The sequence below is a fragment of the Monodelphis domestica genome, chromosome 4 (assembly GCF_027887165.1).
Source record: "Monodelphis domestica isolate mMonDom1 chromosome 4, mMonDom1.pri, whole genome shotgun sequence".
NCBI lineage: Eukaryota > Metazoa > Chordata > Mammalia > Didelphimorphia > Didelphidae > Monodelphis > Monodelphis domestica.
In genome coordinates this window covers 367,017,227-367,133,945 of record NC_077230.1, presented here as the reverse complement: position 1 = coordinate 367,133,945, position 116,719 = coordinate 367,017,227, and the positions used below count along the sequence as shown (strand labels likewise).

At 39.5% G+C, this 116,719-nt stretch overlaps 1 protein-coding gene across 5 annotated transcripts; it reads left to right on the top strand.

Moving 5' to 3' along the window:
* Positions 1-18,732: 18,732 nt before the first annotated feature.
* On the top strand, positions 18,733-110,802 carry TRIT1 (tRNA isopentenyltransferase 1). Of its 5 annotated transcripts, none has more exons than XM_056795212.1 (12): positions 18,734-18,945; positions 39,396-39,450; positions 73,625-73,767; positions 76,464-76,560; positions 81,749-81,915; positions 86,610-86,752; positions 93,955-94,066; positions 95,298-95,410; positions 95,759-95,836; positions 104,265-104,374; positions 106,758-106,875; positions 109,713-110,802. In XM_056795212.1, the coding sequence occupies exons 3-12, from the start codon at positions 73,694-73,696 to the stop codon at positions 109,829-109,831; spliced, it is 1,131 nt and encodes a 376-aa protein (XP_056651190.1). In that variant the 5' UTR covers positions 18,734-18,945; positions 39,396-39,450; positions 73,625-73,693; the 3' UTR covers positions 109,832-110,802. The 5 variants fall into 5 exon arrangements, 4 of the variants coding, with proteins under 4 accessions (XP_056651190.1, XP_056651189.1, XP_056651187.1 ...); XM_056795211.1 differs by having other exon boundaries at positions 39,340-39,450; XR_008911487.1 differs by lacking the exon at positions 39,396-39,450 and having other exon boundaries at positions 18,733-18,945; positions 104,265-104,385; positions 109,713-109,849.
* The last annotated feature ends 5,917 nt before the right edge of the window (positions 110,803-116,719 follow it).

Genomic DNA, 116,719 nt, shown 5'->3' with positions numbered 1-116,719 from the left:
TGTTCTCCATTTTACAGAAAAGGAAACTGAGGCTTAGAGCCATTAAGAGTCTTACCCAGAGCCACAATACTAGTTAAGTGCTAAAGGTAGAATCTGAACTCAATATTTGCAGACTCCAACTCCATTGTTCTTTCCGGTAGGCTATATTATACCTGATTAGCCCAGGCAATAGAGAGACATATTCTTGGTATAATTGTTTTTATTCAGTTGTGCCTGATTCTTTGTGGACCCGTGGACTTGTTTTCTTGACAAAGATATTGGAGTAGTCTGCAATTTCCTTCTCCATTGTGTCCTCATTTTACAGAAAAGGAATTGATGCAAAATGGGTTAAATGATTTGACCAGGCTCACACAGCTAGGAAGTGTCTAAAACCAAAGTTGAACTCAGACCTGGTATAATTAGACTTCCATTTAAAATATCATCAACGCCAGATGATGCCTTCTACAATTTGGAGAGGAAAGGAAGAGACCGAGATACTTGAAAATAAATTCTATTAATAAAAATTTAAAAACCCTTACTTTCTATCTTAGAATCAGTACTGTATATTGGTTCCAAGGCAGAAGAGTGGTAAGGGCTAGGAAATGGAGGTTAAGTGACTTGTCCAGGGTCACACAGCCAGGAAGTATTTGTAGCCAAATTTGAATCCAAAACCTCCCATCTCTAGACTTGACTTTTAATCCACTGAGCCACCTAGTTGCCTCCAAAAAAAAAAAAATTTTTTTTTTAAGATATAATCAATAGACTACATGACTGGAAAAGGAGGCAGGCTGTTGATAAACAGAGACAAATTATCCCTGGGCACACTGGTTTGTATAATGGTGTACAGGGACCTAAACAAAGCCCCTCCAGGACAGTGGACCCTTGGAGAGAATGAACAGAAAAGTAAACGAGTCACACATGTGGATGAGATGTGGATGGGCCCTTTGCTGCCTTACTTCTGGAATGACCATCTATCTTGACAAGATCACAGATCCCTGAGGAGACAATGGAAAATCCAGTTGGCAGTATCCAGCAGGGGCCCAAAGTTTAGAGAAAAAAGTGTTTCTCATCCCATCATCCTAAGGGTGAAAGCTAAAACCATGGAAATAGATTAAAGCCCAGAGGGAGGGAAACTGCAGAACAGAGCTCTGGAGGACTCACCAGTGCAGAGCAGGAATTAACCTCTTCTGTATCATGGTGACCTTGGGCAAACCGGTGAAGCCTATGGGCCCCATCTCTGAAGAATGTTTTCAAAGGCACAAAATAAAACACACAGCATTAGAAAGGAAGTCAGTTCTATTGAAATAGTTATCGAAAAATATTTTTAAATAAAATTCTTGGACCCCAGATTGAGGAGGCTTCTATAAGGAGGAGGGTCAGCCTTTCCTCAACCCCTGTGGTGTGGGAAGTGGTAGGTTTGGAATCTGTAGTCTGTGACTCAGAATCCCCATCTTGCATATCCTTCCCACATTATGGGACTCAGTTTCCATATCTGTAAAATTAGGAGATTGAGCTAGTAATATCAAATATATCATTTTTCGTGTCATTTTTTCTTAAAGCCCAATTGTACTTCAATTGTACCAAGTACAATCCTCATTACTGCTCTATTCCATGGAAATTGTCCATTTTATCCTCATTTTACTAGTGAGGGAATGAGGTGCTCTCTGAGATCTCTTTCTCACTCTAAATCCTATGATGCCTTGTTTGGGGTGGGGGTTGGGGGAAGAAGGATATTGAAGGAAACCAACTATTGACTTAGTGATAGTTAGCTGTTCAAATTGTCTGACTCATCATAACTCTTTTGGAGCTTTTCTTGGCAAAATCACTGGAGTGGTTTGCCATTTCCTTCTCTAGCTCATTTTACAGATGAGGAAACTAAGGCTAACAGGGTTAAGTGACTTGTCCAAGATCACACAGCTAGTATCTCAGGGTGTATTTGAACTCCAGTCTCCCTGACTCTAGACCCAATGCTCTGTGCTTTATGGTGCCACTTAGTTGTCTCAGTGGTACAGTCCAACATTTTATAAAACTATTAGGATAAAACGCCTGATAACTTTGGCTAAGTACAGCCTCCATATTCTTCCTCTCTCCCCCTATTACCCTAAACTCCTCTAGCAAGGGCTGAGTCTCTTAGAAACTTTTTTATCTCCTCTTTATCCTCTGCCTAGTAGGGGGGTGCACACACACACACAGTAGGTACTTAATCACTATTTGCTTAACTTCAAACTGATTTCTAGTAAGTGGGGAATGAAGTCATATAGCAGCATCATATTAAAAAAAAAAAAGATGGACACAAGGAAAGGGAGGGAGTACAATCACTCCAGCCAGCTATAGAGGTTCGAGTTACACTGATTCAAGTACATTAGAGTGTGTTTCAACCATCTGCAAGCTAAAGACAGCAGCAGATGGTTTTCAGGGGCATTCAGGAAGTTGCAAAGTAGACAAAATTTACCTTGGATTTCATTCCCTCTTCTTTTTCTGCTCTCTTGCCTCCTGTTCCCCTCCTGATTGTCCCAAAGTTCTCATCAGGGTGAGGCTTTCCTTCCTCGGTGTTCTAAATTTCCAAATTATCTTTCTAGCCCATGACACTATGGCCCAAGAAAAATGCAAATTACAGACGCCTCAAAGGATGATGAAAATAGTGCCATAAGAACAATATCAGGAGGGTTCTGGCACTGGGCAGAGGAGGCTGGTGGGGAAAGCGAAGGGCATCAAAGGTGGGGTGGGGTGATGTTTTTAAACTATATATCAGAGAAAAGAGAAGGACCAAAAAAGGGATAAGACTGAATCTCGGCTAGAGTGGGTGTGATGAGACTGGATGACAGAGAATGCAGAACCAAAGATCGATCTCATACTTTGCTTTTGTTTTCCAAAGAAAACGATCCTTGGCTTGGAAAGGACAGTATCAAAATGGTTACTAGGAGGTTGAAATTCAAGTTAAGTAGGGAGACAGTAAGAGAACACCTCGCTAGCTGGCCACGATAAATTCAAGTCACCAGACCCAGATGAACTATATCTCAGGGGGTGAAAGAGCTCTGGGATGTGATGACTGAGCCACTGTCAGTAATCATGGAAAGATCTTAGCAAATGGGAGAGGTGCCATAGCCCTGGAGAAGCACAAATCCTGGTTTTCAAAAAAAGGGAAGAAAGTGCCATCCGAAAACTGTAGAGCAGTTACCTTGACTTCAATTCCTGGCCCTGACCAAGTTCTAGAAATGATTCCGAAAGGGATGGTTGGTGAGCATGTCGAGAAGGAAGAGGTAGGTGCTCACGAGAGGTCGCATGCTTCCATGGAGAATGGGTCATGCCAGTCTATCTCCATCTCACTTCTGGACACAGCAGCTAGGCTGATAGACATGCCACAGATAGATTTTTCATAAATGAATGAATAAAAATATTCATCAAGCATTTACTAGGTGGCAAGAAGTGCCCAGTGCTACAAATATAACACCCTGAGGGCTTTACGTTCTAATAAGGGAACAAACACACATAGGGAACTAGTGTGTGTGTGTGTGTATGGGGGAAGTTAATGGCTTCATGGTTTGGAGATGAATGGGAAGTGGCATGGTGGCTTGATTCCAGGTGAGATAAATGGAAAGTTCATCTGTCAGAGGCTGGAATCCCAAGCGGGGAAGTTGAAGTTCCTGTGGGAAGAGGAAGAGCCCCAAAGTATAGATAGATTCTGGTGAAACAACTGACAAAGCCTCTCCTAATATTCTTGTAGACCAGACCCATTTCTTGTAGAAATGTGAAGGGGGAGGGGGGGGCGGGGGGGCAGCTGGGTAGCTCAGAGAGACGGGAGGTTCTAGGTTCAAATCTGGCCTCAGACACTTCCCAGCTGTGTGACCCTGGACAAGTCATTTAACCCCCATTGCCTAACCCTTTCCACTCTTCTGCCTTGAAGCCAATACACAGTAGTGATTCCAAGACAGAAGGTAAGGGTTAAAAAAAAAGAAAAAAGAAAGAAATGTGAAGAAGGCAGCCCAACTGGTTGACTAGCTAACTTCCTAATAGAGTGGCCATTAAAGGTTCAATGCCAACTTGGAAGGGAAGTCACAGGTAAAGTTCGCCAGGCATTCATGGCTGGCCTTGTGCCAGCTCACAATTTTGTCAGTGACTTGGATAAAGGATGCTGCTCTTCTGTTGTGTAATGATTGATTTTAAGACCCAGAGTAAGAGTTTTAAAAACTCTTTTGTTATAGGCAAATAATATCCTCTGTTAAACAGAAAGTGACCTAAAAAACATCACCATTTATCTTAATTCTGTCTGTACGAGTATCCCTTGATTTTATGTTGCCTCTGTCTACCATTGCTATTATTGACTTCCAAATCATTCTATCCTTCAGCCATTACTTGTTGGTTTGTTATTTTTTAACCCTTACCTTTTGTCTTAGAATCAATACCATGTATTGGTTTCAAGGCAGAAGAGTGGTAAGAACTGGACGATGGGGGTTAAGGTGACTTGCCCAGGTTCACACAGCTGGGAAGTGTCTGAGATCAGATTTGAACCCAGGATTTTCCATCTCTAAGCTTGGCTCTCCATCCAGTGAATCACCTAGCTGCCCCATAACATTTACTTGTAACAAAGATTAAGAAAGAAAAGATGTAAAACAACCAAGCCATTGATTATTCCTGAATGTAAATGCAATAATTTTCATCCATAGCCCCCCACTTCTACAAAGGAAAGTGCATTTAAAAAAATAAATCAATATATTTTGTTTTGATGCAACACACTCTTCCCAAGAAGCACACTGTAAACAAAGAGAACAGTTAAAAAAACCTTAATAATAAAGTGATTTCGATGAGAGTACATTGCACTTTCCTATCCTTTACTATATGAGAAAGGAAAGGAAAGCTAGGTGCTTTAACTTTTTTTTTTTAACCCTTACCATTTGTCTTAAAATCAGTACAATGTATTGGTTCCAAGGCAGAAGAGGGGTTAATAGGAGTTAAGTGACTTGTCCAGGGTCACACAGCTAGGAAGTGTCTGAAGCCAAAGTTGAACCCAAGATCTCAGGTCTCTAGGACTGTCTCTCTGTTCACTGAGCTACTTGGCTGTTCCCAGGTGCTTTAACTTTAAGGATTTCATACCAACTTCATTCTTTGTATTTGACTTGAGTTTTATTCAATCTAATCTAATTTGCAAATGACTCAGTACTAGGTTAAGCAACACAATGGATGACCGAGTCAGAATTCAAAAAAATCTTGGCAGGCTAGAGCCCTGCGTTAAATCTAGTAAAATGAGTTCATTGGGCTAAGGGTGAAGTCTTCTGGGCTAGAGTGCCCCAGGGAATATTTAACAACCGACTCTTTAGTCTAAACAATCAACAAAACAATGAATCTGATCTACGATTTGCAGAGTCCATTGTTGAGGTATAAATGGTCCTGGTAAAATTTAACTAGTGGCTCTGCAGGGGTTCAAAAAGCAACTTCCCTGGATCTGGGAGATGTGGCTAGGGAGTAAATTGGTCTGAAAAAGATTTGCAGGGTTTGAGTTGACTGTAAGCTCAGAAGAAAGTCATGAGATGATAGTCTAAAGCACCAATACTGATCTAGGCTGAATAGGAAGGGGGCTTAGTGCCCAGGACAAAGGAAGTGATAAACCTGTCCAGGACCAGGGAGGTGACAAGCCTTATATACTATCCTCTGACCAGGACTTGGAAGTGATAGTCTTCCCGTAGTAGGACTGCATCTAGAACACTGTGCTCAGTTCTACCTCTGCATCTTAGGACATTAATGAGCTGGAGAAAAGCCAGGCAAGCAGGATTCTGAGACATCATGCTGCATGAGGATTGGCTGATGGGACTTGGGGATGTTTAGCCTCAAGAATAGAAAATGTAGGGAAGATAGAACTGTCATTAAAGTGTTGTTGTTTTAACCCTTCTGTCTTTGAATCAATACTAAGAATCAGTTCTAAGACAGAAGACCAGTAAGAGCTAGGCAATTGGGCTTAAGGGACTTGCCCAGGGTCACACAGCTAGAAAGTGTCTTGGTTCAAATTTGAACCCAGGCCCCTTTGACTACAAACCTGGCTTTCTATTTGCTGAGTCACCAAACTATCCCCATTAAAATGTTTTAAGAGCTGCCATATGGATCTGTGAACTTTAAAACAAAAACAAACTTTGGTAATCATTTCCAACTAACTGGCTTTCTTTGTAGTCCTGTTCATTTTATCTTATGTGTTAAAAATATTATTCTGGTAGGGAATCCCTTGGCTTCATCAGACTGTCATGGAGTCCAGGACAGACAAAAAGATTAAGAACCCTTTTATTGGGGGCTCCATGGATAGAAAGCCAGGCCTGGAAACAAGAGGTCCTGGGTTCATATATGGCCTAAGGTATTTCTAGCTGTGTGACCCTGGGTAAGTCACTTTGCCTGGCCTTTACCACTCTTCTGCCTTTGATCTGATTCTCCAATAGAAGGTAGTGGTTTTTTGTTGTTAGTTTTTTTTTTAAAGAACCCCTAATTTAGACATACTTGTTCTGTTTGGACCTTGAAGGCAGGATGCAAAAGAATGGGTAGTATTTGTAGTGGAGCAGATTTGGGCATGGTTTAAGGGGAAAACTTCCTAACAATAAAAGCTGGTCCTTAGAATGGTGTGGTTTGTAAGTGTCGTTCAGGGGGGTCTCCTATTCAGAGATATACAGGACTAGATGTTCTCTTAGGTCCCTTCCTGCTCTGAGATTCTATTATTTGACAAGAGATGGCATAAAGGACACCTTCAAAGCATAGGTACGCTTGGAAAAGAAGATGGGATGCTCCTATTGGAAGAGAAAGGGAACAGAAGGCTAGCCGGATTGCCACACTGGTTTCTATGAAGTAGACAACAAGCCAAGGGGACACAACAGCTGGTTGGGCGGGTCTTCTGTGGAGGCTCAATGGCAGGCAGGGATAAGAATCATATAAATGAGTTATGATTTGTACTGGTAGAGAAAGTGCCCCCAAGCCTACATCCCCAAATACTCCTCCCATTCTCATAGCTTTGCGAAAAATTGTTGTCTCTACAGTTAATGTAAATGGCTGAAACCCAAAGAGGATCTTGATCTAAATGAAGTTCCCATTTATAAAACATATAAGAGAGGATCTCAGCAACTGGTTTAAGTTTTAGTGCTGATCTCAGAGTCAGGAAGACCTGGGTTCAAATGCTGTCTCAGTCGTCTATTCGTTTGTGATCCAAGTCACTTGACCCCCCTGAGCCCAAGTTTCCTCATCTAGAAAACGGAAATAATCATAGTGCCTACCTCATAAAGTGCTGAGTACCTGTAATTAGTTTCTCTACCAATACTCTCTCTACTTCTTACATCTCTCACTCGACATTAGGGATATAGAATTTATTTCTGGAGTAGATCTTGGAAATTATCTAACCCTCATTTTATAGCTGTAGAAACTGAGGAAGGTGATGCGTCCAGATTCACATAACATTCATGAAAGATTCAGGATTCAAACGCAGGTCTTCTGATTTTTGGATAACTGGGTCTCCATTTTCCTAAAGAGAGAAAGAAGCACAGGCCCATAGGATTGGCCAGAAAGGGCCTCCCTACCTAACTAATTATAGGAAGAAATAGAGTCAATGTGGCCTTTTGAACAAAACAGCAAAGCCAGTTTCCCTTCTCTTTCTGCTATCCCTCCACCCTCGCACTCCCCCATATACCAGATTCCTTAGAAAACGGGGATCAAGGCTGACTTTCTAGGATTTTGTGTTGAAATAACTTTTTAATTTAAAGTTATCAGCAATGGATGGAATGTGCTTATCATCCAATTTTCCATAAACAAGTTATACTATTTCAAGGTATTAGTATTTACAAATTTATCTTCTGTGTCACTCAGAGTTAGACTGTATAATTCCCAGAAGGCCACTTAAGGGAAATGTGTAAAACTGAGGATACAGGTTGAACTGCTCCAAGAGATTTTTCTCAGAATATTTTGTTCCTTTTCACAGAATGTCAGAGCTATAAGGGAAGTCAGAACACAGAATGTCAGAGCTGAGAGGGACATCTGAACATAGACCATCAGAGTTGGAAGGGCCTTTGAACATAGACTGTCAAAGCAAGGAAGGGTCTTTAGAACACAGAATGTTAGAGCTGGGAGAGACCTAGAACATGGAATGTCAGGGCTGGGAGAGACCTAGAACATGGAATGTCAGGGCTGGGAGAGACCTAGAACATGGAATGTCAGAGCTGGGAGAGACCTTAGAACAGAGAATGTCAGCGCTGGGAGAGACCTTAGAACACAATGTCAGGGATGGGAGAGACCTTAGGAGACCTTAGAACACAATGTCAGGGATGGGAGAGACCTTAGAACTCAGATTGTCAGGGCTGGGAGAGACCTTAGAACACAGAATGTCAGGGCTGGGAGAGACCTTAGAGCACAATGTCAGGGATGGGAGAGAACATGGAATGTCAAATCAAGGAAGGGCCTTTAGAACATAGATTGTCAGGGCTGGGAGAGACCTAGAACATCCTAGAACATGGAATGTCAGAGCTGGGAGAGATCTTAGAACAGAGAATGTCAGGGTTGGGAGAGACCTTAGAGTATGGAATGTCAGCTGGAAGGGACTTTACCACACAGAATGTCAGAGCTGAGAGAGACCTTAGAACACAATGTTAGAGCTGAGAGAGACCTTAGAATATGGAATGCCAGCTGGGAGGGCCTTAATACACAGAATGTCAGAACACAGTGTGCCAAAGTTGGAAGGGCCTTAGAACACAGAATGGCAAAGCATGAAAGGGCCTTGAAACATAGGATTTCAGAGCTGGGAGAGACCGTGAGATATAGAATGTCAGAACATGAAAGGGTTTTAAAACAGGATGTCAAAGCTGGGGAGGGCTTTAGAGCTTTAGAACCCAGAAAATCAGAATGGGGAAGATCTGGAGAACACAGAATATCAGTGCTGGGAGGAACCTTAACAAAATTGACTGTCAGGGCTGGAAGATTCTTTAGAGATCGTCGAATCCAACCCCTTCATTTTACAGATGAAGAAGTCCAAGCACAGAGAGGGGAAGCTGAACACTGAACAGTGGCAGACTGCCCCAACCTTAAGCCCAGGGCTTCTGACCCTGACCTCTGCTCTCTATTACACTACCTTTTAGAAGGATTAGTTTAAAAAAAGCAAAACAAAAAACTCCCAGATCTCCCTGTGTTCTCCTGGTTCATGTACAACATCCCTTGAAGCACACACTCGGCACTGATTGCAGTCTCACTGCTAAGCAGTCAGTGATAAATTCTCCCCATGGTCTCTAGGATCTGAGCTCTCTCTGTTGCTATAGCAACAGTCTTGTGTTGCCCAGCTAAAAGCAATATCTGTTTCTGTTGCTGTGGTAGGAGTCCCCCTTTTGCATTCCTCCCTCCCTAGTTGCCTTGGTAACCATCCTCTCCCTCTCTCAGGCTCGGTGGTAACAGTTTTCCCATCCTTTCTCTGCCCCCCCTCTGGTTCCTATGGCAACAGTCACCTGCTCTGTTGCCTGGGCAATCCCTTCCCATCTCCAGTTTTTCTCCTCCCCCTCCCCACCACGAGGGAGGGTCCTCTGTTGTCCTGGTCAAATTGTCATTATGAAAATAGCCCCCCTTGTCCCCCTCTCTCCCCATCTGCATTATTTCCTCAGGCCCTTCTGTCTTCCTGAGCGGTTGTCATAGTGACAATACCCTCGGAAAAGTTCAGGTCTCCATTTTAAATTCAGCCCCAGGCATGTGCCACTAACATGAGAAATTGTGGCTGGATAGTAGCTTGTGGGAAGAACTGAAGTGAGGGAAGAGATGCTGGAGGGACCAGGGGCCAACAAAACGTCTGTTCTCCAAATAATGCTTTTTAGTGCAAGTGGAGACAGGCAGCAGGATGCCTTAGGCTGAGTCCCTAAGTGTTAATTAGGGCCATTACTCCAGTGTTCATCAAAGTGGCTTGGGAAGGATCTCATTCATCTCTGAGTATCTGGGATTCTGCCTGTGCTCCTGGAAATCCAGCCAGCCAGGCACCCCCCCCCCCACACACACACACACACACACTCCCTTCCCTCTAAGTCCTCCAGTATCCTTGCCGGCTCCAGAAGGTAGCTACACAGCTCCGGCTACAACGGCCAGATCAGGGAAGGTAAAAAGAGTCTTTGCAAATCCAGTGTATTGTGTTTAGATCAGAGGGCCCATGTTTTAGGAATGGCATTGACAAAATGGAGAAGGGATGGGGGCAGTTTAAAGGTCAGCATAGGAAGGAGACTGGACACCATGCCAGAGGAAGGAAATGGGGAGGTTGAAATTAGAGAAGAATAAAGGGAGGAAGAACTGTCTTATCTGAAGGGTTGTCATGGGAAAAAGAGATTTGGTTTTGTTGAGGCCCAACAACAGAACAGGGGTGGAAGCTGCAGAAATGCATATTGCCTCTTTGTGTCTGGAAAAATATCCAAGCAATTGGGGCTGTCCCAAAGTGAAATGGGCTGCTCTGGGAGGGAGCATGGTCCCTCTTACGAGGAGTCCTTAAGCAGAAACTAGATCTTTGGGATATTGTCTATAATAAATATCACCTGCCCTCTGGGACTACTGGTTAAGTAGAAGAAAGATAAAAACCTTTTCTCTTAGGATGCTGCAACACTCTAGTGTAGGCCCTTACCACTCACTCTATGCTTTGATTATTACAGTAGCCTATGGTTGGTATCTCTGCCTCAAATCCTTTCTACTCCAGTGGATCCTCCACTTAGCTGTCAAATCATCCTTTTATTCAATAAACTCCAGTGTCTCTCTTTGGCCTCCAGATTCAAATATAAAATTTTCTATTTAGTCTTTAAAACCTTAAATAATCTGCCTAGTCCCTTCCCAGTCTTCCTTCCTTCCTTCCTTCCTTCCTTCCTTCCTTCCTTCCTTCCTTCCTTCACCTCCCGGCCCACGAGAAGTTTTAAGGAAGGAAAATAGAGACAGGATAGAAGTTTTGGATCCCGCGAAGGGCGTGAATGAGCCGGCTTTAGAGATGTAAATAAACGAGTCAGTAATCAATTATTGATATTCGGGAGCCACAGCCTGCTCCGACCACTGGGCGTTACTATCCAGGCTATTCCACCCAATGATCTCAATTTAACACTGCACTGGTCAGAGGATAATGCTAGCTCAGTAGGAAAGGAGATTAGAAACTAAAGGAGGTAGATAATGCTAGGTATTAGCATTGGAAAAGAGAGAGAGACAGGAAGGCCTGGCCGAAAGGCCAGGCCTCAGGGAGAAAGATAGAGAGGAGAGAGAAAGGGGAGAAGTTGCTCCATTGCAAACCTGTCCATGTCCTCCAAGTGGGCTGGCTGTGTCCCGTTTCTTTTATTCTCTTTGATATACAAATGAGCTCAATACATATTGATCAGTTACATATGGATGAGTTACCTAGTGTATTGTCATTGGATAATTGCAACTTATGACAAGGTGAAGGTGGGGTTATTATCCTCAGGTGAGTGAGACAGGAGGAAGCAAGTGCCTAAACTTCAGCCACTCTGGGAATAGAGCTCATTGCCATGTGCAGGATGGCCATGTGCTCACTCACAATCCTTGTCTCTCCATAATACCTATGGGCTGGACTGCTACACCTTCCTTTCTTGCTTCCTTCCTTCCTTCCTTCCTTCCTTCCTTCCTTCCTTCCTTTCTTGCTTGATTTCTTGCTTTCTTGGCAATGGGGAGTAAGTACCCTGCCCAGGGTCACACAACTAGGGAGTGTCTGAGGTCACATTTGAACCCAGGACCTCCCTTACCTAGGCATGGTACTCTGGTACTCTATTCACTGAGTCACATAGCTGTTCCCTCTTTCCCACTTTTCTTGACACCTTCCAGCTTTCCATGTGTTCTATAATCCAGTGACACTGGTCTCCTGGCCTCCTTGTTGTCCTTCCCACAAGACACTTCATCTCTCACTTGGAGCATTTTCACTGGCTGCCCCCAAGACCTGGAACACTTTCCTTCCTCAGCTCTGTCTTCCAGCTTCCCTGGATTCTTTCAGGGAATCAGTTACAGTCCCGTCTTCTGCAAGAAACCTTTTCCAGTAGTCCTTAATCTTAGTGCCTTCCCTCTGAGACTGCTCCCAGGTTGTCCTGTATACATATTTATTGAAAGTCTCTTCCATTAGACTGAGCTCCTTGACAGCAAGGACTGTTTTTGCCTTTCTTTGCATCTTCAGGGCTTAGGTACATTGTAGGAGCTTAATAAATTCTGGTTGATTGATTTTGAGTCTCCTTTCAAATCTGAAATTTTGTGATTCCTTAATAATTAGGGGCAGAGTCCAAATGGTAGAATGATTTCCTATTGATGAATCTATAGAGCCTCCTATTTACAGATGGAATTGTGCAGACTACATCTAGTTCCAATATACTAGAAGTTTCTTAATATGATATACTATGATTTGAAAGAGTTCAACTTAACTTTCCATGCTAGAACAATAAAATGAAGAATAATCATTGTCAAACCAGGACATTCAGTTGGATAGTCAGTCCATAGATCTAATTCATAAGTGTATTTGTGTGTGTGTGTATATATATATATTTCCCTCTCCCAAGAGAAATTGTACTCTTCTATAATTTGCAGCCTTATATCATCACCAGAAAAAGGATGGCATTAATAAGCTGTGGTTTTGCAAAAAATTCTGTATACACTAACAGAAATACTATATGATGATCAACTGTGAAGGACTATACTATTATCAGCAAAACAAGTTCCCATATGATGAAGAATGCTATCCATAGCCAAGGAAAGAACTGTTGGAGTTTGATTACAAATCAAAGCATTCCATTTTTTCACTTTATTTCCTTAATGAGTTGCTTTTTAAAAATTATATGTGTGATATGTTTCTTCTGTCACAACATGAGCAATATGGAAATATTTATTGCAAGAAAGCACTGGCATAACTTATATGAGACTATTTATTACCTGGGGTTTGGCAAGAAGGGAGGGAAGGAGAAAATCTGAATCCTAAAATGGTAGAAAATAATTGTCAAAAGTTATTTCTATGTGTAACTGAAAAAATTATTTGATTTTTTGAAAAGATAGGGTTTTGTTTAAGGAGATAAGGGTTATCAAAAGATCTGCATATTTCCCCCAAAACAACCCAACTTGTGGTCTTCCCACTCAATTCTGGGCCCAGAGCACTGAAATATTATGCTGAAATAATAGATATAAATATAAATAAAATAAGAGTTTATTTTAGATAAGGGAAGGGAATTAGGATGATCTATTTTAAGACTATAAATAACCTTTCCCCTCAAAATCAAGTTGATAAACTACCCTATTTAATACTTCTCTACCTACAAATCTACTTCCTACAACTAGTTAAATACACCCCCCCTTAGTTAATATATAAAAGTGGTAAGGAATTGAAGATTGCAGGAACAGGCCAAGAGGAAAGAGTTCTCACTGACAGTTGGCACTTGGATGTCTTCAGCAGCTCTGTTGGAAATCACTATCAGCCACAAGATACACACAGGGACACAGGAACCAGTCATTGGATAAGGGATACAGTCACAAGAGAGGGAGACTAGTCTTAACTCATGAGGTCCACCCAAGGAGCTAGACTCACTGTCTCCCAAGCAAGAACAACTTTCTCACTCTCCTAGAATTCTGGAACCTTCCTGCTTCTGCCTTGCAGCAGCTGCTCCTTCTTTTCCTTATAACAACACAGTCCATTCATAGTATCTGACCAAGATTTATGAAATGGGAGACCAGGCTCAATGAGCCTCTTCTATCTATAACTTGCATATTACATTCTGGATAACAAATTCTAGATCTCTTCTGACTGGTTGTGAATGGTGTTTAGGAGGCTCTGCCTTACTCCAGAGCTTTGTGTAATCAATACAACTTTATCCACAAAAATAGGAAAATCTGGATGACCCTTCCACCTCAAAGAGATTCTTCTTCAAACAGAACTTTGTGTTGGACATTCACCATCATGGTGCAAACACTGTCTTTGACCTCATTTGATATTAATAGAGGATATTAAACAAAATGTCAATCAAAGAATCTTGTATGATCTTTACACATTTATTAGAAACATCTTATTGAAGGAGAACCTTAAAAGGTGCATTTATTTATAGAGCCAATCCACCAGCAGCAATGATCTTGAATTCATGGCATCTTTTCGTTAATTGTGTGATTGTAAAACTGTAATTTGTTGCAGAATATAATTTGAAAAAAAAAACCCGCTTGTTTCTCTCATATTTCCACTAAGGAAATATTTGGTCTTTATGTCAAGCATTCTCATAAAGATGTAGAAGTAAGAAAGCAAACATATAGAGAGAGCACTGGTTAATAATGTTCTCTCAATTGCCTTTTGCTTCCATAGCAATGCTATCTTTGATCTTTTTTCTCCCCAGTTGTTTAGTATCTTCCCTCTTTCAGATACATTTGCAAATTGTTCCCTTAATGCCCTCAAAATTGGCTTGCCCCCAGCCCAAATCTCCTTTGCCTATGCTTGGCTAGTTCAGCTCCTTTTCTGATTTTTATATCTTTATTGCCATTTCCAATTCCCCATGCATCTTATTGGAGATTGTGATATTACAATCCAAATGCAGTTCCTCCTATAACAAAAGCAATTTGTTATAGGAATCTTGATAGATAGTGGTCATTTTTTGTCTTTTTGTTTTCCTATATCTATTAATGCACTTTGAAAGATGTGGATATTTCTTGCCAACCTGTGTGAAACTCATTTTTCTGCCTGCTGCTTCTCAATGTTTTACAAGTTCATAACCTTGTGCCATTTTCTTTCATAAAGATTTGTAAATCAGTTTATATTCCAAACAGATGTTACCCGTTGCTTCCATGTCTTTCTGTTTGACAAAGAGATGAAATATTTGTTGGCTGAAGTAGTTTCTACCCTCTTTGAGCATTCCAGTTGTGGTATTTGCTTTATATCAGTTAAAACCTGGTAGGAATAGTCTCTATTGAAGTTTGTTCCTTTATCTGTTTCCCATTTTTCAGGGTCAACACCTAGTTTAAATAAGTCAGACAGAAGTGATTTTGATGGGTTCAGAGTTTATTTTTCATCTTTGTACTAACAAATTCATGGTTATCCTATATAAATAATTGGAAATGATTACCAAATTCTTAACTAGTCATTTCCTGTTTGTAAAGAGAGAATTAATTTTATTTTTGGTGATGTTGTTTAGTATTTGCCATGTTCAATGCCTTCTGATTATCTTCTCATTTTCTCTCAACATATAGGTATGAAGCATCTATATACTTAGCAATGCTTTGGTGTCCTTATCTTGAGATTATTTCCTCAACATATTTTTCATTATCTTCCCCTACCTTTGTGCTTGTCGTTGAGTATTAATGAATATGTTTATTAAATTTTGTCAGTCTTATTGAGTTCCCCATGGGATTTCCTTACAATTTATGGTGATTGTGGGAATAATGTTTCAGATTGCCTTTGGATGTCTAATAAAACCAGGGCCAACTCCTTTAATATGCCTCTCTAAGGAGAATCTTTGAAGTGACCTTCTAATCTGGCTGCAACTTATTTATATCTTTTGCTTTCATTTTTGACAAAATGGTCAATGGGATACAATTTAGTTATTCCAAGAATATATGGATACATTGGTCATTAGAAAAAGATCTTACACTCATACCCAGAGTTAAGTTATTGTTTATAATTCATCTAAAAGCATCTGGATTCTTCATCCCTTCTGTCTCCCTGTCAGCATCTTTGCCATTTACATTCATTGCAAGAGTGGAAAGGGAGAGACAAAGGAGTAGAAAAGGAGCCTCAAAGGAGTATGGGCCATTTTATACTTTTCTGTGTTTTATGAATTACCACAGCCAAATCATTCATTACTAAATGACCAACTTTCTGGTGATGATCTTCTCCATAATTAGCCATTTTGGGCATCAGGCAAAAGATACTGTCCATTTTGGGGATCACACATGAAGCCTCTCTAGAGTAAAAAAAAACTTCTAATATCCATGCTTTCCTGGCACAGTCCTCAAGAACCTCCATAATGAGGCATCTGAATAGGATTTTTGGCAGGGGAGGACTCATTTTAAAACTGACTAGTCTGGAAAGAGATGATAAAAAAAAGGGGAGGAGCCATTCATATAATGAGATGGAGTCAGTGGCAGTATCAATATGATAAGTATGGATTTATCTATCTTGTATCTCTTTCCACTGTCAGCTTTCCTTTAGCTCACTCAGATCTGGGTCTGTTGCACAGTGCTGGCTCACTGTAGGTACTAAGGGGAGTAACATTCCCCTATAGCAGGATCAAACTACTTATCTAGAAGAGATCAGATAAGAAGGTGGGCTACTCACCTAAAGAGAGCAAGGGGAAGCAGATGTATAGCTCTAGTGCTCCAGTGGTAACCACATAATGTTGTATGACCCAGAACAAGAATTCTTAACCTAAGATATATGTGTGTTTTTAAAAAATTGTTGGAATTCTTTAAAACATTTATTTTAAAAATATTTTTTACTTATTCCATCAAACATTTCCCAATTACATTTTATAATTTTTTTAACATTTATTTAAAAATTTTTTGAGTTCCAAATTCTTTCCCTCCTTCTATTCCTTCCTCCACCCCTTGAGAAAACAAGTGATATAGTGTTAATTATGTGTTAAATTATGTAAAACACACTTTCATATTAGCTGTGTTGCAAAAGAAAACATACACACCCCAAAAAGAAAAATAAAATGAAAAAAGTATGCTTTAGTCTGCACTGAGTGTTTATCAGTTCTCTCTCTGGAAGTGGATAGTGTTTTTTATCCTGGGTTCTTTGGAATTGTCTTAGATCATTGATGGCAAACCTTTTAGAGAACACATTTGTGTGTCCTCTCCCCCTCCCCCCAGTGATCCCCCTTTCTCTGTCAATGTCTTACCCCAGATAGGGGAGGGAGGAAGAGAAAGGAGTGGCCTACATGCTCTGGTCAGGGGAGAGAGTAAGCATGGAAGGGTGGGGAGGTGTGGTGGATAGGGGGAAGGAAGCAGCTCCCCTGGAGTCCCTCTACCTTTCTAGTAACTAACTCTGCAGGGAACAGAACACATATCCAGAGAGAGAGATATCTCTGCATGCCATCTTTGGCATCCGTGCCATCTTTGGCATGCATGCCATAGGTTCACCATCATGGTCTTAGATCATTGCCTTGATCAGAGTAGCTAAGTATTTCACAACTGATCATTATTACAATATTGCTCTTACTGTATACAGTGTTCTCTTGGTTCTGCTCACTTCACTTTTCATCTGTGAATGTAAGACTTCCCATATTTTTCTGAAATCATGGGATGTTTTTTAAAAATATTTTGATAATTATTTCAATAAAATTAGTTTCCTTCATGATTTGTATAAATGCAACTAAAAACATTATACTGAGAAACATCCCATGAGCTTTGCAAGATTGTTTCCACTAAAGGGTGGAAACAAAAATAGTTAAGAACCCCTAGAATAGAGAAAGGTTTTCCAAGCTAATGGATAACTGTTTTAGGAGTGATCTGTGTGAAGATGTGGGCAAGAGTACCATAGGATGAGGTGTGGGTGGCTTTCAATCTCCCTCTATTGTAGGAAATACTTACATAGAAGATCCCAAGAAAAAGAAGGGAGAAAGTACAAATCCCTGTCCCTGAGGGCCTCTGCCTAGTTTGAAAATTCATCAGTCAGTTAGTCAACATGCATTCAATAAACACCCACTAAGTGCCATGCACTGCTTTAAGCCATAGGAATACAAAGAAAAACAAAAGATAATCTCTTACCCTCAAAAAGCTAAGTCTAAGATTGGAGTGGGTAGGAGACAACACCAAAAACAACTCTACAAAAAAAAAGTAGAGACAATAAATTGGAGATAATAACTAGGAGTTGGAAAAGGCTTTCTATAGAAGGTGAAATTTTTAGCCTTATTGAGTTCACCAACATCTACTGATGCCAAAACATAGTTTTAAAAGTGACTCTGGGTTCTGGAAGGCTATGCCCAGTTGGACACAAGCTCTGCCAGGTTAGACCAACTGGGAGAGATTTCCTAGCATAGATGAGAAAACTGATGGTGTCAACTGACCAAGGATCAGCCTAGCTAAATTTGGAAAGTCATATAACTAGCAAGGTTGGCCATGGAGACCCATGAATGAACTGTGGCAGTATCTCTTAATTTCTTAGAGACAGCAGATCTGGGGGGTTGGGGTGGGGAGGAATCTCCAGGATGGATGTCAAAGGATCTGTGTAGAGATTAGTGGGTCTGATACTTATTAGCTGGGGATCCTTGGGCAAATATCTCCCTTTCTCTCCTCATCTGAGAAGTTTAGAAGGAGTAAGCTGGGTCAGGAATTAAGAAGGCCTGAGTTCAAATTAGACTTTCATATTTCCTGCCTGTGTGACCCTGGGCAAGTCACTTAACCTCTCTTTGCCTCAGTGTTTCTCATCTGTAAAATGGGGATAAGAAGAGCACCTATCACGCCCCCCCCCTCCCCCCCAGGGTCATGGGGATCAGATGAGATAAAGTAGCACACCTGGCACACACAGGCTTTTTTGCTTATATCCTTCCCATTCTCACTCAAGCATCTGTAGTGTTCCTTCCAGTTCCGACCCTCTGGATTCTGTGGGTCCCCTGTTCCCTCCTACATTCCGCTACTGCAGCTACTTCTCCCTTTCTTCTTTTTCCAACCTGCCTTCTCTAATCTGGGTCTGGCCCCGCCCCAGGCCCTGCCCTCCTCTCTCTTCTTCCTTCCCACCCTCCCCGCGGTTGTCATGGACACGGCTGTCAGAGGGCGGGGCGGGATGCAGATTCGCGCGAGCTCTGGACTTGTTCTCGCGATGCTTGTAGCAGGCACTCTCCCTCTGCGACTGCGACGGTGGTTCCGGTGAGGATGGCTGCAGCCATGGCGGCTGCTGCTGCGGCCCGGGCCGGGCCTGGGACCCGGGGCCTGAGGGGACCTCTGCCACTCGTGGTGATTCTCGGGGCCACGGGCACGGGCAAATCCAAGCTGGCACTGCAGCTGGGCCAGCAGCTTGGCGGCGAGATCGTCAGCGCCGATTCCATGCAGGTAACGCGGCCCGGGATGGGGCTGGAGCCGGGACCGGGGTTGGGGCTAAGGGATGAGGAAAGGAGGCCCGGGATGGCGGGAAGCGGCAGGAGAACGGAGAGGAGGGAAGATGGAGAGTCCTACTCATGACCCTCACCTAGGTGTCCATGCTGGACATCTCACGAACGAGACGTGCCCCCGTCCTCAGCCTCTCCTCAACCCAGACCCGGTTGCCCCAACCTTTCCCACCTCAGCCTCTGCCCGGCATCAGGGCGTCCAGGGCCCACCTCCCCCTGCTGAGCTCAGGCCTTTCTTCTTCATCTTCTTCCCCGCCTCCTTTCCCCTTCTCTCTCCCCCTCACCCTTTCCCCTTGTTCCTCTCCTCTTTTATCTCCTTCCCTTCCCTCCTTCCCTTTTGCCGTCTTCTTTTCCTCTTTTCCTCTTCCCCTTCCTCAAATCCTTTCTCTTTTTCCTTTCATTCATCTCTCCTTCCCTTATCTTTCCCTCTTCTTCAGCTTGTTTTTCTCCTTTTCCTCTTTTGCCTTCTCTTCCCTTCTCCCTTGACTTTTACTTCCCAAATAGCCCTTATCCTTTCTTTTCCTCTCCACTATCCCCCTCTAGTCATCTATCTCATCCAAGATTCTGCTACATTGCAAATAGTGTCAGAAGGACCTGAATTAAAATACTTGCTCTTCTACTCGTTACCTGTGTGACCTTGGATAAGCCACATTGCCTTAGTCTCATCTTGACGTCATGGGCTCATTTGTTTCTGTCTGAATCCCTAGTCCATATCCTGGTGTTTTACATGTAGTATTTGCTTAATTGAATGGAAAGGGTTGGACCAGATGTACTCTTAAGGTCTTTTCTAGTTTTAAACTAGTGATTCTTTTCTCTTAACTTCCTCTGCTTCTCTTCCCACTTTCCTTTGTCTTTCCTATTACTTAGATGGGTTTTATGGGAGTATTTTCTTATTTGAGTGTTATATCCGTCCTTTTAAAAATGAAAAATTATGGCACAATGAGAGTAAATTTTTTTTAATATCTGTTGGTTGCTTTTGAGTGCACGGTTTTATTGCCTAATGCTAAAGTGGGGATTAGAGAAGAGGCTATGGTCTTGAACCTCAGAAAAACCATTAACTTTGGAAATAAGATCAACATGTGATACTTAGCAAACAATATAAGACAGTATATATATATATATATATATATATATGCTTTAAATTATTTTTTAAAATCCTTACCTTTTGTCTTAGAATTAATACTGATTGTCTTAGAATCAATACTGCATATTGGTTCTAAGGCAGAATAGCAGTAAGGGGTAGGCAATGGGGTTAAGTGATTTGCCCAGGGTTACTAGAAAGCTAGGAAGTGTCTGAGGCCAGATTTGAATTTACAGACTCCGGTCTCTAGGCCTGGCTCTCAATCCACTGAGCCACCCAGCTATCCCCTATGCTTTACATTTTAAGGGACAAACCAACTGCTGTCTAAGTTCAGAGAAGAGGAAAGCAAATGAAGGAAAACTTGTTTATATGGGAGCTAAAATTTGAGTTGAATCAGTATAATTAATAGAAATGGAAAAGGCAGTGGAAAGGAGGGATAGTATAGAGATTATGGCAAGGGGAGCAACTATGTGAGGAAAAATGCATATGGAATGTTTGAGTGATTAGAGAAGAGGGTTTATTTGGAAAGAGCGGACAAGAATATTTTATGTATGGGAAAATTTAGAACATTTAAAAACCCTACAATAGATTTCAAGGGCGTGGTTCTAAAAAAACTTTGATAGAAGGGAGCCTTGAAAAGTTGGATTCGCCTTCTAGTGCCTTCCCGTGCCTTCCCGAAGTTGCTCCTATAGATAGCTTGTTTATGATATAGCAGTTTGGATGTTGTCTCCTCAATTAGATGCTGGTTTCTTTGAGAACAGGGACTATCTTTTTTACCTTAACTTGTATTCCTAGTTCTTCAGTGCATGCTTAATACATGCTTATTGACTTACTGATTGACAGGGCAGGAAAGTGAAGCAATGAAAACTTTTTTTCTGAGGACATAACTAACCCATTCTAGCAGAGACTGCAGAGATAGGAAGTGGAGTTGATGGATTTCAGATTTTTTTCCCCATTCCAGTTTTGCTTCCAAATTGTTTTGCTACCATACTTCCATGATTGCTCTTTTCAGGTCCATACAGTCTCCCCTTCTATGTTGTTGCCTAGTAGTTTTCAGATTATTTTTTTAAGTTTTCTCAGTGATTTTCATACCTATCCCATCCCTTGCGTCATATTCATGGATTTCATGATTCATATTGAAGATCCCTCTAACAACCTGACTACATAATGCTTTGCGCTAATGACCTTTTCAACTCCTTTAGTCATACTCTGTTATGTTCATTACTTAGACCTAACGATTTTGTTAATTTTACTCTTGTAATTTTACTATGTTCAATATTAATGTTGTATTTTTATTTTCAGTTCCAAATTCTTTCCCCCTCCTTCCTCTTCTACCTGTTGAGAAGAAAAGGGATGGTTATAAAACCTATTACAAAAGTCATTCAGCCAAGATTCTAAGGTTAAAGTTTCATTTGTCAAATACAGCCTGATCTGGTTTTATCCTTTCCAGATTCATGCCAAGCCTACTCTTGACACATATCACTATGTTAGGTCCTTTGACCTTCCTTATTATGTCAAACTTGTTTCCCTCGTTCTACCTTTGCTTTTATTCTCAGTCTTGACTTTATGGTTTGCCATTTTAATATTTCACAAACTACTACATTAGAATTCCTTGTACTTGACACCCCCCCAGCTTTTTCAGTATTCCAGGTAAATCTCATCCTCACTTAAATACTGCCATATGATTTTTCTTCATCTCATATCTGGGCTGCTGAGTATTACTAGAGAAAAGTCAAGAAATTGAGCTGATTTTACCTGCTACAAATTGATGGTATATAACTTCAACTAGACCTCCGCTGCTGATAATCAGTTCTACTCTTGTTGACTATCTTCTTTTATCCCAATATTTTCTAATGTTCTTATAAGGAATAGGTATTGTATTTTGTCATGCTTTTCCTGCATCTATTGAAATAATCATGTGGCTTCTGTTGGTTTTGTTATCGATATGGTCAATTATGCTGATGTTGATTCTCTTCTTTGCCTCTCTGTCCTAAGCCTTTTCCTCTTAAACTGCCAACATATGGCATGTAACTTAGCTTTAGAATCATAAGTTCATAGACCCAGAGCTTGAAAAGACTGAGGTCACCTAGTTCAACTCCCTCCTTGTACAGTTAAGGAAACATACCCAAGGAAGTTATATGAGTTATATTTGGCTATGGGCACAGGTAGGAAGTGGCAGAGCCTAGATTGGAACCCAGATCTTCTCCCTCTAAAGTCACTATTAACGTCTCCTCTTTGCAAATGACTTCCAAAACTATTTCTAGTCCTTATCTTCTTTCTAAGCTCCAGACTTCCAATACCATTGCTCTCAGGACATCTTTCCTTATACCTCAAATATCTTGTCTAAAACATTTTTCCTCCCAAGTCTATTTCTCCTATTGACTGACCCCTCTTTTTGCGGGTAACATGATTCATCTAATTCCCTCTGTTTGAAGTCTTATTTTTATTTTTACTGTACGATTGCCTCTTATATCCAAACAGATCCCTTAGGTTTGGGGATAATAGATTTTGAAGATATACCACCATAGCTCGCCTTTTGCCAGGACTATAATTTTCTTCTGGTTCTGCATCAGTTCATATGACGGCTTTTTAAAAACCCTTACTTTCTGTCTTAAAAATGCTACTAAACATCAGTTCAGTCTCCAAAACAGAAGAACAGTAAGGACTAGGCAATTGGAGCTAAGTGACTTGCCCATGACTAGGAAGTGTTTGAAGACACATTTGAATTCAGGACCTCCTATCTCCAGGCCGGGCTCTCTGTTCATTGAACCACCTTGTGGTTCCAATTAATACAAGTTGTACAGGTTTCTTTGAAATCATCCCTCTCATAATTTCTTAAAACACAATAGCATTTTGTTGCTTATAATTTGTTCATCCATTCTGCAATTTATGGACACCCCTCCCCAAGATTCTAATCCTTTGTCACCTCAAAAAGAGCTATAAATACTTTTTTACATACTTATATTGAAATTTGTTTTGTTTAGGGCCATTCTTTCCCTTAATTTACCATTTTTCCAATTCACTCTTCTTCTTTTACCTCTTTCCTTCCTATTTGCTTTTTGAGTAAGAGATGTTTCTGTACTCAGCTCTGTATATGTATATTCTTTCCTTCTTTGACTATTTCAGATGAGAGTGAGATTCGGGTGTCAGCCATTTAACCTTACTGCTTTCTTCCTTATTTGTATAGATGTTTACTTGCTCATCCTACTTATATGGGATATTTTCCCCTAACCTTCCTTTCCTGTCGCTCTTACAGTATTCCTCTTCCCTTCTCTGTCCATTTTTCTCTTATGATCATTAAACTATAACAAACACTCCTAGACTTTGTCTAATTAGACTTCCTTTATATTCCCAGTTGATAAGAGTTGAGAAGGGACTTTCAGTTATATGTAGAAATAATTTTTGACAATGGTTTTTTTTGATGTTTTAAAATTCAAGTTTTCTTCCTCTCCCTTCTCCCTCTTATCTGAAGTAGTGAATAATCTGATAAAGGTTATATGTATCCTGTAATATATATTTCCATATTGCTCAAGTCATGATAGGAGTCATATCACATATACAATAGAAATCTTATGAAGGAAATATAGTAGAAGATGGCTTGATTTGATTTGCACTCAGATTGTTTTGATTACTGCTTTATAGTATAGTGTTATTTCTAGTTTTATGTTTGTCTTAATTCACTGTTTGAACATTCTATGCAGTTTTGTTCTTTTCATCAGAATTGCTTGGAAGTTTCCTGTTTCATTCAAGAACATTTTTTTTCTCCTGTTGGATTATTCTCAGTTTTGCTGGGTAAGCTGGCTATTGGCCTCCTTCTGAAATTTCTTATTCATTCCTCTGTTCCTTTAGAGTGGTGACTGCTAAGTCATATGCGATACTGACTTTGACTCCTTAGTATTTTGAATTCTTTCTTTCTGTGTTTGCAATATTTTTTCTTTGACCTGGAAGGTCTGGGTTTTGGCTGTGATGTTCTTGAAAATTTTCATTTGAGAGTGATAACTATTTTAAAATAATTAGTTTCTTTTGTAATTGTAGGTATTTCATTTTATGCATTTAAAAGCATTCTGAGAAGGGGTTCATAGACTTTACCAGGTTTCCAGAGGGTCTGTGAGACAAAGAAGGTTAAGAAGTTTGCTGTTGTACCTTTGTCTCTGTTTATTTATTTATTTTTTTAGCCCTTTCTTCCTGTCTTAAAATTGATACTAGGTACTGGTTCCAAGGCAGAAGAGCAGTAATGCTCTTCTAGTAAGGCTAGGCAATTGGAATTAAGTGACATATCTAGGGTCACACAGCTAGGAAATATATGAGGCCAAATTTGAACCTAGGACCTCTCATACCCAGGCCTGTCATTATCTGCTGAGCCACCTAGCTATCCCTCTGTTTATTCTTTAAAGCCCTTTACTACTTGGCCTCAACCTACCCTGACTACATGTTTTTTACCTTTATGCATTCCATAGTTCAGCCAAATTGGCCTTTTTTTTCATACATAGCACTCCTTCCTATCTCTGCCTTTGCACAGGATGCCCTCCATACTTGTAATATATTCTCTTTTTCCCTTCTACCCCTTCTAGTCCCTCATTTCTTTCAGGGCTCATCTCAAGCACCATCTTCTACAGAAAAATTTTCCAGTACCCCCAGATAGTAATGTATTCCTTCTCCAAGTTATCCTATACTGTTTATGAATATAATGTTTCCCTCTTTAGAATGCCCTTGAGGGGAAGGATTTTTTCTTTTTGTATCCCCAGCTCTCATCTCAACAGCTCCACTACATTAATTTTCTTTGTATTTATCTCCAGATATGTCATCCCTTTCTTCAGTGATCTTCAAGTGCCCTTTATTGCCTGGCAAGCTAGGTTCAAATTTCTTATCCTGGCATTAAAGACCCTTGAATGTCTGGTGCCACCTTTCTGTTCCAGTTTTACCTCATTTTGTTCTTTTCCAAGTGCTCTGTTCCAACCAAACAGCTTTTCACTGCCTCTATACTTATCTTTTGCTCCTGCTGTTCCCTTTGCCTGAAATGCTCTTTCCATCTTTGTCTGCTTAATTCATTTTTAAAGTTTATTTTTTAAAATTCTGAATTTAAATATCCCCAAAGAACATTTCCTTATATCCAGAAGAGCATAAAAATAGGATTGCTTATGAAACTGTGAATCTACATTTTATGTGCCTGTTTTTGTTTTTTAAAAAATGTCATTCCACACATTGCTTTCAAAACTTCCCTTCTTCTGTGCTTTCTTCTTTGTACTATAATCTCCACAATTTATTTTACCTTCCCTTTTCTTCTCCTAAAATTCTCAGAACAGAATCTGTTCCACCCCAAAACCTGTTTTAACTTAGTTAATTCTCTCACTACTTTTTGAAGACATTGGGATTTTGAAGGTTATTTATTTATGTTTTTTCTCTTAGAATGTCAAATCATCATCATCATATAGAGACCGTACTCAAATAAATTTGCCTTTCTAAGTTTCTCTTGACTCTTGTTTGCATTTCAAAGTCTATATGGGCTTTTCATTAGAAATGATGGAAAGTTCTCTGTTCCAATAAGTATATTTTTTCCCTTTAGGATTATGTTCACATTTTCAATTTAAGTTATTTTTGGTCATAAGCCTATATATTTTGCCTTTTGAAATGTTTTTTTTTCAAGAGCTTTCATTTTTAGTTGAAGATACCATATCTTCTTTTGTGATCCTGACAATCTTTGATTCCTTGGTACTTGAAAGGATTATTTTCTGATTGCTTACTGTATATTTTCTTTGATGTAGGAGATCTGGTTTTTGGTTGACATATCTGGGAGTTTTCCTTTTGGATTTTCTTTAAGGAGATGATCTTTGATCACTGGTCTTCTATTCTTTACTCTGAGGTTCTAATAGATCTGGTCTGCTTAATTCCTACCTATCTTTTAAGCCTAACTCAAATGACATTTATTACATGAAGCCTCTTATGATCTCTTTCAGGATTATCTTTCCTTTTGTATTTCACATAGGACTTTGTTTTGAACAGAGTTTCAGACATGAATAATACAATAATTCTTTGTATTATTTCAGATGAAAAAATATTTTGTATTATGGTTATCCATGTTTATGTCTTATCTAGATTGTAAACCCCTTAATGTCTTTGTTTAAACTTTTCATCTCGTCCAGCAACTAGTATGGTGTTTGCACATGCTTAGTAAATGTCTGTTGTATTTGAATTGAGTTGATAGGCATTGGAAAATAAATAGGAGGACCTTAGTTTTAGGAAAGTGTAAGCAGTAGAAATATATCATTGATATTTGCAGATAAAGATTTTGGTTAATAGGTTTGGTAATAAAAATTTGGAAGTTTTCCTCAGAAAAGATTGGATGAGCTTTTCAAAGGAGAGAATGTAAAGAGGGAAAGGAAGGGATTATGGTCTACACTTTGGAGAACACCCATAGTTGGGAGACAAGAAGAGAATGAATCCCTGGAATGAGATATCAAACAGTGGTGACTAAAGAGATATCTGCAAAAGCAGGATGTAATTATTAAGGAAGACTAGAAGAAAATATTACTGAAAAATGGGACTGATTCAGTTAGCAAATGGAGCATAGAAGCCAAGAAGAATGAGTGCTGAGCAAAGATAAATGAATCATTGGTTTTGGCAATAAAGCCTTTGAAAAGAACATTTTTATTCCTGATACTAACTAGGAGGTAACAGAGATGTGGAATTTGGTTGTAAAATACATGTTAAAGAAATTTTCCCAGGAAAGGATTGAAGCTAATTAAACTTCAAAAACAGGAGACTATAGTCTGAAACAAAAGGTTATTCCTCCCCCCCCCCTTTTTTAAATGTGGAGACCTGTGTATCTTGAGAAATGAACAAGAGATAAATAAAAAGTATTGTAGCATAGTGGCAAGGACTCAGCTTAAGTTGTCCAGATGCATCTGTCATGAGCCATTTTTATGTAGTTCTGGGTTTCTTTTGTTGTTGTTTTTTAATTCTGAACTTAAACTTATGGTTGAAATGCAATCTCTTAGTTGCTCTAAACACCAAATAAGATAAGCATTTCCATATACATGGAGTTACCAAAGAAGATTTTGCTTGAAACTGCAAATCTGCACAGGAGCACTTGTTTTTCTTTAAGTCTATAATAAATTCAGTATGTAACTTTCACAACTGTCCTGCTTGTCTGTCAAATTAAGTCAACAAGTATTTATTAAGAGCCTACTATGTGCCAGGCATTATCCCAAGTACTCTCATTCCTTCTGCCTTCCCTTCTCTCTGTTCTCTTCTTTTTTAGAGGGAAAGAAGAATCTAACTCTGTATCTTCCCTCTCCTTGCCTTTTCTTCTCTTGATTGGGGAAAATAAAGAAAGAAAACCAAAACTTTTGTAATTCCTATGCATAGTCAAGTAAAACACCAAAAATATCTGTCTTATTTTGTATCTTCCATAATCTCTGTCTGGAAGAGGGGTAGCATTTTTTATTATCAGTTGTGTAGAATTAGGGCTTAGTCACTACATTGATCAGAGTTCTTAAAAGTCTTTGTCTTTTGTATAAATTATTCTTATTCTGCTCACTGTACCCTGTGTCATTTTATATAAGGTGTCCCAGGTTTCTTTGAAACTGTTCCTTTTATTATTTGTGGAGCCATAATACTCTTACATTGAAATATACAAGTTATACATACTTTGTTCAGCTCTTACCCAATCTGTGGACACTCTCTTAGTTTCTATTTCTTTACCACTTCAAAAAAGGGAAGCTATAAAGAGTTTGGTGTTGGGTCAAAGTGTACCTTTTTTAATGTTTTTCCAGAATAGATGGGCCAATTCGTAGTCCCATTAAGAGCACATCAGTGTTCTTGTTTCCTGGAAGCCCTTTGCAACATTTATTATTTGTTATTTTTTGTCATTTTGCCACTCTGGTTGGTTTAAGATAGATCCCCAGAGTTGCTTTAATGGATACTTTCTTTGAATGATTTGTAGCTTTTTTCATATGGCATCCAAGTGGTACAGTTCACAGGGCTTTGAATCAGGAAAACTTGTATGTATATTTGGTTTTATATTTATTAGCTGTAAGACCCCAGGCAAGTCGCTTCTCCTGTTTGTCTCAGTTTCCTCATTTGTAAAATGAGAATAATAATGGCATCAACCTCTCAGGAGGGTCAAAAGGAGGTAATAATTGTAAAGCACTTAGCACAGTTCCTGGCACCTAGCAAATGCTATTTTTAGCTACTATTATTTATTGGTGTTAGCTTATATATCTTTGAAAACTCAGTGTTCTTATCCTTTTGCCACTTAGTCTGTTGGGGAAAATTCTTCATTCCCTTCCAGCTAGGCTATTTAGTCTAGGAGCAGAGAAGGGCTACACTATCTGGGGATTGATCCAATAGGGAGCCTAGCCTGGTAGTTGGAATGATTGTTCATAATATTCAGGGAGGATTGAGGTAGCTGACAACAGAGTCCATAGTCATCAAGAAAAGCTGATGAATCAGGTGGAGTGAAAGAACAGGGTGGTGATATTTTTGACACCTGGTTCAGATATTTCACACATGTTTAGAATCCATTTAAGTTAACATTATAGACTCCATTATTATATATAACACAATGTCTATATTGAGATAATAGTTTAGCTAAACTTCTGCCCTGTCCACAAGGAACTTAAATTTACTATCATGGAGACATCATCTTTAAATTTTCATACAAAATAAATTCTAAATAAATAAATATATTTTGGGGATAGAGGTACTAGTAGCCAGGAATCAGAAATACTTCATGCAGAAGTCTTGCACTAAATTTTGTTTTGTTTTGTTTTTTAATTTTAAACCCTTACTTTCTGTTTTAGTAACAACTCTTAAGACCTAAGGGTAAGAGCTAGGCAAATAGGATTAAGTGAATTGCCTAGAGTCATATAGCTAGGAAGTGTTGGAGACCAGATTTGAATACAGGAACTCCAGGCTCCAGGCCTGGCTTTGATCTGCTGAGCTACCTAGCTGCCCCTTTGCTCTAAGGTTTGAAGTAAACTCGTTTTCACTTAGTTTTGAAGGAAAATAGGGATTCTCTACTGGTGGATTTGTGGAGAAATTGCATTCCAACCATAAGGAGCAGCTGGTATAAAGGCAAAGAAATGAGAGATGGAGTTGTCTGTGAAGAGTCTCAAGAATGGCAGTTTAATTGTACTTTTAGAGTACATGAAAGGGAGTAATGTATAAGAAAGCTGGAAAAATAGGTTAGAATCTGGTTGTGGGGATATCAAATGCCAAACTGGAATGTGTATTTGTCCCTAGGTGTAATAGGGAGCTACTGAAGTTTTCTGGTTGATTGAATGACCTGGTCAGATCTGTGCTTTAGATAAATCATTGTGAGAGAGATGTAAAGAGTAGATTGGAATAAGCAATATTAGCAGAACCACAAAGTAGGAGGCTATTATAGTAGTCCAGGGGAGAGATGATGAGAGTTTGAATCAGAGTTGTGAGAAAGAGACAGATTTGAGAGATGTTTCTTCTACTTTGTGAATAAGACTTTTTATTTTATTTTTCTCATTATACTCCCTTTATTAGGCTTCACATCAAAAAGAATCATATGGGCTTTGCAAATGTTAAAACACCACAAAAGTGCTAATTATCATTATTATTAAGAAAATTTAAAACTGGAAAAAATCTTAAAAGTTATATCTACAATTTACTCATCTTTTACCTGAAGAAATTGGAGGCCAAAGAGTTGGCATCAGCATATATATATATATGTATATGTATATATATATAGGTAAGTAAAACATAGCTCATTTACAATATTGAACCCATCATTTCTTTGTCAAGAGATCTCCAAGACTTGATAAGTGATTGGATACATACATCTAAGGCAGTAATGGTGAACCTTTTGGAGATGGAGTGCCAGGTCCCAACCCCACACCACCCCCAGACCAAGGGTCATGCTTCACCCCTTATCCCACACAAAGGAGGGAGGAAGCACATTGGGCTGCTAGGAGGAGGGGTGGGTGAAGTGAAGAATGTTCTCAGCAAGTGTAGAGAGGGGGAAAGGAGTGACCTGAGTGCTCCACTCCCCTCCAGCTCTGCCACCTGTGAGCCACCTACCTTACCCCTTGTGAGCTCCCATTGGGCTACTGGGCAGAGGGGTAGATGATGTGAAAAAAATGTCATCAAGCATGATGGAGAGGGGGAGGAGAGCAACTCCTCCTGAGCCCCTCCGCCTTTCTAGTAACAAACTCTGGGGTAGGGGGATTAGGGAGAGGGTGACCCACGTGCCCACGGAGGGCACTCCATATGCCATCTTTGGCACCCATGCCATAGGTTTGCCATCACTGATCTAAGGGATAGTGATAAAACAATGAGATGTGGAAGGAACTTGGGTGACTAGAATTATGATGATGCCCTTGACAAAGGGAATTTCATTAGGTAGGTGAGTTTGAGAATAAGAGGATGAGCTCTGTTTTGGTCATATTGAATTTTAAATCTTTCTAGGATATACAGTTGGTTTAATAGGTAGTTGTTAATGTGGACCTGGAACTTGGAGAGAAATTGCCTGGATATCTAGGTCTGGAGGTAATTTGTTTAGAGGAGAGAATTAAGCCCATGGGAGCTGATGAAGTGAAAAGAGATGAGAAGAAGGCCTTGGACAGAGTGTTAGATCAAAGGAGATACTACATGTAAAGTATTTTGCATAACTCAAATAGCAATATTATTCTAGCTATTAATATTATTGATGAAAATCTAACAAAGGGAGACAGAGAATGAGGAGTCAGGCAGATAGGAAAATCCAGAGAGGAGGAAATATCCTGAAGGAGAAAGTAATCAGCAGTGTTAGGTGCTACAGAAAGGTCAAGAAAGAATAGGGATGAAAAAAAGGCCATTAAGTCAGGCAATTAATTCATTGGTAACTGGAGAGAGTCGTTTTGATTGGAAGATGGGGCAGGTCAAATTGTAAAGATTTGAGACTTGAGAGGAGTGAAGGCAATGAGAATACACAGATTTGAGGAGTTTTAACTGGAAAAGAGGAGGGATACATGCTTGAGGGGGTGGTTGAGTTAAGTGAAGGTTTTCAAGAATGAGTGATAATTTATTATTCATGAAGATATCATGAACAACATCTGGAAAATGGTTAGGTTTGTTTTGCCAGAGTTGTGAAAATTATTATATGAAGAGTTCTTTAAAGATTATTAAACCATTTGGACTTACTAGTTGGTAGTTACTTTTATACCTTGAATTTCTATATAATTTCTCTGCACAGATTGTGAAGATAGATTGGTTTGATTCAATGTGGCCATGAGGGCTCTACTGGTTTTTACCTATACTTTCTGAACTTTGTTATTCTGTCTAATTTTAGGGCACATAGGGCACATGCTTTTAATTCTTAACTTTCCGCAACATTCTTTTAAATGTAATTTTTAACCAAAACGGCATTTAGATGGCCAAGAGATTACACCTCTCCCCAGTTGAAAATTGTTTACATACTGCCTGGTAAATTTGAATGAAAATTGACTGGAGTTATTGGATTAAGCAATTTGAATAGTTCCAGAATTTGGGAGGCAATATGGTTTAGTCAGAAAAGGCCCCCTGGTTCAAATTCTCTTCTTATTGCCTATGTGACTGTGGCAAGCCACTTTATCTCTTTTCTTTTGTGTAAAATGTGAATAATATGTGTGTGGCCTGCCTCTTGGACTTGTCAAGATCAAATGCTGTGTGCAAAATTCTTTATTTTTGGGAGAAGTTTTTATTTTATTTTTTTATTTCAAAAAAATTTTTTATTTTCCCTCTCTCCCTTCCCCCAAACCTTTACCTTCTGTCATAGAATTGATACCAAGTATTAGTTCCAAGGCAGAAGAGTGGCAGGGGTTAGACAGTGGGGGTTAACACTTGCCCAGAGTCACACAGCTAAGAAGTAACTGAGACCAGATCTGAACCTGGGTGCTGTCAACTCAAAGCCCAACTCTATCCATTGAGCCACCTAGCTGCTGCTCTCCCCCCACCCCCCATTGGAAAAAAACAAACAAAACTTTTATAACAAATATGCAGTTAAGCAAAACAAAATTTTTCATTGCCCATGTCTAAGAACCATGCTTCATTTTGCACCTTGAATATGTAAGGCACTTTGTAAGCCCTAAAACAGTATACGTTTGATGTCTGTGTCTGGGACACACTGTCATTGTCCTTCCTGCTCTTCTCTTCATAGTCTTATCTGTAGGGCCAATGTCTTGGCACATAGTAAGTGCTTAATAGATGTTTATTGAATGAATGAAGTAATATCTTCCAATCTCCCAGTGACTGTCTCCCTCCTTAGAAACTATTCTTAAGGAACAGCAAGGGGCACAGAGGATCGAGAGCCAGACTTAGAGTCAGGAGTGCCTGAGTTCAGATCTGGCCTCACACACTTCCTAGCTGTGTGACCCTGGGTGAATCACTTAAACCCCCAATTGCCTAGCCTTTGCTCTTCTGTCTTACAGTTGCTACTAATATAGTAAGGATTTAAAAAAAACCAAAACATTCTTGCTTGTAGTTTGTTCACTGCTGCTTCAGAGCAACAATTCTTAACCTTTTTTTTTGTCATGGGCATCTTTAACATTCTGCTGAAGTCCACGAATCCCTTCTTGGATTGTTCTAAATGTACAAAATCAAATTGGTAGTTTGCACAGGAAACCAATTATATTGAAATAGTCTCTATATAGGAAGATTGAGAAGCTAGAAATTCAGGTTAGGGGTGGGTCTTAACTACAGTAATTTTGAAATACTGATGAATAGAAACATTTTGAGCCATCTACAACAAATATATGAGTCATTGGTACCATTTATACTATTTTTATCTTTTTTGTCTGCATTCAAATGTAGGAGATGTTCAAATCAGAATATTCAAATGAAGAAAATGTTAAATTTCAATTAGAAGTTAAGATGTGAATTTTTTTTTCTATCAAAGTTTATATAGACCCTTTAATCTCAGAGTGGCCAACCTTGCTCCTCTCTCCATTTGAGCCTTCATATATGAGTTATATTATGTGGTTCCTAGTAGCTGCTAGCATGTGGCAGCGGCCACACCCTGGGCAACGGCTTCGACAGGCTGGCTAAACCTTGTGAGGGTAGCCATCAGGTCATTGTGGACCCCTGGTGAACCAGGGCTTTGCTCACCCAGCATGTGAAGACTGTTTCGGCGGAACAGGCATAAGAAACCAACAAGAAGGTTCAATGGCTGAGATGGCGATGCAGCAAGGCACTGTGGAGTGCTTAGGGCATGTTGGAGCACAAAAGACAACACGGCCATCCAATGCAGCTGAGGAAGTCTCCAGGTGTAACGACTTTTCGTGCCACTGGACCCAGGCTTCCAACGCCGAGAGAGTGGGACTGTCTCTGTGCCCCGACTTTTCCACTTAAATCTTCATGTACAAGTGTCTGTGCACAAAAACGCACAAAGACAATCGTCATCCTCGGTTACTGAGAGACTACTACCACCTTATGAGTTATATGTCTGTATGTTGGTATTTTCTATAAATGCTCTGATTTTTTTACCCCCAGTTTGTAAATTGCTTTTTTAAAAAAGTTTTTAAAATTATAATTAAAGTATAGATTCTTGATTTAAAGGGCAAATATAGTTATAAAATTTAGTTATTGAAAAAATATAAACTGTTGTGTACATATGTATATATATATATAGATATTTAATAACCTATACTTTTTGTCCAAGTCCAACAGCTCTTAAGACAGAAAGGCAAGGGCTAGGCAAACTGGGTTAAATGATTTGACCAGAGTCATGCAGCTAGGAAATGTTCGAAACCATATTTGAACCCAGGCTCTGCTTCTAGGCTTTGTGCTCTATCCACTCTGTCTCCTAGTTGTCCCCTTTCCTTGAATTCTAAGATGCTATTCTCTCCCAAGTTATTTTTCTTCTCTGATCATTCCTTGATTTCTTTCACTAGTTCCTTTCCTTTCCTTTCCATTGCCTTTTTGTGTCTATCCTTCAAGACTTCCTTAGCTGGTTCTTTGTTCTCTTTGTAGATCTTGTATACTCATATAACTTTAGTTCTCATTGTTCATCCTTTTTTCACTTATTATTTCAATTATCACCTCTACACTGATGATTCACACATACTTTGTATTACAAATTTTAATCTTTAGCTTTTCCTTACACATCTGACCAGGTCCTTTCCTTAATTTAAATTTAATTGTTTAAAAAAGACCCTACTGTTCTGTAAACCATATCCAGAAACCTGAATCTCTTTCCTTCATTCCCCTTTTGTTGCTGCTAATAATTCTGTTGTGGATTTAGGAACTAGTAATTAAGAGTATTAAGAATATGTGTAAAGTAAGAGTAAACTGGTTCATTAGAATTAAAGAAGGTCCCCTATGAATAAAGTATTCTTCTCTGAGTACAGTCTTAGTGCTTGTACTGTGTCATCTATTTTGATTCATTAGAGACTTTTTTTCCTCTTTTTTTTTTCATTCTTGGGTCTCTGTTGTTTGGTGGAGCTGAACCAAAGATCTCAGGATAAAAGTCCCCCAAAGTGTATTTATTTAATATTTGCATACATTGGCTTTCAGTTTGTTATAAGTCATACTCACATTTCATACAGTGTTTTAAGATTTGTAAAACAATTCATGTTCTCTCATTTGATCATCACAACACCCATATAGGTGCTATTATTAGCTTCATTTTACAAATGAGGAAACTGATGCTGAGTTTGGCTTAGTGATTTGCCCAGGTTCACACAAGTAGTAAGAATCTGAGGCAGCTTTCAAACTCAGATCTTTACGAACCCAGTATTAGCACTCCCCATTTTTTTTATTTAATTAGATGATTTAGAATAATTTTCCATGGTTACAAGACTCATGTTCCTTTCCTCCCCTCCCCCTGACCCCCTCCCATATATGATGCACAACTCCACTGGGTTTAACATGTGCCATCGATCAAGACCCATTTCCTTATTATTAGTATTTGCGCTAGGGTGATCTTTTAGAGTCCACTTTCCCAGTCATAGCCCCACCGACCCATGTGACCAAGTGGTTGTTTTTCTTCTGTGTTTCTTTTCCCACAGTTCTTCCTTTGGATATGGATAACGCTCTTTCTCATATGTCCCTCCAAATAGTTCTCGATCATTGCATTGCTGCTATTAGGGAAGTCCATTACATTCGATTATGCCACAGTATATCAGTCTCTGTGTACATTGTTTTCCTGGTTCTGCTCCTCTCACTCTGCATCAATTCCTGGAGGTCATTCCAGTTCATATGGAATTCCTCTAGTTTATTATACCTTTGAGCACAATAGTATTTCATCACCAACATATACCACAATTTGTTCAGCCATTCTCCAATTGAAGGGCATCCCCTCATTTTCCAATTTTTTGCCACCACAAACTACGCGGCTATGAATACTTTTGTACAAGTTTTTTTCCTTATTATCTCTTTGGGGTACAAACCCAGCAGTAGCACTCCCCCTCTGCCATCTAGCTGAACCTAGAAACATGTAGAACAGAATTTGCTAATTGTGTATCTTTAAAAGTTTTTATTGTTTTCAGTTTACTGCTGAGTGCTGGGGATACAGAGATGGAAAATGATACAATCCTTATCCTGAACTTTTGAGGATTAAAAACTGGGATTTAACTTGTTTACTTTTTTCTCAATGTTTCTTACTAAGAACAATCTAAATTGGGGCAACTCAGTGAATTGAGACCCAGGACAGGAGGTCCTAGGTTCAAATTTGGCCGTAGATACTTCCTAGCTATGTTGTTTTTCCTACAAAGATCTGAATAGACAGTTTGGGGGTAGCATAAAGAGTGTAAGACTGAGAGTAAAGAGACTAGGATTGAGTCAGGAGACCTGTGTTTTTTTTTTTAGTCTCTGCTCCCTATTAGTGATTTGACCTTGGGCAAGTCCTTTTTCTTTGGGCCCCATTTTCTTCCTTTATAAACGAGGAGAGGCTGGTGTAGATGAAGATTCCAAGATCCCTTCCAGTTCTGAAATCCTATGATTCTGTGAGTATTTATAGAGTATAATGCCCTTACAATTTGCCCTGTCAGCTTATCATTCTGTACCATTTGACAGAGGCTAAGTTCCAACCCTCTGTCCATTCATGGAAAATGCCTGGTCCTGGTTTTGCAAACATCAGACAAATGCTGGCAGTGTTTAGGCAGCTGTTGGTGTAGAAGTCATGATGGGGTGGGGTGGGGAGCATGTGAGGGTGAGGGGGGTTCCAGAGACCACCTGTTGAGACAATATAGGCATGAGGCCTGGTACATAGTGACCCCTTTATTATTGGAATACTTCTGTAGCAAAGCACCAAAGCCACAGAGCCCAGAGGGTACTGGACTACCCCTCCCCACTGTGGCTCAGATACCCAATTATTCTGATTTAGGCTTTCAGTCTCCTGCTTGTTCAGCATAAGCAGTCTCTATGGGGAGTTGACATCCTCTGTCTATGAGGCATTGCTCATTTTCGGGTGAAGACAGATGGTCCCCTGCAAGGCTGAGCTGTGGATTCCTGCACAGCTGACAGGGCAAATGTAAGGGCCCTCTAATCTGCTCTCAAAGCCTTGCAGGGGAACCATTGGTGTTTTTATTGTACTATTGTTGCTTTGTTTTAAATTTTTTTTCCCTTAAATTCTAAATGCTTCACATTGAATCAGTGAATCATGGATATGTTCATTCATCTTCATATTTCTGAAGTAAGCAGTTAATGTTATCCCTTTTTTTTCCCCCAGATGAAAACTGAGGCACAGAATGATTAGAGGTTGTATAGTTGAGCAAATGGCAGAACTGGGAACCAAATCAGGCTTTCAGGGTCATTCGTAATGCATGAGGTAATTCAGGAAGAATCCTGAGCTTGTTCAAGACCTCAGTGACCAGATAAAGTGTGGTCCAGAGAGACTCCAAGGCCCTTGGCAAAAGATATACAGGATGGTCTGATGTTCCAGACTCCCAGCTATAAGTTAAGGAAAACAAACAAGTACAGCATTGTGATTTCTAGAGAGAGGAAGCATCTGTATTTTAGCCCATCCTGCACTGAGGCATAGTTCCCTTTGTGTTAGGAGGAAAGCGTCGGGGAGAGCATCAGATGAGTCGGGCCCTACTCACTGCCGTCTGGCAGACAGAGTGTCCTGGATACAGACAGACGTGAGGCTAGGTTTTCTTTCTTTGCTTGGAGATAGATGTTTTATAGAAGCAGCATGTTGTCTTATGATGCTCCAGGAAGGAGAGAAGAAATGTGAAATTACAAAATTCTCTTTAAGTAGGAGGGGAAACAAAGAGCATGAATGAGAATTTCTGAAAACCGCAACATGATGGGAACCTATGCTACAGGTGGTAGAAACGGATTCTTTTTTTCCAAAGGACTTGGTTTTTAAGCAGCTTGACAAAATGTGAGTTAACATGTTTGACTCACCTAATCTCTGTTGAGCTCCTGGTTCTTTCACCCCTTCTGCTGTGTGGAGAGTGTTTGTGTAAACTCTCTGGCGACAAGTTTGTGTGTGTCTCTGTTTTGTGACTTTCCTATAGAGCCAGAAAGGAAAAGAGTTTGGAGACAGAACTCAGATTACTTTGTTTGGAAGGGGAAGTGACAGAAGGAAAGAGCATTAGACATCTAGAAGGAGTTTCTAGATTTCGAAGAATGAACATGCTGAGTTGAGGCTTGCACCTCCAAGGGTAGAACTGGCAGCAATGTTTCAGAAGCTGAATGTCTAGATCCCGAATTGGTTCTGTCCAGTTTATTTTTGGTGCCAGGAAATTTGCTCATTGGATTCTATGTGTGTTCAAGTGAAACCCAACCTGATTTGGTCTATTCACTGTAGGCAGGAAGAGTTGGCAGATAATAGAATAATAAGAAGAGACAGACTGTCCTGTCTCACCCTCTCATTTTTCAGAAGGTTTGGAAACTAAGGCCTGATTTTAGGCTACATTAAAATAGAGATATCCCTGACCAGGGAGGTAATGATCTTATTGTTCTCTGTCCTGGTTGAACAACATTTTAGAGGTATTGTGTAGAGATCTGAGTGTCATGTTTTAGGAAAGACCTTGACAAATTGGACTGGGTCCAGAGGCAGACTAGTACGGCTTTGTTGTAGGAGGATTGGTTAAAGGAACTAAGCATGTTTTTTCCTGAAGAAGTCTTGGGGAGTGCACTGTTCATTCTCTTCAGGCGTCTGAAAGGATCATCATGGGGAAGAGTTTAAGACTTATTCTGCTTGACATTAAAAGGCAGAATGAGACTTAGTTTGTAAAATGAGAAGGTTGGACTATATATACAGTATTCTTTAAGATTCTTTCCAGCTCTAAATTCCATGGTACTGAATTACAGAGAGGCAAATTGCTATTCTCTGTTGTGAAAAGCTTTCAAATAATCAGAGATATTCACAAGTGGAGTGGGAGCAAGCTAGGTGGCTTAATGGATTGAGAACTAGGAGAGATGAGAAGATCTGGATTCAAATCTGGCATCAGACACTTCTAGCTATATGACCCTGGGCAAGTTATTTAACCCCCATTGCCTAGCCCTTACTACTCTTCTGCCTTGAAATCAATACACAGTGCTGATTCTAAGACGGAAGATAAGAGTTAAAAACAAAACCAAAAAAAAATGGTGTGGATCACTTTATGGCATAGTGAGTTCCCCATCAGTGGAGATCTTCAATTGGATTGCTGGATGATGATTTTGTTTGGGATGTTGTAAAAAAGGTTCTCTTGTCAACAAACTCCATTGCTATCAGGTTTATATTGGCTGCTGAGCTGAGAATGGTTTTTACATTGTAAAATAGTTTATTGTATTTTAAAATGTAGAAAACAATTTTTAGCTCAGGATATTAGGGGAAATGGGACTAGAGTGGTAATAAGTCCTAGAATTCCTTAGAGAATTTAAGGTGGTCTGAACTTTGGAATCCTTTAATCAGATAAGATGAAAATGGAAATAAGCCCATATCTTGCTTTCTGCTTGACTACCACCTAAGAGTTTGGGGCTCTTGCTTTCAATTCTGACCTTGGGAACTGATCCTTTTCCCAATTATCTCCTAGATTCCTTGGTGGTTCTTAGAACAGCTGCACATACTCTCAGGCCAGTCTTAAAGAGTTCAACAAAAGTTACTGAAGGTGCCAGGGTTATTTGAGGCCACAGATGTATTAGTTGGAATATAAGCTATATTTTTCACTCCATATCTGGTTTATAAAATCTGCCTGTGGTGTATGTTTACAGGGTTGGGCTATTTTCCAAAGAGATCTTATTTTATTTTAGGGGTACAGTCCATAGTCAGATTAACAGTGTATTTGGGTAGTAACAGATACTAAATTGATGTATTGACTGTGCTTAATGCAATTGTAGGATCTAGAGCCAGAAGGGCTTCTTTAATCCAACCTTCCTCTACTCCCATTACACAGATGAGGAAACTGAGGCCAACACAAGTAAAGTGATTTGTTCAAGGCTACTTAGGGGGTAAGTACCACAGCAGGTATTGAAACCATATTCTTCTCACTCCAAATCCAGCCCTTTCTGCTTTATCATATTGCGTAATTCTTGACCTCTTTGTAGTCTTTGACACTTATCAATTATCTTTTCCCCTGTTTTTTTTTTTTGGTAATACAACTCTTTCCTAGTTCCCTTCCTACTTATATGACCCCTCCTTCTTAATCTCCTTTGTTGCATTTTCATCCTGGTCAGGTTTGATAACCATGAATGTCTGATAGGACTCTCACCTCTTTTCCTCTATGCTGTTTTACTTGGTAATCTCATTAGCTCACATTTATTCTTATCATCTCTATGCAAATGACCCTTAGCTCTGTTTATCCAGTTCAAATTTCCAGCCTCTCTAGTCGCCTTTTAGACTTATGAATTGTATGTCCTGTAGCCATAGAAACCTGACATGTCCCCAAGGGAATATCCTAAGTTTTTCCCCCCAAACCCTCTCCTCTTTCTAACATCTCTATTACTGTCCAGGGTACCCCATCCTCCTACTCATGCAGGCTTGGAATTGTGCTATCTTCATCTTCCCACTCATTCTGACCCTCATATCTAACTTGTTCCCAAGGCTTGTGGATTTTAACCTTTCTCTGGTTTTCTTTTCTCCAACACTGACAGTATAGACCCTTGTACAGGTCCTCATCACCTTATATCTGGACTATTGCAAGAGCCTACAGGCCAGTGTTTCTGCCACAAGCTTCTCTACATTTTGGAGCATCTGTGCTCAGCTGTCAAATTGATTTTCTTAAAAATGCATTTGACCATATGACTCGCCTCCATTCAGTAAACTCCAGTTACTTTCAGGATCAAAAATTTTAAGTCATCTCTTTGACCTTCAAAGCCCTTCATAATTTGGCCTCTTCCTGCCTTTTTAGTAGTCTTAGACCTTATGCTTCCCCATGTACTCTAGAATGCTGTTCTTTCAACATAACACTACAACTCCTAACCCCAGATATTTTCACCGGTTTTTCCCCATGCCTGGAATGTTTTCCCTCCTCACCTCTGCTTCCTGGCTTCCTTCAAGTCCCAACTAAAACCCCACCTTCTAGAGAAAGGCTTGCCTTATTCTCTTTATCATCTTTCTTTTTATCAACTATTTTCTGTTTTACCTTTTGTATGTTGGCTTCTCCATTAGACTGTGAGCTCTCTGAGAACAAGGTCTGACTTGCTTTTTGTGGAATTTCCAGTGCTTAGCACAGTGCATGGCATATTGTAGATTCTTTATGAATGTTTATTGATGACTGAGACCAAGGAGGTCAAGTTACCTCAGTCGGCTGTGAATGCCCCTATTATTCCAGATAGATACACTTTTTGAATTCTCCACAGGGCCTCTGTGAGAGTCTCTCAGTAAAAGTAAAAGTCTCTATTAAGAAATGTGTTGGTTAATTAATTGATTTTGTCTGTTCTTTGAAGTTTGTATTCTCTTTCTAGTTCTAGTTGGCTTTTATTCAGGAACATGCCAAATTCATTCCTCCTATTTCTTTCTCCATGAAACATTTCTTCTCTCATGAACTAAGAAATCCTTGCTGTTTCTTTCTCTACGTTATCTACTTTCTTCCTCCCTTTCCATCAGTAAATTCCGTGGTAAAGAGAGCACAGAATTTATCAGTCAACATCTTTTCAGTCATTCACTATATGTCTTAGGGGAAGTCTCTTGGTCTTGATTTCCCTATCTATAAAATGAGAATGAACTAGAACCTGGGATCCATAGGCCTCCCAAGGGGTTGGTGGATAGATTTCAGGTCTTCGAGGTTGGGCGAGAGAGAAAAAATTAGATCTTTTATTTTCGATGACCTCTAACTGAAATTAAGCATTTCTTTCAGTTATTTAAAAACATGCTGAGAAGGAGGGCCAGAGGCTTCAAAAGCCTGGCAAAGGGGTTGTTCATGAAAATTTAAAAAAGGTTAAGAACCTCCATGCTCTCTGGTTCCTTCCAGTTTTCATGTCCTTTGTTGTAGTAATTCTCTCTTCTCTGGTGGGGTAGCCCAGGGGTCCCATGTGGAAAAGCCTGGGAGCCATTCTGTTTACCCACTACCAGTGAGTTGTGCTGGTTTATTTTTAAACATAAATATACAGACATCAGCATAATTATACACTATTGTTATCACACTTGGCACATGGGGTGGGGCAGGGAGGGGGAAAGGGGAGCTGCTGCAAATATCAAAGATGTTTCAAACTTGAGACACAGATGATAGCCACAGAATGAAACTTAATTGTTCATTTTATTTCACCATATTCAAAGGATCCCTTTGTTTTACTCTGAGCAGCACACTGATTTGACATTCTTTCTCCAGGTTTCTAATTTTGGGGGTAGGCTCTCTCAAGTCTGTTCCTAGGAGATCTTTGAAGGAGGGCTATGACTTCTGGTTTTGCTGGGCTTCCAGTTCCTCTACACTCACCATTTTATGTAGTTGATGGCAAAATTGAGGAGAAACATTTTGTTGGTAATAAGTAATACCTTTTTTCTTAACTGGAGAGATGGAGCAAGAAGTTTAAAAGCCATTTCTGAGCTACTCATAGAATCATAGAATTTGGAGTTTCAGGATTCACTGGTTCATCCTTTTCCTTTCTTTTAACCTTATCTTCCGTCTTAGAATCAGTACTAAGTATTGGTTTTAAGGCAGAAGGGCAGTAAGAACTAGGTAATTGAGGTTAAGTAATGTAAAAAATAGACTCGAATACAGGATTACAATCCCCCCTGATCTTTTAAAGTGATTTCCTTGTCACAGTGATTTGCCTAAGGTCACATGGCTAGGAAGTATCAGATTTGAACCCAGGACTTCCCATCTCTGTCCTGGCTTGCTATCCCTTGAGCTACCTGGCTCTGCTAGTTAAGGATAGAGCTGCTTCTAGAACCCAGGTCTACAGACCAGAGGAAAATGATATAAGTACTAATCCAAACAGGTGCTACATGAACAGAGCTTTCAAGATCCTCCTGATACTTGGGGACAGTTGCTAACTCTACCACCCAAACCCCTCAGACAGTTTTAAAGGATTTCTTTCTAGTTTATAATCAGATGGAAGCCTTTCTCACATTCCTTGAATTTTTAGGGTTTCTCAGCAGAGTGAGTTATTTGATGTTGGATAAGGCCTGAGTAGTAAGGTTTTGCCACATACATGGTATTTTTAGGGCTTTGTCCCAATACATATTCTCTCTCTCCTCCCTCTCTTCTCCCCCCCCCCCCCTTTTTCCTCTCCCTCTCTCTCTTCCTCTCTCTCCCTTGTGTTAGTTTCAATTCTAAGACAGAAGACCAGTATCAGGACTAAGCAGTTGGGAGTTAAGTGACTAGCCCAAGATCATAAAGCTAGGAAGTATCTGAGGCCAGATTTGAATCTTAAGTTCTTCTGACTTTAGGTCTGGTGCTCTATCCACTGTGGTACCTAGCTACTTCATACAGGATCTATTTTCTAGAGGTGACTGAATATTGAATAAGAGAAAAGCCTTGAATTTATTTTTTTTTAAATTTTTTTAAATTTTATTTTTTTTGGTTACAATATTCACTTTATTTCCCTCCCTCCTCTCTACCCACCCTTTCCGCAGTCGATGCGCAATTTCATTGGGTATTACTTATGTCCTTGATCAGAACCTATTTCAATGATGTTGTTTGCACTAGGATGGATGTTCATTTAGTATCTATATCCCCAACCATATCCCTTTGACCCATGTATTCAAACAGTTGTTTTTCTTTGGTGTTTTTACTACCACAGTGTTTCCTCTGATGAATGTGGATAGTGGTTTTTCTTCTATATTCCTCCGGGTTGTTCAGGTTCATTGCATTGCCACTAATGGAGAAGCCCATCACATTCGGTTGTACCACAGTGTATCAGTCTCTGTGTACAATGTTTTCCTGGTTCTGCTCCTCTCGTTCTTTATCACTTCCTGGAGGTTGTTCCAGTCTCCATGGAATTCCTCCACTTTACTATTCCTTTGTTGTTTTGATTTGCATTTCTCTGGTTATAAGATATTTAGAACACTTTTTCATGTGCTTATTAATGGTTTTGATTTAACTGAAAATTGCCTGTTCCTGTCCCTTGCCCATTTATCAATTGGAGAATGGCTTCTGTAATAATTTTAAATAAAATTGAGGTGTCTTTTAAAATCATAACAGCCTCTACATATAGCATTTGAAAAATAACAATGCTTGTAATGGTAACCAGAAGGTATATTATGATCATATAAATCATTTAATGATTCTATACTGTTAGGAATATTTTGGAGATTGGAAGTTGGAAGAAAAAAAAAACAAAGTAAGCCCTTAGAAACAAACAGGTATAGTTGAGGAAAACAAAATCTCACATTGTGAGTGAAAACATATGCTTTAATCTGCATCTTGTGTCCTTTACCTCTCTGCCAGAAAGTGGGTAGCATGCTTTGTCACTCGGCCTCTGGGTATGGTTGGTCATTGCATTGATTAAAGTTCTCAAATCTTTCAAAATTGTTTTGAAATACTTCGATTTGCAACAGTTCATAAAAATTTTCCTGTGTTTCTTCAAAAACATCTGTTTGACCATTTCTTAGAGTACAATAATATCCCATACATTATATACTATAATTTGTGTAGCTATTTCTCAGTAGATGGGCACTTCTTCAGTTTCTAGTTTTATGCTACCTCCAAAAAAAAAAGCTGCTATAAGTAATTTTGTACTTTTTTTCTTTGATTTCTTTTGGAGATAGAGTGAGTAATGATATAGCTGTGTCAAAAGGTGAGCAGAGTTTAGTGACTTTTTGGGCATCTTCCCAAATTGTTTTCCAGAATAAGCAATAAACATTACTATGTGTCTGTTTTCCCAAAGCCTCTTCAATAATTGCCATTTTCTTTTTCTGTCCTCTGCCAATCAGATGGATGTGAAGTAGAACTACAGTTCTTTTAATTTGGTTATTCTTAATTACCAACAGTTTGGAGCATTTTTTTCCCCATGGTTGGTCATACCTTTAATTTTCTTCTTTCAAAAACTACCTGGAACAGCAAACTAGTATATTATATAGGTGGAACTGGTCCAAGCATCCTGGAAAGCAATTTGGAGCTACTGTTGTGTAGTATAATTGAGATCTGTTAAGTCCTAGTTTCCTGGTGGTGGCTGGCCTTTTTCAATTGCTTTCAAGCTGTTGGATGGTTTGGAGGAGCGGGGTGGCCTTTAGAGCTGGGTTGTAGATTTCTTACCCTTTGGAAGCATTTGTCTCCTCCTGGGATTCCTTGTGTTATGTCTTGAGTTGTGAAGCAGCCATTCATGTATTCTTCTCTGAATCTGAGGTTCCTCACTACAGGAAGTAGGATCTGCTTATTTTCATTGTGGCATTAGCTTCCTAGGGGCCTGAGATGTTTGCAGAACCAGGGCCAGTGTACTTGAGAAATAGAGGCAGATGCTTTGGTGGAGGAGAGATGGGGAGGACCAGGTGTAGGCCAGAGAAGAGAATAACTCCGTGGTGCAGTGCTTGTAAGCTGTTTAGTGCAGCCTGCACAGAGTAGGTAGGACTTACAGGGGTTTATTAAATGTATCAGGCACATCCTAATAAGGAAGACAACATGCAAACAAGTGTGTTTATGCAAGATGCAGAAGGGATAAATTAAAGGAAATCTCAGAGGGAAGGCACTAGCAATAAGAGGGATTGGGGAAAGGCTTCTTATAGAACATGGATTTTAGCTGGGACTTGAATGAAGTCAAAAATAGAAATGAGGAAGGAGAGAATTCCAGGCATGGGGCAGCCTGTGAGAATGCCTAGAGTCCAGAGATAGAGTCTCATGTGTGAAGAACAAGATGGTTAGGGTTGAAAAATGGCTTTTTGTATTGTTGATAACTAAGGGTAAAGATTCTAGAGTGGTTTGCCATTTCCTTCTCTAGCTGATTTTGCATATGAGGAAACCAAGGCAAACAGGGTTAAATGACTTACCCACAGTCATACAGGTAGTAAGTGTCCAATGCTGCATTTGAACTCAAAAAGATGAGTCTTCCCCACTCTAGGCTTGGCACTCTATCCACTGCACCACCTAACTATCCTATGGAAATGCAACCTAGAAATTGTTGGTCCAGGTGTTACAGGCATAGTTCCTGGAGACTCAGAAAAGGAAGTTAGTTCTTGCCACTCAAATCCTTGACATTGTCCAGTGGTTCAGCATCAGAAACTGACATGATTTAACAGTGAAAATGACACTAAAGAAGAAACATTACCAACTTTGCCACTGTATCCTACAGACCACAGCACCTGGGTTGCAACTGAAGCCTTTGCTGTGTTGCCTCCCCATTAGAGTGTGAACTCCTTGGAGTGGGATGCACTCTATGTAGGGCTTTGCACATAGTACTTTAATGAAATTTCTTTTTATTTATTCAAAAAAGGGAGAAAGAGTAATTTTAAAGACTCCTACAGAAATGATTGTGATAATGAAAATGAGACATTACCTAAAGGATGAATGTGAATCCACAAGAGAACTCAGTGAAGATTTTAAAAGACTCTTATGGGTAGGGGGCTGCTAGGTGACTAAGTGGATGGAGAACCAGGACTGGAGATGGGAGGTCTTGGGTTCAAATGTGACCCCAAATACTTAGCTGTGTGACCCTGGGCAAGTCGTTTGGCAGAAGAGTGGTGCAGCTATTAACCCTTACTATTTTATTATTATTATTATTAACCCTCCTTGCCCAGATCTTACCACTCTTACACAGCCCCATTGCCCAGCCCTTTCCAACCAAAGGGGTTGTGAGACTCTTAAAGTTAGATTGAGATCCAGAGGACCAAGATGGCTAGGGACCTCTGCTTCAGTCAAAAGAGGCATTTGCACAAGCATATGGTGAGAATGAATGTTGCACACCATTTCTTACTTTCTTGTTCCTTTCTCTTTCATGGAGAATGAACTTTGCCACAGGTATAGGGAATAGGAATAATGGGAGGGAACCCCAGATAGTGATAAGGCTACCTGATAACACCTAGCTGTGCTCAGCAGTTGTTTTACCAGATGCAGATTAATTTTTCCTAAGGTACTCAATGAACTGGCTCTTGTGACTTCTGAATTGATGTTGCTGATTCTTGAAAGGTCTTGGAAAATGGAAGAGGTCTGAATTGGAGAACAAGGAATGTCATTCTAAATTGCCAGGAATGGGCAAAGTAGGTGGACTCTGCAAACTACCAGTGTGCTTGATTTCTATTCCTGGAAGAATTAAAAACAGATATTTAAGGGAATGATGTATGAGTGCTTTAAAAGAGAACCAGTGACATTTCAAACATAACTTTACGGAAGAAAATAATTCCTTAAAAAGCCTCACTAGCCATAGCAGATTAACCTCATTACTGTTTCCAACTTGGTGCAGTGGCATTATGTTGTAGACATAGTATTTAGGTTACAAGGAAAGGATTTGATATCTCTCATGCTGTCTTTGTGGACTAGATGAAGAGATATGGGCTAGATTAGAGGTGCCAGGCTTGAGACTTTATAAGTTCCTAGTGTAGCCAAACCAGATTAAAATGTAATTGAGAAATATTTAACAAAACAAATAAAAATACAATACGAAAGAGATAATGTTAATTTGTGGATTTCTAAATCAACATTTAGCAAACAGGTGTTTCTCTTTAAATTTGACACCATTGGGTTAGATAGTATAGTTGAGTTGATTCTGGATTGATTGATAGATTCAGAAAGTTGTTAAGGAATTGTTGAAGGGTTATCTTTATTTTATTTTATTTTTTTTTGAGGTTTTCTTTTTATTTATTTATTAACAAAGATTTTTCCATATTTACATGATTCATTTTCTTTCCCTCCCCTCTTCTCTCCCCACTCTCAGAGCCGACAAGCAGTTCTCTACTGGATTATACAAATGATGTCACATGATACCTATTTCCATATTATTCATTTTTACTATAGAGCTAATTTTTTTTTCACTTTAAACATTATTTTATTTGGTCATTTCCAAACATTATTAATTGGAAACAAAGATCATTTTCTTTTCCTCCTCCCCCCCCTCCCTCTCCCATAGCCGACGCACGATTCCACTGGGTATCACATGTGTTCTTGGTTCGAACCCATTTCCGTGTTGTTGGTATTTGCAATAGAGTGTTCATTTAGAGTCTCTCCTCAGTCATATCCCCTTCCCCCCTGTAGTCAAGCAGTTGCTTTTCCTTGGTGTTTTTACTACCACAGTTTATCCTCTGCTTGTGGATAGTGTTTTTTAGATCCCTGCAGATTGTTCAGGGACATTGCATTGCCACTAATGGAGAAGTCCATTACCTTCGATTGTACCACAGTGTATCAGTCTCTGTGTACAATGTTCTCCTGGTTTTGCTCCTCTCACTCTGCATCACTTCTTGGAGGTCATTCCAGTCTCCATGGAATTCCTCCACTTTATGATTCCTTTTAGCACAATAGTATTCCATCACCAACATATACCACAATTTGTTCAGCCATTCCCCAATTGAAGGGCATCCCCTCATTTTCCAATTTTTTTTTGCCACCACAAAGAGCGCAGCTATGAATATTCTTGAACAAGTCTTTTTACTTACTGTCTCTTTGGGGTACAAACCCAGCAGTGCTATGGCTGGATCAAAGGGCAGACAGTCTTTTATCACCCTTTGGGCATAGTTCCAAATTGCCCTCCAGAATGGTTGGATCTATTCACAACTCCACCAGCAATGCATTAATGTCCCAACTTTGCCACATCCCCATCAGCATTCATTACTTTCCATAGCTGTCATGTTAGCCAATCTGCTAGGTGTGAGGTGATACCTCAGAGTTGTTTTGATTTGCATCTCTCTGATTATAAGAGATGTAGAACACTTTTTCATGTGCTTATTAATAGTTTTGATTTCTTTGGCTGAGAACTGCCTGTTCATGTCCCTTGCCCATTTATCAATTGGAGAATGGCTTGATTTTTTTGTACAATTGATTTAGCTCTTTGTAAATCTGGGTAATTAAACCTTTGTCAGAGGTTTTTATGAAGATTTTTTCCCAATTTGTTGCTACCCTTCTGATTTTAGTTACATTGGTTTTGTTTGTACAAAAACTTTTTAATTTGATGTAGTCAAAATTATTTATTTTACATTTTGTGACTCTTTCTACGTCTTGCTTGGTTTTAAAATCTTTCCCTTCCCAAAGGTCTGACATGTATACTATTCTGTGTTCACCTAATTTACTTATAGTTTCCTTCTTTATGTTCAAGTCATTCACCCATTCTGAATTTATCTTGGTGTAGGGTGTGAGATGTTGATCCAAACCTAATCTCTCCCACACTGTCTTCCAATTTTCCCAGCAGTTTTTATCAAATAATGAATTTTTGTCCCCAAAGCTGAGGTCTTTGGGTTTGTCATAAACTGTCTTGCTGAGATCATTTACGCCAAGTCTTTTCCACTGATCCTCCTTTCTGTCTCTTAGCCAGTACCAAATTGTTTTGATACTCCTGCCTTCTTTTTGTCAGTTGATTCACCCTATGTGTATCTACCTTCCTCATGTGTGTTTCTTATAGACAGCATATGGTAGGGTTTTGGATTCTAATCCACTCTGCTATTTGCTTGTGTTTTATGGGTGAGTTCATTCCATTCACATTCAGAGTTATGATTACTAGCCGTGTATTTCCCAGCATTTTGATTTCTGCTCCTGTTCCTGCCTTTTCTTCTTTCACTATTTCCTTCTACATCAATGTTTGCTTTTAAACAGTCCCCCTTGTTCCCACCCTTATTTTGCTTCCCTTTCTACCCCATCCCTTCTTATCCCCCCCCCTTATTTTCCCTGTAGTCTTTCTAAAATTAACCCCCCGCCCCCTCCCTCTCTTGTACTGCTTCCATCCCCACCAGACCGTTTGTTACTCTTCTACTCCCCTATAGGGCGCAAATCTATTCTCTGACCCCAATGGATTGGATTGTTTTTCCCTCTTTGAGTCACTTTCAAAGCACGTAAAAGTTGAGTATTTCCTGTCTCCGACCTCTTTACCCTTCCAGTATTTTGGTGTTCTCCCCCCTCCCAACATGAGCTTCTTTATGACATATAAATTTACCACCATTTGTTTCTTTTCCCATTTCTTTTAATATTAACCTATTTTTAAGCTCTAGTTATATATATGTATATATATATGCATATATATATGCATACTCATGTGTATGTATTTTTGCATGCATATATCTATATACCTATTTATGTCTTGTCCTTTTATCGTAAACAGTTTGTCACTGTTCCCTATAAGTGTACTTCTTTTTGCTGCCCAGGTAATAACAACAGTTTTTAAGTTACCAATGATCTCTTTTCTTATAGGGATACATATCATTTTAACTTATTGAGTCTCTTAAAAATTTTTTTGTTTTGTTTTTCTTTTTTCCCCTCTTTTTAATTACCTTTTGGTTATTCTCTTGAGTTCTGTGCTTGGACATCAGATTTTCTGTTCAGGTCTGGTCTTTTCTTTACGAATTCTTGAAATTCTTCTATTTTGTTGAATGACCATACTTTCCCCTGTAAGAATATAGTCAGTTTTGCTGGGTAGTTGATTCTTGGTTGTAGACCTAGTTCCCTTGCTTTCCGGAATATCATATTCCATGCCTTTCTTTTTTTCAGTGTGGATGCAGCCAGATCCTGAGTTATCCTCACTGTGGTTCCTTGGTATCTGAATGACTTCTTCTTGGCAGCTTGTAATACCTTTTCTTTGGTCTGATAGTTCTTGAATTTGGTTATAACAATCCTGGGTGTTGTCAGTTGGGGATTAAGTACAGGAAGTGATCTGTGGATTCTGTCAATCTCCACTTTTCCCTCTTTTTCTAGGATATCGGGGCAGTTTTCTTTAATAATTTCCTGTAATACAGTTTTCAGCCAAAGAAATCAAAACTATTAATAAGCACATGAAAAAGTGTTCTACATCTCTTATAATCAGAGAGATGCAAATCAAAACAACTCTGAGGTATCACCTCACACCTAGCAGATTGGCTAACATGACAGCTATTAAAAGTAATGAATGCTAGAGGGGATGTGGCAAAGTAGGGACACTAATTCATTGCTGGTGGAGTTGTGAATTGATCCAACCATTCTGGAGGGCAATTTGGAACTATGCCCAAAGGGCGATAAAAGAATGTCTACCCTTTGATCCAGCCATAGCACTGCTGGGTTTGTACCTCAAAGAGATAATAAGGAAAAAGACATGTACAAGAATATTCATAGCTGCACTCTTTGTGGTGGCCAAAAATTGGAAAACAAGGGTATGCCCTTCAATTGGAGAATGGCTGAACAAATTGTGGTATATGTTGGTGATGGAATATTATTGTGCTCAAAGGAATAGTAAAGTGGAGGAATTCCATGGAGACTGGAACAACCTCTAGGAAGTGATACAGAGTGAGAGGAGCAGAACCAGAAAAACATTGTACACAGAGACTGATACACTGTGGTACAATCGAATATGATGGGCTTCTCCATTAGTGGCAATGCAATGAGCTTGAACAACCTGGAAGGATATAGGAGAAAAACCACTATCCACATTCATCAGAGGAAACACTGTGGGAGTAAAAACACCGAAGAAAAACAACTGTTTGAATACATGGGTCGAAGAGATATGAACATCCTAGTGCAAACAACATCATTGAAATGGGTTCGAATCAAGAACACATGTGATACCCAGTGGAATCGTGCATCGGCAATGGGAGAGGTGGGGGGATGGAGGGGGGGAAAGAAAATGATCTTTGTGTCCAATGAATAATGTTTGGAAATGACCAAATAAAATAATGTTTAAAAAATTTAAAAAAATTCCTGTAATATAATGTCCAGGCTTTTTCTTTTGTCATGGTGTTCTGGTAGGCCAGTGATTCTTAAATTGTCTCTCCTTGAACGATTTTCTAAATCCTCTGTTTTGTGAATGAGATGCTTCATATTTTCCTCAATTTTTTCATTCTTTTGGGTTTTTTTTATAGTGTCCTGCTGCCTTGTGAGGTCACTTGATTCTAGTTGTTGTATTCTGATTCTTAAAGACTGGATTTCATCCTTAGTTTTTTGGTCGTCCTTTTCCTTTTGGTCTGATTTTCTTTGGCGGTCATCTTTCATCTTCTTCACCTCATCTTTCATCTCCTTTGCCTCATTTTTCAGCTGGTTGATTTTGGCTTTCAAGACACTGTTTTCTTGTTTTAGTTGAAGTGCCTCTGTTTCCAGATGACTTATCTTAGTTTTTAAGTTCTTTTCCCAATTTTCTTCAGCCTCTCTTAATTGTGTTTTGAATTGCATTTTGAGTTCTTCCAAAGCCTGTATCCAAGTCGCTGGGATTTCTGATTTTTCCTTTGCTAATCCCTTCCCCTCTGTTTCATTCACTCTTTGCTCATTACCTGTACAGAAGCTGTCTATTGTAATTTCTTTTTTCTTTTTCTGTTGTTTGCTGGAGTTTACCCCTTCTTTGCTCCCCGCATTTGTCTGTGCTCTTGCTCCTCTCATTTTTTTTTTGTTTGTTTGTTTTGGGGCTGTCAGTCTCCCCTCTTAGAGCTTTGTCAGATCTCTTGGTACAGTCTCTAGGGGAGGAATGCTAGCTTCCCTGTCCTCTGGAGGCTTTTGATCGGATTAAGTTCAACTGGGTTGGGCTGTATGTGCTCTGAGGCGGAAGACTCCTGGAAGGCTCGGCCGCCCAGGCTCTCTCCAGTTCTCTCCAGCAGCTTCTCCACTGTCCCAAGATTCCCCAGTGCCTTTGCCCGCCTCCCTGAGCTCTGAGGAGTCCTGATGGGATTAGGTTCAACTGGATTGGTCTGGATGTGCCCTAAGGCAATGGTGAGACTGGAGCCAGATGGAGGGACTAGGCAATGCCCTGGTCTCTCCCTGGCTTCCTCCCGGCTGTCCATGCTGGAAGCTCTGAGCCTGGTGCCCCGCTGCTCACAAGGTAGACCCTCCAAATCAGCACCTTTGCTCACTCAGAGGTTCCCGCTGCAGCTGGGGGCTCAGCCCTCTGATTTGGGGGGAGGGTTCCTGGGACCTTCCCTCTGCCTTCCCTTTAGACCCTTCAGGCTTTTGGGGGGGTGTACCTTTTGATTTGAGTCCAGAAAGAGGGTTCCCTGCCTCTGTCCTGTTGTTCAGTTTGAATTTTGGTGCCCTAGGAGCATTCAGTTTGTAATCGGTTAGGAAGGGTTTTCTGAGGTCTGAACTTTTGCTGCTTGCTAAGCCACCAACTTGACCGAATTGTTTTCTTTCTGACTGCTTGAGATGTTTTGTCCTTGACTTGAGAGCTTGTGAGTCCTGGGAGTTTTCATTTTGGGATTTCTTTCAGTGATCAATGTAGCCTTTTAATTTTTATTTTAACCTCTGGCTTCAAAGCAGTTTTCCTTGGTTATTTCTTAAAAAATGAGGTCTAGCTTCATTTTTTGATCATGGCTTTCAGATAGTCCAGCAATTCAAAAATTATCTCTTCTTGGTCTATTTTCCAGATCAGTAGTTTACTTTTTTTTCCCTATTTTTTCATTCTTGGTTTTGTTTTATTTTTTCTTGATGTCATAGAGTGACATGGAGGGACTCATGGAGTCATTAACTTCTGCTTTCCTGATTTTGATTTTTAAGAAATTATTTTCTTGAATGAACTTTTTAACCTCCTTTTTGAAACAGTTATCTAATTTTGCTTTTTATGGAGTTCTTTTCTTCAATGAAATTTTGTATATCTTTTTCTTTTTTTAAACTCAAAATGTCTGTTGTAGTATCAATTCTAAGATGGAAAAGTGGGAAGGGCTAGACATTCAGAGGTTAAGTGACTTGCCCAGGGTCCCACAGCTAGAACATGATTGAGGCCAGACTTGGAACTGAGGTCCTCCTGACTCTAGGCTTGGTGCTTTATCCATTGTGCCATTCCCTGCCCCTCTAATTTGATTTTGTAAAATTCCTTTTGAACTCTTTCAGGAATTCTTTTTGGGAGGTTGGGTGCTGCTCCAAGGGTGAAGAGAGCATTGTCCTAAGCTTTACTTTCTGTTGTGTAGCTGCTTTCAGAGCTCGTCTTGGGGTCTGTTAGTTTTTACTTCTTCCAAGGTGCTATGCTCTAAGGAGAGGTATATTTAACTACTTAGTGGCCTGTGCTCAGGTCTGTTGAGTAACCACTGGAATCATGGCCAGAGTTCCCCTCCCCTATGGCCAAATACTCTAGAGTGCTAGATATCCTCTTTGCCCTGGGACCTTGACCCAGGTCTGTATCTTGGATCTGTGTTCAGACAATGCAACAGTGTCCTGCATCCTTTGCCAACAAATGTCTATACTTTCTGACTGGTTATTTGATCTCCTTTACTATCTGTGGGCTGAGAGCTTTGGAAGTGACTGTTCCAAGTTGTCTTGGGATGGAAAATTGTTTCATTCCATCCTTTTGTGTGTTCTGCCCCTCTAGAATTTGTTTTTAGCTGTTATTTTAAAGTTGCTTATATGGGAATTTGGGAAAGCTCAGGTGAACCTTTGCCTTTTTTCTGCCACTTTGACTGTTTTTGTCTTTTACTGAATATTCAATGCAGGATACTGAAATGTTATCTGAATGGGCATATGAAATTGTAGCTCTTCTAGTGGAAAGTAAAATACCATATGTGGTACAGATATTTGAACTGCTAGAGAACAGTTGTTCATTTTTAGGAACTTTTTCTTTTTTTTCTTTTTTCTTTTTTAATAACATTATTTTTTTATTTGGTCAATTTCAAACATTATTCCTTGGTGACAATAATCACATTATTTCCCTCCCTCCCCTCCTCCCACCCTTCCTGCAACCTACATGCAATTTCATTGGGTATTGCGGGTGTCCTTGATCAGAACCCATTTCCATGTTGTTGTTGTTTGCACTAGGATGTTCATTTAGAGTCTGCATCCCCAACCATATCCCTTCGACCCATGTGATCAAGCAGTTGTTTTTCTTCTGTGTTTCTGCTCTTGTGGGGCCTTTTAGAGGAGGAGGTCAGCCCCAGTGACCTCAAAGTTCTCTTCCAGGCATCAACTTGATTCGATAGTGTACCGTGTGGTCAGAAAGATGATGTAGGGAATGGCAGGTCTAGCCAGGGGAATGACTGCATGAATTAATTATCTGCCATGACCATATCATTAATTCTGGGGAGTGAATGGGAACTGAAAGGCGCAGACCTTCAGAAGAGATGGCTTATTCTTCAAGAATTTGTATAGGTTCTATTTCTTTTTTTTCTTTTTTTTTAATTTTTTAATTTTTATTTGGTCATTTCCAAACACAATTCATTGGAAACAAAGATCATTTTTTTTCTTCCCTCCCCCCTCCCACCACCTCTCCCATAGCCAACGCATGATTCCATTGGGTATCACATGTGTCCTTGATTCGAACCCATTTCCATGCTGTTGGTATTTGCATTAGAGTGTTCATTTAGAGTCTCTCCTCAGTCATGTCCCCTCAACCCCTGTAGTCAAGCAGTTGCTTTTCATCGGTGTTTTTAATCCCACAGTTTATCCTCTGCTTGTGGATAGTATTTTTTAGATCCCTGCAGATTGCTCAGGGACATTGCATTGCCACTAATGGAGAAGTCCATTACCTTCGATTGTACCACAATGTATCAGTCTCCGTGTACAATGTTTTCCTGGTTCTGCTTCTTTCGTTCTGCATCACTTCCTGGAGGTTGTTCCAGTCTCCATGGAATTCCTCCACTTTATGATTCCTTTTAGCACAATAGTATTCCATCACCAACATATACCACAATTTGTTCAGCCATTCCCCAATTGAAGGGCATCCCCTCATTTTCCAATTTTTGGCCACCACAAAGAGCGCAGCTATGAATATTCTTGAACAAGTCTTTTTACTTACTGTCTCTTTGGGGTACAAACCCAGCAGTGCTATAGCTGGATCAAAGGGCAGACAGTCTTTTATCACCCTTTGGGCATAGTTCCAAATTGCCCTCCAGAATGGTTGGATCTATTCACAACTCCACCAGCAATGCATTAATGTCCCAACTTTGCCACATCCCCATCAGCATTCATTACTTTCCATAGCTGTCATGTTAGCCAATCTGCTAGGTGTGAGGTGATACCTCAGAGTTGTTTTGATTTGCATCTCTCTGATTATAAGAGATGTAGAACACTTTTTCATGTGCTTATTAATAGTTTTGATTTCTTTGGCTGAGAACTGCCTGTTCATGTCCCTTGCCCATTTATCAATTGGAGAATGGCTTGATTTTTTTGTACAATTGATTTAGCTCTTTGTAAATCTGGGTAATTAAACCTTTGTCAGAGGTTTTTATGAAGATTTTTTCCCAATTTGTTGCTACTCTTCTGATTTTAGTTACATTGGTTTTGTTTGTACAAAAACTTTTTAATTTGATGTAGTCAAAATTATTTATTTTACATTTTGTGACTCTTTCTAAGTCTTGCTTGGTTTTAAAATCTTTCCCTTCCCAAAGGTCTGACATGTATACTATTCTGTGTTCACCTAATTTACTTATAGTTTCCTTCTTTATGTTCAAGTCATTCACCCATTCTGAATTTATCTTGATGTAGGGTGTGAGGTGTTGATCCAAACCTAATCTCTCCCACACTGTCTTCCAATTTTCCCAGCAGTTTTTATCAAATAATGGATTTTTGTCCCAAAAGCTGGGGTTAGGAACTATTTCTTGACAAAGTCTAAATCTTCCTCTTGGCACCTTCATACTCACTGTTCCTATTTCCTTTGGGACCAAACAGAATAAATCCAATCTCTCTTGTAACAGTTTCTCAGATTCTTGAAAACAGCTCCCATGTCCCCCTGAGTCACTTCTCCAGCCTTATTCCTTCTACCTATTCTTTATGATGTAGACTCAAGGTTCTTCTGCATCACATAGTCCCCATGGACTTCTTCTTGTCCTTGTTCAAGTAGCTGTGGCCCTTCCAGCTTATCATAGTCTTCTAAATGTGGTCTGACCAGAGTAGACTATAGGACCAGAGTCTCTTTAGGATTTGGGAAGTTGTGCTGCACAGGGTCACATCAACTCTTTAGTCTGCCTTATACTAATGTGACTGATTTACTGAACTGACAGTTCCCTGATACTTTCTGATCATTTTTAAACTGCTGTAAAACAATTTCTCCCCTAACATGACAGTGAAGGAAAGTAATGAATGCTGGAGGGGATGTGGCAAAGTCGGGACATTAATTCATTGCTGATGGAGTTGTGAATTGATCCAACCATTCTGGAGGGCAATTTGGAACTATGTCCAAAGGGCCCTAAAAGACTGTCTGCCCTTTGATCCAGCCATAGCACTGCTGGGTTTGCACCCCAAAGAGACAGTAAGGAAAAAGACTTGTACAAGAATATTTATAGCTGCATTCTTTGTGGTGGCCAAAAATTGGAAAATGAGGGGATGCCCTTCAATTGGGGAATGGCTGAACAAATTGTGGTATATGTTGGTGATGGAATACTATTGTGCTCAAAGGAATAATGAACTGGAGGGATTCCATGTGAACTGGAACGACCTCCAGGAAGTGATGCAGAGTGAGAGGAGCAGAACCAGGAAAACATTGTACACAGAGACTGATACCCTGTGGTACAATCAAATGTAATGGACTTCTCCATTAGTGTCAATGCAATGTCCCTGAACAACCTGCAGGGACCAAGGAGAAAAAAAATACTACCTACAAGCAAGAGGACAAACAGTGGGAATAAAAACTCAGAGGAAGGACAACAGCTTGACTACAGGGGTAGAGGGGATATAATCGAGGAGAGACTCTGAATGAACACCCTACTATGGAAACCAATAGCATGGAAATGGGATTGAGGATGCATGTGACACCCAGAGGAATCACGCATCGCCAATGTGAGGGGTGGGGGGTGGGGGGGAAGGTGATCTTTGTTAATAATGAATAACGTTTGAAAATGACCAAATAAAATAATGTTGAAAAAACAAAACAATTTCTCCCATAATGTACTTTGAAATTATTTTTCTTAGAACCTGAGGAAGACTTTTTACTTCTCCCTTCATAGAATGAAGATGTTGGAATAGATGGCCATTGAGTTCTAAATCTATGAGCTGGTTTTGAAAAGTTCTTTCATTGCCAATAGTTATGGTAATTTACTTGAAAGCTGAGCTTTTACTCACCTGGGATCCAATTTCTAGGCTTCTGATGTGATTAGGAACTAAAGCATTAGACACCTGTTAGTTTGACAATTCTAGAAATAAAACTTGAACTCTTCCTTTTCTAGATCTGTCCTATCCTTTGCATTCTTCTGTGACCTACTTGAATGTTTTAGCAACCTTAGCCATAAGAGCAAATTCCAATCTACTCTATGGACAATTCAAAGCATGCCTTTTAGTAAATATTTAGAACTTTTGAGTTGCTTGACCATTTCTTTTCCCGGGTCAAGTCCACTTGATCATTTAAAGTTTAACCAGACTCTTGTATAATTAGAATCTGCTCCCCAGGACTCTAAATCCCAGCATTCCACTTTCATTCTCGTCTTATGTCCTTACATTTTGTGTGTGACCCTGCTTCTCTCTTCTTTTCCCATGAACACCACTGGAAAAACTTTTCTTTACTCAGACTTTTACTTTTATCTTTTTATTTCTTCTACTTCAAGTGATTATTAATAAATCTTATAAAATAAAGTACTTGGAATTGTTGGATATTAATTTAAATCTTACACTCTAAAAGACAATCTGATAATAGACATGAGAAGAAATATATGTTTTCCAGCTCTGTTGGAATAGTCTTTACACTTCCATAGAACCCCCATGCCTAGATAATATATCATATAGACATCAAAAGGAATGTGAAGAGTAATTCACATTTGTATAATGTTTATAAACTATTTTCTTGGGAATTTTGGTAGTTTAGGTATTATAACTATCTTATAGATAAGGAAGCAAATTTCTTCTCTCTGGACCTCTGCTTCTTATCTGTAAAATGAGGGATCCAAATTAAATGAACTTAAAGAGGCCTATTAGCTTTGCAACATGGTATAGTTTTAAGATGCACTGGACTTTTGGAAAAATTGACAAATAAGGAAAATGTCTGAGGTATGCTGCAGGAAAACAGGCACACTAAATGCACTGTTGGTGGAGCTCTGAATTGGGTTATTCATTCTGGAAAACAGTTTGGAACTATGCCTCAAAAGTTGGTAAACTGGGCATACCCTTTGACCTAACTATAGTCACTACTAGACCTATAATACCCTAAAGAGATCACCGAAAGAGGGAAAGGGTCTATATATACAAAAATATTTATAGCAGCTCTTTATTTAGTAGTAAAGAAATAGAAACTATCATTTGGATGATGACCAAACAAATTATGGTATATAAATGTAATGGAATACTATTGGACTGTAAGAAATAATGAGGAAGAAGGGAAAAGGAAGGGAATGAGTATATACCACCTTCTATGTATCAGGCTCTGTGCTAAGACTATATAGTTAGTTACTGCTTTATTTGGTCCTTACATAGCCATAGGAAGTAGGTGCTGAGCCATAGGAAGTAGGTGCTGTTATTAGCCCCCCTTTTTTTAAAGGGGAAACTGAGGCAAATAAAAGTTAATTGATTTGCTCAGGGTCATACAAGTGACTGAGGCTGGATTTGAGCTCTGGATTTCCTGATTCCTGGCCTGTGAAATGTGATTCAGGTCTGTGAAAGATTTAAGAATTCTGATTAGCTTAATGACTAATCACAGTTCTGAAGCAGGAGTGGGCATATTTTTAGATCTCAAACAGTAAACAAATAACTTTGGTGGATTTGGCCCTGGAGCCTTAGTTTGCCCCTCTCCTCCTTTTTTTTTCTATTTTTTTTTAAATTTTATTTTTTAAACATTATTTTATTTGGTCATTTCCAAACATTATTCATTGGAAAACAAAGATCATTTTCTTTTCCTCCCTCCCCCCCCCTCCACCACCCCTCCCATAGCCGACGCACGATTCCACTGGGTATCACATGTGTCCTTGATTCGAACCCATTTCCATGTTGTTGGTATTTGCATTAGAGTGTTCATTTAGAGTCTCTCCTCAGTCATATCCCCTTCCCCCCTGTAGTCAAGCAGTTGCTTTTCCTCAGTGTTTTTACTCCCACAGTTTGTCCTTTGCTTGTGGATAGTGTTTTTCTCCTAGATCCCTGCAGATTGTTCAGGGACATTGCATTGACACTAATGGAGAAGTCCATCACCTTCGATTGTACCACAATGTATCAGTCTCTGTGTACAATGTTTTCCTGGTTCTGCTTCTTTCGTTCTGCATCACTTCCTGGAGGTTGTTCCAGTCTCCATGGAATTCCTCCACTTTATGATTCCTTTTAGCACAATAGTATTCCATCACCAACATATACCACAATTTGTTCAGCCATTCCCCAATTGAAGGGCATCCCCTCATTTTCCAATGTTTTGCCACCACAAAGAGCACAGCTATGAATATTCTTTTTTTTTTTTTAATATATTTTATTTGATCATTTCCAAGCATTATTCGTTAAAGATCATTTTCTTTTCCTCCCCCCCACACCCCATAGCCGACTCGTAAGTCCACTGGGCATTAGATGTTTTCTTGATTTGAACCCATTGCTTTGTTGATAGTATTTGCACTAGAGTGTTCATTTAGAGTCTGTCCTCTGTCATGTCCCCTCAACCTCTGTATTCAGGCAGTTGCTTTTCCTCGGTGTTTCCACTCCCATAGTTTATCCTTTGCTTATGAATGGTGTTTTTTTCTCCTGGATCCCTGCAAGTTGTTCAGGGACATTACACCGCCACTAATGGAGAAGTCCATTACTTTCGATGATACCACAGTGTATTAGTCTCTGTGTACAATGTTTTCCTGGTTCTGCTTCTTTCGTTCTGCATCACTTCCTGGAGGTTGTTCCAGTCTCCATGGAACTTCTCCACTTTATTATTCCTTTTAGCACAATAGTACTCCATCACCAACATATACCACAGTTTGTTCAGCCATTCCCCAATTGATGGGCATCCCCTCGTTTTCCAGTTTTGGGCCACCACAAAGAGCGCAGCTATGAATATTTTTGTACAAGTCTTTTTGTCCATTATCTCTTTGGGGTACAGACCCAGCAGTGCTATGGCTGGGTCAAAGGGTAGATATTCTTTTGTCGCCCTTTGGGCATAGCTCCAAATTGCCCTCCAGAATGGTTGGATCAATTCACAACTCCACCAGCAATGAATCAATGTCCCTACTTTGCCACATCCCCTCCAGCATTCATTACTTTCCTTTGCTGTAATGTTAGCCAATCTGCTAGGTGTGAGGTGATACCTCAGAGTTGTTTTGATTTGCATCTCTCTGATTATAAAAGATGTAGAGCACTTCTTCATGTGCTTGTTAATAGTTTTGATTTCTTTATCTGAGAACTGCCTATCCATGTCCCTTGCCCATTTATCAATTGGAGAATGGCTTGATTTTTTGTACAATTGATTTAGCTCATTATAAATATGAGTAATTAAACCTTTGTCAGAGGTTTCTATGAAGATTTTTTCCCAATTTGTTGTTTCCCTTCTGATTTTAGTTATATTGGTTTTGTTTGTACAAAAGCTTTTTAGTTTGATGTAGTCAAAATTATTTATTTTACATTTTGTGATTCTTTCTATATCTTGCTTGGTTTTAAAGCCTTTCCCCTCCCAAAGGTCTGACATGTATACTATTCTGTGTTTACCCAATTTACTTATGGTTTCCTTCTTTATGTTTAAGTCACTCACCCATTTTGAATTTATCTTGGTGTAGGGTGTGAGGTGTTGATCTATTCCTAGTCTCTCCCACACTGTCTTCCAATTTTCCCAGCAGTTTTTATCGAATAGTGGATTTTTGTCCCAAAAGCTGGGATCTTTGGGTTTATCGTATACTGTCTTGCTGAGGTCGCTTTCCCCCAGTCTATTCCACTGATCTTCCTTTCTGTTTCTTAGCCAGTACCAAATTGTTTTGATGACTGCTGCTTTGTAATATAGTTTTAGGTCAGGGACTGCAAGGCCCCCATCGTATGTGTTTTTTTTCATTATTTCCCTGGATATCCTTGATCTTTTGTTCTTCCAAATGAACTTTGTTATGGTTTTTTCTAAATCAGTGAAGAAGTATTTTGGTAGTTCAATGGGTATGGCACTAAATAGATAAATAAGTTTGGGTAGGATGGTCATTTTTATTATATTGGCTCGTCCTATCCATGAGCAGTTAATGTTTTTCCATTTGTTCAGGTCTAGTTTTAGTTGTGTGGCGAGTGTTTTGTAGTTGTGTTCATATAGTTCCTGTGTTTGTCTTGGGAGATAGATTCCTAGGTATTTTATTTTGTCTAAGGTGATTTTGAATGGGATTTCTCTTTCTAGTTCTTGCTGCTGAGCTGTGTTGGAGATATATAGAAAAGCTGATGATTTATGTGGGTTTATTTTGTATCCTGCAACTTTGCTAAAGTTGTTGATTATTTCAATTAGCTTTTTGGTTGAATCTCTAGGATTCTTTAAGTAGACCATCATGTCATCCGCAAAGAGTGATAACTTGGTCTCCTCCTTGCCTATTATGATGCCTTCAATTTCTTTATCTTCTCTAATTGCTACTGCTAGTGTTTCTAGTACAATGTCAAATAGTAGGGGTGATAATGGGCATCCTTGTTTCACTCCTGATCTTATTGGGAATGCATCTAGTTTATCCCCATTGCAGATGATATTAGCTGTTGGTTTTAGATATATACTGTTTATTATTTTTAGGAACGACCCTTCTATTCCTATGCTTTCTAGTGTTTTTAATAGGAATGGGTGTTGTATTTTATCAAAGGCTTTTTCTGCATCTATTGAGATAATCATGTGGTTCTTGCTAGTTTGCTTGTTGATGTGGTCAATGATGTGGATGGTTTTCCTAATGTTGAACCAGCCCTGCATCCCTGGTATGAATCCTACTTGATCATGGTGAATGATCCTTCTGATCACTTGCTGGAGTCTTTTTGCTAGTATCCTATTTAAGATTTTTGCATCTATATTCATTAGGGAGATTGGTCTATAGTTTTCTTTCTCTGTTTTTGACCTGCCTGGTTTTGGAATCAGTACCATGTTTGTGTCGTAAAAGGAGTTTGGTAGAACTCCCTCTTTGCTTATTATGTCAAATAGTTTGTATAGTATTGGGGTTAACTGTTCTCTGAATGTTTGATAGAATTCACAGGTGAATCCATCAGGCCCTGGGGATTTTTTCTTAGGAAGTTCTTTGATGGCTTGATGGATTTCAATTTCTGATATGGGATTATTTAAGAATTCTATTTCCTCTTCTGTTAGTCTAGGCAGTTTGTATTTTTGTATATATTCATCCATTTCTCCTAAATTGGTGTATTTGTTGCCATATAATTGGACAAAGTAATTTCTAATGATTGCCTTAATTTCCTCCTCATTGGAGGTGCTGTCCCCCTTTTCATCTTTAATGCTGTGAATTTGCTTTTCTTCCTTCCTTTTTTTAATTAGATTGACCAGTACTTTGTCTATTTTGTTTGTTTTTTCAAAGTACCAGCTTCTTGTCTTATTTATTAAATCAATAGTTCTATCACTTTCGATTTTATTAATTTCTCCCTTAATTTTTAGGATTTCTAATTTGGTTTTCTGCTGGGGGTTTTTAATTTGATCGCTTTCGAGTTTTTTCAATTGCATTTCCAATTGATTGATCTCTGCTCTCCCTTGTTTGTTAATATAAGCTTTCAGGGATATGAATTTGCCTCTGATTACCGCTTTGGCTGCATCCCAAAAGGTTTGAAAGGATGTTTCGCCATTGTCATTTTCCTTGATGAAATTATTAATTGTTTCTATGATTTCTTCTTTAACTAAACGGTTTTGGAGTATCATATTGTTTAATTTCCAATTGGTTTTAGATTTGGTTTTCCATGTACCAGTACTAATCATTATTTTTATTGCCTTGTGATCTGAGAAGGCTGCATTCATTATTTCTGCTTTTTTGCATTTGTGTGCTATGTTTCTGTGACCTAATGTATGGTCAATTTTTGTGAATGTGCCATGTGGTGCTGAGAAGAAGGTGTATTCCTTTTTATCCCTATTTATTTTTCTCCATATGTCTATTAATTCTAATTTTTCTAAGATTTCATTCACTTCTTTTACCTCTTTCTTATTTATTTTTTGATTTGATTTATCTAAATTTGATAATGGTTGGTTTAAGTCTCCCACTAGTATGGTTTTATTGTCTATTTCTTCCTTCAATTCGCCTAGTTTCTCCATTAGAAATTTGGGTGCTATATTATTTGGTGCATACATGTTGATTAATGATATTTCCTCGTTGTCTAGAGTCCCTTTTAACAAAATATAATTACCTTCCCTATCCCTTTTGATCAGGTCTATTTTTGCATTGGCTTTATCAGATATCATGATTACCACTCCTGCCTTCTTTCTATCAGTTGAGGCCCAGAAGGTCTTACTCCATCCTTTAATTCTGACCTTGTGGGTGTCAACCCGCCTCATGTGTGTTTCTTGAAGACAACATATGGTAGGGTTTTGGATTCTAATCCATTCTGCTATTCGTCTACGTTTTATGGGTGAGTTCATCCCATTCACATTCAAAGTTATGATTGTCATTTGTGGACTCCCTGGCATTTTGATTGCCTTCCCTAATTCTAACCTTTTCTTCTTCGGCTCTACCTTTTAGTCCAGTGATTTACTTTGAATCAGTCCCCCTTGTCCCCTCCCTTGATGCTTCCCTTTTTAGTCCCTCCCTTTTTCTTCCCTCCCCCTCCCCCCTCTCTTTCCCTCCCTTTTTGTTCTCCCTCTCCCCCTCTCCCCCTTGGTTTTCCCTTCTCCTTACCCTTGTTGGGTAAGATAGAATTCAAGATCCCAATGGATCTGGATGTTTTTCCCTCTCAGAGTTGATTTCCCTGAGATTGAGGTTTAAGTAACCCCCCCCCCCCTCTCTTCCTCTCCTTCTTATAGGAGTTTTCTTCCCCTCCCCTTCCCATGTGAATCTTTGTGTGAGAACGATTATTCTATTTGGTCTTTCTTTACCCCCTATTTATACATTACATTTTCCCCACATATTAGCATACATAGATTGATATAAATGTGGTCCTTATAGAAGAGAGTTTGAGTAAAAGAAGAAGATAACATTTTTCCCCTTTCCTTAATATTTACCTTTTCAGGTATTCCTTGCTCTTTGATTTTCGGTATCAAACTTTCCACAGAGCTCTGGTCTTTTCTTTGCAAAAAGTTGGAAGTCTTCTATTTTGTTGAATGCCCATACTTTCCCCTGGAAGTAGATAGTCAGTTTTGCTGGGTAGCTGATTCTTGGTTGGAGACCCAGCTCTCTTGCCTTTCTGAAGATCATGTTCCATGCCTTACGATCATTCAGAGTAGAACTTGCAAGGTCTTGTGTGACCCTGATTGGCATTCCTTTATATCTAAATTGTCTTTTTCTGGCTTCCTGTAGGATTTTTTCTTTTGTTTGATAGCTTTGGAATTTGGCAATTACATTCCTGGGAGTTGTCTTTTGGGGGTTTAGTGTAGAAGGTGTTCTGTGAGCTCTGTCAGTGGCTGTATTGCCCCCTTGTTTTAGAATCTTTGGGCAATTTTCTTTGATTATATCTTGTATCACCATGTCCAGTTTGGTGTTTATTTCTGGCTTTTCTGGGAGTCCAATTATTCTTAAATTTTCTCTTCTCCCTCTATTTTACAGATCTATCACCTTGTCGGTGAGATATTTTATGTTCTCTTCTAATTTCTTGGTGTTTTGGCTTTGCTTTATTAGTTCTTGCTTTAAAGCCTGGTTTTCTTTTACAGTTTGGTCAAACTGGTTTTGTAGATGCATGAATTTCTTTTGCATTATTTCCCACTTTTCCTCCCAGAGGGCTTCCATCTTTTTGGTCATTTCTGATTCAAATTCTTCATGGGTTTGTGGAGAGTTTCTATTTCCTTTGGAAGATTTTGGAGAATTTTCTTGTATATCTTCTTCTATCTGCTCTGTATTTTGTATTTTGGCTCCATAGAATGTGTCCAAAGTCGCCCCTTTCTTCTTATTTTTCTTGGTATTTTGGGGCTTCTGTGCTTCTGTGGACTTTGTCATCTCTGAATGTGGAGGATTAGCTTTTCTTATCTCTGGTGATCCGAGGCTTTAGTCCTGGGCAGATGTTGGTTCTAAGAGCTTTCCCTGGGTTAAACTGAATATGCCTCACTGGAGCTGGAATGGAAGGGTCGGACCACGAGGCCACACTCTCCCCCCAGCTCGCTTTCAGGAAGTTGCCTTCAGAATCGCTGGCCGTGAGGCTGTTAAGTCGGCCTGCGGGGGGGGGGGGGGGGGGGGGGGGGGGGGGGGGGGGATGGGCTGCAGCTTTCCCAAGCTCTAGGGCAAGGACTTTCACTGAGACTTGGATAGCAGGATCCAGCCCCTGAGGCTGTCTTGCCCGCCCTGAGGGTTGCTGTTGTTTAGACCAGCTCTCTGCAGCGGAAGCCCCAAGCAGTAACTTTCACTGGGACTCGGGTAGAAGGCCCTGAGGGTTCTGCTCTCTGAGCCCGGCTGGGCTGTGGCTTCCGGGAGCCTTGGACTCTGCGCTCCTACCCCTGAGGTCCGAGTGATCTCGGGTTCTGGCTTTTGAGGGGAGCCGTACCTTTTGAACCGGGTCCAGGTCCAGGAGGGGGGTTCCCAGGGTCTGTGCTGTTGATCGTTTTGAATTTCGGCGCCTTAGGAGCTTATATTTTGAGATCGGTCGGGAAGGGTTTTCCGGAGATCTGAGCTTTAGCTTTCTCTAAGCCGCCATCTTAACCGGAAGTCCCCTATGAATATTCTTGTACAAGTCTTTTTCCTTATTATCTCTGGGGTACAAACCCAGCAGTGCTATGGCTGGATCAAAGGGCAGACAGTCTTTTATCACCCTTTGGGCATAGTTCCAAATTGCCCCCCAGAATGGTTGGATTTATTCACAACTCCACCAGCAATGCATTAGTGTCTCTACTTTGCCACATCCCCATCAGCATTCATTACTTTCCATAGCTGTCATGTTAGCCAATCTGCTAGGTGTGAGGTGATACCTCAGAGTTGTTTTGATTTGCATCTCTCTGATTATAAGAGATGTAGAACACTTTTTCATGTGCTTATTAATAGTTTTGATTTCTTTGGCTGAGAACTGCCTGTTCATGTCCCTTGCCCATTTATCAATTGGAGAATGGCTTGATTTTTTTGTACAATTGATTTAGCTCTTTGTAAATCTGGGTAATTAAACCTTTGTCAGAGGTTTTTATGAAGATTGTTTCCCAATTTGTTGCTACCCTTCTGATTTTAGTTACATTGGTTTTGTTTGTACAAAAACTTTTTAATTTGATGTAGTCAAAATTATTTATTTTACATTTTGTGACTCTTTCTAAGTCTTGCTTGGTTTTAAAATCTTTCCCTCCCCAAAGGTCTGACATGTATACTATTCTGTGTTCACCTAATTTACTTATAGTTTCCTTCTTTATGTTCAGGTCATTCACCCATTCTGAATTTATCTTGGTGTAGGGTTTGTGAGGTGTTGATCCAAACCTAATCTCTCCCACACTGTCTTCCAATTTTCCCAGCAGTTTTTATCAAATAATGGATTTTTGTCCCCAAAACTGGGGTCTTTGGGTTTGTCACCTCTCCTCCTTTCTAAAGGATTGTGGATGAAATATACCTCGGACTTCCTCCTAGAGAAGATAAGGATTCAGGCTGCAAAATGAGATAAAAGATTTTTTTGATGCTTCCAGTATGGGGATTTGTTTAAGATTATGGCTATTTGTTGCAAGGTGTTCTTTTTTCCCCTTTTTTGGTGGAGGTGAAGATATGAGGGGGAGAGAGATTTTTGTTAAATAAAAATTGTTGTGAGTCATTATTGTTGAAAGAAAGGGAAAGACAAAAAGAAGAGTAGGATAAGATACTAATTGGATTTACTTTTCTCGTTGACTTAGGGGTAGAATTAGAAAATGCTAGAGCTGAGTGGGACATTAGTCCAAGCCCTTCATGTTACAGATAAGAAAACTGAGACTGAGGGCAGCTGGATGTTCAGTAGATTGAGAGTCAGGCCTTAGAGATGGGAGGTCCTAGGTTCAAATCTGGCCTCAGACATTTCCTAGCTGTGTGACCCTGGGCAAGTCACTTGACCCCAATTGCCTAGCCCTTACCACTCTTATGCCTTGGAGCCAATACACACAGTATTGACTCTTAAGATGGAAGATAAGGGTTTAAAAAAAAAGAAAGAAAGAAAACAGACTCTTAGAAAAGCAAAATCCCCAAGGTCATATGACTAGTAAAAGTAACAGATTTGGGAATAGTTCTCAGCTCTCTGGAATGCCCTTGTCTTTCAAACTAGAAACATTTTTTGCTTTGAAAGTTTCAAAGAGCCATACAGTTCATACCCACAATATTTTTTGAACATTTATAGAGAAGGTCCACTAAAGAAGACATATTAAAAGAAAAGCACTGGCTTGATAATGCTAAGATACGGTGATCAATACTGTCAGACACAAGATAAGTTGTAGTTAGAAGGTGACCCTTCTTATTGAAGGTCTGTTTTTAAAAATTACTCTATTTCTTATTTCCCCATTTTCTAACTATTTCTGCTGGAGATAATTTTCTTTGCTAAAATTAAATTCAGTAGTCATTTACTACATTATTTTTCTATTGTTTTCAGAAATATCACTATTGAATTCTAGATGAAAACTTATAGTAGCCAAGAGCACACACCCTTTTCTTTTCTTGCCAACATTTTTTGAATATTTTAATAATACTTCCTTACATCTCTCTCCAGACAGTCACTTCTTGCCAAGATTTTGGGAATCTTCTGCCTCACATGTCTGTCCAATTCCTTACCCATAGGCTGCCCCTGTACTCTTTTGACAATTATTTTGTGACATTTTGCAATTCAGATTATTTTCTCCCTCTCCTCCTCCCCAAGACAGTTAAGTACTCATATCACTTATTTCTGTATTCCCCATGCCTTGACAGAACACACACACACACACAAAGTGAAATATGGTGTGCTTTGATCTAGTTAGATTTCAACAGTTCCTTCTTTGGCTGTGGATAACATTATTCATCATGAGTCCCCTGTGAATATCTTGGAAACTTGCTTTTAGATAATAGTATAGGTCTTCTTAAAGTTGATCATTGTATAGTATTTCTGTTACCTTATATGACTAATGTTCTGGTTCTGCTCACTTCATTTTGTATCACTTCATATAAGTCTTTCAAGGTTTTTCTGTGCAAATAGATCCCTTTCCCTTATCTCTAATCTCTTTAGGATACAGACCCAGTGGTGGTATTGCTGGACCAAAGGTCCTTTGGGTATGCTTCCATATTGTTCTCCATAATGGTTGAATGAGTTAATGGTTCTACCAAAAATGCATTAGTGTTTCAGTTTTCCCACATCTCCTCCAGCATTTACTATTTTCCTTTTTGGTCATATTAGCCAGTCTGATTAGTATAAGTTGGTATCTCATAATTGTTTTAATTTGTATTTTTCTCTAGTCAGCTGTGACTTGGAGCATTTTTTCATATGACTGGATAGGTTTTTTTTTCTTCCTCTTGAGAACTGCTTGTTCATATTTTTGATGGTTTATTGATTGGGAAAGGCTTTGTATTCTTATCAGTTTGACTCTGAGAAATGAGGCTTTTGTCAGACATTTGCCATAAAAAAAATTTTCCCCCAGTTGTTTCCCAACCAAGATTAGGTTGCATTGGTTTTGTTTGTACAGACACTTTTTAACTTAATGTAATTAAAATTATCTATTTCATTTTATAATATGTGTTCTATGACTTATTTGGTCATAAATTCTTCTCTTATCCTTAAGTCTGATAGGTAAACGTTTCCATGTTCCTCAAATTTATTTATGGTATTCCATTCATTTCTAGATACAGTATCCATTTTGACTTTATCTTGGTGTATGGTATGAGATGTTGGCCAGGCCAGTTTTCCCAGAGCTTTTGTCAAATAGTGAGTTTTTCCCCCAGTAGCTTGGATCTTTGGGTTTATTGAATATTAGAGTTACTATGACCATTAACTACTGTGTTTTGATTTTCTAACCTATTCCATTGATCTGTTTCTTAGCTAGTACCAGATTGTTTTGGTGATTACTGTTTTATAGTATAGGCAGGTTTGGGTATCTGGCAGGGAGGTTTGTATAGGCTGTTAAGAGTATAGACATCCTGAAACTGGCTAGGGTTCCTTTCCTTTTTTTTTTCTTCTGTTAATTACTTCGATATTCTTGACCTTTTGTTTTTCTAGATAATTTTTTTTCTAGTTCTAGCAAATAATTTTTGGTTTGTTTGATTGGTATTATATTGAAAGGGTAAATTAATTTAGGTAGGATTGTGATTTTTATTATATTGGTTTGGCCTATCCATGAACAATTAGTCTTTTTCTAATTCTTTAGGTTTGACTTTGTGTCTCAAGTGTTTTATAGTTACTGGGTTTGTTTTAGTAGGTATATTCCCTGTTATATTATCTATAATGATCTTAAATGGAATTTCCATTTCTTTTGCTTTTCAGCTTTTGTTGTTGGTAAATAGAAATGTTGATTCATTTGGGTTTGTTTTGTATCCTGCAACTTTGCCAAAATAGTTAATTGTTTCTATTTGCCCCTGTGATCTTAACAGTTTCTTGCTGTGATCATGTCATTACTCTATTCCAAAACCTTCAGGCCCCCTATTGCCTTCCAAATAAAGGAGGAACAAAAAAAGTGGCTCTAACTTTTTGTACAAACCTTCAGACTCTTTTTATGAACATGATTATTCCCTGTTCTTCACTTTGTGATCCATCTCAATTGGCCTTCTTTTTCTCTTTAAAAACAAAAACAAAAAACACAATCTAACTTTCCATTTTAGGATCAGACTTGTGTATTGGTCCTTAGGCAGAAGAGCAGTAAGGACTGTGGGGATCAAGTGACTAGCCCAGAGTCCCTTGGAAGTGTCTGAGGCCAAATTTGACCCAGGGTCTCCCATCTCTAGGCCTGGCTCTCTAGGTGCCCCATCTTTTTTCCTCATAACTTTTCATTTCCCGTCTCTCTCTTTTTTTTTAATTTTTAAATTGCTTATCTTTGCCTTTAATATACTCTCCCTCCTTGCCTTCACCTCAGATGATATTTTCTTCCTTCATAATAAAGTTAAAATTCTACTTCTAAATGAAGCCTTTTTTGATTGACCCAACTGCCAATATCCTCTCTCCAAACTACTCTATTTTTTTGTATTTATCTCTTTTTCTATATCTAAATCTCTTTTTACTTATGTGTACTTGCTATCTCCCCCATTAGGATGTTTCCCATTAGTAAGTTCCTTGTGAGTAGGGGTTATTATTCCTGTTGTTTCCTCACCTCTTAGCACTTAGGTTTTTAAATCCATGATTGATTGGATTTTCTATACAGATTGATTAATGCACTGTCACCAGGGTGATCTCAGTGATATTTTTAATCTTTTCTTTTTTTTGAGTACTTGATTAGATAACTTTCTTATTTCAAACCCTACCTTCTTAGAATCAATACTAGGTATGGGTTCCAAGGCTGAAGAGAAGTAATGGCTAGGCAATGGGGGATTGTCATTTGCCCAGGCTAGGAAGTGTCTGAAGCCAGATCTGATCCCTGGACCTTCCGTCTCTAAACCTGGCTCTCAACCCACTGAACCATCTAGCTGACTTATAAGTTATCCCCAAATAACTTATAAGTAAGGGGAAATGTAAAGTTAGAAAAGCTTTTTAATATTTGAAGGAATCCTTGTTAATTGTATTTACTAAGGTAAATACAATCTTGAAGGATTAATCCTTTTTCAAACAAATATTTTTAGACATGTCTTTATCTGGTACCCTATGTTTGGAAAAGGGTGAGCCTCAACTTTTACTATCAGAATGACAGATAAAGACCCAGCAGACAAGATGTTCCTGTTTGGGTAGTGAGCCACTTGCTTAGTGACCTTCAAAGCAGAGTTCAGCAAAATCATGGTCCTTTCTGCATTGGTTTCAGGGCTTGGCTGCACAACTAATATGTATTAAAATGGGCAGGTGACTTAGCCTATTCCTTTGCTCTAAAAATGGAGATAATGATATTCAGACTTCCTATCTGACAGAGTAGTTGTTAAGTGCTTTGTGCCCCAGTCTAAGAAGCATTAATTGTTCACTAGTGTTGGACAAACTGAAAACTCCTGTCTTCAAAGCTTTTATGTGAAGGTTCTGGGAAGGGCTGGTAGGGGTGGGAGTGATGTGACATAGAAACAGATCAAAATATATAATGGATAATTTGGGGAAAAGCACAGAGCACTATGATGATCAGGAGGGGCTTCCCAAAGAGATGGCACATGGGTTGAGCCTGGAAAGAAGCTCGGAATTCTAAGAGGCCAGAGCTGAGGAGGGGAGTATGTTCTTTCTAGGCATGGGGGGACAGCAATGAAAAGGACATACAGGAAAGAGGTGGAGTTTATGAAATACTGTAATAGTAAGTAGACTAGTATAACTGGGAGTAATTTGAAATAAGCCTGGAAAGGTAGACTGGAGGCAGATTTTGTGATGTGCTTTAAATGTCAAGTTGAGTTGGCAAGAGGGAACTACTAAGAATTCTCAAGGGGAGAATGACAGCTTTAGGAGAATTATTTTGGCAGTTCTGTAGAGAATTGGAGAGAGGAAAGACTCAGAGCTGGGACTCTAAGGAGGTGGATGCAGTTTAGGTGAGAGCCTGAGGACCCAAACTAGAGTAGTAATCTAGTGAAAGGAGAGGAAGAAATGGGTGCCAACGATATTATGGAGGTAAATGAACAAGATTAAACAACAGTTGTATATAGAAAGAGGGATGATGGAAAGTGTGCAGAGCAGTATGATCCCAAGGTTGCAAATTTAGGTACTTGGGAAGATGATGGTACCCTCAAAAGAAATAGGTATGTTTTGATGAGGGATGAGTTTAGGAGGAAGGAGAAGTCCTGGAGTCAGACATGTGTATCTAAGATACTTTTAGGACTTCCTCCTAACAGGAAGCTGGTAATAGAAGACGAGTTTAGGAGAAAAACTGAGAACATACACCCATGAATCATCTGACTTAAAGTGATTATTTATCCCCATAGAGCAGATGAAATCACCAAAAGAAAGAGACAGAAAAGAGGGTCTAAAAGAGAGGAGGGAGTAGGGTGGGCACCCATAGTTAAAGGGTGCAATATGAATGAAAATCTGGAATAGAAGACTGAGAGGTGGTTAGACAGGTGTAGGAGGAGAACCAGGAGAAATGTTGTGAAAATGTAGGAAAGACTGGTCCAACAGTGTCTAATGCAGCTATATGGCACAATAGATAGAACCTGTAGTCAGGAAGACCTGAGTTTAAATTCAGCCCCCCAAACATTTAACTGTATGTGACCTTAGGTAAGTCACTTAATTTTTATTTGCCTCAATTTCTTCATCTGTAAAATGGGAATAATAATAATAGCATCTACTTTGCTAGTTGTGAGGATCAAATGAGATATTTGTAAGCACTTATCACAGACCCTGGCATGTTGTAGGAGGTATATAAAATGCTTGTTCCCTCTTTGCCTTAAGGCTTCAGAGAAGTCGAGTCTTGAGAATATAGGCCATCAGACTGAGTCATTGAGGGATTGTTGGTAATTTTGATGAGAGCAATAAACTTTAAATGGTTATAGAATTAAGAACTATTATTATTTGGGACCCTAACATCATTTTAGTAGACTTGATAATATATAGGTGGTGAAGTGGATAAAGTGAGCAATAGATGTTTGCAGAGGAGCAGACCTATCTGAAAACTGACTTGTCTAAATTCTAAGTAGCATTCACAAACAGTTGAAATGTCAACACATTTCAGAAGAGAGCTATTATCATGCAGAATTTCACCTTAAAATTGCCTTGTGACAAACTGAATAAACAAAACAGAATCCATTATGGAGTATTTATAGACACTCAGTCTTTGAGAACTTTTTTTAGACTCAAACTGTATACTTAATTCTGCTTTTATCATTGGAGCTAATAACCCTTATTTGATAGAAAAGCCCCTATTCCATCTGCTTCTAATATATTTAGAGCAGGGGTTCTTAACCTGGAAGTCTGTAGAGTTGTGTGGTTTTTTTTTAAGTATTTTGATAACTGTATTTTAGTATAATTGGTTTCTTCTTATAATTTAGGTATTTGAAAATCTTTTGAGAAAGGGTCCATATACTTTACCAGATTTCCACAAGGATGTTTGACAGTAATAATAAAAAAAAAGTTAAGAATTCCTGGTTTTAGGGTTACATTGAAGTCTTTGGTGCCCAAGACAGACCCCATCTGTGTTCATGTTTGGAGGAGGGGACATTTGATCTATATTGTGTGAAGGAAGCAGTTCACTTTTCTTCTTTTAATTTTCTATTCTGTAGGTATATGAGGGTCTAAATATCATCACCAACAAGGTTTCTCCCCAAGAACAGAGACTCTGCCAGCACCATATGATCAGCTTTGTGGATCCCCTTGTGATGAATTACACTGTGGTGGACTTCAGGAACAAAGCAACTGCCCTAATATCCTTTAAGAAAGCAGGCAGCTGGTTTGGGAGGACAGGGGGAGGGGGAGAGGTGGAACGATAACCAGAGACAGAAAAAATATCTCCATGTTTGATTGTAACATGCTTTACCCTGCACTGAGAAGACCTAAGGGCTTGGACTAGAAGATTCTAACAACCCTTCCAGTTCTAATTTTTGTGACTAAAGTAGTAGTAAAAATTGACATTTCTCTAATGCAAACAACAACAATGTGCAAAACAGTTTTACTCTTGGTGGATTACCCTACAAGATCCTATTCAGATCCCCAAAGCTTTGAGAAGAGCAGCTGAAGAATAGTGAATAATAAATAGTATATTCATGAAGGCTGTTTTTACCAAATTGTTTTTAATTCGTACCATCCTCACCATGACTCTTCTCCACCCTTAACTCCAAATAAAATAACATATACTTTTGAATTGTTTGGGGGGAAACAGATATAACACAATGAATTAAATAGTTTTTCCAAATTTACTTTTCTGAAATAAAGTTATTGCTGAAGTAAGGTTGTCTCCCAAAGTATCAAATGTGGCACAAAGGGGAAAACCAATCCAAATGAGCAGAAAGACTAAGAAACCCTTTATTGAATGCCACACTGTGATCTTATAGATGTCATTTCCTGTCACTGGTCCTCATTTTTCTCATCTGGGAGGATTGGATTGAATTATCTGTAAGGTCTTTTCCCCCTAGAAATCTATCCTCTTTAAGCCATAACATTGGAATGAAGATACTTATCTTTGGTTGCTTCACAGATTAGATGTTAACTTTTTATTTTATTTTTTCAGCCCTTACCTTCCATCTTAGATTCAATACTGTGTATTGGTTCTAAGGCAGAAGAGTGATAAGGGCTAGGCAGTAGGGGTTAAGTGACTTGCCCAGGGTCAGGGTCACACAGCTAGGAAGTGTCTGAGGTCAGATTTGAACAGGACCTTCTGTCTCTGGGCCTGACTCTCAATCCACTGAGCCACCTAGCTGCCCCTCTAGATATTAACTTTTTAACTAACTGTAAAGTGCTTTACAAATCTAAGATATTATTAAGCAGATTTTTAGGACAGAAAGATCTATTTAAAACTGGAGATAATTCAAAGGGATAGTGTTATATTATTTATATGTTCATAACCTAAGCGAACACAGTAGGAAGAATAATTTAGTTACTGACCAACCTATTGAGCATTCTTTTCTTTGTCCCATCCTACCCTCCTTTCCCTTTAAAAAAAACAAACAAACCAAAAAACCCTTACCTTCCACCTTAGAATCAGTACTCTATTGGTTCCAGGGTAGAAGAGCAGTAAGGGCTAGGCAATAGGGGTTAAATGACTTGCTCAGGATCCCACAGCTAGGGAGTGTCTGAGGTGAGATTTGAACCCTGCATCTCCTGATTTGGGCCTGACTCTCAATTCACTGAGCCGCCCAGCTGCCCTTTTTGTCCCTTTTTTTAATCAAAGGATTTAAAAAATAGTATTTTAAGAAATTTATTTGTTGACTTGAGTTTTAGCTTCCCCCTGAATTGAATTTTAAAAAGCAATGGGTGAACCTTAAAACAAACAACTTTTTATTTGGGTGGAGTCTTTTTTTTTTTAACTTTAGTGTGGTTTTAGATTGCTTATTTCCCTCTGTGTTCCTCCTGGAGGGAAAAAAAAGAATTTCTACCCTTGCCCTTCAGGCTTTACTATCCAGGGATTCCTGGGAAAAAGTTTATAAATAATCCTTTATCTGAGTGTTGAAAGACTTCTTTATCTAGTGCCTTTGGGTGTAAGGCACTCCATGGGGCAAATGACCTGTTCTACCAGCACAGTGAAGACAGGAATTAAAATGTCCCAGGTAGATCTAGTTCTTGCTTTGTGAATTAGAACACACCTGCCACCACATGACTTTGGATAAAGGATTTTAAAAGTAACAGAGTGCTTAGGAATCTATATTTGTACATCACAGGACTATATTAGATTCCACAATAATTCTATCCTGGAATATATTGGAAGAGTTGTAGAAATAGTAGTTCCAAGACCTCAACCCTGAACACTAACTTCATGTGTGACTTCGGACAAGTTTCCTCTCTGGCCCCTTGCTTTTTCTCCTCTTTAAAATGAAGTAGACTAAATGATTTTTAAATTCCCTTCTAGATGCAATAGCTGATGGATATTGTTCTATAAGAAATAGATCTATTTTTGTCCTATTTTCTAGAACCAACTCTCCAACCACACATGTTTAGGCAGCAAAAGCATGGCTACATAGCCAGGAACTGGAGTATATTTACAAAGTATTTGTATGAAGTGCAGACTCATTTTCTTAGATGTCTACCATTGTTCTAGATTGGTTAATTTGCCCTGTGATCTTCTAGTAGAAAAAAAGTCTCTGTAAGAATACCTTACCTTTTACCCTCCAGCTTCCCAACCAAAGAATTGTAGTTTCTCACTGATATCTTCATTCTCAGATAAGAAGAAATAGCATTCTGATGCAAGATGCCATAGTCTAATGAAAAAGCTTTAGATACCAGCTGAAGAGAACTGGGTCAAGCTCTGCTACTAACTAGTGTGACCTAAAGTTTGACTTTGTTTGGTTCTTGGTCTCAGTATCCTCTTGTGTAAAATGAAGGGGTTCAACTAGATGGTTTCCAAACATTCTTCCTACCTAAAAACTCTCTGATTGTACCATTTGGTGCTATGTTTCTTAATGTTTACATTGAAGATATATTTGCTCGAGAGAAGATCCCAATTATTGTGGGAGGTACCAATTATTATATTGAATCCTTGCTCTGGAAAGTTCTGATTAATACCAAGGTATGTTAGCTGAAAAATTTCTTCTTTCTCCCATGATAAATTTTCTTAGCAATAGAAGTGTAAAGATTAAAATTTAGGAATATGGGGAGACTGAGGCAGGTAGAAATTTAGTTTCTCTCTGCAAAGGAGTATTATATTTTTTTAGAGGTTTATTAAGGATTAAAGAATATACAAGTAAGAAACATGTGCCTAGGCCAGAGGCCTAGACAAAATAACCTCACATCATGGAAGAGACGCCTCTGCTCCAAAACGGAAGTCCAAAAGGTGGCTCAAAAACCTTTGCCACCAGCTTAAATCCTTCCTCGATCTCAGCCCACCTCAGAATTCCTGTGAGATTACAAAGCATTTTGGGGAAGTGGAGCAAAGGCTTGTGGGGATTGTAGTCCTGTATTCGAGTCTATTTTTTAAATACCCCCGTTTGATCCTCTGGGAAGAAGTCCTTCCCCAAAAGGATCATAAAAACACAATCAATTTAAAGATTACGATAATTTGAGGATAAGAAAAAAAAAAGAACAAAACCAATAATTACTGGACTCATTGACAGAAAGCCAGTTAGGGGGCAGTCCCCTTTGGCATAAAAGTTTACATACAGATAAATGTTCAATCAACCATACCCAAAGTTCAATTTTGTGCAACTTGTGTTCTGGAGGCTTCTTCATGATGGCTTCTCCAACAGTTCAGTTCTGGATTCAGAGAGGTAGCATCTTCTTTACCTAAAATTCTTCTCAAAAGGAATTTAAACTTAAATAATATTTTTTACATTCCCCCTATTAAGAGGTGATTGACAAATACAGGATCACTTAGAGAAGCATGGCTGAGGTATGAGGTATATGAATCAATTGGCAAGAGATATTAAAAGACATCAGAAAAATCAAAAGAAAAAAAGAAAAATTTAACAGGTACTTGAATCAGGTACCAATCAAAATGATCTAAGCAATGATGCATTTACCCACCCAGTCAATAGCCAGGACTACAGAAAGGTACCACACCATGAGAGGCAGAAAAGAAAGGGACCAGATCATAGAAGAAGCCAAGTAGGAGCCAAGTTTGGGGATACTCGTCTGTGAGTATCTTCAGAGTGAGTGTGGACACAAGGAAAGCCTATGTCTAGCAATGATAAACATAGTAACCTTGAGTCTTCACACTAGGTTCAAGACCTTTGTATTAGCCTAGACGTGCATCAATCCATCCTAGATTGGCCTTTCTTTGGCTCTGTGCAATGGCTCTTGTGTGAATATCTTGTCCTGGAATCAGACAGAATCATTAAGCAAAGTCCCATAATTTATTTAAATAATTAGTGGCATCGTTTTTATAGTCACAAGCTTTTTAGGGCATGCATTAGCAAATGTATTTCAAACTTGTAGCACTGAAAAGTCAAAAAGTTAAAGAAAATCTTAATGCTGGTGACACGTGCTTCAAATATAAAAAGGAGAGAAAAAATAATAAAAAAAACTGAAAAAATATATTTTTATATTATTATATTTGAAAAATATAATAATAAAAGAGCTTTAAAAAGTCCAAAAATATAGCTTATAATCATTGACACTGTGTCAGCTAAGAAAATATAAAATGCAAGGCTTTCTCACCAAAAATGAGATCCATTTCCTCTTAATATCTGGCCATGATCACTGTGAGTAGAAGGCAAATGAATTGAACAAGGTTAACAATTTTTTCATTTTTAAAAATACAGTAGTACAAATATGTAGTTACCAAAATCCCCAAAATTCTCAATAGCCCAATTAATTGTAATAGCAAACAAAACACACTTTCATATTTCACATAAGTTGCTGTATGACATTTTTAATTGATGGACATTTGTCACAATTTTTACAAACATAGCAATCTTTCAACCTTGGTATTTAAACATTTTTTTTTAAACAAAGTAAAACTCATCTTGGGTTAAGAACATAATCAAAAAATCTAGATGTCATTCTGGTGCAAGTAAAGTAGTGAGCTGAAGAGTATAAATAAAGGGGTGCTCCTTTTTTTTGGAGGCTTATAGGGATACAAATGCCCTGAGATTAACTGCCCAACTTCCATTCACATGTGGGAAGGTTGGGGTTTATAAAATGTATTTCACTTTAGCTACTAGACTGGGCCTTACCTCGTGGTAGGGGCAGGCAAAAATAACCAGATTGTTAAAAAAAAATTCCAAAAATCATATTTAAAAAACCCTTAAAATCAAATCATTTGAGGTATTTAGCACATTAAAATTTTCCAAGGTTGTTAATACAATTATAATCAGGTCTGAAGTCCATCTATCCTCGGCAAAATAGAAAAAAGCTATTTTTTCCTATATGGGCTTATTCACAATAATATTTGTTCAATAGTTATAGGGGGAAAAACAACAGAATTTTTAAAACTAAGTACATTCAAAATAAATTCAATCAACCTTCAGTTCAAGCAGAATAATATTGAATCCAGTAATATATGAACTTAAAATCACAAAGTTAAACCATAACAAAAAATGCAATAGAATACAGAGATTTTTATAAACCATTGGAGTCTGAAATGCCTTAGAATGTAGCCTTTAGTCTCTTCAAAGTTCCTTGGGTTCTTATCCATTTAAATGTCTATTGTCAGAAGGCAGAGTGGTAAGGGCTAAGCAATGAGGTCTATGGGGTCTGCTCAGGGCCCCACAGCTGGGAAGTATCTGAGGCCAGATTTTAACCCAGGACCACATGTCCTCAGGTCTGGCTCCCAGTTCGTTGAGCCACCCATTTGCCCCTTCAAAGTTAAAGTTGAATCTTTGGGCTGAATCTGCTCCCTGACAGGCAGGTAAAATCAATGAAATTACCAGAAGAGTCAAAAGGTATCCTTTTAAACAGCCCATTGCTATTAAGTTTCTGTTTGAAAAAATCTGTTTCTTCTCCTCTCCCTTTTCTCTCTCCCCTGCTCTGATCCCTCCTCCTGCCCCAGTCCACGTGGAGCCCAGGCCGCCCATGTGGAGCCAATACCTCGTTTTGTTACCAGCTGATAGAAATGAGTCCTGGGGGCTCCAAGGAACTGGGTTTGTTGGGCAGGCAGGTCACTAGGTGATTGCAATCTTGGTTGAATCAGGTGGGCCAGGTGAGGGAGAGAAAGACTTCGGGATGGGCAGGGCCGGGAGCCGGATTCAGACAAACAAGGCCGGGAGCTTGGGCACCAGGTGAGAGGCCAGGAGCAGAAGCAGGAGAAGCGGGCAGGCAGAACTTAGCAGCCAGGGGCCAGGTAGGCGGCAAACGCAACAGGTCTGGATCGGGGACTGCAGCTTTGTGAGGGTAAAAAAAAAACCTTGACCAGAGATGTGGCTCAAAAAAAAAAATTTCTAGGTACTAGCTATTAAAGATTAACTAAAGATCAGAAAAGAAATCAGAAGATTGAGAGTTTTTTTTCCCATTAGGTCACCAAACTGTAAAGATTAAAATTTAGGAATATGGGGAGACTGAGGCAGGTAGAAATTAGTTTCTCTCTGCAAAGGAGTATTATATTTTTTAGAGGTTTATTAAGTATTAAGGATTAAAGAATATACAAGTAAGAAACATGTGCCTAGGCCAGAGGCCTAGACAAAATAACCTCATATCATGGAAGAGACGCCTCTGCTCCAAAACGGAAGTCCAAAAGGAGGCCCAAAAACCTTTGCCACCAGCTTAAATCCTTCCTCGATCTCAGCCCACCTCAGAATTCCCATGAGATTACAAAGCATTTTGGGGAAGTGGAGCAAAGGCTTGTGGGGATTGTAGTCCTGTATTCGAGTCTATTTTTTACAGAAGGCAAATGCTTATAAGTTTTTTTCTGACATGGACAGCCCCTATCATTTTCCCATTTAATATTCTTGATGAAAATGTCATCTGCATGTATACAGTTTGTTTCTTCTGGCTGGGCTTAGGGCAGGACATGTGAGGGACAAACTGCCTTTCTTAGGGTTAATATCTTCATACAAGTTTACTATAATTTTTATAATGTGTTTCTTTAAATAAATATTACCTGTTATATAGAGCATAGTGCTTTGGGGGAGTGGTTGGTATCTTTTTTTTTTTTAAACCCTTACCTTCCATCTTGGAATCAATACTATGTATTGGTTCCAAGGCAGAAGAGCAGTAAGGGCTAGGCAATTGGGGTTAAGTGACTTGCCCAGGGTCACACAGCTAGGAAGGGTCTGAGGCCAGATTTGAACCTAGGACCCTCCTGTCTCTAGGCATGGCTCTCAATCTACTGAGCCCCCCAGCTGCCCCCTGGTTGGTATCTTTTGATAAGATTTCCCTCTTGGCTTTTATAGTCTCTTGGGAGATATGACAGATCCATAAATCACTCCTATATGGAATGATGTATGAAGAGTGCTTCAGAGAGGTCCAAAAAGTATTGTTTTTGGTGTCAGTGAGACAAGGTTGTCGCAGGCCTTTAAACAGGCTTTCTGAAAGAAGGAACATTTGGGTTTAGCTTTTAATAGTTGGATAATTTCAGTAGAAGAGGGTAAAAGATTTACTAGGTATTACATAGAGCTGTAAGCCAAACATGAAGTTGGGAGAGAACAGAGCTTGTGAGTAGGAAGCACATAGGCCAATTTGACTATAGGGGGAATAGTAAAAGTTGAGACTGGAAAAGTAGGATGATTTCAGATTCTTGGAGGGCATTGAATGCCAGGCTGAGGAGTTTGGAAATTAATTATATTGTACACATTTAGGGAGGCTTCAAACTTTTTTTTTTTAAGCAAAGGAATAGAGATATTACCATATCTAAAAGTCTTAATCATTATTTGGCAGCTTACCTCAGACCTCTTAAGCTCTTAAGACTACATTGTCTTAAAATTGTCTTAACCTTATCTTTCTTGTGTGGGACTTACTGAATGTAAGGCTTTTTAAAAAACCTTATCTTGTCTTAAAATCAGTACTGAGTATTAATTCCAAGAGAAGGGGTAGGCAAATGGGATTAAAGTGACTTGCCCATGTTCATATAGCTAGGAAAAGTCTTGAGACCAGACTTGAACCTCCTAACTCCAGGCCTAGCACACTATCCACTGAAGCACTTAGCTGCCCTTTATGTGAGGCTTTTTAAAATGTTCTAATATAGTAGCAACTCTGCTGTTTATAGTCAGTGATATTGAGATTAGAGCTCTTGGCATGGTGGGGGTGGTCTAGGGTCCATTATTTTTCTGACCAGAAAGCAGGGTAATTTCATTAAAAATTTTTTTCTTTTTTTGTAACCCCAGGGAGAAGCTCTTTATTCTTCAAAGGAAATATGTAAGGAAGAGAAAGTGATTGACAGAAAAATGGAATTGGAAAAAATGGATGGCCATGAATTGCATTACCGACTAAGCCAGGTGGACCCAGAAATGGCAGCCAAACTGCACCCACATGATAAACGTAAAATAGCTAGGTGAGATGACCTGACCAAGACTGGCTGATCTCAAATGCCTAAAATTTGTGGCTTATAAGCCATTCCTAACCTTTTCCAGAGACATTCTGGTGTGGAAAGTGGGGAAGAGGGGGAATAAAAGAGATTGAAACAGGTTTGGTGGATTCTGACAGCACAAGTCATTTGGGAGAAGATGAGACAAGTAGAAGATGCTGACAATGCAAATCATTTGGGGGATTGAATGGAAGGACTGCCCCTAATCTGGAAATCCCCATGGACCAGTGGAAGAGTAGCATGGCAGCTACTCAGAGAGTTGCTTCAAGATTAACTGGTTGATCCTGATAGACCTGTTGGGGAAGCCTTAGGCTGTTGTCTCAATACCACTCCCCCATAAATAGTTGCACCCTACTTTGTTGGTATGCTATATAGCACAATTCCCTGGGGCCTCTGTGATCTGGGTTCATTTTCTATTTGATCTTTGCTTGTATAACAGTATTCATGTATTTTTCTTTCTGGCATCCAATCCATTTACACTAGGACTTTATTTGTTTTGCTTGATTGTTTCTACAATATCAAGTTCCACACATGACGTCTTTCACATCAGAGGGGGTGTGTGGGAGGTAAATTTTTTTTTTTTAATATCTTTTGCCTGCTCAGCTCCTGTATCCATACTTATAGAATCACCCTGAGAGATAAGATCTGATGAGGCAGCAGAGTGTGGTGGTGAGAAAGCAGAATTTGGAATCTGGAGGGAGTCCTCTTTTTAGTACTGGTGTGAACAGGCAAGATCTCATGCCTGGTGCCAAATACCACAACTTCTTAGGCACTCTGAATTAAGAGCGCTATCCAGATAGAAATTAAAGAACAAGAATTATGTGAGGATCTAGTTCTTGGCCAGGTGAATTGTTCTGTTACAAGTGACACCAATTTGTCATGATCAAAGAAAGGGAAAGAGTTCCTGTTTTATATTTATTATTTTTATTTCTATTATATTTATTATATTATTACTTCACTTACTGATCTTGTCAGCCATTATACTATACTCTTTAGAAATGAATTTACTAGTTAAAAGATCATAAATATGTCAAAGATCCAAACTTTGACTTTTAATTGAGATACAAATTGTTTGAAAATGTCTGATAGACTTTGTTCCCATCTTGAGCAAAAAATAATAGCAGTTAGTGTTTTGGGTCTTTGCTAGGTAATTGTTGTCTTCTATACAAAGTGTTTATTTTTAGATTTTCTCTTACTAAAGTTCCACCCACCACTTTTCACTGCTGGAATTGAATTAAGTAAATGGTTATTAGCACATGTTATAGGCTTAATTGCTTTTAGGTATTGGGAAAGATACAACTTGTAGATAACCAGAGTGTCCTCCCTCGTAGAGTATATGAATGATCCTTACAATAATATGGGCTGGGTAAGATCTGTGGAAGAAAAGATTGTTTCTATTACACAGCTTCAGGGGAGGCTTTTAGGAAAAGGTAACTTTGGACTTGGGCTTTGGAGGTGACTAAGAATACAGTACTTGAAGAGAGGAAGTTGCAGGGAGGACTTTCCTGAAGTAATTGGGCATAAGAACGTTTGGAAAGATGGAAAATGCAAGACACTGGCTCAAAAAATGTGGTCACCAGAATGACCAAGTATCCTGGATTTAGGACATCATTTTCTGATTCTGTCTTCCCCAAATATATGATACTATAACAGCATATGTGTGTACTACTCTCTTATCCAGAAATATCCTTTATTCAACTTAAATATTTTTAAAAGTTTAATTGTAGTAGATAGATGAATATCCCTTTGTGCTATGGAAAGGGTAATCTAGAGAAACCTGAGTAGAGAAACTTTCCAGAATGTAATTTTAACAAAAATATATTGAGTGACTGTTATGTGTAAAACGTTGTTGCACACTAGAGATTAAAATATGAACAAGACCCATTTTTCACTTCTAAGAAATTTAAAATCTAATGGAAGGATAGAATGTCAGGTATACAAATGAATATGATAATAAGGTAAACTGTGATAGATAAAGAGGACAAAGCAAGTTAAAATAAGTAGGGAGAAATGGTTTTTCGTTGGAGAAGATCAGGGAATGTTACATGTGTTAAGAGATAGCCCTTAAGCTTTAAAGAAAGAGAAAGATTTCAGTGGGTGATGAGGGAGAGTTAGTTTGTTTTGGCATGGGGAACAGCTTGTATAAGTGTATAGAGATGGGACAGTACAAGATAATATCATGGTACAACTAGTAATCCAGCTTGCCTAAAATGTAGATGAGTAAAGGAGGCAATAAAGAGAGACATTTTAACTTCATTTAAGGAAATATTTCCTAAGAAAGTTCTCTGAATGTGGAATAAGACTGCCATAGCAGGTTTAATGGGGTCTCATTTACTTCAAGCAGAGCCTGGAACCAGTTGTCAGGAATGGGTTGGGACTGAGATCCCTGTGAGATGCTGTAATCCTCAGAAAGATAAAAGGATGGGTGGAAACAGATCCTGGAGAGCCTGCTGACCTAGCAAAGGAATTTGTGTTTGAGTGATAAGGGATGGCAGCAAGGCATGGTGGGTAGAGGGCAGTGAACTTGTAGTCAGAAAGACCACTTGGGTTTTGATTTTGCTTCTGATTCTTAGCTGAATGAGAATGACCACCTCACTTGGCTGTCTAAATCTAGGTTCTGCATCTAAAAAGAATAATAATTGTTATTCAATGTTTTTGGTTGTGTCCCACTCTTTGTGATCCCATCTGGGGTTTTCTTGGCAGAAATACTGGAGTGGTTTACTATTTCCTTCTCTGAGTCATTTTTATGGATGAGGAATTGAGGTAAATAGGTTATGTGATTTGCTTAGGGTCACCCAGTCAGGAAGTGACTGCTCAGGCTCACACTTCTAGTAAGTAAGCACCTAAGGTGAAATTTGAACCCAGGTCATCTTGACTCTTGGCATCCAGTGCCTTCACCACGTACTATATTGCCTCCATTAACAAGAGTAAAAGGTAGCCAATGACTAGACTCTGTGCAGCGCTGATATTGCCACAGTATTAAGAGCTTGAAGAAAGCTTTAGCATAGTGGATGGATCCCTTTTGCAGGATTTACAGGAGGCCTTAAATTGGTCTAAGATGATGAAAGGGTATGAGAGTACACACCAGTCAGATTGAAAATGTTGAAGGAAGCACCTCGTATTCTTAGCTCGAAGAAAGTGACACGTGTTAAGAAGAGCTTTGTAAACCTTCAAACTGTCAACAAACAGAGACCATTCCAGGCATCAGGAATAGTGTATACAAAAGTATACAATCAGTGAAGTCAGTCAGCATTCATTAAATCCTTAATTGGGCATTGTGTTAAACTCTGAGGTTAAAAATACTAAACTATCTTGTCCTTCTCTTAAGGAGTTTGCATTCTAATTCAGGAAGACAACACTAAAAATAAATTGAAAAGGGGTTGAAGAAGGAACCACATGAGAGTGTGGTAAAGCCTTAGAACACAGAGTGTTGGGGCATCTAGGTGGCATAGTGGACAGTGCCAGGTCTGGATTCAGATTTGGCCTCAAACATTTATCTGCAGTGTGTCTCTGGACAAGTCACTTAACCTAGATTGCCTAACCCTGCTTCTCTTCTGTCTTAGAGTTGATACTAAGACAGAAGGCAAGAGTTCTATATTTTATTTTAAAAAGGAATAAGAAGAAGAAGAAGAAGAAGAAGAAGAAGAAGAAGAAGATGATGATGATGATGATGATGATGATGATGATGATGAGTGGGGGGGATGATAAAGGCAGGGTTGTGAAAGCCTTTGAATACTAGACAGAGCAGGCAGTAGGAATCCTCTGGAGTTGATTGAGTAGGGGGGTGACATGAATTGGTCCTGTTCTTTAGGAAAATCAGTTTAGTGGCTCAGTGAAGGATGGATTGGAGTGAGGAAAGACTTTAGTCTGGCACACCTACCAGCAGGCTGTTACAGTAGTCTAGGCTTTAGGTGATGAGGACCTGCCCTGGAGTGATGGCAGTGTCAGAGGAGGAGGGGAGTGGATTTGAGAGTTGCTACAAAAGTGAAAACTACAAACCTTGGCAATAGCTTAGATATAAGGGGAGTGAAAGATAGTGAGGAATCCAGGATGACTCCAAGATTGGAAGCTTGAGAAACTGGGAGGATAGTGTTGCCCTCTACAGTAATAAGGAAGGTAGTTGGGTGGTGGGGGAAGGTTTTAGGGGAACTCATTTAGATAATGAGTTCCATTTTAGACATAATGAATTTCAGATGTGTACTGGACATCCATTTCAAGATGTCTGAAAGGCAGTTGGAGATATAAGATTGGAGGTCAACAGAGCATTTAAGATGGGATAGGTAGATTTGAGAATTATTCTCATAGAGATGGTAATTAAATTCATGGGAGTGATGAGATCACTGGGTGAAGTAGGAGAGAGGGAGAAGAGACAGACACAATTTGGTCTTGGAATTGTTTAACTGACTCAGAAAAGGAATACTAGATTGAAAAGGTTAGTCATATCTCTGACCCTTTTTCTGCTTTTTTAGGCTTTTTCTGATAGGCAGATTTAGAGTAGCTTTGAACTTTCCAACCAACAAGTCATTTATTTAATTATAGCTATGTGAGAATGAGTTGGCCAGTTTGGTAACAGCTTTCCTCCTGGCTGAGCCTGTTAACAGACTAAACATCTGTTTCCTATTGGCCTTTCAGGGATTCTTATTATTTTTTAAATGTTTTAGGAGTTTGCAAGTATTTGAAGAAACAGGAATCTCACATAGTGAACTGCTCAGTCGTCAACATGCAGAAGAAGGTGGGGGCCCCCTAGGAGGCCCCTTGAAGTTCTCTAACCCCTGTATCTTCTGGTTACATGCAGATCAAGCAGGTAAGAAAATAATTTTCAAGGATTTTTCTGAAAATGTGATGCTCTGAGAAATATAGACCCTCTGAGACATCACATAATTTCCTTAAATCTAGTCCCCATTGACCAGGAAAAAGATAATGCCGTCGCCAAGGTGGGGAAATGCCCTCTGCAAGTACAGCACTTTCTCTGCAACTAATAATCTTTTTTCTTTAATTTTTAAAAAACATTTTATTTTTCCTCCAATTACATGTAAAAATCACTTTTAACATTTTTGTTAATTTTGTTACAAACTCTCCCTTCTTTCCCTGAGATGACAAACTGATATAGATTTTACATGTGCAATCATGTGGAACTTATTTCCATGTTAGTCATTTTGTGGAAGAGATCTCAACAAACTCAAAAAAAGAAGTAAAAGATACTGTGTTTTAGTCTGCATTTAGACTCCCATCAATTCTTTCTCTGGAGGTGGATGGCATTTTTCATCATGAGTTTCTGGGATTGTTTTGGATCTCTCTATTGCTGAGAATACCTAATTCATAATTGTTCATCAAAAAATATTGCTGTTACTGTGTACAACATTCTTCTGGTTCTGCTCACTTTCCTTTGCATCAGTTAATGTAAGTCTGACCAGATATGATCAGTGGGTTTTAGAGTTGCTTAGAGCACTGAGCCAATTTGTTATTTGTCCCATAGCCAATATATGTTAGAGGTAGGACTCAATCCCAGGCCTTCCTGGCTTTGAAATCTCTCTAGCTGCTATACCAGTAAACTCAAATATATGAAGTTGCATATTGACTTTAGGAAAACCACAGTTTAAGATTATTTGTATTGAATTATATTATTTTTGTTAAACATTTCCTAGTTACATTTTAATCTGGTTTGAGCCCCACTGCGAGCTGAGTTTGACACCTCTGCCCTAGGTATACCTTTCTATCTCCTACTCATTTCAGTGATTTTGGTCAAAAAGAAGCTAGAGAGGGTAACTAGGTAGCACAGTGGACAGAGCTCCAGACCCAAGTTGGGAGTACTTGGTTTCAAATGTGACCTCAGACGTGTCTTAGCTGGGTGACCCTGTGGACTTTAACCACAGTTGGCTAGCTCTTGCTGCTCTTCTGTCTTAAAATTGATACTAACTCAGAAGTTAAGGTTTGTTTTTTGTTTTGTTTTTTAAGAAGCTTGAACCTAGCTCCCCTGAGGTCATTAGACACCAATGCCAGTATTCTTTTACCTGTACCATGATACCTATAATACATTTAAGTACTTTGAAATAAGGAAATTGTTAGAATATAATGAAAATCAAGGATGCAGTATAGATTGAGAAACTAGAGGATACTGGCAGGAAGAAACTCCCAAATTTATCTCACTTAAAAATATAATTACCATGTAAAATGAATTTTACAATCCCTCTTATGTATTTAAGCCCCAAATAGCAATATCAGCTTGTGATGCCAGGTTCATCATGTAGTTATGTATGTGACTGCCAGATGTGAATCAGAGGTTATCTTGGCCAATCCACTTGTGAATCATAAGTGTCCTACTACATTATTCTCTACAAGAAATAGTCTAGTCTCTTGATTAACTCCAGTGAAGAGTAGCCCATCATCTCATAAGGAAGCCTATAATACTTTTTAAAGACAGTTCTAATTATCAAGAAAGTATCTTTAGTATTTAGAGCTAGAAATTATCTGATTCAACCCTCCCATTTTCACAGATGAAGAAAGCTCTGTAGAGTTATAGTTACTTGTCTAATTAGGAATATAAATAGTAAGTGGTAGAATCACCATTCAAACCCTGATCTTCTGAATCCACACCACACGTGTCTATATGACTTGAATTGAGCTTCCTGTAATCTTTATCCATCACAACTAAGTGTTATAATAGATATAGCAAAAGGTCTGAAGTCAGGAAGACCCAAGTTCAAATCCAGCCTTGGACACTAATTTGTGACCCTGGGCAAGTCGCTTTACTGTTTGCCTCAGTTTCCTCATCTGTACAATGAGTTGGAGAAGGAAATGGCAAATCATTCCAGTATCTTTGCCAAGAAAACCCCAGATGGGGTCATAAAAAGAGTTGGGTATGCCTGAAGTGACTCAACAACAAAATCTTAACCACTTATTTCAGTTCTGCCCTCTGTAGCCAGAGAGAATAAATAAATTAAATTCTTCTTCCTCACAGTTCATCAGATTTTTAAGAGAATTATATCTAAAATAATTCAAGAAACATTTATTAAATATCAAAGATGTGTAAATGTTGTTTTAGGTGCTAGGGATACAAAAAGAAAGGAAATGCATTCTTTAATGAGTTTACACTCTGTTGAGATACAATATGTAACAGATGATTGAGAGTTTAATCACTAGAGGTTAAGGAAACATTTCCAAAAGCTACTAACCAGAAAAGAAAGTGAACTAATAGAAATAATTTGCATTAAGCCTGGAAAAGCAAACTAGAGCCACAGTATAAAATGCTTTAAATGACAAACTGAGAAGTTTTCATTTTATCTTAACAAAAATGGATGTCCACCAAAAGATTGAGAACAGAGGAGTGAAAAGATTGGACTTGGTCTGCAGAAAGGTTTTTTTAAAATGTGTCTAGGGATTGAGAAAGGGGGAGGCTGGCACTAGGAATTCAACTAGGAAGCTAATAATCCAGCTGAGAGAGAGTAAGACCTGACTTTGAGTAGTGGCCACTTGAGTAGAGAAGAAGGGAAGGAAATTTTTAATTATTAAGCATCTGGTACATGCCAGGCATGATGCTGAGCAGTGTACAGTTATCTTATCAGATCCTCCCAACAACCTTGGGAGGGAGCTGCTATTGTTATATGCCCCATTTTACAGAGGAGGAAACATTGAAATGCTTTGCCTGAGGTCACAAAACTAGGAAGTGTCTGAGGCTGGATTTGAACTCAGGTCTTGCCTTTTGGCTACATATTCAATTTTCTCTCTATTGCCCTACTTAACTGCCTCAAAGGGAAAGGAAGGATTTGAGAAATGCTAATAAGGCAGAATTGAGGAATGAGCTTTCACAACTGACTAGATATGGGCAGTAGGGAAAGGGAAGAGTCATTGACATTGGAGGAGGCTTCCCTTTTCCAGTCACTGAGGGTATGCCTTCCTGCTCTGTTCAGGATTTGGTTTGCTGCTGCTTCTTCGTCATCTTTGTTGGTTAGCTCTGTGTTTCCAACATCTTACCCTGTGGTGCTCTTCCTCTGATGACTTGTGGAGTCGTGGTTTCTGTGGAGCCTTGGCCTTTCTATCCATAGTCATGGGGTAGATTCCATGCTCTCTGTCCATCAGCTGGTCTGTGCTCTTAATTTGTGATCAACAAGACATTTTTTTTTAACCTTTACTTTCTGTTTTAGCCACCTAGCTGCCCACCAGCAAGATGATTCTTTCAGTAGATCCTTTTATAATATATCTGGTTCTTTCATCATCCTTGTCATTGTCACCCTGAGTTAGTTGTGGATTAAGTGCTTACCCTGTGCTAGGAACTGCACTTAGGGGGATACAGAGAAAGGCAAAAGCAGTTCCTACGTTCAAGGAATTCATACTCTCAAGTAGACCAACAACTCTGGGTTGTTCTCTCCAGAATGTACACCAATGCCCTAGAAGCCTCTTCATCCTAGCTCTGGAATTACCTCTTCCCTTATAGCACTTGCCTTTGATCAGCTGGCTTCTCCCAGAACCTCCATTTAAGAAGGGTAATCAGGCTAGCTTTGTCTCATTCCTCTCCAGGCTGTTCTTCTGACTCTCCCATGCTTCTTCTATGGTGACTTGCTCTGCTTTTCCTCTCTTTCCCTCTCTCCTTCCATTTCCTTTCTGTTTTCAATTTTCTTTCCCCTAAAAATGTGAGCTTCTTGAGATCAGGGACTGTCATTCTGCTTGTGTTTGTATTCCCAATGCTTAGCAGAGAGTTTTTGGAATATAGTTGCTTAGTAAAAGCTCATTGACTGGACTTGAAAATATATACAGGATGAATTGGAGATAAATCTCAGAAGGAAGGTGGGGGACCAGGAAGAGGTTCTTAAAAAAGGTGGAATTTTAGCTATGATTGGAAAGGAATCAGGAGACAGAGCATTCAGAGCAATAATCAACAGCCAGTGGAAATGCTCTGAGTCAGGAGAGGGAATTTGTGTGAGAGGATCTGCAGTAAGGCCTATATCCCATAGAGTACTGTAGGAATGAGCCAGGGAAGGATCAGTGTCCCTCTTCCATGGCAGCACCCATTAATGGACACATTACCCTATTTGTGATCTAATGCAGAATACAATGGGGGCATGTCTTGGATATTCATCATTAGTCATCATTAATACAGAGTAAGGATGCATCAGCTATTTAGGCAACTATCTAATTAAATTAATTGGTAGTGATGTTGGAGTTATTAGCTTCTACATCTTTACATAAATCGCCCTCTAGTCATATCTCCTGTACTTGTTCATTTTATTTTTTGAACCTAAGTGCAGAACCTTTCAGCTTTGCATTATCTATAAATTGATTTCACCAAATACTGTGTTTGGTGCTATGCTACTTTGCGTACCTCTTACTTTTTTCCTCCAGATGACAAATCCTCAATCTTTGAAATAACTTATGTGGGAGATAATAGCAAATATAATAAATGACAAAAGAATGAATAGGGGAAAGTAAGTATAACTTGGATTAGGTGAATAAAAATAGGTTTAGAAGTAGAACAGGGGAAGCTAGGTAACATAGTGGAAACAAACACCAGACCTGGGATTGGGAGGACCTTGGTTCAGATCTGACCTCACACATTGAGTTGTGAGGCCCTGGGCAAGTTGTTTAACCCCAATTGCCTAGCCCTTACTGACCCCTTCTGCCTTAGAATCAATGATTAAAAAAAAGAATTAGAATGGAACTTTAGTCCCGCTACCATATTCCTTTTATTATAGTCGGGCCAGACAATTTCTGAGAGTCTAAAAATATTTCATTTATTAGGAAGTAGGGAAATGTCTGAAATTCTTCAATTGGCATAATCAGAGCGCACACCATTTTTGCATTCATGCTATTCCCAGCTTTTTTTAAAAAAAATTATTTTAAAGTATTTTTCTGTGGTTGCATGATTTATGTTCTCTCCCTCCCTTCTTCCCTTCCCCCTCCCAGAGGTGACAAGCAATTCCACTGGGTTATATATGTATTATCACTCAATGCCTATTTCTACATTATTCATTTTTGTAATAGAGTAATCTTTTAAAACCAAAACTCCAGATCATATACCCATATAAACAAGTGATAAATCATGTGATTTCTTCTGGGTTTCTCCTCCCACAGTTCTTTCTCTTGATGTGGATAGCATTTTTCTCATAAGTCCCTCTGGATTATCCTGGGTCCTTGCATTGCTGCTACTAGAGAAGTCTATTACATTCGATTGTACCCCAGTGTATCCGTCTCTGTGTACAATTTTCTCCTGGTTCTGCTCCTTTCATTATGCATCAGTTCATTTAGGTCTTTCCAGTTCACATGGAGTTCCTCCAGTTCATCATTCCTTTCAGCACAATAGTATTCCATCACCATCAGATACCACCATTTGTTCAGCCATTCCCCAATCAAAGGACATTCCCTCATTTTCTAATGTTTGCCACTACAAAGAGTGCAGTTATAAATTTTTTTGTACAGACATTTTTTTTATCTGTTTGGGGTACAAACCTGGTAGTGGTGTTGCTGGATCAAAGGGCATGCTTTCTTTTAAAGCCGTTTGGTCATAATTCCAAATTGCCTTCCAGAATGGTTGGATCAATTCACAACTCCACCAGCATTGCATTAGTGTCCCAATTTTGTCACATTCCCTACAACATTTATTATTTTTCTTTACTGTCATATTGGCCAATCTGCTAGGTATGAGGTGTTACCTCAGAGTTGTTTTGATCTGCATTTCTCTAATTATGAGAAATTTAGAACGTTTTTTTCATGTGCTTATTGATAGTTTTGATTTCTTCATCTGAAAACTGCCTATTCATATCCCTTGACCATTTGTCATTTGGGGAATGTCTTGGTTTCTTGTACATTTGACTTAGTTCTTTATAAATTTGAGAAATTATGTCAGAGATTTTTGTTAGAAAATTTTCCCCCAATTTGTTGCTTTTCTTCTAATTTTGGTTGCATTGGTTTTGTTTGTACAAAACCTTTTAAATTTAATATAATCAAAATTATTCTTTTTACATCTTGTTTCTGTCTCTTGTTTGGTCTTAAATTCTTTCCTTACCCATAGATCTGACACGTATATTAGTCTATGTTCTCCCTTTTTAATTTCCCTCTTTATATTTAAGTCATTTACCCATTTTGAATTTATCTTGGTATAGGGTGTGAGATGTTTATCTAAACCTAGTTTTTGTCAAATAGTGGGTCCTTGTTCCCCAAACTGGAATCTTTGGGTTTATCTAACATTAGCCTACTGAGGTCATTTACCCCACGGCTATTCCATTGATCTATCCTTCTATCTCTTTAGCTAGTACCATATTGTTTTGATGATCACTGCTTTATAGTTTTGAGTTTAAGATCTGGTACTGCTAGGCCACCATCCTTCACTTTTTTTTCATTAGTTCCTTTGATATTCTTGATCTTTTGTTCTTCCAGATGAACTTTGTTAGAATTTTTCTATAAAAAAGGTTTTTGGTAGTTTACTAGGTGTGACAATGAATAAGTAAATTAATTTAGGTAGAATTGTAATTTTCATTATATTAGCTGGTCCTACCATGAATAATTAATGTTTTTTCCAACTGTTCAGACTCGGTTTTATTTGTGTGAAAAGTGTTTCTTATTTGTGTTCATATAATTCTTGAGTTTGTCTTACCAAATAGATTCCCAGATATTTTATATTATCTAGAGTGGTCCACCTTTTTTTTTTTGTCAGGTGTGCCAGTTGGAAAGAAAACCTTTATAAATATTATTTCATTTTATCCTCCATACAACCCTGGGCATTAGGTGCTTTTATTATCCTAATTTTACAGATGAGGAAATTGTGGCCAATAGAGCTTAAATGATGTCCAGTGTCATAAAGGGAGTAAATATCTGAGGTCTAGTTTTAACTTGAGTGTTCCTGACTCCAGGACCAACACTGCACCACATAGCTACCTTGGAATAGAAATTTTTTTCCTGACTTTTAGTAGTTTGAATTTTGCGGAATTAATTTTTTATACCCCTAGTGTTGATCATATAAAGGAAGGTCTCAAGTAAATACAACCTTATTAATTGATTGATTGATTTCAATTGAAGTTCTAGACCAGCGCCTGGATAAGAGGGTGGATGAAATGATAGCTGCTGGACTTTTGGAAGAGCTGAAAGAATTTCATAGACGCTACAATCGGGAGAAAGTTGCTGAAAATTGGTGAGCATATGAGCACATTACTTTGCCCTTTCATCCCTTTCAGTTATGTCTAAAAGATCAAGCCTTAGTTCAATGGGAATATTATTGGGAATTTTGACTTTCAATGATCATCCTGTTGCAAATATTAGTAATATGGGAGAAATAGGTTTTGAACAATGATACATGTATAACCCAACGGAATTGCTTCTCAGCTCAGGGAAAGGGGGTGGGAAGAGGGGAGGGAAAGAACATGAATCATGTAACCTTAGAAAAATATTCTAAGTAAATTAATTAATTAAAAAGAAAGAAAAAGAAAGGGCATTAGGTCAACTAGATGGTTTAATGGATAGAGAGCCAGATTGGAGATGGGAAGTCCTGGGTTCAAATTTAGCCTCAGATATGGCCTAGTTGTTGACCCTGGGCAAGTCTTTGCCTTAATTGCCTGGCCCTTCTTGTTCTTCTGCTTGGAATGATTCTAAAGCAGAAAATAAGGGTTTTTGTGTGTTTATTTTTTAAGGAAAGAGCATTGACATCCTAGAGAATGACTGGGATAATGAAAGAATTGGAGACTGCCATTTAAAGATTTACTTGAATAAGCCTGAGGATGTTTAGCGAAAAGAAGAAGATACTTGGGGGGACATGCTACCTATCTTCAAGTATTTGAAGAGGGATTCAACTTGTTCTTCTTAATCCTGGATTGTCAAAGAGCAATGATGGGAAGTTGCAGAGAGATTTAACAATAACTAGATTGAAGGAATAATTTCCTGACAATACTGTACAGAACTGGCATGTGCAAAGAGTAGCTAGGTAGCTCAGTGGATTGAGAGCCAGACTTAGAGAAGGGAGGTCCTGGGTTCAAATATGGCCTCAGACACATCCTAGCTGTGTAACCCTGGGCAAGTCACTTAACCCCTATTGCTTAGCCCTTACTGCTCTTCTGCCTTAAAACCAATACACAGTATTGATTCTAAGACAGAAGGTAAGAGTTAAAAAAAAAAAAGTAGCATGTGCAGACATAGGAGGCAGCGGGTTTCTTATTAGATACAGCAGGCAGCAGGAGTTATCTGGCTACTTGTCAGGACTGCTTTTACAGGTATTCAGCTAAATGATCTCTGAATTCTTTTTCCAATTCTTGAGATTTGTAATGCTAAAACTTGTAAGATATTTCCAGGAATGTTTGTTAAGGGGAATCGGGAGAAAATCTCTGTTCAGAGAAATAGATGGTTCATCAGCTGCTTTTTTCCTCCTCCAGTCAGAACTACCAACATGGCATCTTTCAGTCCATTGGCTTCAAGGAGTTTCATGAATACCTGATCAGTGATGACCAGTGCAGTCCAGAAACCAGTAATCTCCTCCTTACAAAAGGTGAAATTTCTGATACATTCCTGGATAATTTTGAGTCAAATATAAGCTTTGATAGCACAGGGTGAGAAAAAGGAATAACAATAATTCCCTTCTATTTGGTATTTTGAGCAAAACCCTTTCCTCAAATCTCTGACTCTGTCCACTACCCTTGACATTTTTCTACTCTTGTCAAAATAGCCATGTCTCTGGACCTGAGTGTCCTTAGGAGCCTTTGTACAATTGTTCTCAGATGCTCATCCCTGCTATCCCAAGACTACCTTCTGATTCGAAGTAGTGGTGCTCTGCTTAGCAAGCCCTAAAGACGTTGATGCTGGTTACTTTGACTTATTCTGTCTTCTTTTCTTTTAGGTATTGAGGCTCTAAAACAAGTGACCAAGAGATATGCTCGGAAACAAAACAAATGGGTCAAAAATCGCTTCTTAAGTCGTAAGTTCTTTGCTTTGTTTTTTCTTTTAACCCTTATCTTCTGTCTTAGAACTTATATGAATATTGGTACCAAGACAGAAGAGCAATAAGGGCTAGGTAGTGGTAGTTGTGACTTGCCCAGGGTCACACAGCTAGGAAGTGGCTGATGTCATTTGAACCCAGGACCTTCCATCTCTAGGCCTGGCTCTCCATCCACTGAGCCATCTAGATGCCCCCTTTTATTTATTTCTTACCCACCCACTCCCACATACTCCTTTATTTTTTAAACCTTACCTTCTGTCTTAAGTATTGATTCTTTTTTTTTTTTTTAATATATTTTATTTGATCATTTCTAAGCATTATTCGTTAAAGACATAGATCATTTTCTTTTCCTCCCCCCCACCCCCCATAGCCGACGCGTAAGTCCACTGGGCATTAGATGTTTTCTTGATTTGAACCCATTGCTTTGTTGATAGTATTTGCATTAGAGTGTTCATTTAAAGTCTATCCTCTGTCATGTCCCCTCAACCTCTGTATTCAGGCAGTTGCTTTTTCTCGGTGTTTCCACTCCCATAGTTTATCCTTTGCTTATGAATGGTGTTTTTTTTCTCCTGGATCCCTGAAAGTTGTTCAGGGACATTACACTGCCCCTAATGGAGAAGTCCATTACGTTCGATTGTACCACAGTGTATTAGTCTCTGTGTACAATGTTCTCCTGGTTCTGCTCCTCTCGCTCTGCATCACTTCCTGGAGGTTGTTCCAGTCTCCATGGAACTTCTCCACTTTATTATTCCTTTGAGCACAATAGTATTCCATCACCAACATATACCACAGTTTGTTCAGCCATTCCCCAATTGATGGGCATCCCCTCGTTTTCCAGTTTTGGGCCACCACAAAGAGCGCAGCTATGAATATTTTTGTACAAGTCTTTGTGTCCATTATCTCTTTGGGATACAGACCCAGCAGTGCTATGGCTGGGTCAAAGGGTAGATATTCTTTTGTCGCCCTTTGGGCATAGTTCCAAATTGCCCTCCAGAATGGTTGGATCAGTTCACAACTCCACCAGCAATGAATTAATGTCCCTACTTTGCCACATCCCCTCCAGCATTCATTTAAGTATTGATTCTAAGGCAGAAGAGTAATAAGGGCTAGGTAGTTGGGATTAAGTAACTTGCTCAGAGTCATATAGATAGGAAGTGGCTGAGGCCATCTTCCCAACTCCAGGCCTGGCTCTCTATCCACTGAACCACCTAGCTGCCCTAGTCATGAGTTCTGTATACCAGTCTATCTTGCAGTCTTTTCTTTCCTATTGCAGAACAATTGCTGCTATCCCTACTTTTAGGCTCCTGCAATCTTTAACTCATTTCTAATGCACATTAATTAGATTTTCCTTATTAAAAATCCAGAAAGAGAGGGGGAAGGGGTGTGTGTGTATCTGTGTCTGTGCATGTCTCTGTGTATCTGTGTGTACACATACCAACTCCATTTTATGAAGGATAAAACTGAAGCTTAAGAGAGATTAGTAACTTGCTATAGTCAGACTATAAAACTACTAAGTTTTAGAGTTAGGATTTGAACCTAAGTCTCAAGCCTCCTGGTTTAATCATTCAGTGAATGTTTATGGCAAAAAGACATATAAGAGAGGAGACAGCAAACAAGCAGATATGTGCAAAGTAGACTCCCTCTCCATATATATATATATAAATACCCAGGATAAATAGGAGATATTTAACAGAGGGAAGGCACTGGAATGAAGAGGGGCTGGGAAAGGCTTCCTGTAGAAGGTGAGATTTTAGTTGAAGTTTAAAGGAAGCCAGGGAAGGCAGACCATAGGTGAATATGAGGAGAGGGAGAGCATTCCAGTCCTGGGGGACAAGTAGTAAATTGGCCCAGAGGTAAGAGATTAAGGAGAATATCAAGGAGGTTGGTGTCACTGAATCATAGTGGAGAGTGAGGTATAAGAAGACTGGAAAGACAGCAGAGGAGACAGGTTATAAAGGATTTTGAAGGCCAGAGAATTTTGTATTTGGTCCTAGATACAATAGGGAACAACCAAAGTTTATTAAGGGGGAGAGGAAAGGATGCCATGTTTGAACCTCTGCTTTAGGAACATCACTTTGGTATGTGAATGGAAGATGTCTTGGAATAGAGTAAGACGTGAGGCAGACAGATCCACCAGCAGGTTTATAATAGTTTGGGCATAAAGGGTGGGGATAGATACCGAGTTCTCTTTTGGACATGTTGAGTTTAGGATGTCTACTGAACATCTTGCTGTATCTGAAAGACACTTGGAGAGATGAGCTTAGTCAGCATTGAGGTAGAGTCAGGATAGGTATATCTGAGAATCATTAGCATAGAGATGGTCATTAAATCCTTGGAAGCTGATGAGATCACCAGGTACAGAGGGAGAAGAGAAAAGAGCCCAGGACAGAACCCTGGATAGAGGATTAGAGGGCATGATCTGGGGGAGGATCCAACAAAGGAGATAGAAGGGATGGTTGGCTAGAGAGGAGTAAAACTAGGAGAAAGCTGTGTCCTAGTGACCTAAAAAGAGAGGAACAAGAAGAAAAGAATCATTGTCAAAGACTGCCAAGAGGTAGAGGACCATGAGGATTGAAAAAGACATTATTCAAAAGCTGTTTTCATGAAATAATGAGGTTAGAAGCCAAAATTATAAGAAGTGAGAGAGAGAGGAGAGAACATAGAGGTGCCTATTATAGGCAGACTCTTCAGGGAGATAAGCAAGCAAGGGAAGAAAATATAGATGACAGTGAGGGCTGGAAGGTTCAAGTAAGGATTTTGAGTGTGTGGTAGATCCCCAAGGAAGAAAAATTACTGAATAATGGAGGTAGGGAGAGAACCTGGATATGGCAGTGGGGAACAAGGAGTATATTCTTAACTCACCTGTCTCCACCAATGAGCCTAGGATAGTGAATGAAAGTGTAGAAAATGGAAGATAATAAGGCTGTCATCAGTGGAGAGCCAAGTTTCAGCAGTAGCTAGGAGATTTAAGTTATGAGGGATGAAAAGATTGAGGATGAAGGGAAGTTTGTGCCTCTGGAAATGACATTCTAAAGGGTACAGTGGAAGAAGCAGTTGCTGTTTGGTTGGAACTTTGGGGTAGAAGGGTTGTTGGGGTGTGGGGTATAGGAATGAGGAATCAGGTGCAGTGGTGAATGATTTCAAGTCCTTCACTCCATTCCAATGTATAACACTGTCTCCGAAGTTTGATGGGAGAGTCATTGACAAAGTGGTTAAAAAACAAGTGTAGTATCATTTAAAGCCAAAAGAACTGGGTTCAAATCATAGAGTCAAAGTTCTTGAACTGGAAGGACTTTAAAGGCCACTTAGTCCAACTCCCTCATTTCATAGATGAGGAACGTGTGGACTTGACTTGCCAAAGGTTCTTTGGATAAGAAGTAGCAGAGGCTTACTAGCCATGTCACCCTGTTCTAGTTTCTTTGCCTCTCTGAGATGGTTTTTTCACCTATCTAAAGGGTATAATACACTGAGGACCAAGTGAAATGATATATACAAATATGAAACATTGCCACTCTGGAATTTTTCCCCTTTGTTACCTCTAGGAAAGTAATAGGTAAATGTGTATTTGGTATCAATTTAAGTTTTTTAAAGTATCAATACATAGTTTTTACATCATTATAATTTCTTCTCTTCATATCCTTTCTTCCCACCTAAGGAGTTTAAAACAAAGTATTCAAAAAAGAAGAAAAAGACAGGCTAGAACATCAACTAAGTCTGATAGTATATAGAACCTTCTACATCCATAGTCCTCTGTCTCTTCAAAGAAGGAAGGGAGCTGCATTTTCTTTTTTCTCTTTTTTTAACACCTTACTTTCTGCCTTAGAATAGATTCTTAAGTATTGGTTCTAAGGCAGAAGAGAGGAAAGGGCTAGGCAATGTGGATAAGTGACTTGCCCAGGGTCACAAGCAAGAAAATATCTCGATGTCAGATTTGAACCCAGGACCATCTGGCTCTTCACTGAGTCACCTAGCTGTCCCCTTCTTTTCTTTTCTTCAAGGTTAAGAGCTTGGTTACTCTTAATGATACTATACTCACTGTTATGGGATTTGGGGGTTGCTATAGTTTTCTTCTTTCTCTTATTTTTTTAAAACCCTTACTTTCTGTATTAGTTCCAAGGCAGTAGATTGGTAAAGACTAGGCAATGGGAATCAAGTGACTTGCCCAGGGTCATACGGCTAGGAAGTGGCTGAGGCCAGATTTGAACCTAGGACCTCCCATCTCTAGGCCTGGCTCTCAATCCACTGAGCTACCCAGATGCCCCCCATAGTTTTTTTTTTTCGTTTCTGTTAGTGTCATTGTGTGTGTTGTTTTCTTACTTTGTGTGTGTTTCTGCTTACTTTGCCTCTCAGTTCCTATGATTCTTCTGATGCTTCTCAATTCTTCATATTTGTTATTTTCAGAGCAGTAATATTCCATCTTATTTGTATGCCACGCCTTGTTTAGCCACTTCCTAATCTGTGGACCTCACTTTACTTCCTCTCTTTATTACAGAAAGAGAATGACTCTTGGTCTCATATCAGACCTTAACAGAAATGTTTGTTATAAAGATTTCTTTTCCAGTCAATTCCTTTCCCTCTTATCCTAGATGCATTAATTTTATTAGCGTAGAAGATTTTCAATTTAATGTAATCATAATTTAAGTTTAAAAGGTATATTACCCTAAAACAAAGGTTTTTAATCTTTTGTCATGGACCTTTTTGCTTTCTGGTGAAAGGAAACAGTTCATAAAGTAGAATATGGTTAAAAGGACATTATATTGAAATACAGTTATCAAAATATCTTTTACTATTCTATGTTTAAACTCTTATCTTCTACCTAAATATCAGCTCTAAGACAGAAGAGGGCAAAGGCTAGTCAATGGGGCTTAAGTGACTTGCCCAGGGTCACACAGCTAAGAAGTGTCTGAGGCCAGATTAGAGCTCACATTCTTGCAACTCCAGCCATGGCTCTCTTTCCGCTGTGCTAACTAATTACCCACAGGATATTTTTTTGAAAAACAAATCCCCACATCCCAGGTGAAGAACTCTTACCCTATAACATTTGATCTTTGTCCAGAATTCCTTCCCAAAGTCAGTAGTAAACAGTTCTTAGTAAAATTACAAAACAACATATTTAAGCTGTCCAGGTTTTCGAATCTGTTATAAGTTTTCCTTTCTTCATTCATTCACACTAATGCTGGGATTGCTGAGTCTGTCTGGTATTTAGACAGGAAATTGTTTTGTCCCTGCCAAATACTCAGTTACTCAATCAGCCTCAGCATGGTGTCCTACGGAGTAAGTTATGTTGCTGTGGGCCGAATAAAAGATTAGTGTAGTTTGTTAAAAACTACTCATAGTGGGTGTGCCAGGGTAGCTTCTGAATAAATAACCTCCAGCATGCTCTTTGGCTTTGGGCAGGATGTTTTCTTTTGTAGATAAGGTCAGTTGAGTTTTCATCCAGCTTGCATTCAGCTTTCCTCTTACCTCTGTTTGCTAGTTTCCTCACAAGCCCAGCCCATTGTCCCAATTAGCCTCCCCCCCTCAGATTTTCTTAGAGTATTCTTCCTGGATTTCCTTTGCCCTGTCAAACCCCACCTCATACCATACCATATTGTACCATTTTAGTTGTCCCATCTTTCCACAAAGCTCTCCATTAGATCATAGGCTTCTGAAGCTCAGGAACTATGCCTTTTTTCATCCTTAACCCTAGCAATGAATACAGGGCCTAAATCCCTTTGTATTTGAATCATCAGTCTTAGTTTAACATTAATCTTATGGAATTGAGACTGTTAATATTGTTTGGGGCTACATACTTATGTTGGAATGCCTTTGAGCATATGTGCCCTGGGCTCTTAGGCATTCTCTGGAGTTTCCTTGTTCAGTGATTTTAGTTAAAGATGACTTTCTAACCTAGAGGCACACTAGACCCTCTACTCCCCCCCCCCCCCCCCCCCCAGTCATCATTGCTTATCCATTTAAGCAGGAGAAACTTGATCATCAGCCAAAATGAAAACTTGGTATACCACAAACTCCTCATGTAACTTCTCTTCCCCCATCCCCTTGACTTCCTGAAAAATAAGTATTTTCTAACAGACAACACTTTTCATTGTCAGAACTTTCTAACCTTGAAAAGCCCCATAATTCTGGCCCTACCCTAACCCCTCCACAAGCATATGGAGTCAATGGCGTAGCGTGTCATATGTCTGCTTCTCTTGCACACAAACACATTCAGGGCTGGAGTGAGAGGCACAGCCGCCTTTCAGACCAGGAACCCATCCTATTGGCTTGGGCCTCTTCTGCTGGGGAGACATCACTTTGGCGGGAAGCCAGAGGGACTTCCCCAGCCGAGCTCAGCCTTGGATCAGAGCCATGGACAGCAGCTGGGAGCTGAGCACTTGTGGAAAGGGGCTAAGGGCGGACACAGAAGCCTAACAAAGGGCTTGGAGGGGAGGAGAGTTTAGAGTGGCCCTGAAACAGGTGCAGAGCTTACCCTAAGCCAGGTGGGCTGTGGGCACTGCCCACACCTCCCAGTCTCACCTTTCCTTGGAAGGGCAGGTGGAGGGCAGGTGCAACTCAAACTACTCTCTGAAGAAGCTCATTTGTGGTGGGTACAGTAAAAAGGCCAGCACCTGCCAGCCGTTGGCATGCTGTGGCCTTTGATGTTTTTGTCCAGAGCTTGATGCTCTTTGCCTGTCTGCAGCTGAATCATGCCAGGATGCTTGACTCCACCTCTCCTGATGGTAGGTGCCTTAGTCTCCATTAGCAGTAAACTTTCACTAGTCATTGGGTGTGGGTGCTTTGACCTGTGGGTAGACTTGCCTTTAATTACTTTCTGCCACTCGAAATTCTATCTACATTTTTTATTAAGTGCCAACTGTATCATGGGATATTAAGAGATCCTTGCTTTTAGGAGAATTACAGATAAGTGCAGTAAAGAGGTACAGATACAGTGATCCATGCAGTTCTGGAGGGCATATTAATGTTGATGATAAAGATGTAAAGCAGGCAGTAGTGTTTGGGTCAGGATATAAAGGATTGGCATGAATTTAACAAAGGAAAACAGAAACAGCCAGCCTCGGGAAATACCTAAACAAAAAGCTAGTCACTTAGTAAGTATTTTTTTAAGTACCGGCTATTTGCCAGGTGGGTTAGGTGGGAATACAAAGACATTGATGTTGGAAAACTCAAGGCATGTAGGGAAACTAGTAATTGGTTTTGTCTGGTCCCTAGGAATGTATAGAGGGACTAATGTGAGAAGAGATTAGAATGGTCAAGTTTTGCCAGATCCTGGAGGGCCTTAAATGTCAGAGGGAGTATGAGCTTTGCTCCATGGGCACAGGAAGCTTTTGACCAGAAGTGACATGACTAGATCTGTGCAAAAGATTGCCTGCTGTGCTTTCCTCTACTTGAAGGGTTATTTTTTTGGGGGTGGGGACAGCCTTCCAAGTAGATAGTGAAGAACATCCCTTTTTTGAGGTAGAGAGAAAGGTGCAGTTCATGGAAGAGATTGCCAAGGAGGAATCAACTTTTTGAGAGAAGAGGAAGAGTCAAGGGATAACCCCATGGAGTGAAGGTCATTGATGGTGCCATAGTCTGAAAGGAGAAATAGCTTTAGGAGAATTGAATAATAAGCAGATTTAGGTTATCTTGAATTTTTGAGGTACCAGTGAGACGCTGGAAATTGAGAGTTCTGGATTTACATGTGGAAGTCATTTGCAGAAAGGTGGTAGTTGAAGGTGTTCAGAAAGATTTTCTGTAAACTATTTCTGATATATCCCCTGGTTTAGAACTACAAGAGAAGCACTTGTTTCATAATAATATCTTATTATTGATATAGCACTTTTACATACATTTCCTCATTGGTTCCACAATAGCCCCTGTGAGGTAAACAGGGCAAATATCCTCATCTTACAGTTGAGGAAACTGAGGCTAAATAAAGGGAATTGGCTGGCACAGAGCCAGACAGATATTAAGTGACAAACCTAGGACTTCAACCCAGGTCTTCTTACTCAGAGGCTTGTGGTTTTTCCTAAACTATCTTTGGCCAGAAAGCTAATGGTATATTTCCTGCTGTGGTGAGTTGGTAGTTTTACAGATTTCTTGAGGAGCATCAGGGCCCATTTCTTGGACGTTTTGTAGAGATCTTTTGCCTTAACTCTTTATAAGAGTTAGGCAGCTGGGATAGACTATATGATTATATAATCGTGATTAATTATTGAAGTGAAGCTATCCAAAGTTGACTGTAGGCACTTAGGACTGCCTTTCGGCCTAGAGAGAGAAGTAGCACTTTTATCTTCAGGTGTGAATTGGATTCTGGACTGTGAATGTTTCTTTCGGATATTTTTGGTGGGATTGAGCCATGGAACATTTGGAGCAGGATTAGTTTGAGCTTGGACTCTGTCAACTAATAGCTTCTCTTTTTTGTCAGGCCCTGGACCCAATGTGCCCCCGATTTATGGTTTGGAGGTAACTGATCCCTTAAAATGGGAAGAGTCAGTTCTGGGACCTGCCCTGCAGATTGTGGGAAGCTTCATCCAGGTACCTTCCAGGTGCAGTACAGTCTGGATAGGGTTCTAAACATCTCTCCTCTGGAGACATGTCGGTTGCGTTGAATCTGCCTCTTTGGCACCAAGCTTTGTTTTGTGTTTTCTTCATGCTTTTTTGGTTTTTCACTTTCTAAGATCTTTCTGAACCTTTCCTTATAACCAAGAAATATTGTTAAACAAAGCAGATACATACATTGGCTATATCTTATTCTGTATCTTTTAATCCATTATTTCTCTATTTGAAAGAGAGAGGTATGTTTCTCTTTTTTTCCCTGAGGTAGGATCATAAGATTTATCATCTTTTTAAATTTAAAATAAAAATAAGCATAATTCTTCATTGTGACAAAGAAGTTCTTTATACTTACAAAGTGACCTGACAAAACCTTTCTTTGAGAGAGAATTTAATTTTGTTTTTCCCTTAACAAATATTTATTTCTTCTCTCAATTCCCTACCCCAAATTAAGCAATAAAAAATACAAATAAAATCTCATTAAAATATGTATAGTCGGGCAGCTAGGTGGCTTAGTGAATTGCAGGGCTAGGCCTGGAGATAGGAGGTCCTGGGTTCAAATATGACTTCATACAATTCCTAACTGTGTGATCCAGGGTAAGTCACTTAACCCAATTGCCTAATCGTCACCACTCTTCTACTTTAGAACTGATACTTAGTATCAGAATTGAAAATCTATATATTTATAGTCAAGCAAAACAAATTCCTTTTAAAAAAAATTATTTATTTTGTTTTTAAGTATTTTTACCATCTTTCCATAATTCATTTTCTTTCCCTCTCTTCTTCCCTCTCTCCTCCCAGAACTGCACTGGGTTGTACAAATGTTATTATTACTTGATACTTATTTCCATATTATTCATTTTTGCGATAGAGAAGCAAAACAAATTCTTAGACATGGCCATGTCTAGAAAATGTATTTTCCTGTTTCACATTTAAGTCCATCATGGAGGGGTAGGTATGTTTCAGATTTAGTATTCTGAAATCAAGATTAGTCATTGCATTAATCAGAATTCAAGATCATTTTTCTTTACATTATTGTGGTCATTGTATAAATAATTCTTTTGCTTTTGCTTACTTCACTCTGCATCAGTTCATAACGGTATTCCCAAATTTCTCCATATTCTTCATAATCATTGCTTCTTACAGTAGAGTATTAATATTGTTATTATCCTGCACCACAATTTATTTGGCCATCTCCCAGATTATGGGAATCCACTTTGTCTCCAGTTCCTTTGCTACCACAAAAAAAGTGCTGCTGTGAATATTTTGTTATATATTTGGTCTTTGTTTCCAACTTTGATCTCACTGACATATGCCCGTTAGTGGTATAACTGGATCAAAGGATATGGACAGTTTAGTGACTTTTCTAGTATAGTTCCAAATTGTTTTTCAAAACATTTTAACTCACTTATATCTCCTCCAACAGTGGAGATTGATTGTCATAGTTGTCTTCCTAGGGCCTTCCTGAAATTTGCCATCTTTATCTTTTGTCATTTTTACTTTATCTTTTTGTCATTTTGTGATTGTTATAAGACACAATCACAAAGTTGTCTTAATTTGCTTTTTCTTATTGATGTTTAAGAACATTCTTGTGCTTGATGCTTTGCTTTTATCTTTTGAAAACTGCTGGTTCATAACCTTTGACCCCTTAGCAAATAGATAATTTCTCTTTTTCTTCTATATTTGTATTAATTTCCTATATTTTATCAGGTATACATGCTGAACTCTTCCCTAGTTGATAATTTCTCTTATTTATATTGGTTTCTATTGGCTTAAAAACTTTTAAATTTTATGTAATTAGAATTACCCATTTTATTGTTTGTGATCCTTTATTTAAGAATGAAACAAAACATTACTTTGGAGCTTCCTCTGTCTCTGGATAAACTTGTTTTAGGTTACCCTCTTCCCCAATTTTCCTGTTTATAAAGTTTATTACCAAAATCAGTGCTACCACTATGTCTCTGATCCAGAATAATAAATGAACAATGACTTCACAACTTAATTTTAAAGGGTTATAGAAATGCTTTGATTACAACAAAGTTGGAAGGTAAATAGTACAAACATCTCTATATATTAGGACATAAACACAGAAAGAGAGCTAGATAGGCAGACATATACACGGCTTGTAAGATTGGTACTATGTAAGTTTTCTCTGAGCCTCTGTTGCCTTATCTGCAAAATAGGCATAATAATTAATGTGTATATTGCCACTTTTTTCACAGGCTTCTTGTGAGGAAGGTATTGTGTGAGCTGCTGTCAGGCACTATAGAAATCAGAGCTGTTGTCTCACAGAATTGAGAATAAAATAGAAATCTCTCTGTTACATGTTTTTTGTTGTTTTTTCTTCTTAATTTGTTTTCCCCAGGGCAAGCAGCCTGTAGCCACTCCTATAAGGATGCAGTGTGATGTAAATGAGAATAAACGGAGTCATCACAGATGTGAACTGTGTGACAGAATCATCATTGGGGATCGAGAATGGGCAGGTAAGCCTGATAAAGGAATTGGGGATTTCACTGAGGAAGAGTTGTTAGCATGGGTGTTTTAAAAACTTTTTATAAAGCAATAGTATCTGCTCATTTATTTCTTATTACATGTATTATGTGTGTGTGTTATAATAGTTAAAGGGATTATAGGGATTGAAGTACAGGGGATGAGGAAAGTTTTGTAACAGGGAATGGAGGAGTGAAGGAGAGAGATGCCCCCTGCTGAGAGGCTGTTTTTATAAAATGTGTATGTGTGTGTTATATATTAATAAATTAATATATAGTATATAAGAAAATAACTTCTTAAAAGTAGTTTAGTTCTAATGAAAACTGATTAAATGAAAAGGAGACTTTTTTGGGAGAACCGCTAATTCACCTGGAATTTCAAAAAATTCAGTCTCACTTCAAGTTTGAGCTGAAGTAAATATTATAGAGCAGAGAGTAGCATCTAATAATTTCCTTTACATCATTTCATTAAGAGCTCCTGAACTGATCACAGAAGCTCATTGAACAGGTCTATCTCTGTAAAACTAGTAATTCCATATTGAACTCAGCAAATTAGACAGTACATTTGCACTTCAAGCCCCATTTCTCTATAAGAAGATGGACTTTTAAGTTTAGTAAGTTTATAATCATAGGGTGTCAGAGCTAGAAAAGATCATTTAGTTCAAGCACTTTATTTGTATTTGGAGAAACTAAATACTCAGAATGGGGTAATGAATTCTTCTCAAGTTGAGTATTTAAGTGGAGTCAAAACATGTTGAAGAGGAGATTCCTATCTAGTTATAAGGTGCTGTTGGGACTCTATTCCCTTTAGAAGTTATTGTCTAAGAAATAAGATTAAAATTTAAAAAAGAAATTGTCCTCTAGCCCAAATATTGTGTAATTATGTACTCTCCTGAGTTAGCATTTCTGGCCCAGATCTCAAATTCATTGAAAGTTACTAGTGCTCTTTTTGTTAATCTGCGGAAAAGTCATTTGACTTCTGCACGTCTCTCTTTTTGCCTCTGTAAAATAAGAGGATTGCAATAGATGATCCCAGAGGACTCTTCCAGTTATCCCCATTCTGTCAGCTGCCTGAGTTCACACAGCTAGCAAATAGCAGACAGCTAGAAGCTGAAGCCAAGTCTTCCAAGTCCACTGATCTTTCTGTTATAACACACTTTGACAGATAGTAGGTAGGATTCATGCCCTGTTTGGGACAGGAAATCTTTTTATTACAACCACTTTTAGAATGCAGTAATACAAATCTCTTCCTTTTGACATTTCCTAACCGTGCCACTAGACTCCAATTGCCTAGGCCATACCACTTCTCTGTCTTAGAACTGATACTTAGGATTGATTCTAAGACAGAAGATAAGGGTTTATACACACACACACACACACACACACACACACACACACACACACACACACACACACACACATACACATATATGAGTAAATTTAGGTTCTATTTTGCCTATGTTGACTTGAATTGCCATATGGGGTCAGACCCTCTCTCTTACTGTCTAGCAGGGTATTCTGTTGCCAGTAGCAGTCCCAATTGTAATTGGTCTGTGGTGTTGATAGGGGGAAAGAGAATACCATACTGGTGCTAATAGAGGTAGCTCCTGAATACAGACCACCCTCTGACAGTGAAATCTCCAAATCTGTAGGATTGCACTGAAAAATAGCACCAATTATAGGGCACATCCGTTTTACACAAGTCAGGGGAATAGATGTATGTAGTAGAATGTAGCTGATATAGAAAAACTCAGTTGTACCACCTGCATAAGGGCTTCTGGGATTGTCTCCATTCCTCTTAAAGGAGCACACTTGTGAGCTTTTGTGAGGGTGGGTTGTATAAGACATTCTATAGCACCATCTGTCGATCTCCTTCTCCCTTTTCCTGTTGCCAGTAGAGGGAGAAGCCAGAACCCTGTACTTTGCCGTAGGGCCTGGATTGAGAATGATGCTAACTGAACTTCATAAGCTTTTTTGCATCATGGATCTCTTCCAAACCATTACTAATGATCAGCTTGTGGTACCTACACAGGAAAATTGATCCCAGGAACATATGTCTTCATGCCTTCCCAGATGATCTTTCTTTGATAATGCACACACAGGCTGTTAAAAATGTGGCTCCTTAAACTAATTCTAGGGTGGAGATTGTCCCAGGATGGAGGCCAGAGATAGGACCAGGTGATTGAGTGTTTTGCACTTGAGTGGAATCTCAGATCTTTGGCATACATTTTCTCCTTGGAAAGAAATTCTTACTTGTCATCTACTCAGGACTGCTCTGTTTATTTAGAGCACTCCAGGCTTAGATGGTCAGCTTGCTGGACATAGGAACAGGCCTGTGCTTTTGGCTCTTGCTAGCTGAACTAGAAATGGGGAATAGAGGGCAGGAGCAGCAAACCTGGGGGCAAAGTGAAAGGCACAAAGGGCAGCAGTTTCCCCTAACTTGGCCAGAGGGTTCCCACATTGCTGGGTAGGAAAGGCATCTGCAGTCCTCCACCACTAACAGATGCTCCCTTTTCATTGTTGGAAAGTGCCACTGCTTGGAGCTGGTGGGGTTGCCACAATTTGCAGTCCTGCCTTCTGGAGGTCTGAAATGTCTCTGGAATAGAGGGGGTGGAACAGAACCCCTGGCTCCCTGAGAAGAGGCTTAATGAAGTCACATAAAGACAAAATATCAAGTAGAGAAAGATATCAGATTGTTTTTTTGTCCATCTTGAGTGAGGAGTCCACAGTCCCCCAAGACTTGCTGCTGGAGAGAAAAAAGAGAATGCTCTAGCCCCTTTAGAAAATCCTCCTGAAGGCCTTTTTTTTTTCCCCTCTGTCTTTGCCCTCAGCCCATACAAGGTCCAAGTCACACCTGCACCAGCTGAAGAAAAGAAGAGTGGATCCTGACACTTGTGCCACCTTGCCAAGTCAAAGCCATTTCCCTGGACCTGATGAAAGAACTCTATGAGAGGGTTTCCCCTGTCTGGAGGATCAAGGGATTACATTTTCCATTTGAGAAGCATGTGTCCAGCCAGGGCACAGGCTGACTGAACTCACTGGCCAGAAAGCAATGCCTAACCTGGGAGAGGGAGAGAGGGCCATGAGGAACCCAGTGGGCCCCTCTTGTCAGAAGAGTTTCAGAATGGACTGTCTTCCAGCCCTGGCTGCTTATGCCAGCTCTTCCAGAGGGGGCTGGTAACAGCTCTGGTAGGTGGGGGCAGGTTGAAAGAGTTGGTACTGTTATAGAAAATCTCTTTTTAAAAAAGATACCAAGAACATTTTTTTTACCTTTCACTAACTCTTTTGTGAAGCTGCCTCTGACTTTTATCAGACAAAGACTGTCGCCTCCGAAGCAAATGCTTGGCCAGGATAAGCACTTGGAATCCCAGGCTTCCTAATCAGGAGTGTTTAAACATTCATTTAGTCACTCAACAAACATTTGACCACTCTCTCTCTCTCTCTCTCTATATATATATATATATCTTCAAGGCTCTTTGGTTTCTTATATTCAATTATAGAATCATCTGAACCAGTTTCTGGTATTTCGACTGGGAACATTTCACCAGGGTAGTGGAAATCAGGCTGGAACCAGTGCAATTATGAACGTGTAAACACAGACCAGAAAAGGATATTCACATTCAAGAGACTTTAATAAAAATTGTTTCATTATCTAGTTGGGAAGGAAGCAGGTCCATGACTGAAGACCTGAAATATGAATATTCATGCACGTGAGATACTGCATAATAAAAGTTGCCTCATTATCTAGTTGAGAGCCTGGCTCTGCAAGTTGAATAAAAGAAAAGCTACGGATGCACAAAATCCTCTGGTTTGTTGAGACATGGGACATGGGACTATTTCCAGAGCTGTCATGAACTGTTTTAACGTTATGGCCTCTTAATTTGTATCTGTTTAGGAATAAAATTAGTTACTATAACTGGACTTTCTGTTGCAGATATTATTCATTATTCTTATTCAACCAGCACACATTTATTAAGCATTTGTTGTGTGCAAAGCCCTGCACTAGGGAATATGTATAGAGAGCCCATTCTTAACAAAGTGTGCTAAGAGGGATGACAGTAATGTTTGTGCAAAGGATGGATCTGGGTAAAATGCTGTGAGCAATACAATGAACAGCTTATGAAGGAAGGCTTCCTGGAGGAAATGGGTGCCTGAAGGAAAGGATAGGGAGGGATGTCAGCTGATGCAGTGTGGGAGAATAGATAGAATTCATTTCAGACATGGGAAGTGATATGAATAAAGCCACAAAGAAGAGAGAGCAGGATGAGAAGAGGACCTGCAAGGCACTGCATTGAGGCCTTGAGTGCCAGGATCAGGGTTTATGGAGTTTGTCTGTTTAAGCAGTAGAGAACCAGTGATTTGGCTTAAGTGCAAAGTTCTGTCCAGTCACATCTCTTTCAGAAGTGTGTTGAATTCCTCTCAATGTCAAATATATTTAGGAAATGCAATGTATTATCATAAATGCCTGAAGGCCCACAGTGGATAGAGAATCCAGAGATGGAGCTAGAATAAGGAAAGCCAGGTATTCTAGAGTTGTGAACCTTACTCTCATCCCTCCAAGCAGCGCCACATGTTGGCCTCCCCCAGCTTTGAGCCAAGCCCATATGCTCTGTGAGAGAGGGGAGAGTTTATCACTGGATCAGCCCCATCTTGTTTTGCTTCATGTTCAAAGTTGATTAAATTTCCCTAACCAGTTTGGTAAATATTTCAGGATTCCCAAACCATGAGCATGATTCCAGGTGAAATTGTGACTGCTGACCTATGTGTTCTGCTAAACATATAGAAAAGAGCCCCTCCCTTATTTCCTGATTTGGGGTAAACAATGAGAAAATTAATTGCTTGAAGGCTACAAAGTCCCTTCCTCACAATAACCCCATGAGGTAGAATAGCCCAAATATTTGTTATATATTGTATTATGTTACTTGCATTGAAGCAAGTAGACTGTAATTAACTTTGGAATCTCTGGGGGTTCCCTTGTAAGAGTCTCTTTATCTTTTCATATTGTTGATATCTATGTTGCAGTTGAGCTTTTTAAATTTTTTTTTAATTTTTACGTACCTTCTATACATTTTCTCTTTTGATCCATTTAGTAGTTCAGGGAGGGAGGCATTGAAATATGTAATAGCTCTTTTACCAAGAAGGAAAATGGGACTCTCCAATAAAGTAATTATCCCCAGCTCACACTACTGCTAAATGGCAGAATTGAGATTTGAACACAGAACTTTTGACTTTAGATCTGGCAAGTCCCTTTTTAAATTCAATTTTATTTCATTTTCAGTTCCAAATTCTCTCACTAGAAGCCAGAAAAACAAATCCTGTTCCAAATCCAGCACTGACCATGTTCTGCTGCATTCTGTAGGGCCCCCCAGTGAAAAGAGGCTCCAGTTACTCCCCAAGTTCAGCATGTCTCTAGAAGTAGATAGCATGTTTCATCTGTTAGTCCTTAGTCATTGTGTTGATCAGTTACTAAGATGTTCAAAATGGATTCTTTTTACAGCATTCTTATAACTAAATTGTTCTAGTTATATTCACTTCGCTCTGAATCACTTCATATGAGCCTTCCCAGGTGTCTCTGAAACCATTCCCTTCATCCTTTCTTAGCGCACAGTCCTATTCCAACACGTATACCTTAGCTTGTTCAGCCATTTCCTTCACTTATGGGCATCCCCCCAGTTTCCACTTCTCTGCTAAATCAAGTCTCTTTGTGCTATACCACAGATGTCTGTGTCTGGGAGTCAGCCTGTAAAATAAGGTCAAGGCATTTCCTCCTCCCTCCTCCTTGCACACTGCCATCAGAGCTCTCCATTTCACCGGCTAATGTTATCTCCAGCCTGTCCCTACCCCCACCCAGCCAGGAATGCTGCCATCATCCAATAGAGCCTCTCTGTTGGAGGACTTGGAGTGCATCTGTTTAAGCCCACACATTTTACAAATGAGACTTGCCCAAGGTCACCTAGCTTTGGCCCTGTCTACATTTAGAGGCTAAAACTACTTGAATTGTTAATGTCCCTTAGAGTTCTTTTCTAAATGTGTTTATAAAACCCTGACCTTCCCTCTAAGGCAGAAGAGTGGTAAGGGCTAGGCAGTGGGGGTTAAGTGACTTGCCCAAGGTCACCCAGCTAGAAAGTGTCTGAGGTCAGATTTGAACCCAGGACCTCCTGTCTCTAGGCCTGGCTTCTGATCAACTGAGCCACCTATTTGTCCCCTCTCCCCCAGTGTGTTTTAATGAAAGAACTGGAAAGACTGGTTTAAATAATCCTCTCCAACCTAAACTGTACCAACCTCTAGCAGCAGTTTATCTGTGGGATGAATGTCAGTGGTCTTGGCGGGATCTGGGAGCTGGAAGAGAAGTCCTAGACTAGACACTGGCACCCGGGAGACTGACCTCCTCTGCTGTTTTCAGCATGTGTGTGACCAACGTTAAACCCGAGGCTTGACCACTTCCTTGTGACCTTTCTGGACCTTGGTTTGCCCCTCTGTCACATGGAGGGCTTTAACTAGAGGCCCTCGAAAGTCTCAGGCACCTTAAATCTGTCATCGTATGAGCTTTGGTGAAGGGGAGCCCTAATCAAGGCCACTTTGGGTAGTTCTAACTGCTAGGAAGTTTTTCTTAGTTTCAGCAGAGATTGGCCTCTGCAACCCCCACTTCCTCCCCCACATTGTTACTCATTTTGCCCTCTGGGCCCAAGCAGTACAAGTCTAATTTTTCAACTTTGCCTTTCAAATATTTAAAGACAGAGACCTTGTTTTCCCCTTCCTCTGACCCCCAGCCCCCAAGTCTTTTCCAAGCTAAACATTCCCAGTGGTAATGCTTTCCCTCTAAGAGGGGAAGTCACTTGTTTGCAAGGTCACTCAAGCTCTGAGGAGGAGGCTGCTCCCACTCTATCAAGCTGTATGTCTTAAGATGAAGCTTTGGGGCCAGACAATGCCTTTGCCTGGGCTTCCCAGGCTCAATCTTGCTCTCTAGAAAATCCCTTTTGAGCTCTACTCTTCCTCTAAGGGGCCTGTTCTGCTGGCTCGGGGGTAGGGGGGAGCACAGGGAAAGGAAGCAATTTTGCCTAATGGGAACAAAGTTGTCAAGAGTCAGAAACATAAAATTTCCAAGCTGGAAAAGACCTTAAGATATCAGCTAAGATAGCAGCTTTGGGCTGTTCCTGCAGAGTGGAACGAGGATGAAGAATGCCATTTAATACCATCTGTCTGTGAATCCCCAGACAAATGTAACCCTTCCATCTGGGCTGCTAGAGTCTCTGTGCCTATCACACCAGTCACTTTATCTAAATGGCTTTGGCCAAGAAGAAGGTCACTAATTACAATGGAATTAGAAAACCTTCTGAGTACAGCTCTGTGCATGTCTCCATCAATTACAATCCCAAACACTCGGCCTGCTTTCCAAGTGGAGTCAGTCTGCTTTGTTTAAACATGTAGCAGATACTTTGGCTCTGCAGAGAAAGCCCAGCTCCCTCCTTTTGTAACAGTTTAATTGAGCTTCGGGGGTGGTATCTGGGAGAACGGAGCTCCCAGAGTTAGGGCACTTGGCTTGACCCTCTGGGAAGCTTGGAATAATCACTTATGCTCCCTCAACCTCAGCCGAAATGAGGGCGGGGTGGGGAGGATAAGGGAAGGGGGCTGAGAGACTGTAGGCTTTAGAGCAGGAAAGAGCCTTAGCCATTGTCTAAATAAACATTTTTCAAAAAAGGAAACTGAGGCCAAGAGAGAAGGGTCTTACTGGTACATGGCAAGTGGCAGGACTGGCATATGATCTTCTGATTTGGAACCTAGGATGTTTTGCCTTCCCCTTCTTTATCTTAGAAATATTCTAGTCCAGGCCAAGAGCAGAAAAAACTCAAGACAAAGGGAAAAAAATGGGGTTTTCTTTTCTGAGGATTAATAGGCAAAGACAGTCCTTGGGGACTGGGGAGGTGGAGCATGAGAGGAAATCATTCTAGTAGGAGCTACTGTCCCTTCAGAGTAGCTGTTGGGTTAAGGGGGCAGTGTGTGTACGAGAAAAACAGCTGGCTTTGCTCTTTCAGTTCAGTTGAACAGCTGGCCCATATGGGGCGGCTGTCCTCTGGCTTCTACCTTCAAGAAGGATTCCCAAGCCAGAAGGTGAGAGTTTGTCTCGCTTAGCCACCCTGAATGGAGCAGGCAGCAAGCTGGTATAGCATGTCAACGAGTGATGGGCACATGTGTGAAGACACATGGCAGCTGCAAGATGCAAACCCAAAGTTACTCTGGATTAGTGTCAGGGAGCTGAAACCTTAATATTTGGTCTTGAGATTGGATTTGGCCTTTGGAAACTGGGGTGGGGCTAGTGTCATGCTGGGAGCCCTCCCACAGCGGCAGAATTTCATTAAGAAGCCTCAGCTGTTATGTGTCTGACGGTGGCGAGGGGGGCCTTTCCCCACTTAACTGCTTTCCACCAACATTCTCCTGGGCGTCACGGGGGCCTGGACAGGACCCTGGGCTCTTGAAGGGCAGCTTTCACAGGCCGAAACAATTTAAAGCATGGGCCCGTGGATGGACTATATCTTTAAGAGAGAGAGCCACCAGGGGATGCATTTCTTCTGGCTACTCATAAAACTTAAGACCCAGACAGGGGACGTGACCTGTCTTGGTGGTGGAGGGAGCTGCCGAGTAAAGTGACCACTAATAATCTTCATGAAGGTGACCTCCGGGACAAGGTGAGGAAAGCCTCTGGATGTTCCATCTGCTCCTCCCTGGGGGCACGGATTGGAAAAGCAAAGTGGGTTGTGGCAGGGGGAGACCAGAGTCCCCTGGGAGGGCTTAATTGTCTGGAGAAGTCCATCAGGAAACAAGATAAGGGTTTTCAGTGACCTGAAAGACAATTCTGCCCCAGTGAGGTCAGAATGCCTCCCCCATACCTCATCCTGACTCTCATGTATCTAGGGTTGGCAAAACACTGCCTTTGGGACAAGCCTGCCAGGAGCTTGTGCAAGTCTTCTTCCCCTAACCCCCCAAATCTTTCCACTGAAGCCGAGATTTCATTGGTACAGGGAACTTCTCTCATGGAAACCATCCATGCAGAACGGACACCTTAATGCCAGTTAGAGAGTGGCCTGGGCTCCTAAGAAGTGGCTTTGCCCAAGTTCACAGTTAGGATGTGTCAGATAAGACTTGAACCCAGATCTTGGCAATCCTAAGACGGCTTGTTTACTATCCCATACTGCTTCTCGGATCTCTCTCTTCCGAGGTGAACTTAGCCAGTCATCTTTCTTGGGTATTCCCAGTTTATAAAGCCCTTTGCTCAAGACGGCCCTAATGAAGTACGTATTGTGAGTATTATCTCTGTTTTACAGATGAAACTGAGACTTAGGGAGATTGTGAACTACTTGCCGTTATATGTCTAGGAAATGTCAGGTTCTGGACTCGAAACCAGGTCTTCAGTTTGAAGGCACAGTACCTCTCCTGGCCGGTTTGTCGTTGGTCCGTTGCTTTTCAGTCGTGTCTGGCTCTTTGTGCCTGCATCTGGAGGTTTCTCAGCAGAGTTACTGGACTGATTGGACATTTCTTTCTCCAGCCCATTTTATAGATGAGGAAACAGAGGCAGACAAGGTAAAGTGACTCGCCCAGGGTCGTATAGCTGGTAAGTGTCTGAAATCATATTTGAACTCCTGAAGATGAGTCTTCCTGACTCCAGGCCTAGAGATCTTTCCACTGTTCCACCTACCTTTACACTTTTGCAAAAGGAGAGGCTTAGGCTAGATCCCCAAGGTTCCTTTCTGCCCTAAAGTTTTTGTTTTTTAATTTTTCCTTATTTGATTCCAGTAACAAATTTATATGTACTTTTTCTAAGGTTACATGATTCATGCTCTCT

What these genes read in the sequence shown, in the direction of transcription:
- TRIT1 (XM_056795209.1), top strand. Translation starts at nt 18,769, where the DNA reads ATGGCTGCAGCCATGGCGGCTGCTGCTGCGGCCCGGGCCGGGCCTGGG. An exon ending in CAAAAATCGCTTCTTAAGTC is followed by an intron (nt 95,837 to 104,264) that starts GTAAGTTCTTTG and finishes CTTTTTTGTCAG; the next exon opens with GCCCTGGACCCAATGTGCCC. An exon ending in TTGTGGGAAGCTTCATCCAG is followed by an intron (nt 104,375 to 106,757) that starts GTACCTTCCAGG and finishes TGTTTTCCCCAG; the next exon opens with GGCAAGCAGCCTGTAGCCAC.